Consider the following 144179-nt stretch of genomic DNA (forward strand, 5'->3'; position numbering starts at 1 on the left):
TCGGACCGGACCCCCTCCACAAGGGAGAGTGGGACATAGGAGAAAAAGAAAAGAAACGGCAGATCAACTGGTCTAAAAAGGGAGTCTATTTAAAGGCTAGAGTATACAAATGAGTTTTAAGGTGAGACTTAAATGCTTCTACTGAGGTGGCATCTCGAACTGTTACCGGGAGGGCATTCCAGAGTACTGGAGCCCGAAATGAAAACGCTCTATAGCCCGCAGACTTTTTTTGGGCTTTGGGGATCACTAATAAGCCGGAGTCCTTTGAACGCAGATTTCTTGCCGGGACATATGGTACAATACAATCGGCAAGATAGGATGGAGCTAGACCGTGTAGTATTTTATACGTAAAACTCATCTGTATACTCTAGCCTTTAAATAGACCTCCTTTTTAGACCAGTTGATCTGCCGCTTCTTTTCTTTCTCCTATGTCCCCCCCTCCCCTGTGGAGGGGGTCCGGTCCGATGACCATGGATGAAGTACTGACTGTCCAGAGTCGAGACCCAGGATGGACCGCTCGTCGGGACCAAGGATGGACCGCTCGCCTGTATCGGTTGGGGACATCTCTACGCTGCTGATCCGCTTGAGATGGTTTCCTGTGGACGGGACTCTCACTGCTGTCTTGGAGCCACTATGGATTGAACTTTCACAGTATCATGTTAGACCCGCTCGACATCCATTGCTTTCGGTCCCCTAGAGGGGGGGGGTTGCCCACATCTGAGGTCCTCTCCAAGGTTTCTCATAGTCAGCATTGTCGCTGGCGTCCCACTGGATGTGAATTCTCCCTGCCCACTGGGTGTGAGTTTTCCTTGCCCTTTTGTGGGTTCTTCCGAGGATGTTGTAGTCGTAATGATTTGTGCAGTCCTTTGAGACATTTGTGATTTGGTGCTATATAAATAAACATTGATTGATTGATTGATAGTAAAACCTTAAAGTCACATCTTAAGTGCACAGGAAGCCAGTGCAGACTTAGTGTAAAAAAGTGAGAAACATTGGTTTAAAGTATACCATTTTATTTATTTTTTTTTCAAAATCTCTACAAGAGAAAGCTACATCTTTTTACCCCAAAAATATGCAAAATTGTACATTTTAACCCGATAAGTGTTACAAGTCCCCAAACTGACATCCTGGATTGACAATAAAAACAAATATACAAGTGACGTCTGTACAGTCCAGTTGTATTGAGAATTGCTTATGAGGAAATTGCATAGACTTTGAGATGAAAAAAAGAAAAGCGGTAAGTTGGGAGGAAAGCGCTTCTAGACGTTCATGACGGGAGTGAGCTGCAGCAGCGAGCTCTGAGGTCGGATGGCGTTGCTTTTGGAGTGCAGCTTGTCCAGGTTCTGCAGGAACCCTCTTCTCTTCAGACCCTCCAGGATGACGGTGTTACTGGAGGACAGACTGACCCGGGTACTGCAGGGGAGGAGGGGGTTGGGGGGGAAAAAAAATAGAAATAAAAATGGCGTTAATAACACGCATTCCGTCTGTCCGCCGAGTTCAAAGTGCTGGCTTCCTTTTTGAATGTAAAAGTTGGATTTGACAGCAGTGATTACGCACAATTATCCCCAATCATTCCCTTCTGTTCAAATAGCAGCATTCGTTACTTTCTGTTTGTTCAGCTTTATTGCATTTCTGCTATTAAGGGAAAGAAAGACTTGGAGCTTGTGGGTCTTAACGCGGGTGTCAAACGTACGGCCCGCCAACAGGATGAGTTTGTGTCAGGCTTGGACAAAAGGATTGGACTCAGATGCCGAGTGGGGATACTTTCTCAGGCTTTTACAAACCCTGTTTCCGTATGAGTTGGGAAATTGTGTTAGATGTAAATATAAACAGAATACAATGATTTGCAAATCCTTTTCAACCCATATTCAGTTGAATATGCTACAAAGACAACATATTTCATGTTCAAACTCATAAAAAAAAATTTTTGTTGCAAAAAATCATTAACTTAAGAATTTGATGCCAGCAACATGTGACGAAGAAGTTGGGAAAGGTGGCAATAAATACTGATAAAGTTGAGGAATGCTCATCAAACACTTATATGGAACATCCCACAGGTGTGCAGGCTAATTGGGAACAGGTGGGTGCCATGATTGGGTATAAAAGCAGCTTCCATGAAATGCTAAGTAATTCACAAACAAGGATGGGGTGAGGGTCACCAATTTGTAAGCAAATTTTCGAAAAGTTTTAGAACAACATTTCTCAACGAGCTATTGCAAGGAATTTAGGGATTTTACCATCTACGGTCCGTAAAATCATCAAAAAGTTCAGAGAATCTGGAGAAATCACTGCACGTAAGCGATGATATTACGGACCTTTGATCCCTCAGGCGGTACTGCATCAAAAACCGACATCAGTGTGTAAAGGATATCACCACATGGTCTCAGGAACACTTCATAAAACCACTGTCAGTAACTACAGTTGGTCGCTACATCTGTAAGTGCAAGTTAAAACTCTACTATGCAAAGCAAAACCCATTTATCAACAACATCCAGAAACGCCGCCAGCTTCTCTGGGCCCGAGATCATCTAAGATGGACTGATGCAAAGTGGAAAAGGTGTTCTGTGGTCTGACGAGTCCACATTTCAAATTATATTTGGAAACAGAGGATGTGGTGTCCTCCAGAACAAAGAGGAAAATAACCATCGGATTGTGTTGGATGGGAATGATTTACTGTCTTCAATCATGTCTCCGTTTACACAGCATTAATATCTCTTATGTAGACATATTTTTGATACTAAAGAATTAGTGGGTGTTTGTTTTCATGTGAGAGACACTACTACAGCATGTACTACAAAAGATGCACATTTTACAGTCACTTATGATGTATCTGAGCCGAGGATGTCGTCGTGGCTTGTGCAGCCCTTTGAGACACTTGTGATTTAGGGCTATATAAGTAAACATTGATTGATTGATTGATTATAGGCGCAAAGTTCAAAAGCCAGCATGTGTGATGGTATGGGGGTGTATTAGTGCCCAAGGCATGGGTAACTTACACATCTGTGAAGGCACCATTAATGCTGAATGGTCCATACAGGTTTTGGAGCAACATATGTTGTCATCCAAGCAACGTTATCATGGACGCCCCTGCTTATTTCAGCAAGACAAGTGTTACAACAGCGTGGCCTTGTAAAAAAAGAGTGCGGGTACTTTCCTGGCCCGCCTGCAGACCAGACCTGTCTCCCATGGAAAATGTGTGGTGCATAATGAAGCGTAAAATACGACAGCAGAGACCCTGGACGGTTGAAGGACTGAAGCTCTACATAAAACAAGAATGGGAAAGAATTCCACTTTCAAAGCTTCAACAATTAGTTTCCTCAGTTCCCAAACGTTTATTGAGTGTTGTTAAAAGAAAAGGTGATGTAACACAGTGGTGAACATGCCCTTTCCCAACTACTTTGGCAAGTGTTGCAGCCATGAAATTCTAAGTTAATTATTATTTGCAAAAAAAAAAAAGGTTTATCAGTTTGAACATCAAATATGTTGTCTTTGTAGTGCATTCAACTGAATATGGGTTGAAAATGATTTGCAAATCATTGTATTCTGTTTATATTTACATCTAACACAATTTCCCAACTCATGTGGAAACGGGGTTTGTATTAACACAAAACGCTCTAACAAGAGGTAGAAACAATGGCTATAAAAAAAACCTCTTACTCTAATCTAATAAAGTTTAACAAAAATTCACTCTAAAATTTGAGGAAAGAAAGAATCATCGGAAAATTTTTTAACTCACAAGTTCAGCTTGAAAAATCTAAATAACAGAAAGATCACTCTGCTGAGGAGCAGAAAAGTCCAACTCAAAATAGCGACGAAGGAATTCAGGATCAAGGAATATAAACGTGGGACGGGGCATGGACATGGACATGGACGCCAGAGAGGCACGAAAACTGGAGACAATCTGGCCCAGAACAAGGGGAGGCGTGGGCTTATAAGACACATGACGGTTATGGGGTAACAGGTGGAAACAATCAGACTGACGTCAGACTGATGACACAAAAGGAAGGGCAAGTTATCTGAAACAAGAGGAGTTACTTTTCAAGTTAAAGTTAAAGTAAAACATGCAATTCACGAGACAAAAAAAAGCAAGACAAGACATCAGTATAACATTTCACCGGAAATTTTTGGATGAAAGAAACCATCCATCCATCCATTTCCCACCGCTTATTCCCTTTGGGGTCGCTCGTAGCTCAGCTACGATGAAAGAAACTGCTGTGCTAAATGTGTCCACTAGATGTCACAATAGCACTTCTTTGTATCTTTCTAGATGATGCTACGTATGTAAAAAAATAAGCCACTTCATGTCAGCACATCAGTCGAGGAAAATGATCCAACTACATAAATAACATCCTGTAATTTGATTTTGATATCATTTTTTTTTATCTTGATGATTGAAAATATACACCAATGAGTTGACTGATGAAAATTATCACATAACATATTCTGAAAATATACAAAACGACAAATAAAGATAGAATACTATTAACCGCAATGTGTAAGTGTAAAAAAAAACAACATTATGATTTGTATATTTTCTTCTATTTTTAAACAAAAGAAAACGATTTGAAGTTGTCTTTATTTTTAAGTTATCGTGCTGTGATTTTACCAGTCCAGCCCACTTGGGAGTAGATTTTTCTCCACGCTGCCCCCGATCTTAAATGAGTTTGACACCCCTGTTGTAACATACTGTCATCAGATTTTCATATATAGATTGAAAATGAACACCAATATATATAAATAGTGACAGAAAATAGAACAAGGATGGACAATTCAACCCTTAACTCAACAATGAGTAGATGAGTGTTATGTGTGTGTGTATATGTGTAAAAAAAAAAAAAAAAAAAAAAAAAAAAATATATATATATATATATATCAATCAATCAATGTTTACTTATATAGCCCTAAATCACTAGTGTCTCAAAGGGCTGCACAAACCACCACGACATCCATATATATATATATTATCAACCACAATAGGTAATTATTAAAAAAAAACACAACAACATTAGGATTTTTACTCAGGTTGCCTTTATTTTTAAGTTATCCTGCTGTGATTTTACCAGTCCGGCCCACTTGGGAGTAGATTTTTCCTCCATGTGGCCCCCCATCTAAAATGAGTTTGACACCCCTCACTGCAAAAACTGAAATCTAAGTAAGATGAAATATCTCAACCAGGTTGATATTTGCTTATTTCCTGTCTGATAAGATACTTCCTCTCACTAAGCAGATTTTATGTTAGAGTGTTTTACTTGTTTTAAGTGTTTTGGTCCTCAATGATCTCAGTAAGATAAAGGGTTCAGCGTCCGGGTCTGAACTTGGACTGCGGCCTGCCAGTTAAAGGGGAACATTATCACAATTTCAAAAGGGTTAAAAACAATAAAAATCAGTTCCCAGTGGCTTGTTGTATTTTTTGAAGTTTTTTTCAAAATTTTACCGGTCTCGGAATATCCCTAAATAAAGCTTTAAAGTGCCTTATTTTCGTTCTCTGCGAAGACACTGGCCATTTCCCTGTGACGTCACACAGTGCTGCCAATGTAAACAAACAATGGGAATACCACAGCAAGATATAACGACATTAGCTCGGATTCAAACTCAGATTTCAGCGACTTAAGCGATTCAACAGATTACGCAAGTATTGAAACAGCTGGTTGGAGTATGAAAGTATTGAAGAAGAAACTGAAGCTATTGAGCGAATAGCTATTGACGCTATTCATAGCCATAGCATCGCTGAATAGCTGCGTTAGCATCGCCGGTAAAATGTGCGGACCAAACGATCAGGACTTTTGCATCTTTTGACACTGGAGCAACTTAAATCCGTCGATTGGTAAGTGTTTGTTTCGAATTAAATGTGGGTGGAAGGAAACGTGATATAGTTGCAAATGCATCTACAGGTTATCCATACATCTCTGTGCCATGTCTGCTTTAGCACCGCCGGTAAATAGCATGTTAGCATCGATTAGCGTAGCATGTTAGCATCGATTAGCTGGCAGTCAACATCAACAAAACTCACCTTTGTGATTTCGTTGACTATCGTTGCAAATGCATCTGCAGGTTATCCATACATCTCTGTGCCATGTCTGTCTTAGCATCGCCGGTCAAATGTGGAGACACTCTGGCACATTCAATGGGGGTCTGGCGGCACACACTTTGGCATCTTCGGGCCAGTGGTGCAACTTGAATCCCTCCCTGTTAGTGTTGTTACACCCTCCGACAACACACCCACGAGGCATGATGTCTCCAAGGTTCCAAAAAATAGTAAAAAAAAACGAAAATAACCGAGCTGAGACCCGGTGTTTGTAATGTGAAAATGAAAATGGTGGGTGTGTTACCTCGGCGACGTCACATTCTGACGTCATCGCCTCCAGCGCGATAAACAGAAAGGCGTTTAATTCGCCAAAATTCACCCATTTAGAGTTCGGATATCGCTTAAAAAAATATATGGTCTTTTTTCTGCACCATCAAGGTATATATCGACGCTTACATAGGTCTGCTGATAATGTTCCCCTTTAATGAACACTGGTTTAAATTATTAAATCTTTGGACACTAGCCACAATATTGAATTAAAATTTTTTATTGAGTTTCAGGCTCTATTTGTTCTACATTGTTTTGTATTCTCTGCATATCTAACTGTAAAGTCAATCAATCTTTATTATGTGAAAGAAGTAACACAAAACTTACGTTAACAACATTAGACACTTACCGAGGCGAATCTATACCACTGTCTTCAGTGATGCTCTGGTTCTCCACCAGTTCTCCGGTTTCCGCCCCTCCGGGGGCACTCGGACTCACTGCTGCAGTCACAGGAACTCCCCTTTTGTGAAAGTCATCCTCCATTTCTTCCGCTTCTGCCGCCCAGTTGACCGATTCGCCGTCGCCCTCATCGGTGGACTTACGGACGGTCTCTGCATCTGATTCGATCTCACTTGTCTGGCAGTAGTCAAAGATGCTGCTGTCTACGACCTCAGGTGGTTCAGGACAGTCCAAATCAAGGATTGGCTTGTGTAGTTCCTCGAGGACGCGTGATTCTTTCCTCAAGCTGCTTTCCTTTTGAGTCCCTGCTGATACAGTACTCTGCTGATGATACTGACGTCTCCACATGGTCTCCCCAGGTAGAGAAACTTCCTTCAAACCATGTACTGAGGCGGCTTGTTGATGGTGAAAGGTTGAATCATAATAGTGACCATCTGATCCCTGACTCTCATATTTGTGGTAAGCTAATTGGGGGTTTTGTTGTTCTGACATGCTCGAGCAGTACACATTTGTAGCTTCAAAAATATCGTCCTCGTTCAAACACAGGGAGCTGCAGGTATCTTCGTCCTTCTTCTGGTCTATTCTCTGGTAGAGTCTGTCGTCATCCTCTCTAAAGCCATCGGTGTTTGTTTCTGATAGACGGTTTTCAACTGCTGGCTGTCTATTGACAGTGATGGTTCTAATGTCTTTTAGCTCCGCAGTGGTTGTGTTTTCACAAGTATGACGGTGAAGAGAAAGCTCGTCAGACTTTGGAATATCATCCTTTTGCTGTGTCGTTAGTCTGAGGGAATGCTTTCGCTGTAAAGAGGACTTGGTCCAGGTCACAGCTGCTTCCAAAGAGTGGTTTGTAAGAGTTTTGGGGAGTGTAGCATCGAGGAGTTGTGTGTTTAAAAGTCCAACATCTAAAACCTGGTTGTCTTTCAAGTTTCCCTCCCTCTGATGTCGGATCTTGTCATCAATCCGTATTGTGCAGCTCTGTGGATACGCTGAGCTGTAGTCTAGCGGCAAGTGGGACTGCAGCAGATGGGCCGAATTAAAATCCCTCCCCTGATCATATTTGTCCTCAGAAGTAGGAGATGTTCCTGACTGCTTGTCACCTGCTACACTCAGCTTGGCTCGATGCGGGTCCCACGATTTGGAGCGATTATTTCGTTCCTTCCTCCCCGTTAATCTGCCGTCCTTTGGCTCGCGTCTTCGATTCTCACGATTGACGGCGAGAGAAATCCCAGGCTCAGATGGTTCTGGATGAATGTGAAAAGGGTTTTCAATGCGTTTCTTGTAGAGGTATAAACTATTATCCACTTTACCAGGTTCATCGATTGGGACTTCCACTCGCAGCCGGGTGGGGATCAAATCCTCCGCCTCTGGATAGCTATTTGTACATAAAGCGACCTTATTCTTCATCTTCTCCCGATGCTTTTCTCTGGAGGAGTGGACCCTTCGCTTGCTACGAGGGTTTCTCTGAGTAGATCTTTTCCCTGACCTGGAAGAGTGATGATGCCTCGGTTTTGAACTTACAACGATCTCAGTCGACATTCCCTTATCTACTCCTTTGTCGTCTCTGTCCACTACTTTGTCCATAGCCTTCTCTCGTCTCTCGTCCATCTTCTTCATTAGAACTGTGTGGCGGGTCAGGTTGTCAACAGTCAATTCTGGGTTGATGCGCTTGATGATGGCATGTTCCAGATCACGGGGTAAGTTGTTTAGGTCATCCTCATCTCTGACAGGCCACTCCTCTGGAGGAAACTGCCCGGAGAAAGAAGCATACTCCTTCTTTGGCTTCTCCTTTTTACCTCCGTTTCTCCGGAACAAACTGAGACCAAACTTCCTTGTCGGTTTGTTGTCCTTCTCTTTGCGGTTAGCGGCGTTGGTAGTTCCGATCGTTTTGTTGATTTCACTAACCTGGCAATCGGCTGCTGTGGAAGTAGACTGATGCTGCACTGAGGGTTTGTGATCTGATGGCCGAGGCCATTTTGAGCTCTTGCCTGTGCACTCACTCACAGAAACGGAGACAGAATGCTGATCTGGTACGGTGGACGGAGGAAGGGTTGAAGTTACATTAGCTGTGGTGAGATTGCCGGATGTTGGGTTGAAGCAGCTGCAAGACTTGCAGTGTGCCGCCGGGGTTGTCTGAGTGCCCTCTACGCAGATATCATTGCTCAAAAGATAAGTAATAGGAGGAGGGGATGGAGGGTCATCGGTTGACCCTGAAGTCCACAAGCTCTTCTCTTGAGCCATGTTGTTGGTGATGAAATAAGTCTGAGGTGTAACAATGAAGTAGCCCTCGCCCGTGTGATAAATTTTGCGCTCCTTGATCAGAGTACCTAAAGTACTGTAGAGTATATCCTGAGTGGGGATGGTTATTCCTAAGAACCAGGGAGAAAGGGATATTTTAAAGACAGTTCTGAGTTAAATACAACATGTACCGTATTTCCTTGAATTGCCGCCGGGTATATAGTATGCGCCTGCCTGGAATTACTGCCAGGCCGAACTCGTTTCGCAAAATATTATTTTTTATTAGCGCATGTCTACAATTTCCGCCGGGTTAAACTCGTTTCGTAAAATAATAAGCATATGCCTAGAATTTCCGCAGGGTCAAACTCGTCACGTCACGAGTGACACTTCACCTGTCATCATTTTCAAAATGGAGGAGGCTGATTTCAATAATTTGAAATCGCAAAATCGCATAAAAGGAAGAAGTTTAAGAGCTATTCAGTAGGATTTAAGGTCCAAGCTGTTGAATATGAAATTAGGTGAAGTGAATTATATTTATATAGCGCTTTTCTCAAGTGACTCAAAGCGCTTTACATAGTGACACCCAATATCTAATTTACATTTAAACCAGCGTGGGTGGCACTGGGAGCAGGTGGGTAAAGTGTCTTGCCCAAGGACACAACAGCAGTAACTAGGACTGCACAAGCGGGAATCGAACCTGCAGCCCTCAAGTTGCTGACACGGCCACTCTACCAACTGAGCTATGCCGCCCCCATGCTAAAAAGAACAGTAAGCAACTATGATTTATTAATATACCGTAGCTGCGTGTGTCAAATACGAGTCAATAAATGACTCCCGCCTTCTGGTGGTAGAGGGCGCTAGTGATCCTTCTTGCGACTACTCGGCTGCAGAAGAAGTGACAACAAGCAGCAAGAGTGAGCAGCGATCGTTTATTTTTTTCCTCTCGCTTGCACTTTTAACATGGAGGCTTACATATCTAAAATAAAACAGTTTTCTAAACTGGACTTTCAATCCAAGCAGGAGGTAATAAAGGAAGACCTCCATCGAGACAGAGACTTTTAAAACTGAAGAAAGATAAGGAAGACTTCTATAAACAAGTTGATCAGAAGGAGCTGCGCATTGACTTCTTTTATAAGTAAAGGTAAGTGAATTAGTGAAGTGAATTATATTTATATAGCGCTTTTCTCTAGTGACTCAAAGCGCTTTACATAGTGAAACCCAATATCTAAGTTACATTTAAACCGGTGTGGGTGGCACTGGGAGCAGGTGGGTAAAGTGTCTTGCCCAAGGACATAACGGCAGTGACTAGGATGGCGGAAGCGGGAATCGAACCTGCAACCCTCAAGTTGCTGGCACAGCTGCTCCACCAACCGAGCTATGCCGCCCCATAATAGACCATAATAACGTTTTTTTTTTTATTAAATATGCTTTTCATGATGGTATCCTTACATCACACTCAAATTTATAAGCGCAGGCCTACATTTACCACATGCCTTTGGGAAACGCCGGAGTGAGAAGAGGTTTTAATTAAATTAGCGCCCCGGCGGCAATTCAAGGAAATACGGTATGTAAATATTTACCTGGATATGCTTTGCTCATGTAATTTACAAGAGCCTCCTGGTTGACGGTGATTTGAGATGAGTTCATATCTGAGATCACGGAGCACAATACTTCTGCTAAGGGAATGAACTGAGACTGGGGAACAGGCGATATCTGCAACGGGGACAGGTCACCTGGAAGACACACAGCAAAAACCATGCGGGTCGTCGGATCATACAGGAAGGGACTCACACCTGGATTTAACATTGTCTAACAAAACCCTAACATTTCCCCATGAGCTACTTTTCAAGTCCTAGACATGGTGGTCTATTTGTGTAAGTTACTTGAACCATGTCTGGCTGCTATTGACATTCCACCAGCACCAGGACAAACCACAGAATTCATCAGTCCCACAAAAAACTGACCACATGTCGCCTGGTGGCTGGATCAGATATCCCGCCCTCCATAGCATAAAGACTGTCGTGACATGGAGGTTCTCTTGGGAAAAAAAAACATGCCGATGAAAATGAGAAAGAACCAGGAAAAAAAATGGTTTGACATGTTTTGTCTTTTAGAAACATGGTTCATACAACGTTGACCACAGAAGAACTGTTTGACAGGATTCTGCCGGCACACAAAGTGTGGGAACCCAATGTACAAAAAAGACTTTCTTAGTACTGTAGTAAAAAATAGGCCCCCCTGTAAAAGACCACTGCTTTATTTACATTCAGGAAATGTCATGATTTAAGGCAGAGGTCTGGAACCTTTTTGTCTGAGAGAGCCATGAAAGCCAAATATTTTAAAATGTATTTCCGTGAGAGCCATATCATATTTTTTAACACTGAATACAACTAAATGCGTGTATTTTTTTAAGTAAGAGCAACATTTTTAATGTATAATAAGTCTGTAATTCTTTTTAATAACATTGTTATTTCTTGAACAGGTGCGATTGCAAACGGATGGAAGGTCTAAAATGCATGAGAATGTTTTATATTTTGAACGTTATTTTTTGTCACCGATTCTGTTCATAACTTTTATGGACAGAATTTCTAGGCGCAGTCAAGGCGTTGAGGGGTTCCGGTTTGGTGACCGCAGGATTAGGTCTCTGCTTTTTGCAGATGATGTGGTCCTGATGGCTTCATCTGGCCGGGATCTTCAGCTCTCACTGGATCGGTTCGCAGCCGAGTGTGAAGCGACCGGAATGAGAATCAGCACCTCCAAGTCCGAGTCCATGGTTCTCGCCCGGAAAAGGGTGGAATGCCATCTCCGGGTTGGGGAGGAGACCCTGCCGCAAGTGGAGGAGTTCAAGTACCTAGGAGTCTTGTTCACGAGTGAGGGAAGAGTGGATCGTGAGATCGACAGGCGGATCGGTGCGGCGTCTTCAGTAATGCGGACGTTGTACAGATCCGTTGTGGTGAAGAAGGAGCTGAGCCGGAAGGCAAAGCTCTCAATTTACCGGTCGATCTACGTTCCCATCCTCACCTATGGTCATGAGCTTTGGGTCATGACCGAAAGGATAAGATCACGGGTACAAGCGGCCCAAATGAGTTTCCAGGTCTCTCCCTTAGAGATAGGGTGAGAAGCTCTGCCATCCGGGAGGAACTCAAAGTAAAGCCGCTGCTCCTTCACATGGAGAGGAGCCAGATGAGGTGGTTCGGGCATCTGGTCAGGATGCCACCCGAACGCCTCCCTAGGGAGGTGTTTAGGGCACGTCCAACCGATAGGAGGCCACGGGGAAGACCCAGGACACGTTGGGAAGACTATGTCTCCCGGCTGGCCTGGGAAGGCCTCGGGATCCCCCGGGAAGAGCTAGACGAAGTGGCTGGGGAAAGGGAAGTCTGGGTTTCCCTGCTTAGGTTGTTGCCCCCGCGACCCGACCTCGGATAAGCGGAAGAAGATGGATGGATGGACGTTATTTTTAACATCGTGATTGCCAGTGGAATTATTCATTATTTATCATGTTAAGCAATGTCAGCTCAGATTTATCTGAGAGCCAGATGCAGTCATCAAAAGAGCCACATCTGGCTCTAGAGCCGTAGACCCTACCCTTGATTTAAGGGAATAGTTTTTTTTAGATTTTTTTTAAGAATGTGAGCAAGAACTCTAATAAAAAGCTTCAGTTTATCAGTTTATGGAGTAAAACTGTATTTAAAAACAAAAAGCTCAAGTTTATCAGTTAATGGAGTAAAACTGTGACGTTTGCTAGGCACGGTGGTTCTGGTGGTGTTTTTTCAGGATGCAGATGGGGCTCGGACACAGCGTGCAGGTAAGAAATACTGATTTATTAAAACTAAAAACAGGCTAAGAACAAAAACACTGGTGCTAAGGCAGAACAGGCAAAACAAAACGCTAGCATGGGAGCTAGGAAACACACAAGGCTAAGCACGGAAGCTAGCGAGTCCAAAACAGAATTACCAAAGTTGGGAGATAGCGTCGTCACTGTTGTGGGAAATAAGGCTAGGATCCGAGATCGAGTCACAGAAAATGCAGGCTTAAATAAGGATGGTAATCAACAAACAGGTGAGAGTCCGGAAACAAGGAACAGGTGAAACAAATATGCAACCATGGCGACAGAACAAATCAGGAAGTGCACGAAGAAACTCAAAAATCCAAATAACAAACGATCCGGGCAGCGGATCGTAACAAAAAACTCTATTTAAAAACAATACATTGAGCAGTTTATGAAAAAAATATAAAAAAACATGATTAATTCTTTAATTAGTCTCCTCTTGATCATTGTTTCATTATGTCATCCTCTTATGTATGTTAGATTTATTCTTATTACAATTATCAATACTAATATTATTACTACAGTAGTTGGAAGCTAGCGAATTATTGGTCTTTTTTGTAAAATGTCAACTTCTTCTCACTCCTACCATGAATTGATGTACTTGGACCCCGAATTAAACAAGTTGATAAACTTATTCGGGTGTTACTGTCAGTGTAGATTCCTAAAGTAGCCTTAGCTTAACGCTCCTCTACTTTCTCTTTCACTCCACTTTTTGCGGCAACAACAAACAAAACTCCAGACGTTCTTCGTGGTTTGTAGGGTTTACTTGTCAACTTAATTATTCAAAAACGTAAAACAGTCACGATGTGGGAACAAATGAATGACAGAATAAAGACAGTTTGTTACAGTACAAGTTAGAAAAAGTATGAATGAGAGTAAGTATGAGTGAGGTCAAAAAACTGTGGGGCTCGATTCCACCGCACCTGACTGCCAGTACCCATCACACCTTGCGTCCAACAACCACCTTACCACACAGATCATTAAAGTGAGCTTTATATAATTACTCTAAGCATTCAATATATACATTTTCTTATCATGCAAATAAAGTAAACAGTCCCCTTTTGGCTGAATAAACATAAAGCACCTTCCATAAAATGTAAATGAACTTAAACAGTATTTAGGCTCCTACAGTCTGGCTTGCCCCTGACAGTTTGTTGGTGTTTTAGTTTTTCCTCCGTGTGTGTGTAGTATTTCCTGTCTTTAGTTCCTGTCAGCGCTCTTATTTTGTCTGTTTCCTGTTTTTTTTCCCCTGTGCGCTGTTTCCTCTCAGCTGCGGCTGATTAGCATTCTGGCCACACCTGGTGTCAATCAGCCTGATCCTATTTGAACCTGTTTTGTCCTCCAGTCGATGGCTGGATTATTGTCATGCCATTGCTACTTGTGGTTGCTACTTGTCATGTATTGTCGCTCTTGTCGTTGCTACCTGTGGTGTCGTGTCGTGTCATATCCTGTCAATGCAGCGCTGCGGTAAATTATATTTGGTAGTGGTTTGTAGCTTACTGTCTTTTGTTCCCTGCTTTCAATTTTGTTTTCATATTATAAGTACGACTTCTGTTTCTTGCTCGATACCTGCTAGCTTCCACGCGAGGCCTTTTTGTTTGTTATCCGCCTCGTGCGCGTTTTTTGTTGTACCCCTTTGGTTTGTTATTGTTTCAGTATTTTTATTAAATCATGTTTTCTCACTCCATGCCTGCCTCCATCTCTGCATCTTGGGGTTCGTCACAAACTAACTCTGATAGTTACCATTTAGTGGTCAATTGTACGGAATAGGTACTGTAATGTACAATCTAGTAATAAAAGTTGCAATCAATCAATTAATCAATCCATTTTTGAACATAAAAATGGCAAACACATTTGGCTCCTTGGTTGCTGTTGTGTTTTTTACATTCATCGTGTATTTATTTTGTTATATGTTAATTATTGTTCATGTAAAAAACAAAACAAAAATGACAGTGACTGTTATATAAACTCAACATTCAAAGTTACAGGAATACCCTGACACAAAAAAATATATGATAACAGTTTTATGATGTAACATAATGAGCCTAAAACAAATTAAATTCATTTATATGTTATTGGGAAAAAATATTTTGTATGAAATTTTAGATGTCAGTCAGCAGAAGAAAAACTAAAAAAAAAACAGTCGGTGAATGATTAGTGCCGAGGTTAAAGGGGAACATTATCAGCAGACCTATGTAAGCGTCAATATATACCTTGATGGTGCAGAAAAAAGACCATATATTTTTTTTAACCGATTTCCGAACTCTAAATGGGTGAATTTTGGCGATTAAGCGCCTTTCTGTTTATCGCGCTGGAGGCGATGACGTCAGAATGTGACGTCGCCGAGGTAACACACCCACCATTTTCATTTTCAACACATTACAAACACCGGGTCTCAGCTCTGTTATTTTCCGTTTTTTTGACTATTTTTTGGAACCTTGGAGACATCATGCCTCGACGGTGTGTTGTCGGAGGGTGTAACAACACTAACAGGGAGGGATTCAAGTTGCACCACTGGCAAGAAATCTGCCGCCAGACCCCCATTGAATGTGCCGGAGTGTCTGCACATTTTACCGGCGATGCTAAGACAGACATGGCACAGAGATGTATGGATAACCTGCAGATGCATTTGCAACGATAGTCAACGAAATCACAAAGGTGAGTTTTGTTGATGTTGACTGCCAGCTAATCGATGCTAACATGCTACGCTAATCGATGCTAACATGCTATTTACCGGCGATGCTAAAGCAGACATGGAACAGAGATGTATGGATAACCTGTAGATGCATTTGCAACTATATTACGTTTCCTTCCACCCACATTTAATGCGAAAAAAACACCAATCGACGGATTTAAGTTGCTCCAGTGTCAAAAGATGCGAAAGTCCTGATCGTTTGGTCCGCACATTTTACCGGCGATGCTAACGCAGCTATTCGGCCATGCTATGGCTATGAATAGCGTCAATAGCTATTCGCTCAATAGCTTCAGTTTCTTCAATACTTTCATACTCCAACCATCTGTTTCAATACATGCGTAATCTGTTGAATCGCTTAAGTCGCTGAAATCCGAGTTTGAATCCGAGCTAATGTCGCTATATCTTGCTGTGGTATTCCCATTGTTTGTTTACATTGGCAGCACTGTGTGACGTCACAGGGAAATGGTCAGTGTCTTCGCAAAGAGCCGAAAATAAGGCACTTTAAAGCTTTATTTAGGGATATTCCGAGACCGGTAAAATTTTGAAAAAAACTTCAAAAAATACAACAAGCCACTGGGAACTGATTTTTATTGTTTTTAACCCTTTTGAAATTGTGATAAGGGTTAGGGTTAGGGTTAGCTCGGTTGGTAGAGTGGCCGTGCCAGCAACTTGAGAGTTGCAGGTTCGATTCCCGCTTGTGCCATCCTAGTTACTACCGTTGTGTCCTTGGGCAAGACACTTTATCCAACTGCTCCCAGTGCCACCCACACTGGTATAAATGTAACTTAGATATTGGGTGTCACTATGTAAAGCGCTTTGAGTCACTTGAGAAAAGCGCTATATAAATATAATTCACAAATATAATTCACAATTCACTCACATAATGTTCCCCTTTAAAGACCTACTGAAAGCCACTACTAGCGACCACGCAGTCTGATAGTTTATATATCAATGATGAAATATTAACATTGCAACACATGCCAATACGGCATTTTTAGTTTACTAAATTACAATTTTAAATTTCCCGCGGAGTTTCCTGTTGACAACGTTGCAGAATGATGACGCGTGTTTGTGACGTTTTTGGTTGGAGGGGACATTTTAGCCCAGCACCACTCACGGCTAAAAGTCGTCTCTTTTCATCGCATAATTACACAGTATTTTGGACTTTTGTGTTGCTGAATCTTTTGCAATTTGTTCAATTAATAATGGAGACTATAAAGAAGAATGCTGTTGGTGGAAAGCGGTGGATTGCAGCTGCCTTTAGCAACCGAAACACAGCCGGTGTTTCTTTGTTTGTTGTGAAGCTTTAACACAGAGCGGTCCAGCGAACATGTTTCTCTACGTCAACCACTAAGGTTTTGGATGGGAAAATTGTGATATCAAGTCGGCTCTTACTTGAGTGGATTTTGCGACCACCTCCTGTAGCTGTCAAAAAGGCAGCTGTGATCTTGGCTCTGGCTTCTCTCAGAGACACTGCCGTTCACCGCAGCCGTCCGACTTTCAGGTATGACTTTATAATCTCACTAAAACACTATTAACACAATAATCAGATAAGGGATTTTTCAGAATTATCCTAGTAAATGTGTCTAATAACATCTGAATCGCTCACACTGCCGTCGCCTTTTAATATTTTTTTTGTGTGCTTCACTCTAACTTTCGTCATCCACAAATCTTTCATCCTCGCTCAAATTAATGGGGGACTCGTCGCTTTCTTGGTCCGAATAGCACTTGCTGCTGGTGGCTATGTTTATAAACAATGTGAGGATGTGAGGAGCCCTACAACCCGTGACGTCACGCACACATCGTCTGCTACTTCCGGTACAGGCAAGGCTTTTTTATTAGCGACCAAAAGTTGCGAACTTTATCGTGGACGTTCTCTACTAAATCCTTTCAGCAAAAATATGGCAATATCGCGAAATGATCAAGTATGACACATAGAATGGACCTGCTATCCCCGTTTAAATAAGAAAATCTCATTTCAGTAGGCCTTTAAGTCATCTCCCTTCCAATGAACATGGCTACCGACAAGTCTGGAAAATTGACTTTAGGCAATTAATGACAAATTGATTTTAACATTTGAAAAAGTTTTCCAATGCTTCTAAAAATTCTAAGATTTTTTTCCACACACATAAACCCGATCATATTTTAGCTATTGACCGGAATTTGCTCACACGCTTCAGGCTTTCCACTTGACATTGATGTCGTGTATATCATGACTTTAAGCTTAAACACATGGCACTTGGTCTAGGGGGGGCGGTCCTCCCTTGAGCCCCCGCAGCCTTCAATGGAAACACAACACAAGCGCACACTAAATGTAAACTAAACATTTACAACTATCACGTTTAAACCACTTACGTAAACGGCGGGGGAAATAAACAACACATCAAATATCTGTCACGGCAGCACACACTGATGAACCCGGGCCAGTTATAACGAGCATCTCGGTATCCATTTATAGGGCGAGGAACCATATCTCGTAACTTGAGTAACCCAACTAAGTCAAAACAATTAAGGGCAGGCCGAGCTCACTTTAAGCTCATAAAGCTCTCAGACGGGGGTCTTTTTTTTTTTCTTCTGTCAGACTGATCCTATGACACACAGAGGGATTGTAAAAAACACATCAGTCCACAGGACATAAATCGGACTAAACCTCAGAGCGGATATCTCAATATGGCCAGCGAATTAGCAGCGCTGACTTGGCTCTTCATTGTTGTCAGCTTCCTATAGGAACGTCAGCCATAGCAACCACAGCTGACACACACACACACAATGGAAAAAGTCAGCAAGAATACAAATAGGGAGGGATCCATTATCTATATAGATCCAACGCTTACAACTGTGTTTTTGCTCCACTATCAAAAGTGTGGATTTTTAAATATGTTTGTATTATTCTTAGATGGCAGACAATATATACATACTGTATTTCCTTGAATTGCTGCCGGGTATATAGTAGATTAGATTAGATTAGATAGTACTTTATTTATTCCGTCAGGAGAGTTCCTTCAGGAAAATTTAAATTTTCAGCACAATCCCATTCAAGATCAGACAAACATTACAGGGAGACAGAACAGGATCGCTGACGGGTCTGCCGGCTTCCAGCGCCCCTTACAAAAAAGATGAGATACAGGTAAACAAGGGGGGGGGAATGGGAGAAAAAAATAGAAGTTTAAAATAAGATAAAAAAATCAGTCTTAGCCTGGGCCCTGAAGAGGGGGTGCAGACTGAGGCCAAGGGAAAAAAACAACAACTCATAGCCATAGAACACATCCCTCTTACATGTGTGTAAGAGGGAAACATCAAACATCAAAGAACACAGAGGACATTAAAGACATTAAAGCAGCAGAAACAACCAGACACTCCTACATACAGCTATGAATAAAAAGTAAAATAAACATATCCACTGTGGTGGCCTCTGCGGTGTTCCACGCCATCGTCCGCTGGGGTGGAGGGAGCATGGCCAGAGACAGGAGCAGACCCAACAAAGCAACCAAGACAGCCGACTCCACTCTCGGCCAGTGTCCAGTCCGCATGGATGAGCGAGGATACGTCCAAGGTGACTGAGGTGTCCGACACCTGCTCACCCAGCCAAGACACCGCGAAGACTCTCCGTCCCAGTAGCTCATTGTTAGCGCCGCAGCCCTGTCCCCTCATCCGCATCTCCTGCGGTCCCTCCAAACCGACTCCGGTGTGGCAGAGACCCAGCAGCTGGTCTCCATGGCCAAAAGGCTCCCGGGAGGCAGATCCAGAAGTCCACAAAAAAAGCACCACAGAGGTCACGAAAGTGCCACCCCTTGTCACACAGTCCCAAAGCGTCCCGGACCAAAAGGCAAGAAAATATAATAACACATGAAAACAAGAGGGAAACACAAAAGGATGACACAAGAGCACAGAGCTCCTGCCAACAGCAACCACTACAGCAGCGCCATCTTGGAAAAAAAAAAAAAAAAAAAGTATGCGCCTGCCTAGAATTACTGCCGGGTCAAACTTGTTTCGCAAAATATTATTTTCATTAGCGCATGTCTAGAATTTCCGCCGTGTCGAACTCGTTTCGCATAAAAATTAGCATTTGCCCAGAATTTCCGCCGGGTCAAACTCGTCACGTCACGAGTGACACTTCACCTGTCATCATTTTCAAAATGGAGGAGGCCTATTTCAATAATTTGAAATCGCATAAAGGGAAGAAGATTGAGAGCTATTCAATAGGATTTAAGGTCCAAGCTATTGAATATGCTAAAAAGAACAGTAAGCAGCTATGTTTTATTAATATACCGTAGCTGCGTGTGTCAAATAAATGATAAATAAATGGGTTGTAGTTGTATAGCGCTTTTCTACCTTCAAGGTACTCAAAGCGCTTTGACACTACTTCCACATTCACCCATTCACACACACATTCACACACTGATGGAGGGAGCTGCCATGCAAGGCGCCAACCAGCACCCATCAGGAGCAAGGGTGAAGTGTCTTGCTCAGGACACAACGGACGTGACGAGGTTGGTTCTAGGTGGGATTTGAACCAGTGACCCTCGGGTTGCGCACGGCCACTCTCCCACTGCGCCACGCCGTCCCTTATATGAGTCATTTACATTTCACATGTACATTTATTTATTTATTTCGGCAATCTTCACATAAAACAAAGAAAAACAACAAAAGAAGAGAAAAAAAAAACCCCAGTCATTTGAGCAATGATTGAGCCGAAAGGGTGTAGGTTGAAGCAACGCTTATATAAACCTACCCCATCACAACAAGAACAAGGTTCAAAATATATAAAATCTAAAACATGCTTCACTTATATTACTTTTTTTTTTAAACAATATATAAGCAACATATATGTAGCACACGTCTCATATACACAGTTTAACATTTAAATCAAACATATACATTTGTACACTTATATATATACATATATATATATATACACAATTTATTTAAATTCCATATAAAGTGGTAATATATATATTTTAATATAACCTATATGTATAATTATGAAATCATAAATTGTATTTATATACATATTACATATTATTATATACATATTATATATTATTATACATTAAATGACTCCCCCCTCCTGGTGGTAGAGGGCGCTATTGATTCTTCTTGCGACTACTCGGCTGCAGAAGAAGTGACAACAAGCAGCAAGATTATTTCTTCCTCTCGCTTGCACTTTTAACATGGGGGCTTGCATATCTAAAATAAAACAGTAATCTAAACCGGACTTTCAATAGAAGCAAGAGGTAAATAAAGGAAGATCACCATCAAGACAGAGAGACTTTTAAAACTGAAGAAAGATAAGGAAGACTTCTATAAACAAGTTATCGATGCTTTTGATCAGAAAGAGCTGCGCATGGACTTCATTTATAAGTAAAGGTAAGACCATAATAACATTTTTTTAATTAAATGTGCTTTTCATGATGGTATCCTTACATCACACTCAAATTCATAAGTGCAGGCCTAAATTTACCGCATGCCTTCGGTAAGCGCTGGATTGAGAAGAGGTTTTAAATTAATTAGTGCCCCGGCGGCAATTCAAGGAAATAAGGTATGTAAAAAGGGTGCTGGTTACTATGTCAGACAGGGACTCAAGTAATGCCTGTCCAGGTGTTGCTAGGCAGACGTTGTTGATCATTAGTGCTCCAATGGCAAATTAAGGATACAATCTTTATATGAAAAGTAGTTTAGTTAAATAAGTTAAATACAAGTTACATTTTTTTTAGATTTCATATGAGATTTGAACCCGCAAGACAATTCAAACCAGCAACAGGTTTCAAAACAAGAGGTTTGTGTCATGGAAGGGGTGTGCCTGGCAGAGGATTAGTGTTTATTCAATCTAACATGAGTGGGCGTGACTATCGGACACTTCTTGTAGTGGCCGTCCTCTGTCTCTTCGCGGGGGTGTTAATAGACTTGTGTAATCTAAAGCGGGCCACGACGTTTACTCTTTTGTCACACGCCGCATGAATACCCTGCTGGGTGCCATGGCGACAGAACCCCTTCACACACCGGGTAGACCGCTTTGGTATCCAGCCGGGATTAGAGAGGAACTAGACCACTTAATGCAGGGGTGTCCAAAGTGCAGCCCGGGGGGCATTTGCGGCCCAAAGCTAACTGTTTAGTGGCCCGCCACACATTCTGGAAATGCCATTGCAAAAATAAATGTAAAATTAAAGCTGCAAGCAGTGTTGGCCGGGCCCGCCTTTGGCTGCTGCCGCCGCCACTCAAGCCCTGGTCTAAGTTCGACCTACATAGAAGTTTTTGTTTCATGTCTCTACGACATTCCTAACAGCAGTTACAAGCAGTTTTGTCTGTGTTTTTTCCTAGGGGGCGCTAGAGCGCAATTTTGATTTTCGGGGTTTGGTATTTTATTGGATGACAATATTTGCAAGTCCTGATGTGTGTGTAAAATTTTGTGAGTTTTGAAGCATGTTAAGGGGGTCAAATTACAGATCTGTGTTTCTGGATGTTGTTGATAAATGGCTTTTGCTTGGCATAGTAGAGTGTTAACTAGCACTTCGAAGCATTTTAAGGGGGTCAAATTACAGCAAAATGTAGCAAAAATGACATTTTTTAGGAGACTTAGCAGAGGGGTTCTTTGTAGGCGAGTAAAATCAAAACAGGAGCAGTAAACAAAATTCTGTGAATAACTTTTAATCAGAAGGGTTCAATCCCTCTCCTGTGCGAGTTTGAAGCCGAAACGACAAACACACTCAGAGGAGATAACGTTTGAAAAAAGGTGACGGGTTTTTACAAAACTTTTAATTTGAAGGGGTGACTTTTAACTTCCTGTTGATTTTTGCTGCAGGATGTCAATGATTAAAATGTAGGTCTAAGTGAGACCTACATAGAGGTTTTCGTTTCATGTCTGTCCAACATTCCTAAGGGAAATTACAAGCAGTTTTGTCTGTTTTCTCTTCCTATCCAACATTCCTACCGGAAGTTACAGGCAGTTTTGTTTGTGTTTTCTTCCTAGGAGCAGTTTTTTCTGTGTTTTACTCAAAAATTGCGTTAGAGCGCAATTTTGAGTTTTGGGGTTTGGTTTCTTTACTAGATCGCAATTTTTCAACCTGATGTGTGTGCCAAGTTTGGTGAGTTCTGAAGCATTTTGAGAGGGTCAAAATACAGCGCAAAGAGGCCAAAATAGCATTTTTTCAGGCAAATTTTGCTTTGAACGGGTTTTTGCCAAATTTTTTTAGATTTTTGCCGTATAAAGTAAAATTATGAAATCTAGGTCTAAGTCAGTCCTACATAGAGGTTTTGGTTTCATGTCTCTACGACATTGCTAACGGAAGTTACAAGCAGTCTGGTTTTTTTTTTTTTTGTAGGGGGCGCTAGAGCGCATTTTTGAGGTTTGTTTTTTTTATTAGATGGCAATTTTCGCCAGTTCTGATGAGTGTGTGAAATTTGGTGAGTTTTGAAGCATGGTCAGGGAGTGAAATTACAGTTCAAAGAGGCGGCGGAATAATAATAATAAAGAATAATAATAATAATAAAACGCACAAAATTCAATAGGTCCTTTGCCAAAAACACTAAAACAAGTAGAATGAGATGTAATCTAACAGCGAAAAGTTGCAATGTTGACACAAAGCTGTCAGGCAGGCTGTTTGTTTTTCTTTTGTCTTTCGTTATTTTGCTCTTATTGCCAATGCAAAAAAAAAAAAAAAAAAAAAAAAGTAAACATTTTTTTTTACATAATTATTGACCTATATAAGGTTCCAATTACTTCAAATATTTCACTTTATAATGTTTTATGTGGAAAATATTATGTGCATATATTGTGAGGTTGCCATATAAAAACAGTGTTTTTTTTCTTTGACAAAAGAGCATAAAACCGACAAAATAATAGTTAAAACGTAGGAAAGTTGCAATGTTGACACAAAGCTGCCAGGCAGGCTGTTTGTTTTTCTTTTGTCTTTCTTTATTTTGCTCTTATTTGCCAATGCTAAAAAAAAAAAAAAAAAGTAAAAAAAAAAAGTTTTTATATACTGAATTATTGACCTATATAAAGCTCCAATTACTTCAAATATTTCATTTGATAATGTTTTATGTGGAAAGTATTATGTGCATATATTGTGTGGTTGCCATATAAAAAATGTTTTCTTTGACAAAAGAGCATAACACCAACAAAATAGTTCAAACGTAAAATCAACAGATATATCTGAAGTTGATCTCGTAACTTAAATAATAATAAAAATGTACCACTTTATGAGTGGGGGGAACTTTTGGATACCAAAGATATTTAGTGGGATTTTATTTGTTTTTTCACTGTGATTACTCAGAAATAATAATACATTTAAAACAATGGTGTATTGCATTATTGATCTTTTTAGGGCTCCAATTACTTCAAACATTGCTTTTTGAATGTTTTGGGCAATGAGGGAAATACTGCATATTTCAGTTTTACTATAAAAAAAAAAAAAGTTTTCTTTGACTGAAAAGGCCCAAAACCTTTTTTTTTTTTTTTAACTTTATATCAACCTGAAGTTGATATGGAGATTTACTGTAAGGGTTACATAAAAAATGAAAATAATAATTTGACTTATTTTTAAAATGTTAATGATGGAGACACTTTATGGTCCCTGGGAGTCCTAAAGGTAAAAAAAAAAAGAATCCAAATATTTTGTTATGGTTTGAAAATGAAAAATATCAAAACGGTCCCTGCATGTTTTAATTTTTCCGTGTGTGGCCTTCAGTGGAAAAAGTTTGGACACCCCTGACTTAATGGTAGTTGTCAGGAGAGGAATTTTCAAATAATAAAACCTGCAGTTGAATGAGTTACAATGCAAGTTACAGCGGTGCATGATGGGTAATGTACAGAGCAGGTCTCATTACAAAGCTCAGGACAGATGGAATAAATCTGCAGTTGTACTTTTTGAATGTTTTCTTCTTCTGATGCTGATAAGCACCACATGGAGTCACGCGGCTGTTTTGGTGCTTGACCTCTGGGCAGCATGGGTCTCATTCCTTCTGCAACAAGCCTCGCACAGAAGCCGACAGAAACACGTCACACTGAGCAGCCTCAACATTCTGCCCGCCTGCACAATCTAATAGTGAAGTGAGGTTGTGGCTCTCGAAGCTCACAGTCATGTGACAACGTTGATGAAGCACGGCACTTACAGACTCAAACATTATCTGAACCCGCCATCGGCTCTTCTTGAAACTTCCAGTCAGCAAACTAGGCTAATTGTCTCTCTCTCTGTCTCCCTCTCGTTATGGATACACTGCATGCCGCTCATTAGGACCTTTAAAGGGGAACATTATCACCAAACCTATGCAAGCGTCAATATATACCTTGATGTTGCAGAAAAAAGACCATGTATTTTTTAAACCGATTTCCAAACTCTAAATGGGTGAATTTTGGCAAATTAAACGCCTTTCTGTTTATCGGTCTTTTAGCGATGACGTCAGAACGTGACGTCACACCCGCCATTTTCATTTTCACATTACAAACACCGGGTCTCAGCTCTGTTATTTTCCGTTTTTTGGAACCTTGGAGACATCATGCCTCGTTGGTGTGTTGTCGGAGGGTGTAACAAAACTAACAGGGAGGGATTCAAGTTGCACCACTGGCAAGAAATCTGCCGCCACACCCCCATTGAATGTACCGGAGTGTCTCCACATTTGACCGGCGATGCTAAGACAGACATGGCACAGAGATGTATGGATAACCTGCAGATGCATTTGCAACGATTAAGTCAACGAAATCACAAAGGTGAGTTTTGTTGATGTTGTTGACTTATGTGCTAATCAGACATATTTGGTCACGGCGTGACTGCCAGCTAATCGATGCCAACGTGCTACGCTAATCAATGCTAACATGCTATTTACGCTAGCTGTATGTACATTTGAAACTAGATACCCACATTTAATGCGAAACAAACACTTACCAATCGACGGATTTAAGTTGCTCCAGTGTCAAAAGATGCGAAAGTCCTGATCGTTTGGTCCGCACATTTTACCGGCGATGCTAATAAGGCAGCCATGCTATGGGCCACTTCATTAGGTACACCCACGCTATGGCCGAATAGCGTCAATAGCTATTCGCTCAATAGCTTCAGTTTCTTCTTCAATTTCGTTTTCGCTATCTGCCTCCATACTCCGACCATCTGTTTCAATACATGCGTAATCTGTTGGATCGCTTAAGCCGCTGAAATCCGAGTCTGAATCCAAGCTAATGTCGCTATATCTTGCTGCGCTATTCGCCATTGTTTTTTTGTATTGGCAGCACTGTATGACGTCACAGGGAAATGAACAGTGGCTTCGAGAGAGCGAAAATAAGGCACTTTAAGGCTTTTTTTAGGGATATTCCGGGACCGGTAAAATTTTGAAAAAAAATTCAAAAATACAACAAGCCACTGGGAACTGATTTTTATTGTTTTTAACCCTTTTGAAATTGTGATAATGTTCCCCTTTAAGGTGTTTCCATGGGTTCTAGGAGGCTTATTTAGATAGATAGATGGATGGATGGATGGATGGATGGATGGATGGATGGATGGATGGATAGATGGATAGATGGATAGATGGATAGATGGATAGATGGATAGATGGATAGATGGATAGATGGATAGATGGATAGATGGATAGATAGATAGATAGATAGATAGATAGATAGATAGATAGATAGATAGATCTTTATTTATTCCGTCAGGAGAGTTCCTTCAGGAAAATTAAAATTTTCAGCACAATCCCATTCAAGATCAGACAAACATTACAGGGAGACAGAACAGGATCGCTGACGGGTCTGCCGGCTTCCAGCGCCCCTTACAAAAAAGATGAGATACAGGTAAACAAGGGGGGGTAATGGGAGAAAAAAATAGAGCCACACTATTTGAGAAATTGGACTAATTTAGAGCATGGACAGGTACTGAGTGAAGTGAATTATATTTATATAGCGCTTTTCTCTAGCGCTTTACATAGAGTGTTCTACTTGGTGCCATTCTCGCCCGTGTTGTGACTCCCTGAGAGCCCAGCAACCAACCAGGTCTTTGTTTTACTCGACCAGCAGTCCGAACCCCACTCCCTACACTTTCCCCACCCCTCTTTAACGTCTAATCCCAGTGTGTCTGCACATGACACTTTTGAACTTTACGACTTTGTGTCTTTCCCAAGCATTGGCGCACTCGCAGCCAAATGGCCTCGTTAAACTGGGATAAAAAGATCTCTGCGGAGAGCAATAACATCCTTGAGACCCAGCAACCAAACTTTACTTTTCCGGTTAACGGTATCTTTAGCTTCCAATGCAAACGCTTACACTACACGAGTCCTGGCTGGTCCAACATGTTAACAGACCAAGACGATGGTAATTCCAGGGGCCCTCTAACTGACGTCTGCTTTAAGTATTAAAAAAACTAGCAAAGGATTCACTCTCTCAAAACTTTGATAGAGCTCTGTGTTGTCTCCCATCACCATAGCAACCTGGACCTTGTTGCCTGCGAGCCAAATCTAAAGAAAAGGGAAGAAACAGAAGAAGGGGTGTATTATGGGTGTCTCTTATCCCTCGACGGCCTTTAGACCCACTTTGGAAACCAATCCTTGGACTTTAAATGCATGCGGAGAAAAAACAGTGCCTTTGAATTTCACAGCGCTGCTCGCTTAAATCCAAAGTGTGTAAACCGCTTATCACAATATGCCAAAACCCCGGCCCCGGTGAAACAGGAAACAGCATTTCACAGAAGAGCAGTCCGACGTGAAACAAGACAGACGTGTATTTTATTGCACAGTGTGAAACGTGACCCTAATCGAGTGTACGGCGCGGAGACAGGAGAAATAAAGCACTCTCTCTCTCTCTCTCTCTGTCTCTCGCTCGCTATCTGAACGCATTTTATCCTCCCCATGCAGACCTATAAATGTTTCATCCTTATGGCGGACGTCTCGCCAGCTCCTCTGTGAGCCATTACTTTTAACTCGGCTTTGTTTCAATGCAAGTGTCATTTTTGCAGTTGGAATATTTTATGCAGGAGTGTCAGTCAAGGTTGTTGTTAAAGTGAGGCTTTTTTTTTTCCAGCACAGGAACTTTTTCAGGAACTTCCCCACTTACCCATTTAAAGGCCTACTGAAATGAGATGTTCTTATTTAAACGGGGATAGCAGGTCCATTCTGTATGTCATACTTGATCATTTTGCGATATTGCCATATTTTTGCTGAAAGGATTTAGTAGAGAACATCCACGATAAAGTTCGCAACTTTTGGTCGCTAAAAAAAAGCCTTGCCTTTACCGGAAGTAGCAAACTATGTGCACGTGACGTCACGGGTTGTAGGGCACCTTACATCCTCAAATTGTTTACAATCATGGCCACCAGCAGCGAGAGCGATTCGGACCGAGAAAGCGACGATTTCCCCATTAATTTGAGCGAGGATGAAAGATTTGTGGATGAGGAAAGTGAGAGTGAAGGACTAGGGGAAAAAAAAAATAGACGGCAGAGCGATTCAGATGTTATTAAACAAATTTACTAGGATAATTCTGGAAAATCCCTTATCTGCTTATTGTGTTACTAGTGTTTTAGCGTTTTAGTGAAAGTCGGAGGGATGTGACCACGGGTGTGGTGACTGCCAGTGTCTCTGAGGGAAGCCACGTTTCTCGACGAGGTGAAGCAAGGCAGCCGTTGGGGTCGGGCGGAGTTATTTTTTTCTCCCTCTCATTGTTTACAATAATAGCCAGCAGCAGCTATAGCTATTTGGACTGAGAAAGCGACACTTTCCCCATTAATTTGAGCAAGGATGAAAGATTCGTGGATGAGGAAATTTAGAGTGAAGGACTAGAAAAAAAAAAAAAGAAAAAAAAAAGGCGATAGCACTGGGAGCGATTCAGATGTTTTTAGACAAATTTACTAGGATAATTCTGGAAAATCCCTTATCTGCTTATTGTGTTACTAGTGTTTTAGCGTTTTAGTGAAAGTCGGAGGGATGTGGCCACGGGTGTGGTGACTGCCAGTGTCTCTGAGGGAAGCCACGTTTCTCGACGAGGTGAAGCAAGGCAGCCGTTGAGGTCGGGCTGAGTTATTTTTTTCTCCCTCTCATTGTTTACAATAAAAGCCAGCAGCAGCTATAGCTATTTGGACTGAGAAAGCAACAATTTCCCCATTAATTTGAGCAAGGATGAAAGATTCTTGGATGAGGAAATTTAGAGTGAAGGACTAGAAAAAAAAAAAAGAAAAAAAAAGGCGATAGCACCGGGAGCGATTCAGATGTTTTTAGACAAATTTACTAGGATAATTCTGGAAAATCCCATATCTCCCTATTGTGTTACTAGTGTTTTAGCGTTTTAGTGGAAGTCGGAGGGATGTGGCCACGGGTGTGGTGACTGCCAGTGTCTCTGAGGGAAACCACGTTTCTCGACGAGGTGAAGCAAGGCAGCCGTTGGGGTCGGGCGGAGTTATTTTTTTCTCCCTCTCATTGTTTACAATAATAGCCAGCAGCAACTATAGCTATTTGGCCTGAGAAAGCAACAATTTCCCCATTAATTTGAGCAAGGATGAAAGATTCTTGGATGAGGAAATTTAGAGTGAAGGACTAGAAAAAAAAAAAAGAAAAAAAAAGGCGATAGCACCGGGAGCGATTCAGATGTTTTTAGACAAATTTACTAGGATAATTCTGGAAAATCCCATATCTCCCTATTGTGTTACTAGTGTTTTAGCGTTTTAGTGGAAGTCGGAGGGATGTGGCCACGGGTGTGGTGACTGCCAGTGTCTCTGAAGGAAGCCACGTTTCTCGACAAGGTGAAGCAAGGCAGCCGTTGGGGTCGGGCGGAGTTATTTTTTTCTCCCTCTCACTGTTTACAATAATAGCCAGCAGCAGCTATAGCTATTTGGACTGAGAAAGCGACAATTTCCCCATTAATTTGAGCAAGGATGAAAGATTCGTGGATGAGGAAATTTAGAGTGAAGGACTACAAAAAAAAAAAAGGCGATAGCACTGGGAGCGATACAGATGTTTTTAGACACATTTACTAGGATAATTCTGGGAAATCCCTTATCCCCCTATTGTGTTGCTAGTGTTTTAGTGAGTTAAATAGTACCTGAAAGTCAAAGGGGTGTGGCCACAGGTGTGTTGACGCCAGAGTCTGTGAGGAAAGTCGCGGCAGCTGCAGCAGGACAGAAGGTCCGCTGATCTCCGGTAAGAGGCGACTTATTACGACAATTTTCTCACCGAAAACTGCCGGTTGACATGTAGTCGGGATCCATGTCCGCTTGACCGCTCTGATCCATAGTAAAGCTTCACCTCCGGGAGTTTTAAAACAAGGAATCACCGTGTGTTTGTGTGGCTAAAGGCGAAAAACTTCCCAACTCCATCTGTCTACTTTGACTTCTTCATTATTAATTGAACAAATTGCAAAAGATTCAGCAACACAGATGTCCAGAATACTGTGTAATTATGCGATTAAAGCAGACTACTTATAGCTTTGATAGGGCTGAAAAATAATGTCCGCTACAAGCCGAGACGTCAAACGCACGCGTCATCATACGAGTCATCATACCGCGACGTTTTCAACACGACACGTCGCGGGAAATTTCAAAATTGTAATTTAGTAAACTAAACCGACCATATTGGCATGTGTTGTAATGTTAATATTTCATCATTGATATATCAATCAATCAATGTTTACTTATATAGCCCTAAATCACTAGTGTCTCAAAGGGCTGCACAAACCACTACGACATCCTCGGTAGGCCCACATAAGGGCAAGGAAAACTCACACCCAGTGGGACATCGGTGACAATAATGACTATGAGAACATGATACTGTGATACTGATGATACTGATGACTATGAGAACATATGAGAACATGATACTGTGAAAGATCAATCCATAATGGATCCAACACAGTCGCGAGAGTCCAGTCCAAAGTGGATCCAACACAGCAGCGAGAGTCCCGTTCACAGCGGAGCCAGTAGGAAACCATCCCAAGCGGAGGCTGATCAGCAGCGCAGAGATGTCCCCAGCCGATACACAGGCGAGCAGTACATGGCCACCGGATCGGACCGGACTCCCTCCACAAAGGAGAGTGGGACATAGAAGAAAAAGAAGAGAAACGGCAGATCAACTGGTCTAAAAAGGGAGTCTATTTAAAGGCTAGAGTATACAAATGAGTTTTAAGGTGAGACTTAAATGCTTCTACTGAGGTGGCATCTCGAACTGTTACCGGGAGGGCATTCCAGAGTACTGGAGCCCGAAATGAAAAAGCTCTACAGCCCGCAGACTTTTTTTGGGCTTTGGGGATCACTAATAAGCCGGGGTCTTTTGAACGCAGATTTCTTGCCGGGACATATGGTACAATACAATCGGCAAGATAGGATGGAGCTAGACCGTGTAGTATTTTATACGTAAGTAGTAAAACCTTAAAGTAACATCTTAAGTGCACAGGAAGCCAGTGCAGGTGAGCCAGTACAGGTATATATGTATGTATATATGTATATAAAGGTATATACAGTATAGGTATATATGTATGTATATAAAGGTATATACAGTACAGGCGTAATGTGATGATATATAAACTATCAGACTGCGTGGTCGGTAGTAGTGGCTTTCAGTAGTTCTTTAAATAAAGTTCCCCCCGTGTTTCCACCAAAAACTACCTTTCAAGGCACAGGGCATCATTTCGATTATATTCATATACACTTGACTCTCTGTGGCGAACCCTGACACGGAAACGCTGAAAGTGACAAAAAAAATCATAACTTTACGAGACAAAAACATGTTGTAATCTTACATATAATTAGTCATTTTTAGAAGAAAAAAGTTGTATTCATCAAAGTAAATAAATAGTGAAATTGTAAGAATGAAGACATTTTACACACAAAAAAAAAATTACGCAGAACAGTTACAGTTAGGGCTGGGCGATACATCGATATACACGATATATCGCGGGTTTGTCTCTGTGCGATATAGAAAATGACTACATCGTGATATTCGAGCGTACGTTCTCACGCAGTTGCTTTTAGCTGCGGGCATTACACTACAGCAGGGGTCGGGAACCTTTTTGGCTGAGAGAGCCATGAAAGGCAAATAATTTAACATTTATTTTTGTGAGAGCCGTATTATATTTTTTAACACTGAATACAACTAAATGCGTGCATTTTTAAGTACGACCAACATTTTTAGAGTATAATAAGTCTCTTGTTCTTTTTGATAACACTGTTCTTCTGAAATTAACTGATAATACATAAAAATCTTCTTACCATGAATACTTCTTACCATGAATGGGTCTTCTAGAAAACGGATGGATGGATTAAAATGCATGAGAATGTTTTATATTTTGAACGTTATTTTTAACACTGTGAATGCAGCTGAGATGGGCTCGAGCACCCCCCGCGACCCGAACGGGACAAGTGGTAGAAAATAGATCGATTACCAGCAGAATTATTCTTTACTTGTCGTGTTAAGCAATGTCAGCTAAGATTTATCCGAGAGCCAGATGCAGTCATCAAAAGAGCCACATCTGGCTCGAGAGCCACAGGTTCCCTACCCCTGCACTACAGGCTCTTCTCACTATTTCCTCTCTCTTTCTCACAGACAAGCACACTTTCTTACATTTGTTACATACTGTCACGTCTTACGTCACATATGTATACGCCCTCACGGAGCAGGGAGGTAGCAGACTGGGTAACGTTAGCTGTGATGCTAGCAGAGCCGTGCGAGTGGTAATACGAGAGAAAGAAGGTGCGAATGAAGTAAGAAGTAATTCCCAATAAAAACAGCAGGGGGTCCGTCGTCTGGCGGTGGTTTGGCTTCAAGTGGGAATAGACAACCGTAATTTGTCAAGTGTGGGGCTAAAGCGTTGCTATAAAAAGCAGAGGTGGGTAGAGTAGCCAGAAATTGTACTCAAGTAAGAGTACCGTTGCTTTCGAGATTTATTATTCAGGTAAAAGTAAGGAGTAGTCACCATAATATTTACTTGAGTAAAAGTAAAAAGTATGTTGTGAAAAAACTACTCAAGTACTGAGTAACTGATGAGTAACCTAATTACGGCAACAAATAATGCACAAAAACATAAAAATAGCAATGAGCAAATTCAGAGTCAGGAATATCTCTTAAGCAACTAAAACAATAATATATATTAAATAATAGTACATTAAAATAAAATTAAAAAAATGGCACATTGAGCTACAATAACTTAACAGCACCATAGCATCAGTAGGCATTCATTGATTTGATTGATTTGATTGATTGATTAAAACTTGTATTAGTAGATTGCACAGTACAGTACATATTCCGTACAATTGACCACTAAATGGTAACACCCCAATAAGTTTATCAATTACTTAGTAAATGACAAAGTCGAGGTGATCTACCTCATATATACATATACATACACACACATATCATTTATACACACACATATCATTTATACACACACATATCATACATACACACACATCATTTATACACGCACAAATTATATATATATATATATATATATACATACATTTATATATACAGTATATAATTTATATTTATTTATTTTGCCGTTTTTGTTGACATGTTGAAGGTGTTTTAATGAATATACATGCATGTTTAACATATAGATTCCTATCTTTCATGAAGACAAGAATATAAGTTGGTGTATTACCTGATTCTGATGACTTGCATTGATTGGACTCAGACGTCCACGTTTTCAAATGGAGGAGAAAAAAGTTCCTCTTTTCTGTCTAATACCACATGAAAGTCGTTGGTTTTTGGCATCTTATTTGTCCAGCTTCCATATTTGTTTTTATACACTTTACAAGAAATACATTGGCGGCAAACTCCGTAGCTTGCTAGCTTGTTTGCGCTGGCTTTCGGAGACTCTTATTTTGTTAACGCAGGCGCGATGGAGCGGCGCTTTTATTGTGAAGACAGGGACTGTGCGATCAGTCTTTAGGCTTTTGACGGGAAGTACGGTTGAAATAAAAAGTGTCTTTTTTCCTTTACACTTTTGATTGATTGGTTGATACTTTTATTAGTAGATTGCACAGTACAGTACATATTCCGTACAATTGACCACTAAATGGTAACACCCCAATACGTTTTGCAACTTGTATAAATCGGGTCATGTGACCGCCTAGCTCTGTTTGATTGGTCCAACGTCACCAGTGACTGCATGTGATTGGTCAAACGCAGGCATGCGTAGATTCTACTTTGAAGCTCCGTCATTAACCAAAACAAACATTAATAGATCGATAAAAAAAAGTAGCGAGTAGCGAGCTGAATGTAGATAAATGGAACGGAGTAAAAGTAGTGTTTCTTCTCTATAAATATACTCAAGTAAAAGTAAAAGTATGTTGCATAAAAACTGCTCGTAAAAGTACAATTTATCCCGAAAGTTACTCAAGTAAATGTAACAGAGTAAATGTAGCGCGTTACTACCCACCTATGATAAAAAGTAAGATTACTGCTAATATGAGCATCATTTGAAAAGTCACCTGCTAGAGATAGAAGAGAATTTCATAACGTCCGTAGTAACATACCACATAGCGAAGAACGAATACTATTTGGTTTCCTATTATGCAGCTCATTTTTATTTGACACTTTAAAATGTCTCTGACAATCTTGCACTTTCTGTTTTGAAATGACATGAATGTTTGTGCCACTGCTTAATAACTGTTTCATAAATACAGATTCGGTCAATTGACTTAGTTGTGATTTCTTTCTCTGCATGAAAGTTTAAAAGTAGCATATATGAATGCAGTATGAAGAAGAATGTTTTAATGTAGACACATAGAATCATCATACTGCTGTGATTATATGTATCAAGTGTTCATTCGAGGCCGAGGCAAAATATCGAGATATATATCATTTATCGCAATATGGCGAAATACGATAAGTAGACTTATGTTGTCTTTAATAATTTCCTTTCCAGTGCTCTTATTTTCTTAAGTTCCACTTCAGGTTTTGAAATGTCAGCCTGCATCCAAACCTCGGCTCAGAGTGCTGGTTCCTCATCTTAAGAAGTCCCTAAGCTAGCGTGGTCCCATTTACATTTTCATCTGTACTTCGCTTTCCTGTCTCCACATCCTGGGGCAGAGCTGGGCAAATATTTTCACTCGGGGGCCACATTGAGAGAGAAAAAAAAAACGTCTGGGGGGGGTCAAGGTGTATGTGGTGTGCCACAAGGTGTACCAGAACGTAAATGACCGCCTTAAAGGGGAACATTATCACCAGACCTATGTAAGCGTCAATATATACCTTGATGGGGCAGAAAAAACAACAACCGATTTCCGAACTCTAAATGGGCGAATTTGGGCAAATTAAATGCCTTTCTGTTCATCGCTCTTTTTGCGATGACGTCAGAACGTGACGTCTCCGAGGTAACACACCCGCCATTTTCATGTTCAACACATTACAAACACCGGGTCTCAGCTCTGTAATTTTCCGTTTTTTCGACTATTTTTTGGAACTTTGGAGACATCATGCCTTGTTGGTGTGTTGTCGGAGGGTGTAACAACACTTACAGGGAGGGATTCAAGTTGCACCACTGGCCCGAAGATGCGAAAGTGTCTGCCGCCAGACCCCCATTGAATGTTCCAAAGTGTCTCCACATTTTACCGGCGATGACAGACATGGCACAGAGATGTATGGATAACCTGGAGATGCATTTGCAACGATAAATTCAACGAAATCACAAAGGTGAGTTTTGCTGATGTTGACTTATGTGCTAATCAGACATATTTGGTTGCGGCGTGACTGCCAGCTAATCGATGCTAACATGCTACGCTAATCAACGCTAACATGCTATTTACCGGCGGCGCTAAAGCAGAAATGGCACAGAGATGTATGGATAACCTGCAGATGCATTTGCAACTATAAAGTCAACTAAATCACAAAGGTGAGTTTTGTTGAAGTTGACTGCCAGCTAATCGTTGCTAACATGCTACGCTAATCGATACTAACATGCTATTTACCGGCGGTGCTAAAGCAGACATGGCACAGAGATGTATGGATAACCTGTAGATGCATTTGCAACTATATTACGTTTCCTTCCACCCACATTTGATGCGAAAAAAACACTTACCAATCGACGGATTTAAGTTGCTCCAGTGTCAAAAGATGCGAAAGTCCCGATCGTTTGGTCCGCACATTTTACCGGCGATGCTAACGCAGCTATTCGGCCATGCTATGGCTATGAATAGCGTCAATAGCTATTCGCTCAATAGCTTCAGTTTCTTCTTCAATATTTTCATACTCCAACCATCTGTTTCAATACATGCGTAATCTGTTGAATCGCTTAAATCGCTGAAATCCGAGTCTGAATCCAAGCTAATGTCGCTATATCTTGCTGTGGTATTCGCCGTTGTTTGTTTACATCGGCAGCACTGTATGACGTCACAGGGAAATGGATAGTCGCATCGCAAATAGCGAAAATCAAGCATTTTATACCTTTTTTAGGGATATTCGGGGACCGGTAAAATTTTGAAAAAAAACTTCAAAAAATACAACAAGCCACTGGGAACTGATTTTTATTGTTGTTAACCCTTTTGAAATTGTGATAATGTTCCCCTTTAACCACAACACCAGGGGGAGCTCCACAAACCACGTCAAACCCAGATTCTGGTCTAACAAAGGTCTTAACTCATTTTTCTTCTTTGCTACATCAATATGGAATGCACTCCCAACAGGTGTAAAAGAAAGTGCATCTCATTCCTCCTTCAAAACTGCACTAAAAGAACACCTCCAGGCAACTACAACCGTAGCCTAGCCCCTTCCCCCCACCACATCCCACCACCCCGGATTGTAAATGATCAAATGTATATACTTGTTCTTAAGCTTTCTGAGCTCACTATGTTCACTGCTCACTGTGCATATCCTAAGAAGTGAGACCTACACTGTTACAATGTCCATTTCTCAGATGATAAACTTGTTCAATGACTGAAATATGCTGATAGCAACCTAACCTACCCCCAAACCCCAAATCCATCCACATCCCATCCCCCGGATTGTTGGTAATTCAATGTATGTACTCTGATCAATCAATCAATCAATCAATCAATCAATCAATCAATCAATCAATCAATCAATCAATCAATCAATCAATCAATCAGTCAATGTTTATCTATATAGCCCTAACATTTGAGAACCACTGATCTAGAAAATGAATGAATGGATGACAAATTCAGAATGTTCATCATGGTTCTTCTTCTTTGTACTTTGTATATACTTTAAGTTCAAAGAGTTTCTTGAAGTGGATCATATTAGTACATTGTTTGATGTATTTGGTTAATCCAGTGGTTCTCAAATGGGGGTACTTGAAGGTATGCCAAGGGATTTTTCAAAAAATATTCTAAAAATAGCAACAATTCAAAAATCCTTTATAAATATATTTATTGAATAATACTTCAACAAAATATGAATGTAAGTTCATAAACTGTGAAAAGAAATGCAACAATGCAATATTCAGTGTTGACGGATAAGATTTTTTGTGGACATGTTCCATAAATATTGATGTTTAAGTTTGTTTAGAATTAAGTTCATGAATCCAGATGGATCTCTATTACAATCCCCAAAGAGGGCACTTTAAGTTGATGATTACTTCTATGTGTAGAAATCTTTATTTACAATTGACTCACTTGTTTATTTTTCAACAAGTTTTTTGTTATTTTTATATCTTTTTTTTTCCAAATTTTTCAAGAAAGACCACTACAAATGAGCAATATTTTGCACTGTTATATAATTTAACAAATCAAAAACTGATGACATAGTGCTATGTTTTACTTCTTTATCTCTTTTTTTCAACCAAAAATGCTTTGCTCTGATTAGGGGGTACTTGAATTAAATATCACTAAGAAAAGGTTGAGAACCACTGGGTTAATCCATTCCGTAATTTAATTCCACTCACTGATATACTGAAGGTCTTAAGTGTTGTACGTGCATACAAATGTTTTCAATTACATTTTTCTCTAAGATTATATTTCTCTGTGCCTGTGGCTTTTATCAGGGTCACTCACAAGTCTTCCATGAATTCACTTCTAACCCTCCTGTCTGCCACCCCTGCAAGAAGTTGATGTTTTGCCAAAAAGTCCCAAGCCTGCAGTTATATTATTATCATGCCACTCTCGATCGATGATTCCCTTCGTTCCAATTCATTAGCAACGCAGTCTAAAAACTTCCTTGTGAAGTCCCGACCCAGCTTTTTACCCCGTTGTAGTCCAAAGGAGCCCCCGAAAGGTCACGTCTCAGTCCTCAACTGTGAGGATCCTTTTACACCAAAATGTTTGTTCAGCATTTTAGGGTATTTTCACCTCACTGACACAGCCACACAGAGAGGGTGTGTGAGATCCCGAGCAGATGCAGCCCCCCACCCTCAGCCCCCCTTTAAAGCAAGAGTGATGGTCCTCATTGGATACAGATGCGACCCATTTCCCCGGACTTCACCCACCTCTGCAGTTCCCTGTTTGTTATCCCCGCATGTGGCGAGCCTCGCCGCTTTCCGATTAAGCGCTGCACGCAAAGTATAAAAAATATCTAGAAAGTCAAAAGTCATATCAAATTTTGTGGAAAAAATTGCCTTTGAAGTCAACCAAAACTTCATGCATGACCTCAGCGAAACTCGTGAGACTTGAGTTCAAACCAGGGCTTTCTAAATTGGGACTCACGGGCACAAGAGCCCCCCACCCCCACAAAATAAAGCTGTAATACTAAGAGTAGGGGGTGGGGGTGTTTTTTGGGGGGGGAGGAAAGGTCACAATCCAAGAAAAAAGTTTTAACCCTCAGGAAGCAAAGGGTGACTTTTTGGTCCTTTCTGTATACATGTTTCTGTATTTTGGGCCATAATTCTACACCAGAAAAAAATATTTTATTTATTATATTTCCGCCGGTATGAATAGTTAAGGAAAGTTGTTTTTGCATAAGAGTTTACCTTTAGGATAATTATCACCACAGTGTTACATTTACAAGAATAAACTCCTAATTTGAGGGAATAAACTCATTTGTATGACAATAACGTTCTATCCATCCATACATCCATTTTCTACCACTTATTCCCTTTGGGGTTGCGGGGGGCCCCTGGTGCCTTTCTCAGCTACAATCGGACGGAAGGCGGTGTACACCCTGGACAAGTCGCCACCTCATCACAGGGCCAACACAGATAGAAATACAACATTCACACTCACATTCACACACTAGTTGCCAATCAACCTATCCCCAGGTGCATGTTTTTGGACGTGGGAGGAAGCCGGAGTACCCGGAGGGAACCCACGCATTCACGGGGAGAACATGCAAACTCCACACAGAAAAATCCCGAGCCCGGGATTGAACCCAGGACTACACAGGCCTTCGTATCGTGAGGCAGACGCACTAACCCCTCTGCCACCGTGAAGCAATATATATAAAACAATAACGTTCAATCAATCAATCAATCAATCATTCAATGTTTACTTATATAGCCCTAAATCACTCGTGTCTCAAAGGGCTGCACAAACCACAACACAAACCACTACGACATCCTCGGTAGGCCCACATAAGGGCAAGGAAAACTCACACCCAGTGGGACGTTGGTGACAATGATGACTATGAGAACCTTGGAGAGGAGGAAAGCAATGGATGTCGAGCGGGTCTAACATGATACTGTGAAAGTTCAATCCATAATGGATCCACACAGTCGCGAAAGTCCAGTCCAAAGCGGATCCGACACAGCAGCGAGAGTCCCGTTCACAGCGGAGCCAGCAGGAAACCATCCCAAGCGGAGGCGGATCAGCAGCGCAGAGATGTCCCCAGCCGATACACAGGCAAGCAGTACATGGGCACCGGATCGGACCGGACCCCCTCCACAAGGGAGAGTGGGACATAGGAAAAAAAGAAAAGAAACGGCAGATCAACTGGTCTAAAAAGGGAGTCTATTTAAAGGCTAGAGTATACAAATGAGTTTTAAGGTGAGACTTAAATGCTTCTACTGAGGTGGCATCTCGAACTGTTACCGGGAGGGCATTCCAGAGTACTGGAGCCCGAACGGAAAACGCTCTATAGCCCGCAGACTTTTTTGGGCTTTGGGAATCACTAATAAGCCGTCCTTTGAACGCAGATTTCTTGCCGGGACATATGGTACAATACAATCGGCAAGATAGGATGGAGCTAGACCGTGTAGTATTTTATACGTAAGTAGTAAAACCTTAAAGTCACATCTTAAGTGCACAGGAAGCCAGTGCAGGTGAGCCAGTACAGGTATATATGTATGTATATATGTATATAAAGGTATATACAGTATAGGTATATATGTATGTATATATGTATATAAAGGTATATACAGTACAGGCGTAATGTGATCAAACTTTCTTGTTCTTGTCAAAAGTCGCATTTTGTACCAACTGTAATCTTTTAATGCTAGACATGGGGAGACCCGAAAATAATACGTTACAGTAATCGAGACGAGACGTAACAAACGCATGGATAATGATCTCAGCGTCTTTAGTGGACAAAATGGAGCGAATTTTAGCGATATTACGGAGATGAAAGAAGGCCGTTTTAGTAACGCTTTTAATGTGTGACTCAAAGGAGAGAGTTGGGTCGAAGATAACACCCAGATTCTTTACCGAGTCGCCTTGTTTAATTGTTTGGTTGTCAAATGTTAGAGTTGTATTAACGTTCTAATTGTACAAAATAATAAACTGGTGAGAAAATGCATTTATGAGAGAACATACTTAAAGGAGAAAAGACTAAACTTGCATTGACAAACCAACAAAAAGTTGGTGTCATTTAAGGAAGACGAACTTCTACACTTATTGCGTTTTGTCTTTTAGGGAAGAGACTCACCATCAATTGTCATCAAAGTTAAGTGTGAGTAAAGAATTTGTAGGTTTTAACATACAAGTAGAGATGTCCGGTAACTTCGGCAGGCCGATGTTATGGGGAATTATCGGTATCGGTTTCAAAAAGTAAAATTAATGACTTTTTAAAACGCCGTTGTACGGAGCGGTACATATCCGGTAAAACCTGGATATAAACCCAGTCAGCAGCCCCTCCCCTCTCCCACACACAACACAAGAGTTGACGACTGCAGAATGAGAGGTTTACTGGCGACGCTTGATGACCTCATCAAACCGAACGGAGCACAACAACAACAAGAGTGTGTTGTTGCCGGTGCTGTAGCCGTGGCTAATAAACGAGCTCGCTCGATGACTGACTAACGACACCATGTCTATGGTTTGGGATTTAAAGTGTGTCTGACGGATAAAAAACTGGCAATTTGGAATGACTGCAAAAAGTTGGTTGTGCGAGAACGAACCGAGATGTCTTCCTTCATATGAGCAATTTGGTCTACCACCTCTGATGGCTCCTCACATATTCACATTGTTTATAATGGGAGCCTCCAACAAAAAGTGCTATTCGGACTGAGAAAACGACAATTTCCCCATTAATTTGAGCGAGGATGAAAGATTTGGGTTTAAGGATATTGATAGCGACGGACTAGAAAAAAAAAAACGCTATTGCATTGGGACGGATTCCGATGTTTTTAGACACATTTACTAGGATAATTCTGGGAAATCCCTTATCTTTCTATTGTGTTGCCAGTGTTTTAGTGATTTAATAGTACCTGATAGTCGGAAGTATACGTCCACGGGTGTCTTGACGCGCAGTGTCTCAGGGGAGTCGACGGCAGCTTCATGGACGGGGCAAGCTCAGCTTTTCTCCGGTAAGAAGCGACTTTTTAACCCCAACTTTCTCACCGAAACCTGCTGGTTGACATTCCGTCGTGTTTCATGTTCGCTTGACTGCGCTCTGATCCATTGTAAATTTTCACCTCCAGGAATTTTAAACAAGGAATCACCGTGTGTTTGTGTGGCTAAAGGCTAAAGCTTCCCACCTCCATCTTGCTACTTTGACTCCTCCATTATTAATTGAACAAATTGCAAAAGATTCAGCAACACAGATCTCCGAAATACTGTGTAATTATGCCGTTAAAGCAGACGACATTTAACTGTGTGTGTGCGCTACGCGCTCATACTTCCTAAAAACCCGTGACGTCTTGCGTACACGTCATCATTACAAGACGTTTTCAAGACGAAACTCCCGGGAAATTTAAAATTGCAATTTAGTAAACTAAAAAGGCCGTATTGGCATGTGTTGCAATGTTAATATTTCATCATTGATATATAAACTATCAGACTGCGTGGTGGGTAGTAGTGGCTTTCAGTAGGCCTTTAAAGACTCCGCCGAGAAAAAACACTGATACAACAAAAACCACCCCGGGGCGAAAAGCTTACGTTGTGGTCAGGGACAACGCACAACGGTGGAGTTTGGTGTGGCTAGTCTGCCCTGCATGGCGCACACTTTGCAGCTCGCAGTGAACGGAGATGCCCTGTCTTAACGCAGCATTTCAGAAGCTCTGGCTGACTGGTAGGCCACTTCAAGCACTCACCACTAGCTTGCAGCACATTTTTATTACTCATACAAATACGATAGAGCAGGGCAGATTGACCAAGTTTATAATTTCCTGTTATACAGTATGCTAGGCAGTCTTGCACTAAAGGAGGACTATGTTACTCCATTACTCTAGTATACTCTGGACTGAAGCTATGTGCCTTCATTGTTTGTGTAGCTGTTGTTTTGAGGCATGTTTTAAAAATAAAGAATATTGCACTTTCTAAGACTAAGACTGTGTGAAAGTCAAAGTATAGTATTTCCCATAGTTGTAGAAGCATTTAAGTCTCACCTTAAAACTCATCTGTATACTCTAGCCTTTAAATAGACCTCCTTTTTAGACCAGTTGATCTGCCGCTTCTTTTCTTTCTCCTATGTCCCCCCCTCCCTTGTGGAGGGGGGCCGTTCCGATGACCATGGATGAAGTACTGGCTGTCCAGAGTCGTGACCCAGGATGGACCGCTCGCCTGTATCGGTTGGGGACATCTCTACGCTGCTGATCCGCCTCCGCTTGAGATGGTCTCCTGTGGACGGGACTCTCGCTACTGTCTTGGATCCGCTTGAACTGAACTCTCGCGGCTGTGTTGGAGCCACTATGGATTGAACTTTCACAGTATCATGTTAGACCCGCTCGACATCCATTGCTTTCGGTCCCCTAGAGTGGGGGGTTGCCCACATCTGAGGTCCTCTCCAAGGTTTCTCATAGTCAGCATTGTCACTGGCGTCCCACTGGATGTGAATTCTCCCTGCCCACTGGGTGTGAGTTTTCCTTGCCCTTTTGTGGGTTCTTCCGAGGATGTTGTAGTCGTAATGATTTGTGCAGTCCTTTGAGACATTTGTGATTTGGGGCTATATAAATAAACATTGATTGATTGATTGATTGTAGTGGGTATCAGGATTATCTCAGGGAGAGCATATCCCGAATTCCAAGCTGCTGTTTTGAGGCATGTTAAAAAAAACAACGCACTTTGTGACTTCAATAATAAATATGGCAGTGCCATGTTGGCACTTTTTTCCATAACTTGAGTTAATTTATTTTGGAAAACATTGTTACATTGTTTTATGCATCCAGCACGGCATCACAACAAAATTAGGCATAATGATGTGTTAATTCCACGACCGGGCGGTATAGCTCGGTTGGTAGAGTGGCCGTGCCAGCAACTTGAGGGTTACAGGTTCGATTCCCGCTTCCGCCATCTTAGTTACTGCCGTTGTGTCCTTGGGCAAGACACTTTACCCACCTGCTCCCAGTGCCACCCACACTGGTTTAAATGTAACTTAGATATTGGGTTTCACTATGTAAAAGCGCTTTGAGTCACTAGAGAAAAGCGCTATATAAATATAATTCACACTAATAAAAAAAAATTCACACATTATATATCAGTATCGGTTGATATCGGTAATTAAGAGTTGGACAATATCGGATATCGGCAAAAAAGCCATTATCGGACATCTCTACATACAAGGGTGAACTTCTTTTTACGCTTGTATATCAGAACCTGCTAATTCAGACAACATCGCCTGTAAAGTTTTATGGTAGCCAGTCTACGGCGGTTTGTGAAAAGTATGCCTACTGTATTTATCAAAGATGGCACACAGCTTCATTCTTTTCAAATGTTAAGGCGGGAGGGGAAAACATCCTGTCAGAAGAGTGGAGGCTGTTTTTATTGTAAACTGGAGGCAATATAGCTTCATCTTTGTGCCTGAGTCATTTGTCAGAGCAGGGTGAAAAGGAAAACAAATGCGAGGAGGGAAAGCCAAGCTGCTGCTGACAGGGTGCATGAGCTGAGGGACACACAGGAAACCCCTCCACTGTTTTTCTTGGCACCACCACCACCACCACTACTACTACTAGTACTCAGCTAAAATTTGGGTCCATAAGGGAGGTTTGACATGCCTGGCTAACAGCGAGGGGGATGGGTAGGCTTTCTTGTCAGGATGCAGCCAGCAAATGATGTAAATGTACATGGAAGTAATGTAAATATACTAGGGCTGGGCAACGATTAAAAATTTTAATCGAAGTTAATCGCACTATTTCTCCGATTAATCGCGATTAACTGCATTGTATACGCAAAGCCCAATAATGAATTCAAAAGTAGTGTGTAGTGCACCTTTATTGGAATATTCTCCCACATGAACAAAAGCGCCAAAACATTTGTTGTGCAAACACAATTTAAATCAGTCCTTGTTAAACAGTAGCAGTTAAATAGCATATTTTATGAAAATCAACTCCAAAAATGTAAATACAAATATTTAAGCTTATTGCCACTGCCAGGGTATTTAAGTTATCCTGTTTGTTATGGAAAATAAATATAATCTACATACAAATCTCTGAGCCACAATCATAACATCTGAACAGGCAATTTCTGAGGTAACAGCAGAAACATTTTTTTTATCAGGGATCTTATGTTTAAAAAACCTATATTATAGGTAGTGGGCTGTTTTAGGGAATTTTTGATCAAATTATCCGTAGTAGCAATATTAATAATGTTGTGTTTATTCTGCGTAGTGCACTTAAAATAATTATGACCATATCTAGGAATTGATATGATGGGAATTTTCCGATTGCTTGGTGCTTTGATAAACTGAACGCATATACATGGTACTATATTGTGATGTTATGAGCCAGGGAATAAATAACTACCCTACCCAGCATGCAACAGGAGTGACGAGCATGCGCGGTTGTGTCGCCATGACAGCATCTTGTATGTTGTGATATGCACGCTCTGAAAGTAAACGTTAAGAACTCAGCCAACACTCCTGGTCTGCATTATTCATAAATAGACAGACAACACATATACTCCGCTGCTTCACAGGCCGCTGGATGTAGCCGGCAAAGTATTCCCATGCTAGCTAGCCGGTCTAACAAGCACGCCTCATTCAGTCCAAAACGGCCCGATCTATCCACATTCAGAATTGTCTGGCGGTCGTAAGTGATCCCGGAGTGACCACGCTGTAAGCCAGCCAGGAAATTTGCAGAATGGTCCGGTATTTTTGCCAAATGTTCCATCTTTACCAAGAGCCCCTCGACGCCGAAGCCCGTCCAGGTGCCGCCATCTTGTTAAGAAAAGGCGTTAACAAAATAAAAGCATGTAAACAACATACGCAAATGTGCGATAAAATAATTGTCGGCGTTAATAGATTGATGAGTTAACGCGTAATTAACGCATTAATTTGCCCACCCCTAAAATATACATTTGAACACACTATACAAATGGGACACAACCTTTTTTTTTTAGCATAAAAAAGCTTGGCTTTTCAAGAAATGACCAACATTAAATTACGGTAGCGTAGTGAGCTTAAGTATTCATTAAAAGCAAGGCAAAAGTTTTATTGAAAAAAGTACATTTAAAGGCCTACTGAAAGCCACTACTAGCGACCACGCAGTCTGATAGTTTATATATCAATGATGAAATATTAACATTGCAACACATGCCAATACGGCCTTTTTAGTTTACTAAATTGCAATTTTAAATTTCGGGCGAAGTATCCTGTTGAAAACGTCGGTATGATGACGCGTGCGTTTGACGACTCGGATTGTAGCGGACATTTTTTTTCCAGCCCGATCCCTGCTATCAGTATTCTGGACATCTGTGTTGCTGAATCTTTTGCAATTTGTTCAATTAATAATGGAGACAATAAAGAAGAAAGATGTAAGTGGGAAGCGGTGTATTGCAGCTGCCTTTAGCAACACAAACACAGCCGGTGTTTCCTTGTTTACATTCCCGAAGTTGAAGGTATACTATGGAACAGAGCGGTCAAGCGAACATGGTTCCCGACCACATGTCAACCGGCAGGTTTCGGTGAGAAAATTGTGGTAATAAGTCGGCTCTTACCGTAGACATGAGCGGAGCTTGTGTCCTCCTGCAGCTGCGGACGGTCCTACCTCCTCCCACCGGAGACAATGGCGGTCACCACACCCGTTGCCACACCCCTCCGACTTTCAGGGACCATATAACCCCACTAAAACACTAGTAACACAATAAACAGATAAGGGAATTTCCAGAATTATCAAAGTAAATGTGTCTAATAAAATCTGAATCGCTCCCACTACCCTCGCCTTTTTTTTTTTCTAGTCCTTCACTCTCACTATCCTCATCCACGAATCTTTCATCCTCGCTCAAATTAATGGGGAAATCGTCGCTTTCTCAGTCCGAATTGCTCTCGCTGCTGGTGGCCATGATTGTAAACAATGTGAGGATGTGAGGAGCCCCACAACCCGTGACGTCACGCGCACATCGTCTGCTACTTCCGGTACAGGCAAGCCTTTTTTATTGGCGACCAAAAGTTGCGAACTTTATCGTCGATGTTCTCTACTAAATCCTTTCAGCAAAAATATGGCAATATCATTAAATGATCAAGTATGACACATAGAATGGACCTGCTATCCCCGTTTAAATAAGAAATTCTCATTTCAGTAGGCCTTTAAATTCACAATACAAATGGTACTCAATATTTTTTTTTTTTTAGCATAAAAAACTTGGCTTTTCAAGTAATGACCAACATTAAATCACAGTAGCCTAGTGAGCCTGAGTATTCATTAAAAACAAGGCAAAAGTTGTATTAAACAAGTATATTTAATGTTTTTGCCCTTTACACAGTAACTGTGTGTTTGAATATAGGAAAATAAAAAAACTGTACTTTAATCAAGTGATTATTTGGCGTACCACTATATAGACCCAGTGTACTACAGTTTTAGAATTGCTGCTCTATACAGTTTTAAACTAAACCTTCATTAAGCGGACGGAAGGCTGCCCTTCTGACATCTAACTGTGACGATCTGTCTGGTCGTGTTTCCTTAGTTTGTGTTTATTTCCTGTCAGCGCTCTTATTTTAGTTCCACTTCCTGCATGTCTCTCTGAGCGCTCGTTTCCCCTCACCTGTCCCCAATTGGCAGCCTGGCACACCTGGTTGCAGTTGCCAATCAGGCTGCTATTTATGCCTGCCTCGCCCTCCAGTCAGGGCTCGATGATTGTCTCCTGGTTCCTGTTTTCCCTGCATGTGCACTTACCCGTTGCACTATTTGCTTTTTGATATTAAAGTCATGTTTTCCTGCACTATGCCTGCCATCTCTGCATCTTGCGGTTCAAGACCAACAACAGTTCTGGACACTAACAGGATCTTTCTTGTAGTGAGAACATAATGCAATTGTTACAGCTAATTCTAATCACTACAGGACTGTAAGAACATTGACTCTTCTGTAAACTCAAAATGAATATTGATATAATTACAGAACCTATAGTTTTTATTGGATACACAACTTTCTCTTATCAACCAATGGCTCCACAAAGATGTCTCCCCATGGCCTTGTTATAGCACATCTCTTCATAGACTGCATGGTTTCCTCTAGACCAGTGGTCCCCAACCACCGGGCCGCGACCCGATTGTTACCGGGCCGCAGAAGAATTTTTTATTCATTTTTATATTTAAAAAAAAAAATATATATATATATATATTTTTTTTTTTTTTTAATTAAATCAACATAAAAAACACAATATACACGTACAATTAGTGCACCAACCACAAAAACCTCCCTTTTTCATGACAAAAAAAATAATAATAATTGAAAAAAAAATTATTAAGCGTTGACCGGTCCGCGGATACAAAAAGGTTGGGGACCACTGCTCTACACTGCCAAGGTACCTGTGGTGCTGGAAGCGTGGTTATAGGTGGGGGATGGGGGATGGGGGGTGGGGGGTGTTGTCTTTTCACCATGACGTCATCGAATAATTTGCCTAATTTGCTATAATGAAAAAAAGTTTTCTGTAGTGTTTTTACAATTGACTCTTCTTAATTGTAATCCTGCTTCTAAATGTGTGTTTTAACTCCTGTGCAGCACTTTTTAATGGTGCTTTATAAATAAAGTTGATCGGATGAGGTGGCGACTTGTCCAGGGTGTACCCCGCCTTCCGCCCGATTGTAGCTGAGATAGGCGCCAGCGCCCCCCGCAACCCCGGAAGGGAATAAGCGGTAAAAAATGGATGGATGGACGGATAAAAAGGCTAAAAAAATTTACACATATATCTGTTAATTAGGATTAAGATGTATTTTTATATCGTTTTGCCATATTTTCAATTGTTGTTGCTTATTGAGAATTTTTCAAGTGTCATCCTCGAGACTTTTAATTGCTTTTTTTAATTTAAAAACTACTAGCAACAAATATAGCATCTTATTATAGAATGGAATTGTGTTTGGAGACTCTTTACTTCTTCTATTAAGCGACTTGATGGTCTGTAAAACATAATACATGCAACATTTTTGATCAGAGAACCACCATTAAATGTTATGTAGACCACAGGGAAGTGTTTTACATTTAGAAAAAAATCAAAATATGACCACTTTAATGCGCCTTATAATCCAGCGCGCCTTTTGTATGAAATAAGACCTGAATAGACCCGCTCATCGCCTTATAAACCGGTGCGCCCTATGGTCCGGAAAATACGGTACATATATGTTTGTTATTTGTTTAATTGTTGTTTATATATGTTTTTTGTGAAATATTTTCTTTACACAGTATTTTGTCTTGTTTTTAATCCCAGGCTACAACTAGCCAGTTTGTCGTCTAAATAACTATAGAATATGAGCCAGGCACACATTATTCTTGTGAATATACAAACCCCGTTTCCATAAAAGTTGGGAAATTGTGTTAGATGTAAATATAAACAGAATACAATGATTTGTAAATCCTTTTCAACCCATATTCAGTTGATTGCACTACAAAGACAAGATATTTGATGTTCAAACTCATAAACTTTATTTTTTTTTTTGCAAATATAATTTACTTAGAATTTCATGGCTGCAACATGTGCCAAAGTAGTTGGGAAAGGGCATGTTCACCACTGTGTTACATCACCTTTTCTTTTAACAACACGCAATAAACGTTTGGTATTGAGGAAACTAATTGTTGAAGCTTTGAAAGTGGAATTTTTTCCCATTCTTGTTTTATGTAGAGCTTCAGTCGTTCAACAGTCTGGGGTCTCTGCTGTCGTATTTTACGGTTCATAATGCGCCACTCATTTTCGATGAAAGACAGGTCTGGACTGCAAGCAGGCCAGGAAAGTACCCGCATTCTTTTAGTACGAAACCACGCTGTTGTAACACGTGCCTTGGCATTGTCTTGCTGAAATAAGAAGGGGCGTCCATGATCACGTTGCTTGGATGACAACATATGTTGCTCCAAAACCTGTATGGACCATTCAGCATTAATGGTGCATTCACAGATGTGTAAGTTACCCATGCCTTGGGCACTAATACACCCCCATACCATCACACATGCTGGCTTTTGAACTTTGGGCCCAAAACAATCCGGATGGTTATTTTCCTCTTTATTCCGGCGGACACCACGTCCACAGTTTCCAAATATAATTTGAAATGTGGACTCGTCAGACCACAGAACACTTTTCCACTTTGCATCAGTCCATCTTAGAAGCCGGCAGCGTTCCTTGGTGTTGTTGATAAATGGGGTTTCCTTTGCATCGCAGAGTTTTAACTTGCACTTACAGATGTAGCAACCAACTGTAGTTACTGACAGTGGTTTTATGAAGTGTTCCTGAGCTCATGTGGTGATATCCTTTACACACTGATGTCGGTTTTTGATGCAGTACCGCCTGAGGGATCAAAGGTCCGTAATATCATCGCTTACGTGCAGTGATTTCTCCAGATTCTCTGAACCTTTTGATGTTTTTACGGACCGTAGATGGTAAAATCCCTAAATTCCTTGCAATAGCTCGTTGAGAAATGTTGTTCTAAAACTGTTCGACAATTTGCTTACAAAGTGGTGACCCTCAACCCATCCTTTTTTGTGGATTACTTAGCATTTCATGGAAGCTGCTTTTATACCCAATCATGGCACCCACCTGTTCCCAATTAGCCTGCACACCTGCGGGATTTTCCAAATAAGTATTTGATGAGCATTCCTCAGCGTTATCAGTATTTATTGCCACCTTTGCCAACTTCTTTGTCAAGTGTTGCTGGCATCAAATTCTAAAGTTAATGATTATTTGCAAAAACAAAATGTTTATCAGTTTGAACATCAAATATGTTGTCTTTTTAGCATATTCAACTGAATATGGGTAGAAAATGATTTTTAAATAATTGTATTCCGTTTATATTTACATCTAACACAATTTCCCAACACATATGAAAACAAGGTTTGTAATTATCATTTAAACAGTATTTTTTTACTAAACATGAATTGCATGTAAGAAACAATAGCTTTCATTTTATACTGTTTTTAGAAAATTCATTTGTGCACAAAATCATACTAAAACAACACCTCAATTTATTGCCATTTTGAGGCAGCGAGAATTTTTTTTACAATTCAATGACGAATGAATTGGATTTAAGGACCACACACACGCACACACACAAACACACACACACACACACACACACACACACACACACACACACACACACACACACACACACAATACAAGTTAGTCAGAGAGGGACACCTGGATACTGTATAAATGTTTGTTTACGTTCTACCGAAAAAAAAAACTTCTTAAGCTACCTGACCCGAGGCGGCCTGTTAGCTGGCAGGAAGGCTGACCTTTGACCTGCACTGCTCAATTAGGATATAGCGGCCCATTTAAAGCCCAGTAGGGGAGAAGGCGGTGTCGCAGTTAATAAGCTAACATCTGGAAAAATTACGACCATTAGCCGAGTGCTTTCATGAAAGGAAGAGGCGCTCCTTGTGCGAAAATTTGACACTTTGAGGCGAAAAGTAAAGAGCTATAGTGAGGCACCAAAAGACAAATCCCAGGAAAAAAGGTTTAACAAAGCATTTTAGGAATGTTTTGCCAAGCGAAATGAAACATTGGACCTTACAAGTGTGTTACTAGTTTGTTCATGTCAAGTGAGATAATGCTGACAAGGACAGTTTACTGAGGTTTAGGACACAGGACACCTCATTACACCTGTGTCTCGAGCCATATCAATGTTTCAGCTTGCCGTAGAACTCAAGAGAGAGCCTAAATAATGCAGAACCAGCTAGCGGCTCTCGCCAAGCTAGTTATTAGCCGAGTTGTTCGCAAGTAAAGAGATGGAAGATCCCCAGAAAGTAGGAATTAAGGTGGGCAATATAACCACATATTGTCAAAATCAAGGCAGGGGTCTCAAACATACGGCCGGCGGGCCAATTGCGGCCCGCGAGACGTTATTATGCGGCCCACGAAATTAATATGAACGGCGCTTGATAGCTCATGCTTGTCAATGTCTACAATTTTCCCGGGGGGTCATTCTCTCGAAGCCCCTGTCAATTTTTACCAGATCAACAATATTTAGGGAGTGCCATAATGGCACTGCCTTTAGCGCCCCCTACATCCTGAACTGACAGCGTGCAAGCCCAGTTGTATGTTGCATCTGGCCATGTGAGACGCACGTGTGTTATTGCAAGATATATTTGATCAACAGCTACACACGTCACACTAAGGGTGGCCGTAAAAAAAACTTGTAACACTGTTACAAATATGTGCCAGACTTTGAACCCACACCAAACAAGAATGACAAACACATTTAAAACATTTGTATGCACGTACAACACTTAAGACCTTCAGTATATCAGTATGTGGAATTAAATTATGGAATGGATTAAGCAAAGCAATCAAACAATGTACTAATATGATCCACTTCAAGAAACTCTTCAAACTCAAAGTGTTTACAAAGTACAGAAATTGAAGAACTATGATAAACATTCTGATTTTATTCACCCATTCATTCTCAAAATAATCTGATTTATCTTATCTTATGGAATAAAACTTACTTCACCAATTATTTATTTATTTATAATGTATTGTGATTACTTATTACTTATGGAGTATACATTGTGAATACATTGAGAACAGGAAGTGAACAAAAGTTTTAGCAACTGTTATGTAAAGAAAAGGGGTAGGATTAAATAAGCTCTGCTTCTTCCTACTCCTTTTCGAACATGTTGAAAAGAGAAACTGGAAATTGTGATGTATCATGTTGTATGCTTGCATGTTCGAAATAAACTCAAACTCAAACTCAAACTCAAACTCATTTCGGGGGAACAGCCGCACTGTAATACAACATAAACACACCACAACAATTACCCAGAATCCCATGCAGACCTAACTCTTTCGGGCTACAATATACACACCCCTGCTACCACCAACCCCCCACTCTCCCTACTTGCGTCGGTTGAGGTATGTTGAATTTTGTAGCCCTGCAAAGTGTTCTGGGTATTTGTTCTCTTGTGTTTAAGTTGTGTAAGGGTGTGGAAATTCTCCCAAAAAGGGTTTGTCATTCCTGTTTGGTGTGAGTTCAAAGTGTGGCTCATATTTGTAACAGTGTTAAAGTTGTTTAAACGGCACCCTCAGTGTGACCTGTATGGCTGTTGACCAAGTACGTCTTGCAGCCACTGACGTTGTCCTGCACAAGTCCCACACAAAATGATACAGAGCCGGCACATTGGTTCTGTGATGTAGAAGCGTGGTTATGGTTTAAAGTCATATCCAACAATTGCGACAACGACTTTTTACTGTCAACTGATATTCATTTTTTAAGGATTTCTGCTAGGGGTGTGCCTCCGCATTTTTTCATCGCAAAAAATGTGCTTTGGCTCAAAAAACGTTGAAAAACACTGCTCTAGATTATACAAACAATTGGTACAGCGACATCCAGTGGACATTTTTAGAACAGCAGTTTCATTCATTTAAAAAAATTGGCTCTTTTTTTATACTTAGCAAACTCATCTCGCGGGCCGAATAAAACCTATTTGCGGGCATCATCTGGCCCGCGGACCGTACGTTTGACACTCCTGTTTTTGAGCAGACAGATGTTGAACGTTTATGTGCCTAATTAAAATCACATGACACTACATATATTACATCAGGAGAAAAGAGGAAAGAAAACTGTAACCTAGCCTCACAACACTGGCAGCAGTCTGTTCAAACACTGAATAATCTTAGCAAAAGCTGCTACTGCCTCAAGTCGCAAATAAAATAAATCTGCGGCAGGAATGTGATATTATTCTTTAAGCTACCGTGAAAAGTAAGAAAAATACTGAGACTTGGGCCTATTTCGGCACACGTAACCACAACAAAGCAACTTCTAAAACGTCTCCACTTTCCCACGTTTCCAAGTCCGAGAAAGCTGCAGTTAAATAGTGTCAGACGACATTAAAGGAAGAATACCCTCACATACCTGAGCTCTTCTCTGTCAAGTGCTTGCTATGCCGCCGCCGTGTCATGATATCGCGTGTCGTGAGGCCGCCGCAACACAACAACATGAACCACTCTTTGTCTGTCAAAGGTCTTTTCACGCAATAACTTTTTTTTTTTTGTTACTATAGTGTTGGGTTTCATCTTGTATTGTTTGGGCAGCAGGCGTCTGCTCAAAATGGTTATTTATTGCTGAGACGGCACCCTTCCAGGTGTAATGTTGTCCGATTGGTAATGTCGAGAGAAAGCTTTTAAATTCTGTACAAAAATGTCTGTTTTACCATCTGTTAAAGGCCTACTGAAATGAGATTTTCTTATTGAAACGGAGACAGCAGGTCCATTCTATGTGTCATACTTGATCATTTCGCGATATTGCCATATTTTTGCTGAAAGGATTTAGTAGAGAACATCCACGATAAAGTTCGCAACTTTTGGTCGCTAATAAAAAAGCCTTGCCTGTACCGGAAGTAGCAGACGATGTGTGCGTGACGGCACCGGTGTGAATCGATTCTGATTTTTTTTTAATCTATGATTTTTTATTTATTTTATCAATCCAACAAAACAATACACAGCAATACCATAACAATGCAATCTAATTCCAAAACCAAACCTGACCCAGCAACACTCAGAACTGCAATAAACAGAGCAATTGAGAGGAGACACAAACACCACACAGAACAAACCAAAAGTAGTGAAACAAAAATGAATATTATCAACAACAGTATCAATATTAGTTATAATTTCAGCATAGCAGTGATTAAAAATCCCTTATTGACATTATAATTAGAAAAAAGAACAATAGTGTCACAGTGGCTTACACTTGCATGGCATCTCATAAGCTTGACAACACACTGTGTCCAATGTTTTCACAAAGATAAAATAAGTCATATTTTTGGTTCGTTTAATAGTTAAAACAAATTTACATTATTGCAATCAGTTGATAAAACATTGTCCTTTACAATTATAAAAGCATTTTTTAAAAACTCTACTACTCTGCTAGCATGTCAGCAGACTGGGGTAGATCCTGCTGAAATCATGTATTGAATGAATACAGAATCGTTTTGAATCGGAGAAAAATATCGTTTTTGAATCGAGAATAGCGTTGATTCGAAAAAATCGATTTATGCTCGAATCGCGACCCGAAGAATCGATATTGAATCGAATCGTGGGACACCCAAAGATTCGCAGCCCTAATATATATATATATATATATATATATATATATATATATATATATATATATATTTATCCATCCATCCATCCATCTTCTTCCGCTTATCCGAGGTCGGGTCGCGGGGGCAGCAGCCTAAGCAGGGAAGCCCAGACTTCCCTCTCCCCAGCCACTTCGTCTAGCTCTTCCCGGGGGATCCCGAGGCGTTCCCAGGCCAGTCGGGAGACATAGTCTTCCCAACGTGTCCTGGGTCTTCCCCGTGGCCTCCTACCGGTTGGACGTGCCCTAAACACCTCCCTAGGGAGGCGTTCGGGTGGCATCCTGACCAGATGCCCGAACCACCTCATCTGGCTCCTCTCGATGTGAAGGAGCAGCGGCTTTACTTTGAGTTCCTCCCGGATGGCAGAGCTTCTCATCCTATCTCTAAGGGAGAGCCCCGCCACACGGCGGAGGAAACTCATTTCGGCCGCTTGTACCCGTGATCTTATCCTTTCGGTCATGACCCAAAGCTCATGACCATAGGTGAGGATGGGAACGTAGATCGACCGGTAAATTGAGAGCTTTGCCTTCCGGCTAAGCTCCTTCTTCACCACAACAGATCGGTACAACGTCCGCATTACTGAAGACGCCGCACCGATCCGCCTGTCGATCTCACGATTGATATATTTATATATATATATATATATATATATATATATATATATATATATATATATATATATATATATATATATATATATATATATACATATATATATATATATATATACACACATATATATGCTTGGATTTCAGTGAATTCTAGCTACAAATATACTCCTCTATTAACCCTGCCCCGCCGTCCTATCTCCCGAATTCGGAGGTCTCAAGGTTGGCAAGTATGGGTGCGCCCTATGGTCCAGAATATACGGTAACTAACTAATGTGAACACATTGGACACTATCTGAGAAAATGTTGTAATTTTTTAGTAATTTGGGATCCAACATCTGTGACACCCTAATTCAAAGTTAAATCAAACGAAATTAACACAACAAAAACTTTGTATATTCATACAAGGTTTTTGTTGTGTTTCTTATCACCGTTGTCCCTTTGCCTATTTTGTAGTGCCTGCAGCCATTTCTTGTAACATTTGGTGGGGGGTTTTTTCATGACTGACACATTTATAGCGGGGACAACGCCAAGTCCCGACATCAATCATAGCGGTTCCGCTTCAACACACCAACTCGTAGACATGAAATAGGGGCTGGGCGGAGGAAGACTTCAAGCATTCGCACACGCGAGTGATTCACTGCAGGGCGATTGTCTGCAAGGAGGCAGTAAAGGCAAACAGCTTATTTCCATACAAATTGCTGCAGTGTGAAGCCAAGGACACACACACACACACACACACACACACACACACACACACTTTGGGTCTGGATGGAGAGCATGAAAACAGCGTCTGTTGTGGTAAACACCTGACTTGTGTGCATTGTGCGTACATGCTAGGGCGTTAAGTCAGGACCGTTAGCTGTGTGCCTGATTGTCGTCTCTACGACCACAAAGTGTCTCACATGGGGACGACATGTCAGCCCACCCCCACTCACCCCACCATCACATCACACCCTGCCAGTTGTGTGGTCTCTACCTCCCCTTCACATTCCTCCCTTACCTTATGTGTGTGTGTGAGAGCCCTGATACTGCCGCTACCTTTACACTGTTTTCAACCGAGAATGGATATTATTATTATTATTATTATCTATAATTACATTTAAATGGCATTGCATTCATGTAAAATTAAATGCTATTTCACATTATTTGACCAGTAGCAGTTACACCCATCTGAACAGGTCAGCCACCTGTTTAAAGCCCGATCACAGTTGAAATCTTGAAATGAAGGGCCTTTAATGGCTAAAACATTAACCTGGACAACATTTTAACAGCTGGTTGGCTCAGATTTTATTCTTTTCATTGCATTCACATAGGGCTGGGCGATATGCTGATCCGCCTCCGCTTGGGATGGTTTCCTGTGGACGGGACCCTTGTTGCTGTCTTGGATCCGCTTTGAACTGAACTGGAGCCACTATGGATTGAACTTTCACAGTATCATGTTAAAGCCGCTCGACATCCATTGCTTTCGGTCCCCTAGAGGGGGGCGGTTGCCCACATCTGAGGTCCTCTCCAAGGTTTCTCATACTCAGCATTGTCACTGGCGTCCCACTGGATGTGAATTCTCCCTGCCCACTGGGTGTGAGTTTTCCTTGCCCTTTTGTGGGTTCTTCCGAGGATGTCGTAGTCGTAATGATTTGTGCAGTCCTTTGAGACATTTGTGATTTGGGGCTATATAAATAAACATTGATTGATTGATTGATTGATATTGGCTTTTATTAATATCGCATTATTTTTATGCCATATTGCGATATACGATATACATTACGATATTTTGCCTTGGCCTTGAATGAACACTTGATGCATATAATCACAGCAGTATGATGATTCTATGTGTCAACATTAAAACATTCTTCTCCATACTGCATTAATCAGGGGCGCTCACACTTTTTCTGCAGGCGAGCTACTTTTCAATTGACCAAGTCGAGGAGATCTACCTCATTCCTATTTATAATTTATATTTATTTATTTATGGAAGAGACATTTTTGTTAACAAGTTAATGGTGTTTAATGATAATACAAGCATGTTTAACACACATAGATTCCTTTCTTTCATGAAGACAAGAATATAAGTTGGTGTATTACCTGATTCTGATGACTTGCATTGATTGGAATTAGACAGTGGTGCTGATAACGTCCGCATTTTCAAATAGAGGGAAAAAAAAGTCCTCCTTTCTGTCCAATACCACATGAAAGTGGTTGGATTTGGCATCTCATTTGTCCAACTTGCATACTGGTTTTTAAACACTTTGTTATGAGAGTAGCATATGTGTGTGGCCCTTTAATGTCTGGCAGCAGGTGAGTGACGTCAGTGAGTGTGCGGGTGGGCAAGCAAGTGAGAAAGCGGTCGCTGAGGGCGGGGGAGAAATACATTGGCATCAAACTCCGTAGCTTGCTAGCTTGTGCACGCTAGCTTTCTGAGACTCTTATTTTGTTAGCACAGGCAGGATGAAACAGGTCTTTTATGGTGAAGACAGGAACTGTGCTGTCGCTCTTTAAATCTTTGACAGTAGGTACGGAGTCTCTAGAAATAAAATGTCTTTCTCTGCGTCCGCCCTGTTAGTGATTTTTTTCTTAAATATGAGCTCGCAGCAGCCAGCGTCATCTCACAAGATCCTCGGGTGCCGAGAATGTCAAACAACTGACGAAAGTGAAGTCTTGGTATGATTGATGATTGCTCATTTTTATGTCTATTTTTTAATGCCTGGCTTGAGATTGACTGACACACCCTCCGAGATCGACCAGTCGATCGCGATCGACGTAATGGGCACCCCTGGCATTAATATATGCTACTTTTAAACTTTCATGCAGAGAGGGAAATCACAACTAAGTCAATTGACCAAAACTGTATTCATTAAATACTCTTCCGTCTCTCACAGGCGACTTTTTAAATGAAAGAACAAATTAATAGTGTTGCTACCTTTTTGTAATAACACTTCTGCTGCATACTTTGCATTGATTGATTGATACTTTTACTAGTAGATTGCACAGTACAATGCATATTACGTACAATTGACCACTAAATGGTAACACCCCAATAAGTTTTTCAACTTCCACGTTAATCAATTCTTGGTACAAATATATACTATCAGCATAATAGTCGTCACACAGGTTAATCATCGGAGTATATACATTGAACAGCTTATTGCTGTTGTCTGCTGAATATCTTCCCACTTGGAGCCAAACCACCGCCAGTTTGCTTTTTATGTTGGGCATTTATTGTTCTTCCTCCATTTGTGATAACTTTCGCACCATCTCTCTCTTGTATTGTCACAAGCTCCGCTCCGCTCGACCTGCCTCAGCTAAAGTTAGCCATGCTGCTACCTCTCAGATCGGCGAGAGCTATGACGCTAGACTCGCGAGAGTATGTGACGTATGTAAGAAGGCGGGCTTTTTTTCCGTCTCTGTCAGAATGAGAGACGAGGAGGAGAAACACCTGTTGTGTGATGCGCGGCTAAATGCAACTCGACCTGCCTCAGCTAATGTTAGCCTGGCTAGAGTTAGCTCTCGGCGAGAGCGTGTGACGCTAGTCGCGCGACAGTATGTGACGTATATAAGAAGGCGGGCTACTGCACCGGAGTTGTAACTACAAGCTCCATTCACAGACAGACCCATTGCTTTTATGAGCGATCGAGCGAGTCAAAAGCCGAAAAATCAATTTGTGGCGGCCGTAATTCTTTCGTGGCAGGCCGCCACAAATAAATGAATGTGTGGGAAACCCTGACATAAACCTATGGATAACAGAGACATAATAGACGGATATAATAGTCTCCTTCTTGTTGTGTGTGCAGTTGTGCACTCTCCAAAAGCCGTAGATGTTATAACATGACTGGGCTGTTTATATGAAGGAAAAGTGGACGTGACTCAGGTCCGGCTGGAAATTGGGAGAAATTCGGGAGAATAATTCTCCCGGGAGAGGTACTGAAATTCGGGAGTCTCCTGGAAAATTCGGGAGGGTTGGCAAGTATGTCTGATCCTGCGGGCCGTCTGTGGTACTGTCAGTTTGCACATCCTTTTTACACATGCTAAATAGTGTTCGCAAAATGGTGATGAGTGTTGATAAATCACTATGCGCTTCCTAAATCATTATTTTAGCATATCCATATATTTTGCATATTACAGAAGACAGACACAAAACAGATCGCACGCCCTGGTCTGCTCACTTAACAGACGCAATGCACTTTGCATACCTTTAATAGTGCAATCAGGTTTGTTCAGTTCAGTTCAGTTCAGTTTATTTTCAGTCCAACAAAAACATATTCACACATAGATCACGATTCAAAAATGAATAACATGACTGAAACAGGCAGAAGCAAAAAAGCTTATATGCCCAACATAAAGATTTTTACATTCAACTAAGTTACCTTTTCTAATAATTTTGTAATACAAAAAGAAATATAGTCATTCAGCATTTACATTTAAGTTGCCCTTTAACAAATAATACAAAAATATGTACTTACACACATGCACTTTTTTGTAAATAGTAGGGCTGGGCAACGATTAAAAATTTTAATCGAAGTTAATCGCACTATTTCTCCGATTAATCGCGATTAACTGCATTGTATACGCAAAGCCCAATAATGAATTCAAAAGTAGTGTGTAGTGCACCTTTATTGGAATATTCTCCCACATGAACAAAAGCGCCAAAACATTTGTTGTGCAAACACAATTTAAATCAGTCCTTGTTAAACAGTAGCAGTTAAATAGCATATTTTATGAAAATCAACTCCAAAAATGTAAATACAAACATTTAAGCTTATTGCCACTGCCAGGGTATTTAAGTTATCCTGTTTGTTATGGAAAATAAATATAATCTACATACAAATCTCTGAGCCACAATCATAACATCTGAACAGGCAATTTCTGAGGTAACAGCAGAAACATTTTTTTTATCAGGGATCTTATGTTTAAAAAACCTATATTATAGGTAGTGGGCTGTTTTAGGGAATTTTTGATCAAATTATCCGTAGTAGCAATATTAATAATGTTGTGTTTATTCTGCGTAGTGCACTTAAAATAATTATGACCATATCTAGGAATTGATATGATGGGAATTTTCCGATTGTTTGCTTGGTGCTTTGATAAACTGAACGCATCATATACATGGTACTATATTGTGATGTTATGAGCCAGGGAATAAAAGAACTACCCTACCCAGCATGCAACAGGAGTGACGAGCATGCGCGGTTGTGTCGCCATGACAGCATCTTGTATGTTGTGATATGCACGCTCTGAAAGTAAACGTTAAGAACTCAGCCAACACTCCTGGTCTGCGTTATTCATAAATAGACAGACAACACATATACTCCGCTGCTTCACAGGCCGCTGGATGTAGCCGGCAAAGTATTCCCATGCTAGCTAGCCGGTCTAGCAAGCACGCGTCATTCAGTCCAAAACGGCCCGATCTATCCACATTCAGAATTGTCTGGCGGTCGTAAGTGATCCCGGAGTGACCACGCTGTAAGCCAGCCAGGAAATTTGCAGAATTGTCTGGTATTTTTGCTAAATGTTCCATCTTTACCAAGAGCCCCTCGAAGCCAAAGCACGTCTGGGCGTCGCCATCTTGCTAAGAAAAAGCGTTAACAAAATAAAAGCATGTAAACAACATACGCAAATGTGCGATAAAATAATTGTCGGCGTTAATAGATTGATGAGTTAACGCGTAATTAACGCATTAATTTGCCCACCCCTAGTAAATAGATAAACATACATACCTTCTAAATACAACATTTAACCAAACAAACATAAATTTCTAGTTCACATAACTTTTTAAAATACATTGTGACATGTTCTTTTTGAAATTGAATACTGAGTCACTCATTTTTATTTCTTTACCAACAGAATTCCACGAATTAACACCGAGAACAGATAAACATCTACGTTTAACAACTAATCTTGCTTTTGGTAAAATAAACTTAGATTCATCTCTTAGATTGTATTTGCTGGTCTGTAGAGAGAAGTATTTTTGAATTCCTTCTGGAAGAGTATTTTTTTTTTTGCTTTGAACATTATGTGTTATTTTATAAAAAAACAATATCTTGAAATTTCATAAGTTTTGATTTAGTTTGCACATGTTTTAGTACACGGAGACGTTCAATAAATCTGGCCCTGAGTGTACTATTAGTGGGCGTTTTGCGTGTGCTCTACTAAGACTGCCGGTACAATTGATAACAAGTGCAGACCACCCTAGTTAAATGAGGTTTTTGCGTGTACTACGTGGAAACATGGGGCCACATTTCCCTCAACATTTAGTTTATCATGCTCCTACTTTTGGCAAAATTTTGAAACATGCAGCAGACACCTATGCACCCGCTTTTTCTGTGCATTTTAGAGGCAATCCTGTCATGCATCTAAAATGGAAAACACTTTTTTGAGCACGCTGCAGATGCATAAGATGTCGCATCACTTTTACTTATAAAGCACAATAAACGATGAACTAAGATAAAATACTTTTAAACGTAAAATGTATGTGTAAAAAAAAATGGATGATTTGTACATGCTCAGAATTTCAGAATTTTTAAACGAAGACAACAATTTGAAGTTGGCTTTATTTTTAAGTTATCATGCCATGATTCGACTAGTTTGTCCCGCTTAAAAATAGATTTTCCTATTTTTTATTTTATATGAAAAACATGTCACGTAGGAAGCACATAGTGATGCGCGTTTTTTTCAACCCGGGATGCAAAGGACCAGTCGAACAGGACTTGCAGGTGAGGGCTTGATTTAATACAAAAAAATTAACAACACTGGTACAAAATAGACAAAAATCAACAAAAGAAAAGCGTGCCGAACGCACAGGAACTTAAAGCCAGTACTTAGCACCGAATCGAGAAGTTCAAGGGCAGCGTGCCGAACGCACGGGAAGCTAAGGTAATACTTAGCACAGAGATCAGAACTAGAAACATCAACGTGAGTGTTGCTTACCGCAAACAAAGGACCAAGACTGAACGACGGGAGAAGGCAGGCTTAAATAATCAATCAATCAATCAATCAATGTTTACTTATATAGCCCTAAATCACTAGTGTCTCAAAGGGCTGCACAAACCACTACGACATCCTCGGTAGGCCCACATAAGGGCAAGGAAAACTCACACCCAGTGGGACGTCGGTGACAATGATGACTATGAGAACCTTGGAAAAGAGGAAAGCAATGGATGTCGAGCGGGTCTAACATGATACTGTGAAAGTTCAATCCATAATGGATCCAACACAGTCGCGAGAGTCCAGTCCAAAGCGGATCCAACACAGCAGCGAGAGTCCCGTTCACAGCGGAGCCAGCAGGAAAACATCCCAAGCGGAGGCGGATCAGCAGCGCAGAGATGTCCCCAGCCGATACACAGGCGAGCAGTACATGGCCACCGGATTGGACCGGACCCCCTCCACAAGGGAGAGTGGGACATAGGAGAAAAAGAAAAGAAACGGCAGATCAACTGGTCTAAAAAGGAGTCTATTTAAAGGCTAGAGTATACAAATGAGTTTTAAGGTGAGACTTAAATGCTTCTACTGAGGTGGCATCTCAAACTGTTACCGGGAGGGCATCCCAGAGTACTGGAGCCCGAAATGAAGACGCTCTATAGCCCGCAGACTTTTTTGGGGTTTTGGGAATCACTAATAAGCCGGAGTCCTTTGAAGGCAGATTTCTTGCCGGGACATATGGTACAATACAATTGGCAAGATAGGATGGAGCTAGACCGTGTAGTATTTTATACGTAAGTAGTAAAACCTTAAAGTCACATCTTAAGTGCACAGGAAGCCAGTGCAGGTGAGCCAGTACAGGTATATATGTATGTATATATGTATATAAAGGTATATACAGTATAGGTATATATGTATGTATATATGTATATAAAGGTATATACAGTATAGGTATATATGTATGTATATATGTATATAAAGGTATATACAGTACAGGCGTAATGTGATCAAACTTTCTTGTTCTTGTCAAAAGTCTAGCAGCCGCATTTTGTACCAACTGTAATCTTTTAATGCTAGACATAGGGAGACCCGAAAATAATACGTTACAGTAATAAGGAAGTAATTAACAAACAGGTGTGCGTCCGGAAACAAGTAGCAGGTGGAACAAATCAGAAACTATGGTAACAGAGCAAACCAGGAACTAAGGCAAACATTAGCAGTGTATGATACAAAAAAGGAACAAAACCAGAATATGCTATGATCCGGGCGGCGGATCATAACAAAACGAACAGCACTAAAAAAAAACCACATCAATTTAATTTTTTTAATAAGCCCCTTAATTAGCAGCAACACAATTATAAAAATATATTGCTGAATAGATGATACGTCTAATGTTTTTTATTTTTGACGGTCCATATATGTTGACACAATCACTTAGGACAAAGCTGCAGCGCGATTGCACGATCAACGCAAAACAGCTAAGTCTTGATAAATCACACTGCGTGTGCTAAATAATCATATTTGCATTTCCGCCACCCAGTTTTGTGAGCGTTCTGGTGATCAGCATATAAACTGCGTATTGATGGAGACAGACAGGCTAACTGGATTGTGCTCTTTATTTTGCTCACTAAAAAGACGCAATCCTCTACGCATGAGCGTATTAATTCAGCTTTGCATGCGCTATAAAGTTCGCATGTGTTTTATTACACGCACACCTTTAGTAAATCAGTCCCCAGGTGCACTATAAAGTTAGACATACATCCATAACATGTTTACGGGCGAGACCGCCGCACCTCAATGAATGTATGGGAGAGAGTGGGGTAAGCGTGCAGAAATATGTCAAAACAACAACAACAATGGCGGACCACAGCTTCAGACGAATATCTTCCTACCATTTGGGAGACAACATACTTAAGACATCTTGCATTTCTGTCTCATATAGTCACACAAAAATGAAAATGGGCCAGTGTATGCCCCTAGAAAAAGCTACTATTTAGGTCTTAAAGGGGAACATTATCAGCAGACCTATGTAAGCGTCAATATATACCTTGATGGTGCAGAAAAAAGACCATCTATTCTTTTACCGATTTCCGAACTCTAAATGGGTGAATTTTGGCGAATTAAACGCCTTTCTGTTTATCGCGCTGGAAGCGATGACGTCAGAATGTGACGTCGCCGAGGTAACACACCCGCCATTTTCATTTTCAACACATTGCAAACACCGGGTCTCAGCTCTGTTATTTTCCGTTTTTTTGACTATTTTTTGGAACCTTGGAGACATCATGCCTCGTCGGTGTGTTGTCGGAGGGTGTAACAACACTAACAGGGAGGGATTCAAGTTGCACCACTGGCCCGAAGATGCCAAAGTGTCTGCCGCCAGACGCCCATTGAATGTGCCAGAGTGTCTCCACATTTGACCGGCGATGCTAAGACAGACATGGCACAGAGATGTATGGATAACCTGCAGATGCATTTGCAACCATAAAGTCAACGAAATAACAAAGGTGAGTTTTGTTGATGTTGACTGCCAGCTAATCGATGCTAACATGCTACGCTAATCGATGCTAACATGCTATTTACCGGCGGTGCTAAAGCAGACATGGCACAGAGATGTATGGATAACCTGTCGATGCATTTGCAACTATATTACGTTTCCTTCCACCCACATTTAAGGCGAAAAAAACACTTACCAATCGACGGATTTAAGTTGCTCCAGTGTCAAAAGATGCGAAAGTCCTGATGGTTTGGTCCGCACATTTTACCGGCGATGCTAACGCAGCTATTCGGCCATGCTATGGCTATGAATAGCGTCAATAGCTATTCGCTCAATAGCTTCAGTTTCTTCTTCAATATTTTCATACTCCAACCATCTGTTTCAATACATGCGTAATCTGTTGAATCGCTTAAGTCGCTGAAATCCGAGTTTGAATCCGAGCTAATGTCGCTATATCTTGCTGTGGTATTCCCATTGTTTGTTTACATTGGCAGCACTGTGTGACGTCACAGGGAAATGGCCAGTGTCTTCGCAGAGAGCGAAAATAAGGCACTTTAAAGCTTTTTTTAGGGATATTCCAAGACCGGTAAAATTTTGAAAAAAAATTTCAAAAAATACAACAAGCCACTGGGAACTGATTTTTATTGTTTTTAACCCTTTTGAAATTGTGATAATGTTCCCCTTTAAGCAACACACACATGGCTTGTCATTATAGCGTCTAGTGGATGGTGATGTCATACATAAAGAGCCCATGACATAGGTGTACATTAGGTCAGTGCGTCTCAATTATTTCCTGTGGGACACACTTTTTCCACAACCCTACTATTGAGCACTTGATTGTATTTATTTATATTTAATAGGGTAATAATATTTTATTTAATATAATATATTTAACATTTCCCCCTATTTGAGAAACATTGCGTTAGGTACACCTGCACAATTTATTAGTAGAAAAACTGCATCATACACCCTGCCTTTACTTTACTGACAGTGCCTGGCATTGTATGTTTATTATGAGTAGTGTTCCTGTAGTTTGCGGTGCACTGCTCCGTACTGAGAGCGGTTTCTAACATTTTGCTGACTTTAGTAAAACTAATAATTAGGGAAGTTCTGATCAGGGTTTTATGTTGCTGATTCTGATCATCCACGAGTGACATCGTCCGATACTAATCACATGTATTAACTGTGAATGTTTCAATGTAGGGCCTCACAATACGAAGGCCCTGCAGTCCTGGGTTCAATTCCCGGCTTTGGATCTTTCTGTGTGGAGTTTGCATGTCCTCCCCGTGAATGCGTGGGTTCCCTTCGAGTACTCCGGCTTCCTCCCACTTCCAAAGACATGCACCTGGGGATAGGTTGATTGGCAACACTAAATTGGCCCTAGTGTGTGAATGTTGTCTGTCTATCTGTGTTGGCCCTGCGATGAGGTGGCGACTTGTCCAGGGTGTACCCTGCCTTCCGCCCGACTGTAGCTGAGATAGGCGCCAGCGCCCCCCGCGACCCCGAAAGGGAATAAGCGGTAGAAAATGGATGGATGGATGGATGTTTCAATGTATTTATGGTGAGTGCTATCGACATTTAATAAAATCAACACAATATTTAAACCGGTTCCTTATTATTTTCCTCTGTGTGTAACATTTTTGTATCTATACATTTTATTTGGATATATTTTCAAATCTCAATAATATATTTAAAAATACACATTTATTTATACAAATTATTCATTTATTTGTCTCTGTATATATATTAATATATGCATATGTATTAATATCATATTGATATTTATATAAGTTGACGTGAGACAATTCCACTTTCATACTTATATGATGAACGCCAACCACCATAACAAACTTGCTGTTAATTAATGATGTCCTAACATTTGCAGGTGAAAATATGTGATGTGAGAGCCACGTGGTCAATTTATGGCTTTTCACACATTTCTCTCAAAGTTGTAAACACGTTGACGCCTCCGTGTTGTCCACACAGAAGAATAAAACACCTGATTGACACTTTTATAGCAGTGGTTCTCAATGGGGGTACGCGTACCCCTGGGGGTACTTGAAGGTATGCCAAGGGGTACGTGAGTGTTGCGATCCGTGACTCAGATCTTCACATGTTTATTTTTCCATCTTTGTTTCATTCTCTTCTGACCCACTTACTTCCTGTTTAGTCCGTTACCATGGTTACACATTGATTTCACCTGCTCCTCGTTTTCTACACACACCTGGTTCTCGTTGATTTCTCCCTATATAAGCTTTCCTCTTTTCTTTGTTCAGTCTGGGTCCATAAATTTGCCTTCTAGCAACAGTATTGACTGATTTCATGTAAGTATATTCTCGCTAGCTTTTCACGCTAAACCTTTGTTTTATTCCAGCTCTCATGCTGATGAATTGTTTTTCCTTTTTTGTGTGCCTTTGTGCCAGTCTTAATTTTTATGTTTTCTATTCTTAGCTTTTATGCTAGCGCCCTTGGTTTATTTTGTCTGTTAGCTCCAGTGTTTTTGTTCGTAGCCTGCTTTTGTTAAGTTTAATAAATCATTTAAACTTACTATTGCTGTGTTCTTGTCGACACATCCACGGAGGGACAAACCCGGCATTACCATGCCCATCAGTCATTACAGTGAGATTTTTTTTCAAATATTCTAAATATAGCCACAATTTAAAAATCCTTTATAAATATATTTATTGAATAATACTTCAACAAAATATGAATGTAAGTTTATAAACTGTGAAAAAAAAATACAACAATGTAGGGCTGGGCGATACATCGATATAAGCGATATATCGCGGGTTTGTCTCTGTGCGATATAGAAAATGACGATATCGTAATATTCGAGTATACGCTCTCACGCAGTTGCTTTTAGCTGCGGGCATTACACTACAGGCTCTTCCCACTCCTTCTTGTGTGTCCTTCTCACAGACAGCGAGCGCACATTCTTACACACGTCACCATACTTGCCAACCTTGAGACCTCTGATTTCGGGATGTAGGGGGTGGTGGATGGGGGGCGTGGTCGGGGGTGGGGCGGAGGCGTGGTTGGGGGCGTGGTTGGGGCGGGGTTAAGAGGGGAGGAGTATATTTACAGCCAATTCACCAACTCGAGTATTTCATATATATTTCTCCATTCGCACTGGACACTGGCCGAGAGTTGGTTGGCGGCCGAGAGTGGAGTCGGCTCTCTTGGTTGCTTTGTTGGGTCTGCTCCTGTCTCTGGCCATGCTCCCTCCACCTTAGCGGACGATGGCGCGGAACACCGCAGAGGGCACCAAAGTGTTTATGTTTCTTTTACTTTTTATTCATAATTGTATGTAGAAGTGGCTGGTTGTATTCGCTGCTTTAATATCTTTAATGTCCTTTGATGTTAGATGTTTCCCTCTTACACACATGTGAAAAGGATGTGTGCTATGACTATGAGTTATAAATGATAAATGGGTTGTACTTGTATAGCGCTTTTCTACCTTCAAGGTACTCAAAGCGCTTTGACACTACTTCCACATTTACCCATTCACACACTGATGGAGGGAGCTGCCATGCAAGGCGCTAAACAGCACCCATCAGGAGCAAGGGTGAAGTGTCTTGCTCAGGACACAACGGACGTGACGAGGTTGGTACTAGGTGGGGATTGAACCAGGGACCCTTGGGTTGCGCACGGCCACTGAGTTGTTGTTATTGTTTTTCTCCCTTGGCCTCAGTCTGGACCCCCTCTCCAGGGTCCAGGCTTAGACCGTTTTTTTAAAATTGTATTTTATTTTATTTTAATCTTCTATATTTTTTCTCCCATCCCCCCCTTGTTTACCTGTATCTCATCTTTTTTGTAAGGGTCGCTGGAAGCCGGCAGACCCGTCAGCAATCCTGTTCTGTCTCCCTGTAATGTTTGTCTGATCTTGAATGGGATTGTGCTGAAAATTATAATTTTCCTGAAGGAATAAATAAAGTACTATCTAATCTAATCTATCTAATTACAATGCCCAAAGAGGGCACTTTAAGTTGATGATTACTTCTATGTGTAGAAATCTTCATTTATACTTGAATCACTTGTTTATTTTTCAACAAGTTTTTAGTTATTTATATTTTTTTCCCAAATAGTTCAAGAAAGACCACTACAAATAAGCAATATTTTGCACTGTTGTACAATTTAATAAATCAGAAACTGATGACATAGTGCTTTATTTTACTTCTTTATCTCTTTTTTTCAACCAAAAATACTTTGCTCCGATTAGGGGGTACTTGAATTAAAAAAATGTTCACTGAAAAAAGGTTGAGAACCACTGCTGTAGAACACGTTATAGGCAGAGCAGTCAGGGCAGCCCTTAATAATGTCGGCAGGGTGAAAATTGGGACAAATTCATGAAAATGGTTGCGCCGGTAGATTGTCAGGAGGTGCACTGAAATCCTCCAGGAAAAATTGTGAGGATTGGCTTTCAAAGCCATTCATAGAAGGTGAATTCATTAAAAATTTCGTGTTAGATTTTTTAAGAAATATTTTCTTGCGGCCCAGCCTCACCCAGTTTCTGCATCCAGAGGCCCCCAGGTCAATTGAGTTTGAGACAGGTACCTGTCGTACTGTATATCGCAATATGGCATAAAAATATTGTGGAATTAATAAAAGCCAATATCGCCCAGCCCTAACATGTTCCATAAATATTTCTTTTTTTTTTGTGAAGAAATGTTTAGAATTAAGTTCATGACCTCAGATGGATCTCTATTACAATCCCCAAAGAGTGAAGTGAAGTGAAGTGAATTATCTTTATATAGCGCTTTTCTCTAGTGACTCAAAGCGCTTTACATAGTGAAACCCAATATCGTGGGTAAAGTGTCTTGCCCAAGGACACAACGGCAGTGACTCGGATGGCGAGAGAGGGCGACAATTACTTCTATGTGTAGAAATCTTCATTAATACTTGAATCGCTTGTTTATTTTTCAACAAGTTTTTAGTTATTTTATATCTTTTTCCCAAATAGTTCAAGAAAGACCACTATAAATTACCAATATTTTGCATTGTTATGCAATTTAATCAATCAGAAACTGATGACATAGTGCTGTATTTTATTTCTTTATCTCTTTTTTTCAACCAATAATGCTTTGCTCTGATTAGGGGGTACTTGAATTAAAAAAAAGTCATAATGGCACTGCCTTTAGCGCCCCCTACATCCTGAACTGACAGCGTGCAAGCCCAGTTGTATGTTGCATCTGGCCATGTGAGACGCACGTGTGTTATTGCAAGATATATTTGATCAACAGCTACACACGTCACATTAAGTGTGGCCGTAAAAAAACCCTTTTAACACTGTTACAAATATGTGCCAGACTTTGAACCCACACCAAACAAGAATGACAAACACATTTAAAACATTTGTATGCACGTACAACACTTAAGACCTCCAGCATATCAGTATGTGGAATTAAATTATGGAATGGATTAAGCAAAGCAATCAAACAATGTACTAATATGATCCACTTCAAGAAACTCTTGAAGGTCAATTGAGTTTGAGACAGGTACCTCAAGGCAAAATATCAGAACATATATCGTACTGCATATCGCAATATGGCATAAAAATATTGTGGAATTAATAAAAGCCAATATCGCCCAGCCCTAACATGTTCTATAAATATTGATGTTAAAGATTTATTTTTTTTGGGAAGAAATGTTTAGAGTTAGGCTTCACGGTGGCAGAGGGGTTAGTGCGTCTGCCTCACAATACGAAGGTCCTGCAGTCCTGGGTTCAAATCCAGGCTCGGGATCTTCCTGTGTGGAGTTTGCATGTTCTCCCCGTGACTGCGTGGGTTCCCTCCGGGTACTCCGGCTTCCTCCCACTTCCAAAGACATGCACCTGGGGATAGGTTGATTGGCAACACTAAATTGGCCCTAGTGTGTGAATGTTGTCTGTCTATCTGTGTTGGCCCTGCGATGAGGTGGCGACTTGTCCAGGGTGTACCCCGCCTTCCGCCCGATTGTAGCTGAGATAGGCGCCAGCGCCCCCCGCGACCCCAAAAGGGAATAAGCGGTAGGAAATGGATGGATGGATGTTTAGAATTAAGTTCATGAACCCAGATGGATCTCTATTACAATCCCCAAAGAGTGAAGTGAAGTGAATTATCTTTATATAGCGCTTTTCTCTAGTGACTCAAAGCGCTTTACATAGTGAAACCCAATATTGTGGGTAAAGTGTCTTGCCCAAGGACACAACGGCAGTGACTCGGATGGCGACAATTACTTCTATGTGTAGAAATCTTCATCAATACTTGAATCACTTGTTATTTTTTAACAAGTTTTTAGTTATTTTATATCTTTTCCCCAAATAGTTCAAGAAAGACCACTATAAATTACCGATATTTTGCATTGTTATGCAATTTAATGAATCAGAAACTGATGACATAGTGCTGTATTTTACTTCTTTATGTCTTTTTTTCAGCCAAAAATGCTTTGCTCTGATTAGGGGGGACTTGAATTAAAAAAATGTTCACTGAAAAAAGGTTGAGAACCACTACTTTTATAGCATGTAATATTGAACTGTGGATACATTATCGGTATAGGAAGTTGTCCACATTTTATATTCCTGTGTGTTGTGCTCACTTACCCACAGCTCTGATGACCAGGCCGGGGGCGGACTTGAGGGCTCTCCGCATCCAGGCTTCCCTCAACACCTCCAAGCTGCCGACGCTCCCCTGGACGAGAAGCACCAAGTTCTCCATCCAGCCCTGGAAGTTCACGTCTCCCATGGCCCGGACGAGTCTTTTATTCCAAAAGCTGCGCAGGTTTTGCGCCTTAAAGTCGGCGAAGACCTCCAGGCCGCTGGCGGTGCGGCGAAGCCGGTGTTGGCTCTCCTCGTCCGGCCCGAACACCACCGCCAGGGAGGCGGCGGAGAGTTGCACCGGCCGCGGCTGTAAGAGCGACATGTCCGTGTGAAAGTAGCGACTCGACTTGTTGAATGTTATCGCTCGTTAGTCCCGTGGAAACATCGTGAGATCCTCCGCTGTGAGAGCGCCTCAGCCCACTGGTGTCACCCGGCAGGGGGGGAGGGGGGAGGGGGGGAAAGGGCGGGAGTGTTGGGTCACACAGGTGGACCTCCCACTCGCGTGCGCATGCGCGCGTTTCTGCGAGCACACCAGCACAGGTACCTCAACTTACGAGCTTACTGTGGTTCCTTGATGGAAGTCTTAACTCTTAACACAAAACACTCGTATCTCAAATCAACACCCCCTATTGAAATGAATCCAAAATCAATTTTAACCGGTGCTTTTCAGCAGAGAAAAAACAAGCTACATGAATGAAATATTAATGAAATAGAGTATGTAAACCAAAAGTAAATTTCACAAATCTGATTTTTTTGGGGCCAGCACGGTGAAAGAGGGTTTAGTGCAGGGTTCACCAACCTTTTTGAAACCAAGAGCTACTTCTTGGGTGCTGATTAATGCAGAAGGGCTACCAGTTTGATACACACTTAAATAAATTGCCAGAAATAGCCAATTTGCTCAATTTACCTTTAATATATATATCCATCCATCCATTTCTACCGCTTATTCCCTTTTGGGGTCGCGGGAGGCGCTGGCGCCTATCTCAGCTACAATCGGGCGGAAGGCAGGGTACACCCTGGACAAGTCGCCACCTCATCGCAGGGCCAACACAGATAGACAGACAACATTCACACACTAGGACCAATTTAGTGTTGCCAATCAACCTATCCCCAGGTGCATGTCTTTGGAAGTGGGAGGAAGCCGGAGTACCCGGAGGGAACCCACGCAGTCACGGGGAGAACATGCAAACTCCACACAGAAAGACCTGGATTTGAACCCAGGACTGCAGGACCTTCGTATTGTGAGGCAGACGCACTAACCCCTCTGCCACCGTGAAGCATATATATATATATATATATATATATATATATATATATATATATATACACACAGTTCGAGATGCTACCTCAGTAGAAGCATTTAAGTCTCACCTTAAAACTCATCTGTATACTCTAGCCTTTAAATAGACCTCCTTTTTAGACCAGTTGATCTGCCGCTTCTTTTCTTTTTTCTCCTATGTCCCCCCCTCCCTTGTGGAGGAGGTCCGGTCCGATAACCATGGATGAAGTACTGGCTGTCCAGAGTCGAGACCCAGGATGGACCGCTCGCCTGTGTATGGGTTGGGGACATCTCTACGCTGCTGATCCGCCTCCGCTTGAGATGGTTTCCTGTGGACGGGACTCTCGCTGCTGTCTTGGATCCGCTTTGAACTGAACTCTCGCGGCTGTGTTGGAGCCACTATGGATTGAACTTTCACAGTATCATGTTAGACCCGCTCGACATCCATTGCTTTCGGTCCCCTAGAGGGGGGGGGTTGCCCACATCTGGGGTCCTCTCCAAGGTTTCTCATAGTCAGCATTGTCACTGGCGTCCCACTGGATGTGAATTCTCCCTGCCCACTGGGTGTGAGTTTTCCTTGCCCTTTTGTGGGTTCTTCCGAGGATGTTGTAGTCGTAATGATTTGTGCAGTCCTTTGAGACATTTGTGATTTGGGGCTATATAAATAAACATTGATTGATTGATATATATATGTGTATTTCTGTCATTCCGTCGTACAATTTTTTTCCTTTTACGGAAGGTTTTTTGTAGAGAATAAATGATGAAAAAAACACTCAATTGAACGGTTTAAAAGAGGAGAAAACATGAAAAAAATGAAAATTACATTTTGAAACATAGTTTATCTTCAATTTCGACTCTTTAAAATTCAAAATTCAACCGAAAAAAATGAAGAGAAAAACTAGCTAATTTGAATCTTTTTGGAAAAAATTTAAAAAAGAATTTATGGAACATCATTAGTAATTTTTCCTGATTAAGATTAATTTTAGAAATTTGATGACATGTTTTAAATAGGTTAAAATCCAATCTGCATTTTGTTAGTATATATAACAAATTGGACCAAGCTATATTTCTAACAAAGATAAATCATTATTTCTTCTAGATTTTCCAGGACAAAAATTTTAAAAGAAATTCAAAAGACTTTGAAATAAAATTTTAATTTGATTCTACAGATTTTCTAGATTTGCCAGAATAATATTTTTGAATTTTAATCATTAGTTTGAAGAAATATTTCACAAATATTTTTTGTCAAAAAAAAGAAGCTAAAATGAATAATTAAATTAAATGTATTTATTATTCTCTACAATAAAAAAAAATACTTGAACATTGATTTAAATTGTCAGGAAAGAAGAGGAAGGAATTTAAAAGGTAAAAAGGTATATGTGTTTAAAAATCCTAAAATCATTTTTAAGGTTGTATATTTTCTCTAAAATTGTCATTCTGAAAGTTATTAGAAGCAAAGTAAAGAAATAAATGAATTTATTTAAACAAGTGAAGACCAAGTCTTTAAGATATTTTCTTGGATTTTCAAATTCTATTTGAATTTTGTCTCTGTTAGAATTAAAAATGTCGAGCAAAGCGAGACCAGCTTGCTAGTAAATAAATACATTTAAAAAAAATAGAGGCAGCTCACTGGTAAGTGCTGCTATTGGAGCTATCGCTCCCACTGCCCTCTCTCTTTTTTTTTTCCTAGTCCTTCACTCTCACTATCCTCATCCACGAATCTTTCATCCTCGCTCAAATTAATGGGGAAATCGTCGCTTTCTCGGTCCGAATCGCTCTCGCTGCTGGTGGCCATGTTTATAAACAATATTCAGATGTGAGGAGCTCTACAACCCGTGACGTCAAGCGCATATCGTCTGCTACTTCCTGTACAGGCAAGGCTTTTTTATTAGCGACCAAAAGTTGCAAACTTTATCCTCGATGTTCTCTACTAAATCCTTTCAGCAAAAATATGGCAATATCGCGAAATGATCAAGTATGACACATAGAATGGACCTGCTATCAGCATTTAAATAAGAACATCTCATTTCAGTAGGCCTTTAAAAACTCAACATCATTAACTTTTTCATTACCTTTTGCCAACACTGTCCCCGTCCATTCGCCCGTCAATCAACCGGAGTCACGTAATCACGAGACTAGACGAAGTGACTGGGGAGAGGAAAGTCAGGGCTTCTCTGCTTAGGCTGCTGCCCCCGCGCCCTGACCTTGAATACACAGAAGAAGATGGATTTTTTTTTTGCTTTTAATTTTGTGAGCTGTAATTTTTTTTACAGAAAATTATGCTGAAAATTCAATTGAATAAAAAATTGTAAGGAACATGAATGAATACATGAATATGCACCGCCCCTACCAAATAAAGAAATGATGAATTAAATAGTAAAGGAAGGGGCGGCCCTGGGCTGTGTGACCACACTGTTGGGAGCAGGATAATATATTCATCATGTTGCCAGCATGAGGGTGTGGGTCTTCTTGTTTTGTTTGGAGATCTTTCATCCTTTTGAAGCTTTGGTTTCCTTTTTGGGTCTTTCTCGTCTTTACCCAATCAATCAGTCAGACATCACCAGTTTTGGCCACAACATTATGTACACCTGTGTGCCTAAGGAAGTCCATAAGTCAGCTTTTATAGAGATACTAGTCTGTAAAGGTATTCTACAAAGTGTTGGTTATTGTGCTTGTAGTTTGCAGTGAGGTTTTATATATTAGATTAGATTAGATAGTACTTTATTTATTCCGTCAGGAGAGTTCATTCAGGAAAATTACAATTTTCAGCACAATCCCATTCAAGATCAGACAAACATTAAAGGGAGACAGAACAGGATCGCTGACGGGTCTGCCGGCTTCCAGCGCCCCTTACAAAAAAAGATGAGATACAGGTAAACAAGGGGGGGAGAAAAAAATAGAAGATTAAAATAAAATTAAAAAATCGGTCTTAGCCTGGGCCCTGGAGAGGGGGTGCAGACTGAGGCCAAGGGAAAAAAACAACAACTCATAGCCATAGTACACATCCCTCTTCCATGTGTGTAAGAGGAAACATCAAACATCAAAGAACACATAGGACATTAAAGACATTAAATCAGCAGATACAAGCAGACACTTCTACATACAGCTATGAATAAAAAGTAAAAGAAACATATCCACTGTGGTGGCCTCTGCGGTCGACATCGTCCGCTGGGGTGGAGGGAGCATGGCCAGAGACAGGAGCAGACCCAACAAAGCAACCAAGACAGCCGACTCCACTCCCGGCCAGTGTCCAGTCATGCAAAACATAGTAATAGTGTAGCTGCAGTAGTTGCAATAAATACAGTAAAAATAGGAGAACGCACACATGAAATTAAGATACATTGATAAATGTCATTGAAAAATATTTTAACGATCGTACTATAAATTCAAATAAAGGCTGAGCATATGGCCTGTCGAACACAAACATGATACAAATAAATAAATAAATGATAAATGGGTTGTACTTGTATAGCGCTTTTCTACCTTCAAGGTACTCAAATCGCTTTGACACTACGCTTTTAAAAAAAATAGACCTAAAAATGAGTGATCATCAATCTTCACCAAGACGTCACTTAAATGACATTCACGGTACCGGAGGGTCTTGTGAGATGACGCTGGCTGCTGCAAGATCATTATTATGAAAATATGACCGAGAGGAAGGCCAGAAACACTTTTTATTTCAACAGACCTTCCGTCAAAACACTAAAGGCCGACTGCACATTTCCTATCTTCACAATAAAAGCCCTGCTTCATGCTGCCTGCGCTAACTAAATACAGAGTCTCGGAAAACTGGCGTGCACAAGCAATCCCTCAGAAAGCTGGCGTGCACATCACTTGTGCACGCCAGCTTTCCGAGACTCTTATTTTGTTAGCGCAGGCAGCATGAAGCAGGGCTTTTATTGTGAAGATAGGAAATGTGCAGTCGGCCTTTAGAGTTTTGACGGAAGGGACGGCGCGAAAGTCTGTTGAAATAAAAAGTGTTTCTCGCCTTCCTCTCTGTCATTTTTTCATAATAATGAACTGGCAGCAGCCAGCGTCATCTCACAAGACCCTCGGGTGCCGTGAATGTCAATCAAGCAAGCTACGGAATTTGCCGCCAATGTTTTTCTTGTAAAGTGTATGGAAGCTGGATGAATTAGATGCCAAAAACCAACCACTTTCATGTGGTATTGTACAGAAAGGACAACTTTTTTTCTCCTCCATTTGAAAATGTGGGCGTTATCATCATTACTGTCTGATTCCAATCAATGCAAGTCATCAGAATCAGGTAATACACCAACTTATATTCTTGTCTTTGTGAAAGAAAGACATCTATATGTGTTACACATGCTTGTATTATCATTAAACACATTTAACTTGTTTACAAAAATGTCTCTTTCATAAATAAATAAATATAAATGATATATATAAATGAGGTAGATCCTCTCGAGTTGGTCAATTGAAAAGTAGCTCGCCTGCAGAAAAAGTGTGGCCACCCCTGATGTACACTGTAAATAGTCATGAAAATAAAGAAAATACATTGAATGAGAAGGTGTATCCAAACTTTTGGATTGCACTGTATATATATATATATATATATATATATATATATATACATACAATGTTATCTAAAGTTCTGGTGACTGCAAACTCCCATTTCCCGCTTTAAAAAAAAAGCACAGGAAGCAACAACTGTGTCCAGTGCCTGCAGCTCGTCTGTGTCGTTTCCTTGAGAACAATGTCAGCACTTTGCTTGTGTGACTGCTTTTGTCCTGCTGCTATTCTGCTCCGAATACTCAACAAACTAACATTATTTGTCTCCCCTTACTCAGGTACACATGCACGTGTTTTTTGCACTTGTGCATGCATGTGGCGTGTGAAAATAAAGGGCAGCGGCCCGCAGGTCTAACATATACAGTGGGGCAAAAAAGTATTTAGTCAGCCACGAATTTGTGCAAGTTCTCCCACTTAAAATGATGACAGAGGTCTGTAATTTTCATCATAGGTACACTTCAACTGTGAGAGACAGAATGTGGGAAAAAAAATCCAGGAATTTTAAAGAATTTATTTGTAAATTATGGTGGAAAATAAGTATTTGGTCAACCATTCAAAGCTCTCACTGATGGAAGGAGGTTTTGGCTCCAAATCTCACGATACATGGCCCCATTCATTCTTTCCTTAACACGGATCAATCGTCCTGTCCCCTTAGCAGAAAAACAGCACCAAAGCATGATGTTTCCGCCCCCATGCTTCACAGTAGGTATGGTGTTCTTGGGATGCAACTCAGTATTCTTCTTCCTCCAAACACGACGAGTTGAGTTTATACCAAAAAGTTCTATTTTGCTTTCATCTGACCACATGACATTCTCCCAATCCTCTGCTGTATCATCCATGTATCCATTTTGGTACAAACTCAACTCGTCGTGTTTGGAGGAAGAAGAATACTGAGTTGCATCCCAAGAACACCATACCTACTGTGAAGCATGGGGGTGGAAACATCATGCTTTGGGGCTGTTTTTCTGCTAAGGGGACAGGACGATTGATCCGTGTTAAGGAAAGAATGAATGGGGCCATGTATCGTGAGATTTTGAGCCAAAACCTCCTTCCATCAGTGAGAGCTTTGAATGGTTGACCAAATACTTATTTTCCACCATAATTTACAAATAAATTCTGTAAAATTCATACATGGCCCCATTCATTCTTTCCTTAACACGGATCAATCGTCCTGTCCCTTTAGCAAAAAAAAACAGCCCCAAAGCATGATGTTTCCACCCCCATGCTTCACAGTAGGTGTGGTGTTCTTGGGATGCAACTCAGTATTCTTCTTCCTCCAAACACGACGAGTTGAGTTTATACCAAAATGGATACATGGATGATACAGCAGAGGATTGGGAGAATGTCATGTAGTCAGATGAAAGCAAAATAGAACTTTTTGGTATAAACTCAACTCGTCGTGTTTGGAGGAAGAAGAATACTGAGTTGCATCCCAAGAACACCATACCTACTGTGAAGCATGGGGGTGGAAACATCATGCTTTGGGGCATATAAATATATTAGAATAGGATTGACTTTATTAATCCCATCCATCCATCCATCCATCCATTTTCTACTGCTTATTCCATTTTGGGGTCGCGGGGGGCGCTGGTGCCTATCTCAGCTACAATCGGGCGGAAGGCGGGGTACACCCTGGACAAGTCAACACCTCATCGCAGGGCCAACACAGATAGACAGACAACATTCACACACTAGGGCCCATTTTAGTGTTGCCAATCAACCTATCCCCAGGTGCATGTCTTTTTTTTAATATTTCCCAAAATAGAACTTTTTGGTATAAACTCAAGTCGTCGTGTTTGGAGGAAGAAGAATACTGAGTTGCATCCCAAGAACACCATACCTACTGTGAAGCATGGGGGTGGAAACATCATGCTTTGGGGCTGTTTTTCTGCTAAGGGGACAGGACGATTGATCCGTGTTAAGGAAAGAATGAATGGGGCCATGTATCGTGAGATTTTGAGCCAAAACATTCCATCAGTGAGAGCTTTGAATGGTTGACCAAATAGTTATTTTCCACGATAATTTACAAATAAACTCTTTAAAATTCTTATAATGTGAATTCCTGGATTTCTCACGATACATGGCCCCATTCATTCTTTCCTTAACACGGATCAATCGTCCTGTCCCCTTAGCAGAAAAACAGCCCCAAAGCATGATGTTTCCACCCCCATGCTTCACAGTAGGTATGGTGTTCTTGGGATGCAACTCAGTATTCTTCTTCCTCCAAACACGACGACTTGAGTTTATAGCAAAATGGATACATGGATGATACAGCAGAGGATTGGGAGAATGTCATGTGGTCAGATGAAAGCAAAATAGAACTTTTTGGTATAAACTCAACTGGTCGTGTTTGGAGGAAGAAGAATACTGAGTTGCATCCCAAGAACACCATACCTACTGTGAAGCATGGGGGTGGAAACATCATGCTTTGGGGCTGTTTTTCTGCTAAGGGGACAGGACGATTGATCCGTGTTAAGGAAAGAATGAATGGGGCCATGTATCGTGAGATTTTGAGCCAAAACCTTCCATCAGTGAGAGCTTTGAATGGTTGACCAAATAGTTATTTTCCACCATAATTTACAAATAAATTCTTTAAAATTCTTATAATGTGAATTCCTGGATTTCTCCCGATACATGGCCCCATTCATTCTTTCCTTAACACGGATCAATCGTCCTGTCCCTTTAGCAAAAAAAAACAGCCCCATAGCATGATGTTTCCACCCCCATGCTTCACAGTAGGTATGGTGTTCTTGGGATGCAACTCAGTATTCTTCTTCCTCCAAACACGACGACTTGAGTTGATACCAAAATGGATACATGGATGATACAGCAGAGGATTGGGAGAAATTCATGTGGTCAGATGAAACCAAAATAGAACTTTTTTGGTATAAACTCAACTCGTCGTGTTTGGAGGAAGAAGAATACTGAGTTGCATCCCAAGAACACCACACCTACTGTGAAGCATGGGGGTGGAAACATCATGCTTTGGGGGCTGTTTTTCTGCTAAGAGGACAGGACGATTGATCCGTCTTAAGGAAAGAATGAATGGGGCCATGTATCGTGAGATTTTGAGCCAAAACCTCCTTCCATCAGTGAGAGCTTTGAATGGTTGACCAAATACTTATTTTCCACCATAATTTACAAATAAATTCTTTAAAATTCTTATAATGTGAATTCCTGGATTTCTCACGATACATGGCCCCATTCATTCTTTCCTTAACACGGATAAATCGTCCTGTCCCCTTAGCAGAAAAACAGCCCCAAAGCATGATGTTTCCACCCCCATGCTTCACAGTAGGTGTGGTGTTCTTGGGATGCAACTCAGTATTCTTCTTCCTCCAAACACGACGAGTTGAGTTTGTACCAAAAAGTTATTCCATTTTGGGGTCGCGGGGGGCGCTGGTGCCTATCTCAGCTACAATCGGGCGGATGGCGGGGTACACCCTGGACAAGTCAACACCTCATCGCAGGGCCAACACAGATAGACAGACAACATTCACACACTAGGGCCCATTTTAGTGTTGCCAATCAACCTATCCCCAGGTGCATGTCTTTTTTTTAATATTTCCCAAAATAGAAATTTTTGGTATGAACTCAACTCGTCGTGTTTGGAGGAAGAAGAATACTGAGTTGCATCCCAAGAACACCATACCTACTGTGAAGCATGGGGGTGGAAACATCATGCTTTGGGGCTGTTTTTCTGCTAAGGGGACAGGACGATTGATCCGTGTTAAGGAAAGAATGAATGAGGCCATGTATCGTGAGATTTTGAGCCAAAACCTTCCATCAGTGAGAGCTTTGAATGGTTGATCAAATACTTATTTTCCACCATAATTTACAAATAAATTCTTTAAAATTCTTATAATGTGAATTCCTGGATTTCTCACGATACATGGCCCCATTCATTCTTTCCTTAACACGGATCAATCGTCCTGTCCCTTTAGCAAAAAAAAACAGCCCCATAGCATGATGTTTCCACCCCCATGCTTCACAGTAGGTATGGTGTTCTTGGGATGCAACTCAGTATTCTTCTTCCTCCAAACACGACAAGTTGAGTTGATACCAAAATGGATACATGGATGATACAGCAGAGGATTGGGAGAATGTCATGTGGTCAGATGAAAGCAAAATAGAACTTTTTGGTATAAACTCAACTCGTCGTGTTTGGAGGAAGAAGAATACTGAGTTGCATCCCAAGAACACCATACCTACTGTGAAGCATGGGGGTGGAAACATCATGCTTTGGGGCATATAAATATATTAGAATAGGATTGACTTTATTAATCCCATCCATCCATCCATTTTCTACTGCTTATTCCATTTTGGGGTCGCGGGGGGCGCTGGTGCCTATCTCAGCTACAATCGGGCGGATGGCGGGGTACACCCTGGACAAGTCAACACCTCATCGCAGGGCCAACACAGATAGACAGACAACATTCACACACTAAGGCCCATTCTAGTGTTGCCAATCAACCTATCCCCAGGTGCATGTCTTTTTTTTAATATTTCCCAAAATAGAACTTTTTGGTATGAACTCAACTCGTCGTGTTTGGAGGAAGAAGAATACTGAGTTGCATCCCAAGAACACCATACCTACTGTGAAGCATGGGGGTGGAAACATCATGCTTTGGGGCTGTTTTTCTGCTAAGGGGACAGGACGATTGATCCGTGTTAAGGAAAGAATGAATGGGGCCATGTATCGTGAGATTTTGAGCCAAAACCTCCTTCCATCAGTGAGAGCTTTGAATGGTTGACCAAATACTTATTTTCCACCATAATTTACAAATAAATTCTTTGAAATTCCTGGATTTTTTTTCCCACATTCTGTCTCTCACAGTTGAAGTGTACCTATGATGAAAATTACAGACCTCTGTCATCATTTGAAGTGGGAGAACTTGCACAATCGCTGGCTGACTAAATACTTTTTTGCCCCACTGTATTTGTCTCCCCCACACTCAGGTACACATGCAAGTGTTTCTTGCACTTGCGCATGCATGTGTGAAAATAAAGGGCAGCGGCCCGCAGGTCCAATATATAAGCCCGCTGCTGCAGGCTGCAACACAAGAAGTCTTTGTGGACCCCTCCTCCATTCATCTCGCTATCAAAGAACGTGTGCTCTCACAGACTCGCCGGCTGACAATCGGCTCGTTTCAATGCGGGGTCACCGTTTCCAGACAGGGTTAGCGGGAGGGGGGCGGGGGGAGGCAGGACAGATCAACTTTCCCCCCTTTCTACTTCTCCATGCATGTAAATGAGACTGATATAGAGTGTTTAAGTGTGGCTTTACTTTTCCTGCAAAGAATTATCAACCCTGTTGTCTCTTTCTCGCCATGATCTCCCCCACCTTTCCTGGATCGCTCTCTTGCATTAACACTCCCTCCGTCCTACTTCGTCCTCCCTGCATGTCAAAAGTTTAGTCGTGCTTATCATGACAAAAGCAGCCCCACCGTGTGGCCTTTTTTAGCCCGTGTCAGGAGTCATGTTAGAGTGCACTCCATGCATTGTCCGGGGTCATCCCGCCCGTTATTTGATAACAAAATGCAGGTCAAAACCCGCATGTAGCACAACACAACACTTGTGTGTGTTTATTCTAACAAGGAAAAGTCAACCTTCAAATATATTCAGTAATTAGCCATTAAAGGCCTACTGAAATGAGATTTTCTTATTTAAACGGGGATAGCAGGTCCATTCTATGTGTCATACTTGATCATTTCGCGATATTGCCATATTTTTGCTGAAAGGATTTAGTAGAGAACATCGATGATAAGGTTCGCAACTTTTGGTCGCTAATAAAAAAGCCTTGCCTGTACCGGAAGTAGCAGATGATGTGCGCGTGATGTCACGGGTTGTGGAGCTCCTCACATGCTCACATTGTTTACAATCATGGCCACCAGCAGCGAGGGCGATTCGGACCGAGAAAGCGACAATTTCCCCATTAATTTGAGCGAGTATGAAAGATTCGTGGATGAGGAAAGTGAGAGTGAAGGACTAGAAAAAAGAAAAAAAAGAGAGGGCAGTGGGAGCGATTCAGATGTTATTATCAATCAATCAATCAATGTTTACTTATATAGCCCTAAATCACTAGTGTCTCAAAGGGCTGCACAAACCACCACGACATCCTCGGTAGGCCCACATAAGGGCAAGGAAAACTCACACCCAGTGGGACGTCGGTGACAATGATGACTATGAGAACCTTAGAGAGGAGGAAAGCAATGGATGTCGAGCGGATCTAACAGGATACTGTGAAAGTTCAATCCACAATAGGTACAACACAGTCGCGAGAGTCCAGTCCAAAGAGGATTTAAGACACAGCAGCGAGAGTCCCGTTCACAGCGGAGCCAGCAGGAAACCATCCCAAGCGTATTAGACACATTTACAAGGATAACTCTGGAAAATCCCTTATCTGCTTATTGTGTTACAAGTGTTTTAGTGAGATTGGACATCAAAGTCGCTGCCGTTGTGTCCTTGGGCAGGACACTTCACCCTTTGCCCCCGGTGCCACTCACACCGGTGAATGAATGATGAATGAATGGTTAGTGGTGGTCGGAGGGGCCGTAGGCGCAAACTGGCAGCCACGTTTCCGTCAGTCTACCCCAGGGCAGCTGTGGCTACAGATGTAGCTTACCACCACCAGGTGTGAATGAATGATGGGTTCCCACTTCTCTGTGAGCGCTTTGAGTATATAACAATAGAAAAGCACGATATAAATCTAATCCATTATTATTATTATTATTATTATTATTATATAGTCGTACCTGAAAGTCGGAGGGGTGTGGCCACCGTCAGTGTCTCTGAGGGAAGCCACGTTTCTCAACGAAGCGAAGCGAAGGCAGCTGAGCTTTTCCCCCCCCCCCTTCTCGACAGTGGAAGCATCCCACGTTTGGGGGCGGCCGGTCGGAGGAGGCAAGAGAATCCGCAGCTGCCTCTTTGACAGGTGCACGAGGAACGACGCAAGCTCCGCTCATGTCTACGGTAAGAGCCGACGTATTACCACAATTTTCTCACCGAAACCTGCCGGTTTACATGTGGAAGAGAACCATGTTCGCTTGACCGCTCTGTTCTATAGTAAAGCTTCACCTTCGGGAATGTAAACAAGGAAACACCGGCTGTGTTTGTGTTGCTAAAGGCAGCCGCAATACACCGCTTCCCACCTACATCTTTCTTCTTTGACGTCTCCATTATTAATTTCAACAGGATACTTCGCGAAATTTAAAATTGCAATTTAGTAAACTAAAGCGGCCGTATTGGCATGTGTTGCAATGTTAATATTTCATCATTGATATATAAACTATCAGACTGCGTGGTCGCTAGTAGTGGCTTTCAGTAGGCCTTTAACAACACGTCCCTTCCGGTCAGGGGTTGGAGCGAGGCGTCGTTGTGAGATTGTGTTGAGATCCAGGAAGGCAGCAGGGAGTGCAGAGGGGAATCCGGGGAGATGAGACACACAGCTCGAAACCAGGGGATGACGACGGGATTGCTGGATGACGACACAGGACAAGACACAAAGAGCACGACTGAGGAGGAACACAAAGAGCGAGGAAGCACATCAGCAAGGAAGCTTTTGTTTGCTTTTTTTTTTGTAGTTATAGTGTTAAAATAAAAGATGTCATTACGTTCTCGCCTTGCCCGCTCCAACGTTCATTTGCATTCCGGAAAAAGAAACCCCAAAGTCAAAAAACAAACCCAGCGTTGGTCGGGCCCGCTTTTGGCTGCTGCCCCCGTGACCCAAGCCCTGGTGTAAGTCAGACCTACATAAAGGTCTTTGTTTCATGTCTCTACGACATTCCTAACAGGAGTTACAAGCAGTTTTGTCTGGATTTTTTCCTAGGGGACGCTAGAGCGCAATTATGACTTTTGGGGTTTGTTTTTTTATTAGATGGCAATATTCGCCAGTCCTGATGTGTGTGTAAAATTTGGTGAGTTTTGAAGCATGTTAAGGGGGTCATATTACAGATCGGCGTTTCTGGATGTTGTTGATAAATGGCTTTCGCTTTGCATAGTAGAACTTTAACTTGCACTTTGAAGCATTTTAAGGGGGTCAAAGGAAAGTTCAAAGAGGCAAAAATTACATTTTTTAGGAAAACTTTGCACAGGGGTCCTTTGAAGGCGCGTAAAATCAAAACCGGAGAAGTAATCAAAACTCTTTCAATAACTTTTAATCAGAAGGGTTCAAACTCTCTCCTGTGTGAATTTGAAGCCGAAACGACAAACGAGCTCAGAGGAGATAACGTTAGAAAAAAGGTGAAGGGTGTTTATAAAACTTTTATTTTGAAGGGGTAATTTTTAACTTCCTGTTGATTTTTGCTGAAGGATGTCAATTATTAAAATGTAGGTCTAAGTGAGACCTACATAAAGGTTTTTGTTTCAGGTCTCTCCGACATTCCTACCGGAAGTTACAAGCAGTTTTGTCTGTGTTTTCTTCCTAGGAGCAGTTTTTTCTGAGTTTTCTGTGTTCTGTCAGAACGTGGACTTTGGGGTTTGTTTTTCCGGAATGCGAAGGAAAGTGCAAAACGTGAGAAAGGTGCGTGAAATGAGGACAGGTGAAAACTAATGGGTAGTCATGGAAACAAAACAAACAAGGAAGTGCAAAAACAGGAAACAATGGAGTCTTGTGCAAAACAGAACATAACGAAACAAAACATGACGGAATTTTGTTCAACATATTCTATTGGTGTATCATCAATGACAGCAGTCGGGAACATTTTTGGCTGAGACAGCCATGAAAGCCAAATATTTAAAAATGTATTTCCGTGAGAGTCATATAATATTTTTTAACACTGAATACAACTAAATGTGTGCATTTTTAAGTAAGATCAACATGTTTAGAGTATAATAAATCCCTTATTCGTTTTAATAACATTCTTATTCTGAAGTTAACCAATAATAAATCAAATACTTCTTACCATTAATGCGACTTCTTGAACAAGTCTGGTAGAAAACGGATGGATGGATAAAATGCATTAGAATGTTTTGTATTTTGAATGTTATTTTTTAGCTCTGTGCTTACTAGCGGAATTATTCATAATTATCGTGTTAAGCCAGGGGTGTCCAAACTTTTTCCACTGAGGGCCGCACACTGAAAAATCAGAGCAAGCGGGGGCCATTTTCATAATTTTTATTTCAAAAACCAATACAATATATGTATAAAAAATATACATTTAGGCCTCCACTCAGTTATGATCCCGGGGACCCCAAAGGGTTTTGGTCTAAAAAAACATTAAAAATGTGTCAATATTCAGTATTATAATTTTTATTATTATGCAAGTTTTGAATCTCTAGATCAACATTAGAAAAAAAAAAATGGAAAAAACACAAAATATGCAATATTTTCACCCAATAACTTTTTTAGGTGGGATATTTGAGATTTATAATAAATGGAGCCTAAATTTTGGATTTTGATTCATTATTATTTTTTGAGCAATGACACTTAAAAACAAATCACACTAAAATAATTGGGGATCCCAAAGTGTCCTACTTATTAAAGTGTTAAAAAATAAATTATACATTTTTTTTTTTTACTGTTTACTTTTAGCACAATAATCTCGAGATCAACTTCAGATATATCCGTCAATGTTAAGTTTTATTGTTGTTTATGTTTTGTTTGTTTGTTTTAGGCCCTTCTTTAAAAATAAAACCAGCTCAGTTTTTTATATGGTAAAACACAAAATAGGCAATATTTTCACCCAATAACTTTTTTAGGTGGGATATTTGAGATTTATAATAAATGGAGCCTTGATTTTGGATTTTGATTCATTATTATTTTTTGAGCAATGACACTTAAAAACAAATCACACTAAAATATCCAAAAGTGTCCTACTTATTAAAGTGTTAAAAAATAAATTATACATTTTTTTTACTGTTTACTTTTAGCACAATAATCTCGAGATCAACTTCGGATAAATCCGTCAATTTTAAGTTTATTGTTGTTTATGTTTTGTTTGTTTGTTTTAGGCCCTTCTTTAAAAATAAAACCAGCTCAGTTTTTTATATGGTAAAACACAAAATATGCAATATTTTCACCCAATAACTTTTTTAGGTGGGATATTTGAGATTTATAATAAATGGAGCCTTAATTTTGGATTTTGATTCATTATTATTTTTTGAGCAATGACACTTAAAAACAAATCACACTAAAATATCCCAAAGTGTCCTACTTATTAAAGTGTTAAAAAATAAATTATACATTTTTTTTTACTGTTTACCTTTAGCACAATAATCTCGAGATCAACTTCAGATATATCCGTCAATTTTAAGTTTATTGTTGTTTATGTTTTGTTTGTTTGTTTTAGGCCCTTCTTTAAAAAAAAAAAACAGCTCAGTTTTTTATATGGTAAAACACAAAATATGCAATATTTTCACCCAATAACTTTTTAGGTGGGATATTTGAGATTTATAATAAATGGAGCCTTCATTTTGGATTTTGATTCATTATTATTTTTTGAGCAATGACACTTAAAAACAAATCACACTAAAATAATTGGGGATCCAAAAGTGTCCTACTTATTAAAGTGTTAAAAAATAAATTATACATTTTTTTTTTACTGTTTACTTTTAGCACAATAATCTCGAGATCAACTTCAGATATATCCGTCAATGTTAAGTTTTATTGTTGTTTATGTTTTTTTTGTTTGTTTTAGGCCCTTCTTTAAAAATAAAACCAGCTCAGTTTTTTATATGGTAAAACACAAAATATGCAACATTTTCACCCAATAACTTTTTTAGGTGGGATATTTGAGATTTATAATAAATGGAGCCTTGATTTTGGATTTTGATTCATTATTATTTTTTGAGCAATGACACTTAAAAACAAATCACACTAAAATATCCAAAAGTGTCCTACTTACTAAAGTGTTAAAAAATAAATTATACATTTTTTTTACTGTTTACTTTTAGCACAATAATCTCGAGATCAACTTCAAATATATCCGTCAATTTTAAGTTTTATTGTTGTTTATGTTTTGTTTGTTTGTTTTAGGCCCTTCTTTAAAAATTAAACCAGCTCAGTTTTTTATATGGTAAAACACAAAATATGCAACATTTTCCCCCAAAAAATATCTCAAAGTGGAATATTCAATGTGAATTAATGGAAGCCTTTATAGGTCAATAATTCAAAATGACATTGATTTTGATTCATTATTCTTTTTTAACGAAAGAAACAGCCTGCATGGCAGCTTTGTGTTATAAGAGTAAACATTGCAACAATTTCTTGTTACATTTCACCTGTTTGCTCTTTTATACCACTTTTTATGTTTTTAATTTTTTTAATTGTATTCTTAAAATGTGCCGTGGGGCCGTTAAAAAATGACACGCGGGCCGCACTTTGGACACCCTGTGTTAAGCAATGTCAGCTAAGATTTATCTGAGAGCCAGATGCAGTCATCAAAAGAGCCACATCTGGCTCGAGAGCCAAAGGTTCCCTACCCCTGATCAATAACAATCTGGATGGGTGTGTTACTTTTGCGATTGCTAAAGAGCATGATTTTGGTCTTCTGTAAAATTCTGAGACAATTTGTTCGTATTAAACCAAGTTTTACTGTATAAATACTGTGTATATTATATGTAAATATTACATTTATCTTATATTACGTTACATTTTCAGTCTACTTTCTACCTGCATTATTCTTTCCATCCTTATACTCTCCATCCTTTGTAATCTGAGTAATAATTGTCACACCTATGGATTATGTTTTGTTTTGGTCATGTTCGGTTTGGTTTTTTGGACATTCAGTCACGTTTTGCACTTCCTGGTTTTGTTTGTTTCCATGCCAACGCATTAGTTCCCACCTTGTCATGCACCTGTTCCTGATTATCACAGCCAGTATTTAAGTCATTTTCTTTCTGTTCATCAGTCTGGGAACTTTGCTTTCATCGCTTTCATACCTCATGCCATGCTTTTCGATTCATCCACGCCAAGTAAGCTTTTGTTTGTATTTATGCCTTCGATGTGACCTCGGACTACGTTAAGGTAACGTGTGGAGTTCCCCAGGGTTCGGTCCTTGGCCCTGCACTCTTCAGCATCTACATGCTGCCTCTAGGTGACATCATACGCAAATACGGTGTTAGCTTTCACTGTTATGCTGATGACACCCAACTCTACATGCCCCTAAAGCTGACCAACACGCCGGATTGTAGTCAGCTGGAGGCGTGTCTTAATGAAATTAAACAATGGATGTCCGCTAACGTTTTGCAACTCAACGCCAAAAAAACGGAAATGCTGATTATCGGTCCTGCTAGACACCGACCTCTATTTAATAATACAACTCTAACATTTGACAACCAAACAATTAAACAAGGCGACACGGTAAATAATCTGGGTATTATCTTCGACCCAACTCTCTCCTTTGAGTCACACATTAAAAGCGTTACTAAAACGGCCTTCTTTCATCTCCGTAATATCGCTAAAATTCGCTCCATTCTGTCCACTAAAGACGCTGAGATCATTATCCATGCGTTTGTTACGTCTCGCCTCGACTACTGTAACGTATTATTTTCGGGTCTCCCCATGTCTAGCATTAAAAGATTACAGTTGGTACAAAATGCGGCTGCTAGACTTTTGACAAGAACAAGAAAGTTTGATCACATTACGCCTGTACTGTATATACCTTTATATACATATATACATACATATATACCTGTACTGTATATACCTTTATATACATATATACATACATATATACCTGTACTGTATATACCTTTATATACATATATACATCCATATATACCTATACTGTATATACCTTTATATACATATATACATCCATATATACCTATACTGCATATACCTTTATATACATATATACATACATATATACCTATACTGTATATACCTTTATATACATATATACATACATATATACCTATACTGCATATACCTTTATATACATATATACATACATATATACCTATACTGTATATACCTTTATATACATATATACATACATATATACCTGTACTTTATATACCTTTATATACATATATACATACATATATACCTATACTGGCTCACCTGTACTGGCTTCCTGTGCACTTAAGATAGGACTTTAAGGTTTTACTACTTACGTATAAAATACTACACGGTCTAGCTCCAGCCTATCTTGCCGATTGTATTGTACCGTATGTCCCGGCAAGAAATCTGCGTTCAAAGGACGGCTTATTAGTGATTCCCAAAGCCCAAAAAAGTCTGCGGGCTATAGAGCGTTTTCCGTTCGGGCTCCAGTACTCTGGAATGCCCTCCCGGTAACAGTTCGCGATGCCACCTCAATAGAAGCATTTAAGTCTCACCTTAAAACTCATTTGTATACTCTAGCCTTTAAATAGACTCCCTTTTTAGACCAGTTGATCTGCCGTTTCTTTTCTTTATCTCCAATGTCCCACTCTCCCTTGTGGAGGGGGTCCGGTCCGATCCGGTGGCCATGTACTGCTTGCCTGTGTATCGGCTCGGGACATCTCTGCGCTGCTGATCCGCCTCCGCTTGGGATGGTTTCCTGCTGGCTCCGCTGTGAACGGGACTCTCGCTGCTGTCTTGGATCCGCTTTGAACTGAACTCTCGCGGCTGTGTTGGATCCATTATGGATTGAACTTTCACAGTATCATGTTAGACCCGCTCGACATCCATTGCTTTCCTCCTCTCCAAGGTTCTCATAGTCATCATTGTCACCGACGTCCCACTGGGTGTGAGTTTTCCTTGCCCTTATGTGGGCCTACCGAGGATGTCGTGGTGGTTTGTGCAGCCCTTTGAGACACTAGTGATTTAGGGCTATATAAATAAACATTGATTGATTGGATAGTATTGTAACAAACAGTTCAGGGTGTCCCTCCAGTGTTGCCGTAGGGCTGTGACGTAAGAGGTCTATATAAAGGTGGGTTGTTGAAGAAGGTGAGGTATATGGAGATAGGTGTAAAGAAGGGAACAATAAAGTGGTGGAGACCGGACCTGCTCTCATGACTCCCTTTTATTATTTTATTTTATCAGTACCCAAATTATGCGAACCCAGAACACTCGGCTACAGTATCTTTGTTTGTGGATAGTATTGCCATTGTGCTGTTTTTGTTCTAAGTTTTAGTATAGATTAGTATCCGCCATCGAGCGCGCTTTTTGTTTTGCCTTTTTTTTTGTATATTGAGTATAAATAAAAACAAACATGTACCTTAATTCCCGCCTGGCTCGTCCTGTAATCCCTCTGCGTCGAAGGAGCACACACAATCCACGTCCAAGACCACGCCAAGTGCCCCCAGTCGGTCACACCTATGGATCATGTTTTGTTTTGGTCATGTTCGGTTTGGTTTTTTGGACATTCAGTCACGGTTTGCACTTCCTGGTTTTGTTTGTTTCATGCCTTGCAATGCTGTCCATTTTGTCCATGTAAGTTTTTGTTATTCATGCCACCGCGCAAGTGTTTTTGTTTCATGTTTGTAGTTTATAGCCTTTGTGCTCGTCTTTTGTTTCACAGCCCAGTTTTTTGTACCGCCATTGTGCGTGCTTTTTGTTGGTTCCTGTTATCAGTTTTAGTGTTAAAATAAAATGTACCTACCATCACGCCGTTTCCACCCCATTTGCTTCGCACCTCGGGAAAACAACCCAAGACCAAGCCCTAGCCTGACAATAATCAGGTTTTCACGATAATTATGCATTGATTATTTCCACAACAAAACATGTGCAAAATCCCACGGGGGACGACTGTAAGAAACAAATTAGGATCAATGACACGTCCTCTGGGGTCCATAAATCTTTTTTTTCTCTCTCTCTCTGAGTTTTTCCAGAAATGCTCTGGCTGCCACAATCAAACAAACAAGTCAACCGCCCTCTTAGGGGCTGTTTGCTATTTCAGGTAATTGATACATAAGAGGCTCCTTTGCCTGAGCGAGCGAGCAAGAGAGAGAGGGGCCCCTGTTCAGCGTGAGGACCTCCACCGCAAGAAACCTACTTCCTGTGGAGTGACACTGCAAAGTGGTGTTGAGGAGGAAGCACCCCCCCCCCCCCACCCCCACCCAACACACCTCCTCTCAGGGAATACTGGCTTTCACTGTGAGAAAGTCGCACCCTTGTTTTTTGACAAGGTGCCTGCATGCGGCGGCGTTCCCCCCCCCCCCCCGCTAATGCAGGAACGCCTCGCTGGCCCCCGATGGCGGGCCCTCAGGAGGGAGTCGACTGTGGGAGAATCCTCCCGCAAGTGTCGCCGTCCTTGAACGATGAGACACTTCCTGGCCTTGACGGATGACTTTTTCATGCACTCGGCAAAGTGAAGCAAGTCAATCAATCAATCAATGTTTACTTATATAGCCCTAAATCACTAGTGTCTCAAAGGGCTGCACAAACCACCACGACATCCTCGGTAGGCCCACATAAGGGCAAGGAAAACTCACACCCAGTGGGACATCGGTGATAATGATGACTATGAGAACCTTGGAGAGGAGGAAAGCAATGGATGTCGAGCGGGTCTAACATGATACTGTGAAAGTTCAATCCATAATGGATCCAACACAGTCGCGAGAGTCCAGTCCAAAGCGGATCCAACACAGCAGCGAGAGTCCCGTTCACAGCGGAGCCAGCAGGAAACCATCCCAAGCGGAGGCGGATCAGCAGTGCAGAGATGTCCCCAGCCGATACACAGGCAAGCAGTCCATGGCCACCGGATCGGACCGGACCCCCTCCACAAGGTAGAGTGGGACATAGGAGAAAAATAAAAGAAACAGCAGATCAACTGGTCTAAAAAGGGAGTCTATTTAAAGGCTAGAGTATACAAATGAGTTTTAAGGTGAGACTTAAATGCTTCTACTGAGGTAGCATCTCGAACTGTTACCGGGAGGGCATTCCAGAGTACTGGAGCCCGAAATGAAAACGCTCTATAGCCCGCAGACTTTTTTGGGGCTTTGGGAATCACTAATAAGCCGGAGTCCTTTGAAGGCAGATTTCTTGCCGGGACATATGGTACAATACAATCGGCAAGATAGGCTGGAGCTAGACCGTGTAGTATTTTATACGTAAGTAGTAAAACCTTAAAGTCACATCTTAAGTGCACAGGAAGCCAGTGCAGGTGAGCCAGTATAGGTATATATGTATGTATATATGTATATAAAGGTATATACAGTATAGGTATATATGTATGTATATATGTATATAAAGGTATATACAGTATAGGTATATATGTATGTATATATGTATATAAAGGTATATACAGTATAGGTATATATGTATGTATATATGTATATAAAGGTATATACAGTATAGGTATATATGTATGTATATATGTATATAAAGGTATATACAGTATAGGTATATATGTATGTATATATGTATATAAAGGTATATACAGTACAGGCTTAATGTGATCAAACTTTCTTGTTCTTGTCAAAAGTCTAGCAGCCGCATTTTGTACCAACTGTAATCTTTTAATGCTAGACATGGGGAGACCCGAAAATAATACGTTACAGTAGTCGAGGCGAGACGTAACAAACGCATGGATAATGATCTCAGCGTCTTTAGTGGACAGAATGGAGCGAATTTTAGCGATATTACGGAGATGAAAGAAGGCCGTTTTAGTAACGCTTTTAATGTGTGACTCATAGGAGAGAGTTGGGTCGAAGATAATACCCAGATTCTTTACCGTGTCGCCTTGTTTAATTGTTTGGTTGTCAAATGTTAGAGTTGTATTATTAAATAGAGGTCGGTGTCTAGCAGGATCGATAATCAGCATTTCCGTTTTTTTGGCATTAAGTTGCAAAAAGTTAGCGGACATCCATTGTTTAATTTCATTAAGACACGCCTCCAGCTGACTACAATCCGGCGTGTTGGTCAGCTTTAGGGGCAAGTGTCACGTTGCAGCAGCGTGGCGACTTAGACAAAACAAATCTGCACTTTAGGGCAAACACGGACTGCCTGAGATTGCCTGTACATTATATGTTATGTGATATGTTTCTACATAAGGGGACGATACAGGGGGAAGATCTGATTGGCAGTTGAAACAGGCTTTTACGACAGCATGTCCCTGCAAAGATGGCTGGAAACAAGTACCTATTTTTTGGACTACAAGGCACACTTACAATCTTTTCATTTTCTCAAAACAGAGCGCCTAATGCAGTGGTTCTCAAACTTTTTTGTCATCACCCACTTTGGACAAGGGGGATTTTTTCAAGCCCCACCTGCCCCCATCGCCCCAACAGCACGCTAATGCCAAGCTTAACATTTTCAAATTGATCAAACATCAAGTAACATCAAGTTGTATACATTCAAACTCAATAAGTTCAAAAATCAATAAAATAACTGTGCAGCTTTGGTATAACTTGCATCAAGTTCAATAATATATATAATAAATTGCATCAAGTTCAATAATAAATTAAAGCTGCAAGCAGCGTTGGTCGGGTCCGCCTTTGGCCGCTGCCGGCGTGTCCCGAGTCCCGATCTTAGTCAGAACTACATAGAAGTTTTTGTTTCATCACTCTACGACATTCCTAACAGAATTTACAAGCAGTTTTATCAGTTTATTTTCCTAGGGGGCGCTAGAGCACAATTTTCATTTTTGGGGTTTGGTCTTTTTATTGGATGGCAATTTTCACCAGTCCTGATGTGTGTGTAAAATTTGGTGAGTTTTGAAGCATGTTAAGGGGGTCAAATTACAAATTGGCGTTTCTGGATGTTGTTGATAAATGGCTTTCGATTGGCATAATATAGTTTTAACTTGCACTTTGAAGCATTTTAAGGGGGTCAAATTTCAGTTCAAAGAGGCAAAAAAGGCATATTTTGCGGAAATTTTGTTTTGAAGGGGTTTTTGCCAACTTCCTGTTGATTTTATGTATAGAAGTGTTTTATTGGAAATGTAGGTATAAGTAAGACCTACATAGAGGTTTTTGTTTCATGTCTCTACGACATTCCTAACGGAAGTTACAAGCAGTCTGTTTTTTGTCTCTTCCTAGGTGGCGCTAGCGCGCAATTTTCATTTTTGGTGTTTGGTTGCTTAATAAGTTGGTCTGCCGCTCCATACCGACGTGTGTGTCAAATTTGGTGAGTTTTGAAGCATGTTAAGGGGGTCAAATTAGGGTGCGAAAGTGCGAGCGCGCCTTGGGCTGCTGCCCCCAAGCACCACGGCAGGAGAAGCCTTGCTGCCACTATTTAATGCATTGTGAAAGTAATGCAGTTGTTGTATTGAAGTGAAAATATCAAGCTTCCTGTTTATTTTTGCCAAAGTATGTTAATTATTAAAATGTAGGTCTAAGTGAGACCTACATAGTGTTTTTTGTTTCATGTCTCTCTGACATTCCTACTGGAAGTTACAAGCAGTTTTGTCTGTGTTTTCTTCCTAGGAGCAGTTTGTCCGTGTTGTATTCCTAGGGGGGCGGTAGAGCGCAATTTTGAGTTTTGAGGTTAGGTTTCTTCATCAGATCGCAATTTTTGCCAGACCTGATGTGTGTGTCAAGTTTGGTGTGTCTAGAAGCATTTTAAGGGGGTCAAATAACAGCTCAAAGAGGCAAAAATGACATTTTTTAGGAGACTTTGCACAGGGGATCTTGGAAGGCGCGTAAAATCAAAACCTGAGAACTTATCAAAACTCTGTTCTATACTTTTAATCAGAAGGGTTCAATCTCTCTGAAGCCAAAACAACAAACGCACTCAGAGGAGATAATGTTTGAAGAAAGGTGACCGGTTTTTACAAAACTTTTTTTTGAAGGGGGGATTACAAACTTTCTGTTGATTTTTGTTGGGGGTTGTCAATCTATGAAATGTAGGTCTAAGCGAGACCTACATAGAGGTTTTTGTTTCATGTTTCTCCGACATTCTTACCGGAAGTTACAAGCAATTTTGTCAGTGTTTTCTTCCTAGGAGCAGTTTTTTCAATGTTTTATTCAAAAATAGCGCTAAAGCGCAATTTTGAGTTTTGGGGTTTGGTTTTTTCATTAGATCGTAATATTCGCCAGTCCTTATGTGTGCGCCAAGTTTGGTGACTTTTGAAGCATTTTAAAGGGGTCAAATTACAGCGCAAAGAGGCAAAAATTGCATTTTTTGCGAAAATTTTATTTTGAAGGGGTTTTTGCCAACTTCCTGTAGATTTTTGCTGAAAGAAGTGAGTGTATGAAAATTGGGTCTAAGTCAGACCTACATAGGAGTTTTTGTTTCATGTCGCTATGACATTCCTAACAGAAGTTACATGCAGTTTTGTCTGTAATTTTTTCCTAGGGGGCGCTAGAGCGCAATTTTCATTTTGGGGGATTGGTTGCTTAATATGTTGGGAAGGTTTGCTATACCGCTGTGTGTGTCAAATTTGGTGAGTTTTGAAGCATGTTAAGGGGGTCAAATTACAGCGCGGAGGTGCGGAATAATAATAAAACACAGCAGTTTCAATAGGGTCCTTGGCCCATGGCAAAGGACTCCTGGCGGACCCTAATAAAACAAAAGTTTTTTTATGGTACATGGTGAAATTATAAGTGTGACCAGTAGATGGCAGTCACTCATAAGAGATACGTGTAGACTGCAATATGACTCAAGTAAACAACACCAAAACGGTATATTTGTGGTCCTCTTCAAGGTTCTCATAGTCATCATTGTCACCGACGTCCCACTGGGTGTGAGTTTTCCTTGCCCTTATGTGGGCCTACCGAGGATGTCGTAGTGGTTTGTGCAGCCCTTTGAGACACTAGTGATTTAGGGCTATATAAGTAAACTTTGATCGATTGATGATCAATTGTCAGGAAAGAAGAGGAAGGAATTTAAAAGAAAGAAGAGGAAGGAATTTAAAAGAAAGAAGAGGAAGTAATTTAAAAGGTAAAAAAGTTATATGTGTATAAAAATCCTAAAATCATTTTTAAGGTTGTATTTTTTCACTAAAATTGTCTTTCTGAAAGTTATAAGACTGAGATGAGGTGGCGACTTGTCCAGGGTGTACCCCGCCTTCCGCCCGATTGTAGCTGAGATAGGCGCCAGCGCCCCCCGCGACCCCAACAAAGGGAATAAGCGGTAGAAAATGATTGAATGAATGATTGATGACTTCTCAAGCCCTCGTGCGGGTTCCAAGGACCGTCAAGGAAGGACATAGCGGCGGCACGTTTAGACTTCTTTGTTTTTCAATAAAGTCAGCTTTTCAGCTGCTCCATCTGCCGCTCGCTCTTCCGCTTGCCTTTCTGCTTCGGAAAACACCAACCTCTTTATTAACCATCTGTCTTTAAGTTACTTAGTGATAGTGATTTTTTTTTTGCGACACCTATTGACCATAATAATTCATCCGGTTAAGTTCATGATGTGGGCAGCACAATGGTACAGGGGTTAGTGCATGTGCCTCACAATACGAAGTTCCTGGGTTGAATCCCGGGCTCTGAATATTTCTGTGTGGACTTTGCATGTCCTGTGTGGGTCCCCTCCCACCTCCAAAAACATGCACCTGGGGATAGGTTGATTGGCAACACTAAAATGTCCCTAGTGTGTGAATGTGAGTGTGAATGTTGTCTGTCTATCTGTGTTGGCCCTGCGATGAGGTGGCGACTTGTCCAGGGTGTACCCCGCCTTCCGCCCGATTGTAGCTGAGATAGGCGCCAGCGCCCCCCGCGACTCCAAAAAAGGGAATAAGCGGTAGAAAATGAACGAATGAGTGATTGATGACTTCTCAAGCCGTCGTGCGGGTTCCAAGGACCGTCAAGGAAGGACATAGCGGCGGCACGTTTAGACTTCTTTATTTTTCAATAAAGTCTGCTTCTCAGCTGCTCCATCTGCCGCTCGCTCTTCCGCTTGCCTTTCTGCTTCGGAAAACACCAACCTCTTTATTATTAACCATCTGTCTTTAAGTTACTTAGTGATAGTGATTTTTTTTTTGCGACACCTATTGACCATAATAATTAATTTGGTTCAGTTCATGATGTGGGCAGCACAATGGTACAGGGGTTAGCGCATGTGTCTCACAATACGAAGTTCCTGGGTTGAATCCCGGGCTCTGAATATTTCTGTGTGGACTTTGCATGTCCTCCCCGCGACTGCGTGGGTTCCCTCCCACCTCCAAAAACATGCACCTGGGGATAGGTTGATTGGCAACACTAAAATGTCCCTAGTGTGTGAATGTGAGTGTGAATGTTGTCTGTCTATCCGTGTTGGCCCTGCGATGAGGTGGTGACTTGTCCAGGGTGTACACCGCCTTCCACCCGATTGTAGCTGAGATAGGCGCCAGCGCCCCCCGCGACCCCAAAAAAGGGAATAAGCGGTAGAAAATGATTGAATGAATGATTGATGACTTCTCAAGCCCTCGTGCGGGTTCCAAGGACCGTCAAGGAAGGACATAGCGGCGGCACGTTTAGACTTCTTTGTTTTTCAATAAAGTCTGCTTTTCAGCTGCATGTCCTGCGTGGGTTCCCTCCCACCTCCAAAGACATGCACCTGGGGATAGGTTGATTGGCAACACTAAATTGGCCCTAGTGTGTGAACGTTGTCTGTCTATCTGTGTTGGCCCTGCAGTGAGGTGGTGACTTGTCCAGAGTGTACACCGCCTTCCGGCCGAATGCAGCTGAAATTCTAAGTTAATTGTTATTTGCAAAAACATCAAATATGTTGTCTTTGTAGCATATTCAACTAAATATGGGTTGAAAAGGATTTGCAAATCATTGTATTCTGTTTATATTTACATCTAACACAATTTCCCAACTCATAAGGAAACGGGGGTTGTCTACAGCCACGTTTACATTTGAGCGTCAGACATTGTGGCGCTTTGGACACCAACATCCTTCAATTGGATTGAACCTTGACCACTTCCATCCCTTCCTCTCCCAGACGGCAGGAAGTGGCCGCGAGACATTTCCTGTACGTGTTTTGTTCCACCTGGTCCTGGTGTGGGAACAAAAGGAAGCACATTCCTGCTAAAAAAGATCTATCTCGACGTGGTTCGGATTCACGTGGAATAGTTCTGTGGGTCCCGGTTCTTAATGAAGAGCACATGCGGCCTTGGAGGAGGAACCGCACGTTCAAAAAGTGGCAACTATTTAAGATTCCGGTTGGCTGGAGGCGACCTGGATGCTAATTTTCGGCGAATGTCGGCACGTCAGTGTGGGGATCGGAATTCATTTCGGCCGGCTTTTGTTTCGAGTCAAGCCAGAAAAGTTGCCACATGTGCTGCGTGAGAACTTGAGTTCATCTGAAGAGCATCTTGTTGCTTCATAAGTGAGCATATTTATTCATGACTTTATTCCTGGCCTCCACTTTTGATCCTGCATCGAGCTATAAAGGCCTGAGGAAGTTTGTCACTTAAGGACCAGATGAGTCGCCCGCTGGCCTGTTCTAAAAATAGCTCAAATAGCAGCACTTACCAGTGAGCTGCCTCTATTTTTTTAATTGTATTTATTTACTAGCAAGCTGGTCTTGACATTTTTAATTCTAAGAGAGACAAAAATAGAATTTGAAAATCCCCAAAAATATTTAAAAGACTTGCTCTTCACTTGTTTGAATAAATTCATTAATTTTTTTACTTTGCTTCTTATAACTTTCAGAAAGGCAATTTTAGAGAAAAAAAATACAACTTTAAAAATGATTTTAGGATTTTTAAACACAAATGTTGAGATCCGCTTTTTGGCTCCTCCACATCCATCCATCCATCCATCATCTTCCGCTTATCCGAAGTCGGGTCGCGGGGGCAACAGCCTAAGCAGGGAAACCCAGACTTCCCTCTCCCCAGCCACTTCGTCTAGCTCTTCCCGGGGGATCCCGAGGCGTTCCCAGGCCAGCCGGGAGACATAGTCTTCCCAACGTGTCCTGGGTCTTTCCTACCAGTTGGACGTGCCCTAAACACCTCCCTAAAGAGGCGTTCGGGTGGCATCCTGACCAGATGCCCGAACCACCTCATCTGGCTCCTCTCCATGTGGAGGAGCAGCGGCTTTACTTTGAGTTCCTCCCGGATGGCAGAGCTTCTCACCCTATCTCTAAGGGAGAGACCTGGAAACTCATTTGGGCCGCTTGTACCCGTGATCTTATCCTTTCGGTCACGACCCAAAGCTCATGACCATAGGTGAGGATGGGAACGTAGATCGACCGGTAAATTGAGAGCTTTGCCTTCCGGCTCAGCTCCTTCTTCACCACAACGGATCGGTACAACGTCCGCATTACTGAAGACGCCGCACCGATCCGCCTGTCGATCTCACGATCCACTCTTCCCTCACTCGTGAACAAGACTCCTAGGTACTTGAACTCCTCCACTTGGGGCAGGGTCTCCTCCCCAACCCGGAGATGGCACTCCACCCTTTTCCGGGCGAGAACCATGGACTCGGACTTGGAGGTGCTGATTCTCATTTGGGCCGCTTGTACCTGTGATCTTATCCTTTCAGTCATGACCCAAAGCTCATGACCATAGGTGAGGACGGGAACGTAGATCGACCGGTAAATTGAGAGCTTCGCCTTCCGGCTCAGCTCCTTCTTCACCACAACGGATCGGTACAACGTCCGCATTACTGAAGACGCCGCACCGATCCGCCTGTCGATCTCACGATCCACTCTTCCCCCACTCGTGAACAAGACTCCTAGGTACTTGAACTCCTCCATTTGGGGCAGGGTCTCCTCCCCAACCCGGAGATGGCACTCCACCCTTTTCCGGGCGAGAACCATGGACTCGGACTTGGAGGTGCTGATTCTCATTCCGGTCGCTTCACACTCGGCTGCGAACCGATCCAGTGAGAGCTGAAGATCCCGGTCAGATGAAGCCATCAGGACCACATCATCTGCAAAAAGCAGAGACCTAATCCTGCGGTCACCAAACCGGAACCCCTCAACGCCTTGACTGCGCCTAGAAATTCTGTCCATAAAAGTTATGAACAGAATGGGTGACAAAGGACAGCCTTGGCGGAGTCCAACCCTCACTGGAAATGTGGCCGACTTACTGCCAGCAATGCGGACCAAGCTCTGACACTGACTAACATGTGGCTCCTCCAAATATTATTGTTCCATTTTTATTTTCACTCTCCATCTGATCCTATTATTTCCTCTCTAAGTCGGTCACCATGGTAGCTTATCAGTTTCACCTGTTTCTCCCGGCCCTGCACACCTGTCCTCACTAATCACCTGCCTTATTTAAGCCTGCATCTTTTGTTGTTCAGTCTGGGATCCGAGTTTCACACAACAGTACGTCTTCATTTCTGGTTTGCTTACACGCGACTACTTTCCTCTGATCATTCCCATGTTTATTCACGCTAGTTTTCACGCTATGGCCTTCTATTATTCCAGCTCTCACGCTGAAGATTTGTTTTTCTGTTTTTGTGTGCCTTCGAGCCAGATTTAGTTTGTCTTTTACTATTCCTAGCTTTTATGCTAGCGTACTTTGTTTGTTTTATTCCACTAGCTCCAGCGTTTTTGTTAAATAGCTGTTTTTGTTATTTAAATAAATCTGTTTATCTTACCTTTGCTGTGTTCAATTTCGACGCATCCTCGAGGGAATCGAACCCGGCACCACGATGCCGAACAGGCGTAACAACATATACCTTTTTACCTTTTAAATTCCTTCCTCTTCATTCCTGACAATTTAAATTAACGGTTAAGTATTTTTTTTATTATTGTAAAGAATAATAAATACATTCTTCATTTTAGCTTCTGTTTTGTCAACGAAGAATATTTGTGAAATATTTCTTCAAACTTATTATGGTTAAAATTAAAAAAAAAAGATTCTGGTAAATCTAGAAAATCTGTAGAATCAAATTTAAATCTTATTTCAAAGTCTTTTTAATTTGTTTTAAAATTTTTGTTCTGGAAAATCTAGAAGAAATAATGATTTTTCTTTGTTAGAAATATAGCTTGGTCCCATTTGTTATATATTCTAACAAAGTGCAGATTGGATTTTAACCTATTTAAAACATGTCATCAAAATTCTAAAATTAATCTTAATCAGGAAAAATCACTAATGATGTTCCATAAATTCTTTTTTTAATTTTTTCAAAAATATTAGAATTAGCAAGTTTTGCTCTTCTTTTTTTCGGTTGAATTTTGAATTTTGAAGAGTCGAAATTGAAGATAAACAATATTTCAGAATTAAATTTTCATTTTTCCCTGTTTTCTCCTCTTTTAAATCGTTCAATTAAGTGTTTTTTTCATCATTTATTCTCTACAAAAAACCTTCCGTAAAAAGAAAAAAAAATGTACGACGTAATGACAGACAGAAATACCCATTTTTTTTAGATATATAGAATTATTTATTAAAGGTAAATTGAGCAAATTGGCTATTTCTGGCAATTTATTGAAGTGTGTATCAAACTGGTAGCCCTTCTTTCCTAACAATTTAAATCAACTGTTAAGTCTTTTTTTTTTTTATTATAAAGAATAACAAATACATTTTAATATAATTCCTCATTTTAGCTTCTGTTTGGTCGACGAAGAATATTTGTGAAATATTTCTTCAAGCTTATTATGGTTAAAATTCCCAAAAATTATTCTGGCAAATCTAGAAAATCTGTAGAATCAAATGTAAATCTTATTTCAAAGTCTTTTGAATTTTTTTTAAATTTTTTGTTCTGGAAAATCTAGAAGAAATAATGATTTGTCTTTGTTAGAAATATAGCTTGGTCCAATTTGTTATATATTCTAACAAAGTGCAGATTGGATTTTAACCTATTTAAAACATGTCATCAAAATTCTAAAATTAATCTTAATCAGGAAAAATCACTAATGATGTTCCATAAATTATTTTTTTTATTTTTTCAAAAAGATTCGAGTTAGCTAGTTTTGCTCTTCTTTTTTGCGGTTGAATTTCGAATTTATAAAGAGTCCAAATTGAAGATAAACAATATTTCAGAATTTAATCTTGATTTTTTTCGGGTTTTCTCCTCTTTTAAACCGTTCAATTAAGTGTTTTTTTCATCATTTATTCTCTACAAAAAACCTTCCATAAAAAGAAAAAAAATGTACGATGTAATGACGGACAGAAATACCCTTTTTTTTTTTAGATATATAGAATTATTTATTAAAGGTAAATTGAGCAAATTGGCTATTTCTGGCAATTTATTGAAGTGTGTATCAAACTGGTAGCCCTTCTTTCCTGACAATTTAAATCAACTGTTAAGTAATTTTTTTTATTATTGTAAAGAATCATAAATACATTTTATTATAATTCCTCATTTTAGCTTCTGTTTTGTCGACGAAGAATATTTTTTGAAATATTTCTTCAAGCTTATTATGGTTAAAATTCCCAAAAAATATTCTGGCAAATCTAGAAAATCTGTAAAATCAAATTTAAATCTTATTTCAAAGTCTTTTTAATTTTTTTTTTTATTTTTTGTTCTGGAAAATCTAGAAGAAATAATGATTTGTCTTTGTCAGAAATATAGCTTGGTCCAATTTGTTATATATTCTAACAAAGTGCAGATTGGATTTTAACCTATTTAAAACATGTCATCAAAATTCTAAATTAATCTTAATCAGGAAAAATTACTTAGTTATTCCATAAATTTTTTTTTTTTTTTTTTCAAAAAGATTAGAATTAGCTAGTTTTGCCTCTTCTTTTTTTCGGTTGAATTTAGAATTATAAAGAGTCCAAATTGAAGATAAACAATATTTCAGAATTTAATCTTAATTTTTTTCGGGTTTTCTCCTCTTTTAAACCGTTCAATTAAGTGTTTTTTTCATCATTTATTCTCTAAAAAAAACCTTCCATAAAAAGAAAAAAAATGTACGATGTAATGACGGACAGAAATACCCATTTTTTTTAGATATATAGATTTATTTATTAAAGGTAAATTGAGCAAATTGGCTATTTCTGGCAATTTATTGAAGTGTGTATCAAACTGGTAGCCCTCCTTTCCTGACAATTTAAATCAACTGTTAAGTCATGTTTTTTATTATTGTAAAGAATAATAAATACATTTTATTATAATTCCTCATTTTAGCTTCTGTTTTGTCGACGAAGAATATTTGTGAAATATTTCTTCAAGCTTATTATGGTTAAAATACCCAAAAATTATTCTGGCAAATCTAGAAAATCTGTAGAATCAAATGTAAATCTTATTTCAAAGTTTTTTTTAATTTTTTGTTCTGGAAAATCTAGAAGAAATAATGATTTGTCTTTGTTAGAAATATAGCTTGGTCCAATTTGTTATATATTCTAACAAAGTGCAGATTGGATTTTAACCTATTTAAAACATGTCATCAAAATTCTAAATTAATCTTAATCAGGAAAAATTACTTAGTTATTCCATAAATTCTTTTTTTAATTTTTTCAAAAATATTAGAATTAGCAAGTTTTGCTCTTCTTTTTTTCGGTTGAATTTTGAATTTTGAAGAGTCGAAATTGAAGTTAAACAATATTTCAGAATTAAATTTTCATTTTTTTCTGTTTTTCTCCTCTTTTAAACCGTTCAATTAAGTGTTTTTTTCATCATTTATTCTCTACAAAAAACCTTCCGTAAAAAGAAAAAAAATGTACGACGTAATGACAGACAGAAATACCCATTTTTTTAGATATATAGAATTATTTATTAAAGGTAAATTGAGCAAATTGGCTATTTCTGGCAATTTATTGAAGTGTGTATCAAACTGGTAGCCCTTCGCATTAATCAGTACCCAAGAAGTAGCTCTTGTTTCAAAAAGGTTGGTGACCCCTGCTTAAAGGCCTACTGAAATGAGATTTTTTTCTTATTTAAACGGGGATAGCAGGTCCATTCTATGTGTCATACTTGATCATTTCTCGATATTGCCATATTTTTGCTGAAAGGATTTAGTAGAGAACATCGACGATAAAATTCTCAACTTTTGGTCGCTAATAAAAAAGCCTTGCCTGTACCGGAAGTAGCAGAAGATGTGCGCGTGACGTCACGGGTTGTAGGGCTCCTCACATCTGAACATTGTTTACAATCATGGCCACCAGCAGCGAGAGCGATTCGGACCGAGAAAGCGACGATTTCCCCGTTAATTTGAGCGAGGTTGAAAGATTCGTGGATGAGGAAAGTGAGAGTGAAGACCTGGAAAAAAGAGAAAAAAAAAGACGAGGGCAGTGGGAGCGATTCAGATGTTATTAGACACATTTACTAGGATAATTATGGAAAATCAATTATCTGCTTATTGTGTTACTAGTGTTTTAGTGAGATTACATGGTCGTACCTGAAAATCGGAGGGGTATGGCCATGGGTGTGGTGACCGCCAGTGTCTCTGAGGGAAGCCACGTTTCTCGACGAGGCCGGTCGGAGGAGGCAAGAGAGTCCGCAGCTGCCTCTTTGACAGGTGCACGAGGAACGACGCAAGCTCTCCGCTCATGCCTACGGTGAGAGCCGACTTATTACCACAATTTTCTCACCTAAACCTGCCGGTTGACATGTGGTAGGGAACCATGTTTGCTTGACCGCTCTGTTCCATAGTAAAGCTTCACCGTCATCTTTCGGGAATGTAAACAAGGAAACAAGGAAACACAGGCTGTGTTTGTGTTGCTAAAGGCGGCCCCAATACACCGCTTCCCACCTACATCTTTCTTCTTTGACGTCTCCATTATTAATTGAACAAATTGCAAAAGATTCAGCAACACAAATGTCCAGAATATTGTGTTATTATGCGATTAAAGCAGACGACTTTTATGTCGAGCGGGACTAACATGATACTGTGAAAGTTCAATCCATAATGGATCCTACACAGCCGCGAGAGTTCCGTTCACAGCGGAGCCAGCAGGAAACCATCACAAGCGGAGGCGGATCAGCAGCGCAGAGATGTCCCCAGCCGATACACAGGCGAGCAGTACATGGCCACCGGATCGGACCGGACCCCCTCCACAAGGGAGGGGGGGGACATAGGAGAAAAAGAAAAGAAACGGCAGATCAACTGGTCTAAAAAGGTAGTCTATTTAAAGGCTAGAGTATACAAATGAGTTTTAAGGTGAGACTTAAATGCTTCTACTGAGGTGGCATCTCAAACTGTTACCGGGAGGGCATTCCAGAGTACTGGAGCCTGAACGGAAAACGCTCTATAGCCCGCAGACTTTTTTTGGGCTTTGGGAATCACTAATAAGCCGGAGTCCTTTGAAGGCAGATTTCTTGCCGGGACATATGGTACAATACAATCGGCAAGATAAGATGGAGCTAGACCGTGTAGTATTTTATACGTAAGTAGTAAAACCTTAAAGTCACATCTTAAGTGCACAGGAAGCCAGTGCAGGTGAGCCAGTACAGGTATATATGTTTGTATATAAAGGTATATACAGTATAGGTATATATGTATGTATATATGTATATAAAGGTATATACAGTACAGGCGTAATGTGATCAAACTTTCTTGTTCTTGTCAAAAGTCTAGCAGCCGCATTTTGTACCAACTGTAATCTTTTAATGCTAGACATGGGGAGACCCGAAAATAATACGTTACAGTAATCGAGACGAGGCGTAACAAACGCATGGATAATGATCTCAGCGTCTTTAGTGGACAAAATGGAGCGAATTTGAGCAATATTACGGAGATGAAAGAAGGCCGTTTTAGTAACGCTTTTAATGTGTGCCTCAAAGGAGAGAGTTGGGTCGAAGATAATACCCAGATTCTTTACCGTGTCGCCTTGTTTAATTGTTTGGTTGTCAAATGTTAGAGTTGTATTATTAAATAGAGGTCACATACATGTACATATACAAACCCCGTTTCCATATGAGTTGGGAAATTCTGTTAGATGTAAATATAAACAGAATACAATGAATTGCAAATCCTTTTCAACCCATATTCCGTATAAACAACTTTAACACTGTTACAAAAATGCACCACACAGTGAACCCCTACCAAACACAAATGACAAACACATTTCAGGAGAACATCCGCACTGTAACACTGTCACGCCCATGGGATCAGATTTTATTTTTTGGACACTCGGTTCCTGTTCCTGCACTTCCTTTTTTTCTTTGTTACCATGCCAACTCATTGATTTTCACCTTGCCCTCATGTCACGCCCCTGTCCTCAGTTCTCACACCTGTTTGCAATGATCGTGTTCATTATTTAAACCTGTAGTCGCCAGGTGGTCAGCCTGGCGACTTTTCATATTCCTCAACTGCCTCCATGCCATGCCATGCTGTTTATTATTCTGTCCATGCCAGGTAAGTTTTTGGTTTGTTTGATGCCACAGTTAGTGTCTTTTTGTTCTTTTGTCCATAGTCATGCCTTTGTGCTAGTTTTTCATTTTCAGTAGTCACGTTTGTTCTCCGCCATTGTGCGCGCCATTTGTTTGCCTTTTTGTAGTTTATTAGTGTATAAAATCAAAATGTACTTACATTCACGTCTCGCTCGTGCCAACTTTCCTTTGCCTTGGAAAAACAAACTATCCCATAGACCAAGTCGTGTTAAACACAACATAAACACAACAGAACAAATACCCAGAATCCCTGGCAGCTCTGACTCTTCCGGGATGCAACAAAATACACCCCGTGCAACCCCCCCACCACCCTCCCCTGAACCCCGCCCACCTCAACCTCTTCATGCTCTGTCAGGGAGAGCATGTCCCAAATTCCAAGCTGCCTCAATAATAAATATGGCAGTGCCATGTTGGCATTTTTTTTCCATAACTTGAGTTGATTTATTTTGGAAAACCTTGTTAAATTTTTTTTAATGCATCCAGCAGGGCATCACAACAAAATTAGGCATAATAATGTGTTCATTCCACGACTGTATATATCGGTATCGGTAATTAAGAGTTGGACAATATCGGAATATCGGCAAAAAAGCCATTATCGGACATCTCTACTTAAAATCATTTTTTTTCCAAAATCGACAGTGCGCCTTAGAACCTAAAGTACGGCATGATTCTGGTTGTGCTTACCGACCTCGAAGCAATTTTATTTGGTACATGTTGTAATAATAAGTGTGACCAGCAGATGGCAGTCATACATTAAACAACGCCATAACTTTGAATGTTCCTTTGAGAATATACAACATTAGAAACGGCGCTCAAATATCCGTCACAATGTTTTCAGTACGACTTTGGTAAACTATGTAGCTGCACCACTTAAACATAGGAGTAATATTATGGTGTGTGTGTGTGTGTGTACAAGGACCGCAAAATGGCCCACATTAGCAGACATATTACCTGCCGTTTTGTTTCGTACCTTCTGGTACATGCTGATTTGTATTTGGGATCTGCATAAGTCCTGAAAATGTGCGCGCGTCCGCCATTGTAGTCCGTGCCTACGCCAGTTATAAGCTTCTTCTTTTTCTCTATCTTCTTGACATTCATCTTCCGCTGTTCCCTTTTCTAATATAAAGTAAAGTTCTTACTTATATCTGTCAGTAGTTTAGCTATCAAAGCGCTAAAATAGGATGCAGTGCGTCTCCCATAACAATGTGACCTCGGACTATGTTAAGGTAACGTGTGGAGTTCCCCAGGGTTCGGTCCTTGGCCCTGTACTCTTCAGCATCTACATGCTGCCGCTGGGTGACATCATACGCAAATACGGTGTTAGCTTTCACGGTTATGCTGATGGCACCCAACTCTACATGCCCCTAAAGCTGACCAACACGCCAGATTGTAGTCAGCTGGAGGCGTGTCTTAATGAAATTAAACAATGGATGTCCGCTAACTTTTTGCAACTTAATGCCAAAAAAACGGAAATGCTGATTATCGGTCCTGCTAGACACCGACCTCTATTTAATAATACAACTTTAACATTTGACAACCAAATAATAAAACAAGGTGACTCGGTAAAGAATCTGGGTATTATCTTTGACCCAACTCTCTCCTTTGAGTCACACATTAAAAGCGTTACTAAAACGGCCTTCTTTCATCTCCGTAATATCGCTAAAATTCGCTCCATTTTGTCCACTAAAGACGCCGAGATCATTATCCATGCGTTTGTTACGTCTCGTCTCGATTACTGTAACGTATTATTTTCGGGTCTCCCCATGTCTAGCATTAAAAGATTACAGTTGTGATTTGGGGCTATATAAATAAACATTAATTGATTGATTGATGAAAAACCGAAGTGGGTTTACATAATTCACCCACGGAACTTTAGTTATTAGAGGGTTCTGGTCCGACGTTTTTTACGGGACTCATTTCCGGCTTTAATATTGCATTATTGAGCCGGGGATGAGAAGATGAAGAATAAAGACGACGAAAGCGGTGAGGTTCTACCTTTTGGGTCCTGGCGCGAGGGTGAAGCGGAAGCCCCCGGGCGGGTGTTTTGGTTTGATCCCGAGAGCCAAGTTTTTGTAGCGGGACCAGATGTTTGAGTGGGAGTCATACTCGCGGTTCACTGACGTGATCATATTGCAAATATACAGCGGATCACATCGAGGCTGGCAAACACCTGATACTACTTAGGAGTGGCTTCACGTGTGCGTACGGAACTTGGGCGCCGCGCTGCAGGATTCGCTGCAATCACGCTGACGGAGGCCTGAGCTTTGCCCGGCGATAATCAGTCCCACCGGCAGACTAAACATTTGCAAGAAAGACGGCGGTCCTTTCCTGGCAGCTCAAGTGTTATCGACTAAATCAACAGTATCGAACAAACTGATTAACATGTGATTGCACAGCAAATAAAAGTCAGTGTTCAAAAACAAGGGGAAAAAAGTACAAAAATGAGGGGGATTTTATTTGAAGTAAGCAAAATTAAGAACATTTGGCTTGTCAAGACTTTCCAAAACAAGTAAAATGAGCTAACCTCAAAACTACCTTAAAAGAAGTACATTCTCACTAATAAGTGCACTTTTCGTTGTAGAAAAAAAAGAGACCTTTTGGCTCAATATGTTGAAAAATATTTTCTATGAAGTATAAAACATTGAATATTGACACAATATGAACGTCACACCCCTTTCGATCGACACATTTCACAATCAAGTGAAACGCGACAAACATTGAAATATGAACACGAAGGGTACAAAATAAACACACCTACAATTTGATGTACAGTGGGGCAAAAAAGTATTTAGTCAGCCAGCGATTGTGCAAGTTCTCCCACTTAAAATGATGACAGAGGTCTGTAATTTTCATCATAGGTACACTTCAACTGTGAGAGACAGAACGTGAAAAAAAAAATCCAGGAATTCAAATTGTAGGAATTTTAAAGAATTTATTTGTAAATGATGGTGGAAAATAAGTATTTGGTCAACTATTCAAAGGAGGTTTTGGCTCAAAATCTCACGATACATGGCCCCATTCATTCTTTCCTTAACACGGATCAATCGTCCTGTCCCCTTAGCAGAAAAACAGCCTCAAAGTATGATGTTTCCACCCCCATGCTTCACAGTAGGTATGGTGTTCTTGGGATGCAACTCAGTATTCTTCTTCCTCCAAACACCACCAGTTGAGTTGATACCAAAATGGATACATGGATGATACAGCAGAGGATTGGGAGAATGTCGTGTGGTCAGATGAAACCAAAATAGAACTCAACTCGTCGTGTTTGGAGGAGATGCCTAAAGGGACTTGCGGTAGAAAATGGATGGATGGATAGTGTGGATGTTAGCCTGAATGTTGTCTATCTGTGCGGTCCCTGTGATGAGGTGGCGACTTGTCCAGGGTGTATCCGGCCTTCAGCCCGAATGCAGCTGAGATAGGCTCCAGCACACCCGGAGACCCCAAAAAGGGACAAGCGGTAAAAAAAATGGATGGATGGATGGATGGTGTGAATGTGAGCCTGAATGTTTTCTATCTGTGTTGGCCCTGTGATGAGGTGGCGACTTGTCCAGGGTGTACACCGCCTTCCGCCCGAATGCAGCTGAGATAGGCTCCCGCACCCCCCGGAGACCCCAAAAGGGACAAGCGGTAGGAAATGGATGAATGGATGGTAGGAATGTGAGCCTGAATGTTGTCTATCTGTGGGGTCTCTGTGATGAGGTGGCGACTTGTCCAGGGTGTATCCGGCCTTCAGCACGAATGCAGCTGAGATAGGCTCCAGCACACCCGGAGACGCCAAAAGGGACAAGCGGTAGAAAATGGATGAATGGATGGTGTGAAAGTGAGCCTGAATGCTGTCTATCTGTGTTGGCCCTGTGATGAGGTCGCGACTTGTCCAGGGTGTACCCCGCCTTCCACCCGAATGCAGCTGAGATAGGCTCCAGCACCCCCGGGAGACCCCAAAAGGGACAAGCGGTAGGAAATGGATGGATGGATGTTGTGAATGTGAGCCTGAATGTTGTCTATCTGTGTGGGCCCTGTGATGAGGTGGAGACTTGTCCAGGGTGTACACCGCCTTCTGCCTGAATGCAGCTGAGATAGGCTCCCGCACCCCCCGGAGACCCCAAAAGGGACAAGCGGTAGGAAAAGGATGGATGGTGTGAATGTGAGCCTGAATGTTGTCTGTCTATCTGTGTGGGCCCTGTGATGAGGTGGCGACTTGTCCAGGGTGTACACCGCCTTCCACCCAAATGCAGCTGAGATAGGCTCCAGTACCCCCGGAGACGCAAAAGGGACAAGCGGTAGGAAATGTAGAGGGATGGTGTGAATGTGAGCCTGAATGTTGTCTTTCTGTGTTGGCCCTGTGATGAGGTAGCGACTTGTCCAGGGTTTACACCGCCTTCCGCCCGAATGCAGTTGAGATTGGCTCTGGCACCCCCAAAGACCCCAGAAGGGACAAGCGGTAGAAAATGGATGAATGGATGGTGTGAAAGTGAGCCTGAATGTTGTCTATCTGTGTGGGCCCTGTGATGAGGTGGCGACTTGTCCAGGCCCCAAAAGGGACAAGCGGTAGAAAATGGATGGATAGATGGATGGGTGTCAGTTGTTTTTTCTAAGGACCACTAAGCAGTAACCTTCAGGGGGTTGCTAGTAATTGTACTTTATGAATATAAGTGTATAGAGATTATATTACAAGATTGCTTATGCATTTTAATATTTGTACATACTCTGAAAAAAAAATAAAAAATACATCTGGCAGCTGAATCACAAAAATTCTACGGCAAAATGTAGTTTTTTTTATACTGTAAATATAAACATGATTCTATTGTTTGTTTTTGACAATAAAATTCTGGGCTTGCCAGTTTTTTTACCCGTAAAATGTATTATTAATTCTAAAGTGTACAATTTGATAGCTAACTTGCTGTGGAAGTTCAAACAAGTTTCAAATGTGTGACAGTATTTGTTGCATTATTAGATGTTTAAGTTGAAAAGATATGCAAATGCATGTGTTTTTTTCTGTCAAAATAAAAATACATTTTGTAAGAAAAGACACTTGTCGTATTTCCTTGAACTGCCGCCGGGGCACTAATTAATTCAAAACCTCTTCTCACTCCTGCGCTTACCAAAGGCATGCAGTAAAAGTAAGCATGCGCTAATTATTTTAAAACCTCTTCTCACTCCGGCACTTACCAAAGGCATGCAGTAAAACATTGAGTGTGATGTAAGCATGGACCTTAAATCCTACTGAATAGCTCTTAATCTTCTTCCCTTTATGCGATTTCAAATTACCGGTATTGAAATCAGCCTCCTCCATTTTGAAAATGATGACAGGGGAAGTGTCACTCGTGACGTCACGAGTTTGACCATCTGCGTTGCTGAATCTTTTACAATTTGTTCAATGAATAATGGAGACGTCAAGGAAGAAAGCTGTAGGTGGGAAGTGGTGTATTGCGGCCGCCTTTAGCAACACAAACACAGCCGTTGTTTCATTGTTTACATTCACAAGACGGTGAAGCTTTACTATGGAAGAGCGGTCAAGCGAACACGGTTGGATTGGACCAAACACACAAAGTACAGTGTATTATGCAGCGATCATTTCGAACGATCGTGCTTCGAAGAGGGTCCTTTGCGAAGGGCAGAGATGGGCATCGCCGCCACCTGTCAACTGGTGCTGAAGAAAGGTGCGTGGCCGACTTTCAGGTTGTAGAGATACGACTATATAATCTCACTAAAACGCTAAGGGAAGATAAGGGATTTTCCAGAATTATCCTAGTAAATGTGTCTAATAACATCTGAATCAATCCCACTGTTTAGTCTTTTTTTCTTTCTTTTCTAGTCCTTCACTCTGACTTTCCTCATCCACAAATCTTTCATCTTCGCTCAAATTAACGGGCAAATCATCGCTTTCATGATCTGAATAGCTCTTGCTGCTAGAGGCTATGATTATAAACAATGTTCAGATGTGAGGAGCCCTACAACCCGTGACGTCACGCGCACATCGTCTGCTACTTCCGGTAAAGGCAAGGCTTTTTTATTAGCGGCTAAAAGTTGCAAACTTTATCATCGATGTTCTCTACTAAATCCTTTCAGCAAAAATATGGCAATATCGCGAAATGATCAAGTATGACACATAGAATGGACCTGCTATCCCCGTTTAAATAAGAACATCTCATTTCAGTAGGCCTTTAAATCGAGGTCCACTTTAATCAATTCATCCAGCCACCACCGTCCCAACTTTAAAAGTTTTTAAAGATTTCAGTCATCTCTGCAGATTTCTGATGACATCGACCAATTTGGATAATCGGCCATTAAACAAATGTGTGTTACAGTATCAACTTTCCATCCTTTGTTCAATACATTTAGCTTTTTTCTTCGTTTTTAAAATTTCAATTCCTACAATGTGGCCTTTAAAAACCTGGCTGTGATACTCAAATGGCCCACAGTTCATCGTTTACCGGCCCGCCACACATTCTGCAAAAATAGCAAAATTGCTAGTATTGCAAAAATTAAAAAAAAACATTTAAAAAAAGTGGAATGAGGTGAAATCTAATGAGAAAAAGTGACAATGTTGACACAAAGCTGCCATGCAGGCAGTTTTTTTTTTTTTTTTACATTTGTCTTTTTCTTTTTTTCCATTGCTCCAAAAAAAGACTAAAAAATCTATGCTATAATGAATTATTACTTAAAAATTATCACTTTAAAATGTTTTATGTGGAAAAAATATTGCACATATTGTGTGGTTGCCATATGAAAACATCAAAGTTTTGACAAAAGAGCATAAAACAAACCAAATAAGTCAAACATAAAATCGAAAGATATATCGGAAGTTGATCTTGAAATTTAAGTGTTACAAGTAAAAAAACAAACTAATAAAAATGTATCGCTTTACGAGTGGGGAACCTTTTGCATCTCAAATATATTTAGTAGGATTTTATTTAACTTTTCACTGTGATTACTCAAAAATATTAAATAATTTAAATCAATGGTTTCCTGCATTATTGATCTTTGAGGACTTTAATTGCTAAATAAAGGAACTCTCCTGAAGGAATCAACAAAGTACTATCTAAATACTGCATACTTCAGTTTTACTATAAAAAACAAAGTTGTCGTTGACAGAAAAGGCATAAAACATATCAACCTCAAGTTGATATATTTACTGTAAGCATGAAAAAAATTAATAATAATTTGACTTATTCTTACCCTCTATGATCCCCAGGAGCCCTAAGGATGAACAAAAAGGCAAGTAATTGGGTTGGAACAAAGCGGTGTAGACAAGATTCAATAAACCCCAGTTTATCGAGCATGATTCTGAAACACTGCCTCCCTCTGCTGGTTGAAAGTAGAGCTACAACAGCAGTCAGCCTTAATAACTGTTGGACAGTGTCTCTAACTTTTCTTCTGCGAGCTACTCTTACAAAATGAAAATTGCCAAAAGCTACTCCCTTTTTGTAAATATATTTTTAAAAAGGGAATCCACTTGTTGTGCCATGACATTAACAAAATGGTGGTCCAGAACTCACGTGTTCCATTTTAAAAACATCTGTATTTTGTACTTCAGTATGCATTTCTTTCTACTTCAGAATTACTTTGACCAAAAGCCATCCATCCATTTCCTACCGCTTATTCCCCTTTAGGATTGCGGGGGGGCGCTAGTGCCTATCTCAGCTACAATCGGGCGAAAGGCAGAGTAAACATTGGACAAGTCGCCACCTCATCGCAGACTTTGACCAAAACAACAATTTTTTCCACATGACATACAAATGGTACTTCAATTAGTTGTGACGAGTTGTCATTAAATAGAGGCATATTGTCAAATTATAAGGTTACATAAATACTGAGATGTAATAAATAAATATTTTCTACCCTTTAGTGAGCTACTGTAAATCAACAGGAAAACTGAGCCACCGTTTTGAGGCTCCTGCGCAAATAAATTCATATTTGAAATGATACAAGGACTTTGAACATGTCACAGGGGAAGAGTTCCACACCTCAATTGTTGAGGCGGTTGATTGGAGCTGTGGCCGCAAGGTGGTTGGTGATTGTCGGGGCGATAATGCGAGAACCCGTTGGTGGACACCGGGGGTGAGGGATGCCATCAAGCTGAAGAAAGAAATCCTATCGGGTTCTTTTGGCTCATAGGACTCCGGAGGCAGTGGACAGGTACCGACAGGCGAAGCGGTGTGCGGCTTCAGCAGTTGCGGAGGCGAAAACTCAGACATGGAAAACGACTTCCGGAGGGCTTCAAAGCCATTCTGGACCACCATCCGCCGCCTCAGGAAGGGGAAGCAGTGCACTGTCAACACCGTGTATGGTGCGGATGGTGTTCTGTTGACCTCAACTGCGGATGTTGTGAATCGGTGGAGGGAATACTTCGAAGACCTCCTCAATCCCACCAACACGTCTTCCTATGAGGAAGCAGTGCCTGGGGAATTTGTGGTGGGCTCTCCTATTTCTGGGGCTGAGGTAGTTAAAAAGCTCCTTGGTGGTGGATGAGATCCACCCGCAGTTCCTTAAGGCTCTGGATGCTGTGGGGCTGTCTTGGTTGACAAGACTCTGCAGCATCGCGTGGACATCGGGGGCGGTATCTCTGGATTGGCAGACCCGGGTAGTGGTCCCTCTCTTTAAGAAGGGGGACTGGAGGGTGTGTTCCAACACCCAGCCTTCCCGGTAAGGTCTTGTCAGGTGTACTGGAGAGGAGGCTACGCCAGATAGTCGAACCTCGGATTCAGGAGGAACAGTGTAATTTTCGTCCTGGAACTGTGGACCAGCTCTATACTCTCGGCAGGGTCCTTGAGGGTGCATGGGAGTTTGCCCAACCAGTCTACATGTGCTTTGTGGACCTGGAGAAGGCATTCGACCGTGTCACTCGGGAAGTCCTGTGGGGAGTGCTCAGAGAGTATGGGGTATCGGACTGTCTGATTGTGGCGGTCCGCTCCCTGTACGATCAGTGCCAGAGTTTGGTCCGCATTGCCGGCAGTAAGTCGGACACGTTTCCAGTGAGGGTTGGACTCCGCCAAGGCTGTCCTTTGTCCCCAACTCTGTTCATAACTTTTATGGATGGAGTTTCTAGGCGCAGTCAGGGCGTTGAGGGGATCCGGTTTAGGTCTCTGCTTTTTGCAGATGATGTGGTCCTGATGGCTTCATCTGGCCATGATCTTCAGCTCTCACTGGATCGGTTCGCAGCAGAGCGTGAAGCGACTGGGATGAGAATCAGCACCTCCAAGTCAGAGTCCATGGTTCTCGCCGGGAAAAGGGTGGAGTGTCATCTCTGGGTTGGGGAGGAGACCATGCCCCAAGTAGTGGAGTTCAAGTACTTAGGAGTCTTGTTCATAAGTGGGGGAAGAGTGGATCGTGAGATCGACAGGTGGATCGGTGCGGCGTCTTCAGTAATGCGGACGCTGTATCGATCAGTTGTGGTGAAAGAGCGGAGCAGAAAGGCAAATCTCTCTATGTACCAGTCGATCTACGTTCCCATCCTCACCTATGGTCATGAGCTTTGGGTTATGACCGAAAGGACTAGATCACGGGTACAAGCGGCCGAAATGACTTTCCTACGTCGGGTGGCGGGGCTCTCCCTTAGAGATAGGGTGAGAAGCTCTGACATCCGGGAGGGACTTAAAGTAAAGCCGTTGCTCCTCCACATCGAAAGGACCCAGATGAGGTGGTTCGGGCATCTGGTCAGGATGCAACCCGAACGCCGAGGGAGGTGTTTAGGGTACGTCCAACCGGTAGGAGTTTAAGGGGAAGACCCAGGACACGTTGGGAAGACTATGTCTCCCGGCTGGCCAGGGAATGCCTCGGGACCCCCCGGGAAGAGCTGGACAAAGTGGCAGGGGAGAGGAAAGTCTGGGCTTCCCTGCTTAGGCTGCTGCCCCCGCGACCCGACCTCAGATAAGCGGAAGAAGATGGATGGACAAGGACACAACTGTTCTATTTACTTTCCTTGTACACCATTCAACATGTATTTTTGAATTCATGTTATACACTTAAATCCGGCACATTGAAAAACAAATCCTGTTTATGTTCCTGTGTCTTTTAGTGCAATCAGACTAAACAGTTGTTAAAACCTCACAGCGCTTAAAGTTTTGGATCTTGTGTGGGTGATTCCTTTAAAGATGCACGATGCAGCCGGCAGGAAAAGGACGGGTGCATAGTTAAGTGGTGCAAAAACACAGAAAATGTTGAATGAAATCAAAGATGAAATAAGGATGAAACTAGTTTTTATTCTACACAGTAAACGGTGGATGGATTCTAATTATTTACAGAGAAAATCTGCACAAAACTCAGTGGATCATCCATCCAAAGTTATCATTTAAATAGTTTAAGGGAATCCTCTCGCACATAAATAAAATAATTATTAAAAACTATATCTCTTCACTATCACATTCTGGCAACCAAAAAAATGATGGCAAAACAAAGTTAGAGAGCTGAAATGACTTAATTCTATATATAAAATACATTAATAGAAAATACCATCAATCCAACCATTATGTACACAAATAAAGCTGTGAATTAAAGTAGCTTTAGTGGATATTTACATGTGAAGACAAGTTTTAAGAGGTTGTTGGTTCTTCAGCACCGTTCACTTGAGGTGTTTTCTCTCTGGTTGCTTCATCACAGTCATTCCCAGCATCATCCTGAGCAAAACAACAATGACATCACTTCCTGTTTTTACATAGAAAAAAAAGCACAGTTTGTATGCTTCCTACCTTTCCCATCACCGCCGTCAGTCCTGTGATCGTGTCTGTCAGAGTCTTGCACGTCTTGGCAAACTGCTCCCAGTAGATGGTCTTCTGCTCCTCCGCATTTTTCAGCAGCTTCTCCGTTTGCATTAGCCTGGTTTTCACTTCCTCCAGCTCCTTGGACAGGGATTTGTTTTCTTGCTCCAGGTGCGCTTTAACCTTTGTCTCCTCATCTGGCAAGAGAGGACACAGTTAGGGTAGGGTCTGGGTGGGTTGGTGTGCCAGTCCAACTGTCACACCAACAAGACCGCTGTAGGAAGTTAACTGGTGCTCCAATTGTGTCAGTCCATGTTCCTGATGGAGTTCCACTTAAGTATTTACCCATCTTGGTGTCCTGTACCATCAGCTTCTGTTCAATCTCCTCTCGCGCTTTCACGCTTTTCTCCAGTTTCTGCATCATGCTGCCAACGTCCACCATGGCACCGTTGTACACGATCAGATCACCAGACTGGTTGGGTTCTGACGGCTCGCTCTTCTTTGGAGCGGGAAGTAGCTCTCTGTTGCCTGAGAGGAAGATAGTTGAATAGATGAGCCAGATATCTGGTTGCACAGGTCTTGTGGAGTCTCATTGGTTTGTACATCCGACTAATTCCCACGGATCTCAAGGGCCCGATGCTTGGGACATGTCGATCGATCTGATTTTCTTGAAAAAATATGTTATTGCCGATGAAAATCACAACATCGATCCCCTCTGGCTGATATTGTATTTATTTTTAGTCCCCCTGCTGACAAGGTGGCGGGGCTAAGGTGGCTTAATATATTTCACCTGTGTTGATGGACAATAGCTCACCTGAGGAGTTTTCCATCTGTGCTTCATTGAAGAGAAAGGCAGCCTCATCCTTTCCTCGGTCGGTCAGTTTGCGGTAATAACACGACTCTCTCACTTGCGGCTTGTTCATCAGCTTCTTAATCTGGAGGAGGAGGAGATCATTAGCATGTTAGACAGTCAGAGGTGCAGTGCAGCACAGTTTGTGTTCCTGTGCTCACCTGAGCACGTGACATGTGCAGTCCTAGCGTGTACAAGATGTCCTCCAAGTCTTTCTCCAACAGGCAGCCCCAGTGACTTTGGTCAAAGTAAACAAACGCCATCAGCAGCTCCCTGTTGTGCGTCATCATCTGCTTCTTGTCCTGACGACATCATACATCATCATTTTTACTGCACATAGAACTTAACTTTGAATTATTTAATTAATGCAGTGATGGCAACAAGCTAACCTTCTCTTTTAAACTCTTTTCTTTTGGCAACCTCCGAGCGTCTTTGTGATCTCTTTTGTCGTTTGAAGTGTCATCATCCTTTTCTAAGAAACAGAAATGTAAAGCGTCATTACAGTGGAAATGGAAAGTTTTTAATCAGAGCAGTGCAGATGCCAACGGGAAGTGCCTCAGAGATTATGGTAATGGTATCCATCACAGCTTCAGCGTGGTGCATGATTTCTCATCATAGGACAAATACACCATGGAGCAGTGGTTCTCAACCTTTTTTCAGTGAGGTACCCCCTGTGAACATTTTTTAAATTCAAGTACCCCCTAATCAAAGCAAAGCATTTTTGGTTGAAAAAAAGAGATGAAGTAAAATACAGCACTATGTCATTTAATTTTCCTGAAGGAACTCTCCTGACGGAATAAATAAAGTACTATCTATCTATTAGTTTCTGATTTATTTAAATGTATAATAGTGGAAAAATATTGCTCATTTGTAGTGGTCTTTCTTGAACTATTTGGAAAAAAAGACATAAAAATAAAAACTTGTTGAAAAATAAACAAATGATTCAAATATAAAGATTTGTACACATAGAAGTAATCATCAACTTAAAGTGCCCTCTTTGGGGATTGTAATAGAGATCCATCTGGATTCATCAACTTAATTCTAAACATGTCTTCAGAAAAAAAGAAATCTTTAACATCAATATTTATGGAACATGTCCACAACAAATCTAGCTGTCAACACTGAATATTGCATTGTTGCATTTCTTTTCAGTTTATAAACTTACATCCATATTTTTTTGAATAAATATATTTATAAAGGATTTTTGAATTGTTGCTATTTTTAGAATATTTTTAAAAAATCTTACGTACCCCTTGGCATCCCTTCAAGTACCCCCAGGGGTACGCGTACCCCCATATGAGAACCACTGCCATGGAGGATGGAATGTATTGACAATATCTATGCAAGGATGAGAGCGCAGCATTACCATCGTCGTCGTCGTCATCTGCGTCTTCAGCCTCCATGGGGTCATACTCGTCGGCGTTAGCTGTGCTGCCGTCATCTTCGTTCTCTTCTTCTTCACGTGACTCCTTTTTCTCCATCTTGTCATCGCACTGATCACACACACCAAGCAAAGCACGTCATAAAACAAGCATCGAACTTAAAGTCCTGACTGGTTTGAGTGATTCACCTTTTTCCTCTCCCCCTCCTCATCCTCTCTACATTTCTTTGCTGCTGGCTCTTCGCTGTCCTCTTTCTCCTTCTTTATGTCCTTCTTGTCCACCTCTTTCTTCTCAGCCTCTTTTTTGGCCTTCTTCTTTTCATCCTTGACAGGGATAGCAGCGATGGCTTTGTAGATGCGGTAGCCAAAATCTCTCTGTAACATCTCGTTGAATAGCTCAGCGAAGAGAGAGACCTGCAAGTGACGGAGAACGTATGTTGTTCTTTACTCCCATATCAATGTGGCACGTCTAGCAGCCTAACACAAACTCAAGGTGAAGCTTTCTCACCTCAAAGGAAGTCTCCTTGTTGTCCTCCAGTCTGTAGTCCAGAAGCACGCTGAGGGACATCACGCTGCAGTCAAACTTGCCATTCTTTGCAGACCAGTTGGGGTGAACAAGGATGGTGGGCTCGTCGGGGAGGATGTAGTGTCTTTCTCTGCGTTGGCGCTCCAGCTCTTCTTGCTTCTTCTTTTCCTCCTCCTACCAGGACAGGAAAATAGTTTGCATTAAGTCAGAATGCTGCAAAACCGGTTTAAGCAAATACCTCTCGGTCCTCAGTGCGACTGGGCTCTTCTTCCTCGGGAGGTTTGACTTCTGGTTTCTCAGGCTCCTTGAACTCTTCCACCTGCTCCTCCACCTTCAGCTGCTTGGTAAGTCGGGCAATCAACTGCGACTTTAAGCCCTTGGAGCTCAGAGAGCGGCAGTCGAGCTCCTTACGAAGGTCGTTTACCTGCAGGCAAGAGTAATATTCATAGTTACGACCATGAGTTCTGGAAAGTAACAAGCATCACACTACTTGTGATACGGCGTGGCGCAGTGGAAGAGTGGCCGTGCGCAACCCGAGGGTCACTGGTTCAAATCCCACCTAGAACCAACCTCGTCACGTCCGTTGTGTCCTGAGCAAGACACTTCACCCTTGCTCCTGATGGGTGCTGGTTGGCGCCTTGCATGGCAGCTCCCTCCATCAGTGTGTGAATGTGTGTGTGAATGGGTAAATGTGGAAGTAGTGTCAAAGCGCTTTGAGTACCTTGAAGGTAGAAAAGCGCTATACAAGTACAACCCATTTATCATTTATTTTTACTTCTGCATTACGATTATCAAAACAGGGGAAGAGGAATTCTTAAGTCGGTGTTTTCCAACAGTTCGAAACCAAAGCACATTTCATGGAAGAAGAAATCTCATAGCACATCACCAAGTGTTCTATGTAGTGTTGCTACTTAACGACTAATCACTTTATTTTGATTACACTGCCAAAAAATGTTCATTTAAAAAGGAGAAGTTTGTGTCATATTCGGTTTTTGGATGTGTACGCTCAGTATGGATGTGAAACTTTCAACAACTCATGATTCGATTAGGATTCCAGGAGTAACAAAACGATTCAGAACCGATACCTTGTAATTAAATTATAATAAAATCTGTTTAAAATGAGTTACAGAAGTTCTTCCTGGCTGCAGATGAGTACACACAGCAAATAAGCACATTGATGGCCTAAAAAAAACAAACAAAAAAAACACCTTTTAAAATTGTATTCTTGAAAATTGATGAGTCGACTTTTTTGCTCAATGTAGTTTTATTATTCTGTTTTAGAGTTATTCATTTTACATGTATTTATAGCTAGATACATGTTCACAGCTGGTTACTTTGTGCTTTAATGTAGTTTCAGCTGGACTTCTACTGAAGTGTAAAAAACCCTTTGTCCTCTGTTTCACTACTTTAAATTCAATCTAGTTTAGTGGTTAACATGGCTTGTCTCCAGCTTGTTGTTATGTGCACCAGTATTGATACTTGTACATAATAGTGCTGCACGATAAATCAACATCAAGGTTTTTAATTAGTGTGATCACATTACTGCAAGAGGCTACAGTTTCGTTTTTTTTCCCCTCCAGCGTCACCGCATTTGAGTGACAGAATTGTTGAGCTTACGCTTCTTCCTCGCTTAAACAAACAAAAAGCAGTTTCACTTTGTGCATCGCTCTCTGCACCTGTAAACAGTAGAATTAACTGAAGGCAGTGAGCTCTCTCTTTATTCAGCCAAAATCTTTGTCATGGTGGATCAGTGAGAAGTTCTGCAAAAATTGACGAGGAAAAAAATATTACAAAGCCAAATGTCTTGTCGTGGGAACATTTAAACATCAAATCAGATGGCCAAACGAGCAAATACGCTACTTTTATATTTAGTATGTTTATTTATTGAGGACAGTGTTTCTTAAATATTTACTGTTACATCACCCCCTAGGGAGAAGAAAATATTTTGAGCCCCACTCTCAGTGACAAATAGTATCATTTGTCTATAAAATTGCTATAAATATAAATCTGCATAACATTGTAAGCTTAACTTTAAAAAGGAAACACACCGACCTTTCCTCGTCTCCTACCGTGCATACAGTGAGGCAAAGTGCGACATGCGCTTCATCATATGGTACGGCAAAAAACCATGTTCCGTGAAGTCACACGCGCAGCGCCCCCAAGGGGGACATCCTCCTCTATTTGAGAAGGACTGATTTAAAATGAAGCAATTTACCTTATAATTAAAGCACAGTGGTAAACGATTCTACAGTAATGAGTAGAGGTGGGAGAAATCCAGTTTTACATGCATCTCAATTCGGACATGGACGATTACAGAATCGATTAGAACATTTCAATAAATCGGTAATTGTAAACAAAGTAATGCAGACCGTTCTAAAATTTGTCTGACTTCAGCGAGCCACCTCAGAGATCCGACCAGCTCCTTTGTTATTGGGCACTTACGGTTCAGCTTTGCAAACATTTTCATTAATTTAAGAAATGTGGGAATTAATTTAACTGTTTCTTGTTCCAAATCAATCAATCAATGTTTATTTATATAGCCCTAAATCACAAATGTCTCAAAGGACTGTACAAACCATTACGACTACGACATCCTTGGAAGAACCCACATAAGGGCAAGAAAAACTCACACCCAGTGGGATGCCAGTGACAATGATGACTATGAGAAACCTTGGAGAGGACCTCAAATGTCCCTCTGGGGGACCGAAAGCAATGGATGTCGAGCGGATCTAACATGATACTGTGAAAGTCCAATCCATAGTGGCTCCAACACAGCCGCGAGAGTTCAGTTCAAAGCGGATCCAAGACAGCAGCGAGAGTCCCGTCCACAGCAAACCATCCCAAATGAATCTTTTTTTTAAGTTGCAAGTTATAAACGCTTATTCAGTGAAATTAAAATGAATGTAAAACTGCATCAATAGACAAAGATGCATCAATAATCAAGTTTTAATCGAATCATAGCTCCTGATGCCCAAAAGATTCCCACCTCTAGGAATGAGAAATACCGTATTTCCTTGAATTGCCTCAGGGCATATGGTATGCGCCTGCCTTGAATAACTGCCAGGTCAAACTCGCTTCGCAAAATAATTAGCGCATGCTTAGTATTACCGCCTGGTCAAACTCGTGATGTCATGAGTGACGCTTGCCCTGTCATCATTTTCAAAATGGAGGAGGCTGATTTCAATACCGGTAATTTGAAATCGCATAAAGGGAAGAAGATTAAGAGCTACTCAGTAGGATTTAAGGTCCAAGCTTACATAACACTCTATTTTTATACTGCATGCCTTTGGTAAGTGCCGGAGTGAGAAGAGGTTTTAAATTAATTAGAGGATGCTTACTTTTACCGCATGCCTTTGGTAAGCGCAGGAGTGAGAAGAGGTTTTAAATTAATTAGCGCCCCGGCGGCAATTCAAGGAAATACGGTAGTTTATATCCTTTTAAATGGTTACTTGCATTAACATATTTTATGATTACATTGTAAAAAGTTATCATTTTCTTCTTCAAATTAAGAGCATGATGTTGACAAAAGCTCTGAGTCAGTCTGCATAAAGCCAAATATTTTTTACAGTAAATTATTGCATAATGTTCTGTATGGCACCTTGAGACAATGATATGTTGATTGACAGTTTAAAAGTAATAGCTTTCTCATAATTTTTGCATCTTTATATGTATGAAATATAAAAATGGCAAATGGGGGGGGGGGGGGGGGGTTGGTGCTAGCGGGGTGTATAATATAGCCAAGAGTCATAGATGCATGGCATTCTGGGTGTTATGTTGCGTTTATAATGTTACAGAGCCGATGTTCTCCCGAAATGTGTGTGTCATTCTTGTTTGGTGTGGGTTCACAGAGTGTGGCGCATATTAGTAAGAGTGTTAAAGTTGTTTTATATCACAACCATCAGTGTGATCTGCATGGCTGTGGAACAAGACCCCTGGTTTACACATAGTAAAAGCAAAAAAAACTCCTCCGCCATTTTGAAAAAGACGACAGAGGAAGCGTCACTCGTGACGTCACGAATTTGACCCGGCGGTAAAAGTAAGCATGCGTTAATAAATTTGGGGACCGAGTTTGGCCCGGCAGTAATTTAAGGCAGGCGCATATTACATGCCCGGCGGCAATTCAAGGAAATACGCTATGCAGATTCCAAATACACAACACCAATTAGTATGAAGTTATTATTGCATAACTGGTCCTTTTTAAGCCCCTGGGGACTTTTAATTTTTTATAATCTTTAAAGCCAAACAAGATGTTCTTAAGTTATTTTAAAAGGCATACAATCATTTTGAAATAATATTTTTTTCCAAATTTCTCAGTAAGCAACAGCCTTAAACAAAAACATTTAATGTTTTTTATAAAAATGGTAACCTTTTCGATTTATTAATATTGCAGGTTCAAATAAAAAATAATTCATATTATGCAAATGTGTACTTACTGAAAACTGGCATTGATAACTTGATCAAAAAGCCACCAAAGAATAAAACTTTACCTTTGGTATTTTTTCGTAGAGCTAAAGTTGATTGCGAGATTTGAGCAAAAAAGTAGAAGAATCCCAAAGTTTTTATGCCTTTTGAAAAATAAAAAACTTTGGGGACAGGTCTAATAAATGCCAGTGTATCATTCACCTGGGAAATAACTGGACATTGAAATATCAAAATTACATTTTTTTTTTTAAATAATTAAGAATACATAAATTTACTGAAAGGATAAAAAAAAGTAATCCGTCCTTCAGGTTTAAGTATAAAAATCAAGTTAAAAATTCGGCGAAGGTTACCTTCATTGATTTCGGATCAAGTTTGGCCCAGTGAGTGGGGTTGCTGACGTCCTTCGATTCGCCATCATCTTTCTCCTCTTCCTCCTTGAAAAATGTCGTAGACAGCGAGAGACAAAGAAGGACAAGAAGAAATGTCAGCATGCCACCTGTGATCTATGCAAGCTTTTCAGTTGATCCGTGCAAGAAGCAAGGTCAAAACGGTCTTAAAAAATTAAATAAGTCTTGTTCTAGTGAGCTCGACTGTGCTTAAGTCCACTGCTACTGAAGAGTACACAGGGAAGCTCTCTAGCACTTATAAGAACCAGCTGCCAATCAATCAATCTGTGGAACACAAAAAAAAGGTAAAAAATAAAATAAAAATATAATAAATGGAGGTGTATCAGTACATCAGGAAAACTGAAGCTGGTCTCCGAACATTGTGAGGGTGGGGTGGCCCTATCTATTGGCTTTGGTATTTATGGGGTTTAAAAACTATACATCACATAGAAGCCATCTCTCTTTCTGTGCAACCAACTGCCCTGGAAAAGCCAAACTCTATATTTACTCCAAATGAAAATATAGAAGCCAACAGGAAGAACAGACAAGCTTAGGGAGGTTCTTTTTTCACAATTGGTATGAGAAATCATATGAAAATAAACATTCCTACAGCAGACATTATTTTCATGCAACTGACGCCACAGATTCCAGCATTAAATGAGCTCTTTACGTGTCAGCGTTCAAACAAGCAATCAAATTTAGGAAGCTGTCACAACCAAGCGGAGGAGAGATTGTTTGGAAGGAATTGAAATACACCTAGAATATCTCAAAATTTCAAGAGCTGGAAGCTGTTTTACCAGTTGCCATGGGGGCGTTCACACAAACACAAACTAGTCTCACTGCTTCCACTGTGTGTGTCTGCTGGATGCGGTGGAAGGTGCGAGTGCTGATGGAGGGATGGAGGAGAAGAGGGGATAGGTGGAGGAGTAAACGGAGGACGTCTAGGTGATGTGTGGGTGTCGGGCTCATGTGTTTGCGTGTGTGACATGAGGTGTGTGTTTTTTTGTAATTCCTGTGCCTTCCTGTGAGAAGCGGAAATGAGAAGAGAGGGATTAGCGGTTCAGTGCCTGTTCTCCATCCGCCTCCTTTCGCTCGGCCGACAGCTTCTCAGCCAGCTGCTCCCGGAGTCGCCGTGACAGCACCTCCCACTCTGAGCGGGTAGGAAGACAATGCCAAACATCCGGAAGAAACAAAACCACTGTCTCCACATGAGCGGGGACTGTCCGCCCCTTGTGGGTCTCCTCCGGCCGAAGATAGCGAATCTCTGCAAAACGATACCTGTCGCAAAGGAAGAGGGTGCATTGGAAAGAAACATTCTGGTCAGGGCAAAGCACAAAAAGGCGAGCCTTGCTAGGGCAAACCTTTAGATAACCCGCCCCACCTCCCGCCTTAACAGAGTCACAGAAGGACCTTACGTGTCATTACAGTGACCCAGCCCCACACAAAACACTGACAGAGGGCCCGAGTCGGCAGCTTTCCGACTGTTGTCACGGTGATGGCAGCCAGTTTGAGAAAGTTGACAAAAAAAAAAACAAAAACAAAAAAAATCACAATATAAATCACAGCCTATATTCCTCCGCCTTATAGCTTCAGCCAATTATGAGGGCTCTGCGTTTAACCTATAGGATACATTTGAATCACTACATTAGAACAGAACGAGAAAGCCAGTTAAATATATAATATATTTAACAGAGAGTAAAAGCAACAAAAACAAAACAATGACTGGGGATGTGTCGTCTCGTCCAGGCTACTGCTTCCAGCCACAGTCCATGGGTTTTCATCATGATGGAATGTGAGTGTAAATTTAGAGTGTGACAGATAGAGAGAGCCAAGACGACAACAAACAAAAGGCCAAAAGTATCAATCAACAATACACAAATGATAGTCATAAATTAACAACATAGACATAATGGTGGCTGATGAAATCAAATGCTGAGGTTTTAGCGCTGACAGGGGACAAATGAATGGGATTGATAGGTAAAGTGCTTACCACTGAGTGCACAGACTAAGATCTATGCCCGTGAGTGCCTTGCAACAGCGAATGGCTGTCTTTATGAGGACTGATGGATCCTTCGCTGGCTCAGCTCCGTCCAGAGAGGGAGACCAGTGACCACCTATCGCCATGGCCTCATCTTTGCCTCTCATTCCCACCAAAAACTAAAGGCCAAAAAACATGTACAAAGAGTGTAGAAAAAAGAGATACAATGGTCAGCTAAATGTTCAATCATACTACACCAAAACAATTTTAAAAAGCTGACATCAGATAGGAATTCTCAACATGAGTATTCAGCAATGGAATAGGATTACAGCATCATTATCAGCTCACTTCCATGACTCATTGATGCATAGCAGAGGTGACACTAACCTTGATGAGTCTTGCAGGATGCTGGAAGGAGTCTTTGACTTCCTGGGAATCTTCTGCTAGTGCACATGACTTGTGATAGAGCTCCTCTAAGCTTGGGTTAGCCAGCAGCATCACCTGACAAAATATTCAGGTTGAGCATTACCGTTCCGCTGACAGATCAATGTTTAGGTAATATGTGGATGACTAAAATAACTGGGCTCACTTTTCTTCATGGAAGTTGAAAGTAGGGGTGAAGGAATTGTGATATTACATTGATAAAACCAATAACATTAGAAAACAGCCCTCATCAGGGATCTTATAAAAAAGTTCAAATGGATGCAAGATCGTTCTATCCTGTAGGCTGGTTGGGTGAGAAAATCAAGTGGTCCTATTCTCTACATGCTCTGGTGTTAGTCAGTGAAAGCTACGTGAGCGCTTTGCAAACATTGCATTAGTCGTATGGCACTTCACTGTTTCAGAGGAAGACTTTTCGCGTGCCATTTGCAGAAATTGTTTTACAAACAGTGAGGAAAAATAAAAACATTGCGCTCTCAAACATCAGACCTATTCAGCCACCTGAGACACCATTATCGCTATGAAAGCATAGGAAGATGTCTGCGCTGCTAAAGTAGCTGTTACCATCGGTGCAGCATTTGAAAATTGAAAAACAAAATCGAGTGCTTAAGCGTTCTGTGAAATTACAGACTACCGTTATTTCTAAACAAAAGATATTAGAAATATTGATTTCGGTCTTGAGAAGCATGTTTTTTAATACCGCTAACTACCTGGAAAAAACATTTTTTACAAGCATAGCCAATGCATTTCTGTAAACAACATTGGCATTGTAGGGATCTTCACAGAAGTCTATGATTGTCAAACAAGGAGGGCTTCATTTTAGCATGCAATCTTGATATAAAGTACGGCTGGGCAATAAAACAATATCACAATATATGTTGCAATAGACACAGAATCGATAATAATAAAAGAATGTGTTCCATAAAACGAAATGTTCAATAATCTTTTCTCTTATTTCTCGGAAGACAACAAAAGTTGCGAAACAAGGTTGGTGGCATAAACAAAAAGGTACTTGTTCTCTGCTAACCGAGCAATGCATGAAGAGATCACTGATCAGTGGAAATGACACACTAATAAGACCATAAGGTAACGGTATCAATTATAAAGTTTGGTTGCGCCTCTTGTTGTTACTAGGAGTGTCCTTCTCTAATTTCAGCAAAAAACAAATAGATGATATCGGGTCGCATCTAAAATATTCAATTCAAGCGCTCAAATCCAAGCAATCAAACTTGTGCAAGGCTGGACAGCCAGTTAACATTGAAGTGTTGTCTTAAGCACACAACTTAGTGTTTTTATACCTATCATTGTTCTGAGTAATTTCATTTGAATGTATGTTCTTACATTCCACAATACAAAATAAAAGACTGTATGATATGATGTATACATGATAATGTATCTGTTTAATAGCGTATCACTCAACACTTTAAGATGGAATATTGGTATAATATCGGAAGTGATGCACCACTGTTTGTGACAGTATAAAATGTATTAATTACTGTTGGAGTTAAGAATCAAAAGTTATGTGAGTGTGCATGTAAGGTTTAGCCTACCTTAGCACTATAAGTGTGGTTGGCATCAGGCGGTTCCAGCACAGTTATATTTTTGACAAGAGGATCCACCTCCTTGTGCAAGATATGGAAGTTGCATGCGTTGCTGAACTGAAAGGGTCGCATCATAGGGAAGGCGTCTACCCAGGTGAAGGCGGCACTAAAGAAGTCGCTGGGAATATACAGACACTGATAGCGCCTCCTCAACTCCATCACGTCACAGCTTGAACTAGAAAAGTGAAAAAATAGACCAGTTATATTTGTGCTTGGCTGCTTACAAGAGTGGTACATCGGATTGTTTATTCCACTCACATGTCTAAACTGAACTTTGAAAACTGGACCGTGTAGCGAGGAACCACCCTGCGGAGCCTTCGTGGGGAGCGATCTCGTCTTGGGGAACGCTCTCTGGAGCGTTTGCGCATCGGTGAGCGTTCTCTTGACCGCCTTCGCTCGCGTTCTCTGTCGCGGCTAAAGATTTTTAGAGGAAGCCATGTGTAAGAAAATGACCCGGGAAGCCAGAAAATACTATTTAATAGTCTGTCATCTGACCTGCGCTCTTCTTTACTCCTGAGGATGAGCTCAGGGGGTCGATCATTGCGACTTGGGAAACGTGGAGGGGGCTCGATCCGTCGGACAGGCTGTGGTTGTGGCATGATTCTCATTGGGGGTTGAAGTAGACCCCCGGTAAACACATCTAAGAAACACGCGAAGAGAAAAACAAGGCTTGTTTCAGCACTTGGCATAAGGCTTTTTGATGACACTATTTTTGAGTGGTAAAGCTGACAATTGTTTTTACCTTTGGGAGGGGGCTGAGGCAGCAAAGCCTGAGGAGGGTTTTGGAGAAGAGGACCTAATGAGGCAGCAGACAGCTGCGCCTGCAGTAAGGAAGGAGGAGGAGGAGCCGGTGGTGGAACACTGTACGTGGTCGGTGGAGGTAGTGATTGAAGTAAGGGGGGAGCAGTTTTCATCATGTTAGGAACAGGAGGATGGCTCTGGAAAAAAAGGATGAGATGACTATTTTAATTTTGAAATAACTACTTAAAATTTCCGTAAAGAAAATACTTAAATCTGAGTTTCTCTAATCCCTGAATCAAAAGAACCATAGAGACCAAAATGTTCTACTTGTAAAGGAGGCTCTTAAAGATGACTGAATTTTCAAAGTTCGTCACATCCGCCAAATAAAAATAATTGAAACACCCAAAATGCTATATATAAACTATAAAACATATTTAAGTGGCAAATAATTTAGGAGTCCATTATGAAGATGCTATAAAGAAATGGGGTTAACTGCTAAAAAACACAAAATGCTGAAGCTGAGAAAAATATCTGTGATTTTGGTCATGGGTTTTTAAGCAAAGGAAAAAAAAAAGATAATAGTATTAAGAACAAGAGAATGTGTGTGGTATAGGGACTATGTGCAGTTACATTATGTCTGTTGTCCGTTGTGCAGTGCATGTCAGGGTAGCGCAGCGGCATCCCTGGCTCATTGAAAAGGCTGCCCAACTGCGGGGAATGTTGAGGTAATGGCTGAGGCGGCTGCTGATGCTGGAGAGGAAAAGAGAAAAAAAGCAATCAACAAACTGCATGCCTACAATAGAGGGAAGAAAATCTGGGGAGAGAAAGCTTTAAAAAAACAAACAAAAAAACATTGTCAGTTTTTTTAGCTGCAGAATTGCATAAATATAAACATTTAAAAAGGCAATGGACTTAACATTTTTGGATAGTTTCTAACAGGCAGTTTCACCGTGTAGCTGATGTCCCTGTAATTCAGTAATTACCACATTGACATAAACCCAGAATAGGATATAAATAAAGTGGACAGATGCAATGAAAATGATCTTGGGCAGTTATATATAGATATAAATATAAAAGACTTATGTAGCTGTGCTGACAGAGTTTGCATGCTTTGAATATTAAATAAGCTAATGATGCGGAGTTATAAAATATTATTACAAAATGTGTGATTGTAAAATCTCCTGAGGAGAATGTATATGTATTGTGTTAATTGCGTTGCAAGGCGGAACAAATGTTGTGACGTTGCGCCTCACGGACTGTAAACAAGGAGGAACATGCATGAAGGGAGGGGGCTTTAAGTTTATTCATTAATTTGTTTTCGTTACAAGCCGCCAACGAGGTTTTGCTTTTTTTGTAATTTAATGTCTTTCCGAGTATTGATGCAAAATCGAAGTCTGATGTACTGTATTTTCTAAGTTCTCACGGCGTGGATGGTGTGTACAGCAAGGAGTCGTCAACAAACGCCCCTTTTACAAAAAAGAACTTTCCTGTGTTGCCGTGTATTAAAGGAGCTACAACTTGTATGAACTCATTAAACTCAAACAAATCATAAAACAATACTAAAACTTCATATCAATAGATTAATCTGAAGTTGTTAGAAGATTAAGTGTTGGAAGTAAAAATACATTTTTGCTGACTTATTACACTTATGAGCAGGTCCTTTTGGATCCTAAGAGTGAAGTGAAGTGAAGTGAATTATATTTATATAGCGCTTTTCTCTAGTGACTCAAAGCGCTTTTACATAGTGAAACCCAATATCTAAGTTACATTTTTAAACCAGTGTGGGTGGCACTGGGAGCAGGTGGGTAAAGTGTCTTGCCCAAGGACACAACGGCAGTGACTAGGATGGCAGAAGCGGGAATCGAACCTGCAACCCTCAAGTTGCTGGCACGGCCACTCTAAAGAGTAAGCGTGTTTTGTCAATTTTAAGCTTTTACAAGGGTGAAGACAGTTCACTATATTTTGACTCCTGTTTGCGCTAATTTGCCCAATATATGAGTCCCTTTTTTAGTTCCATCCCTCCATGTCAAAATATGTGTGAGTGTGAGATGTAAAAAATTACTCTTGGGGGGAATTTGTTTAGCAGTTTGCATGTGAAAAACAACCAGACCCTAATAATAAAACAATCAGATTTTTATTCTAGGGAAATAAGCCTTAAGCATTATATTCGTGCACTTAAAAGGCTGAATTTCTCACCTGGTTCGTCAGCTGAGGTAAGGTCTGGATGCGTTGGGCGTTCCACTTGAAGGGCAAGTTGTGGTTGTACACAGCCTCCACCAACACCCGATCACCAACTTGTGGTGTCTTGCCTTTCACAGCACTGAGAAGAACACGCCAAACAATCAGAGTGATATACATGTAAGTGCCACAAATCCTAGCTACAAGTAACTGCAGAGAGTATAAAGACCATCTTCTTTAAAAAGGTAAAGTGTCAACTGGAAAAAATATGATTAAAGTGGTCATCATGGAGTTCAGTATCTTTTGTAGAGGTCAACTTTAATGACTTCACTCACACCATAAATATACTCTCCGATTGGGGAATGCCTTCTGACATATACCTGAGCTGAAAGAAGACATCTTCATCAACAAAGCCGAAGGTGTCGTGCAACTTGTTGACCACGCCAGTGAAGACCCGCTGCTTCTGTGGCTGCTGCTGTTGATTTGTGCGCGTCGTTGGGTAGGACACTGTGATCTGGGCTGTCTGCTGGGCATTGGACAGGCTCAGGCTTGTGGGTAAACCCACTGGAGGCTGAGAGGATACCCAAAAGAAGGATTTAAAAGCCACCAAAGGAAATTATCCCAATATCTATTACAGGCAAACCAGAGCAGGTAAATATATTATTGCACATTACCTGCGATAAAAGGGACGGTTGAGGTTGTGGAAGCTGTAATATAGGTTAAAAAAAAAAAAAAAAAAAAAAAAGGTTATCAGGTTTTACGCCTTTAAGAATAAGAAAAAATGTAATAGTCAATTGTGCGCAATTGACGATTAAGCGTGTCGTGAAATATTTATTGCAAAAAGGAATGTACTACTTGATTACAAGCAGCAGAGGTGTTGCTGCATCAGGCAAACTATTATGCAGTCGGAAGAAGAACAACACAAGTTGGGCTACATCCACACAATCCACCGCTATGGCTCAAGTTGTGATGAGCGCGTAACTATTCAAATTTTTTCAACAGAGAAACTCAAAGACATTCAAAGTACTGTTCATCACTCCCAACGGACCATGTTGGCTTATTTCATTACAGCATGTCCCCTTAAAGTTAAAACACCATCAACAAGAATGACCACATCGAGCAGTGGAAAAATGGACTTGTTTACTATCAAGTTTGTATCTTAGTTGGTAAAATGAAATCTGCGACGACTGGCTAATCGTGTGAGAGAGAGGGAGGATGCTGTGTACATGATCAGGTCACAGAGGTTGGCTATGGCGTCTGTATGGTTTGTTGACAATGTTTCTTTTTCCCAAATCTTACTCTACTTGTCTAATTGTTATGGATTTATTTTAAAAGCAAAATGAGAATGAAAGGGTTGAAATCCATATTCGCACAGGTGCTACTTATTGTTTCTAGTTGCACAATTTATTTTTAGTCGCAAATTAGTGCTGCATGATTAATCGAAATCCAATCGACATCGAGGGCTTTAATTAGTGCGGTTAATAACCGCAAGAGGCTGAGTTTTTTTTCCCTCCGTCAGTCAATTGACAGGCATGTCCATCAATCAGAATTGTTGAGCCTTAGTTCGTCTCTCGTTTCAAACAAAGAAAGACATCTTTGTGCAACACTCAGCACCTGAGCGCGTTTATTTAACAGTAGACTTTAATAACAGTAACAGCCCTCTTTTTATTCACTCACAATCTGTCTCGGCGGAGACTAGAGTAGGGCGCCGCCGCCAACACACGGTACAGAAAGCCCCACGAGTCGCTAGTGAGAAGTGCCGCAAATTAACAAATTGGGAGGAAAAATATATAATTATAAAGCCTAATGTCTCGTGGGAATATTTCTTTAAATCAAACGGGCAATATGAACCCATCAAAACGGACAAACAAGCGAAAATGCCACGATCATGTGATGGCAATAAACAAAACATCCAACCTCATTTTTCCAACTGGGGAAAAAAAAGCCCTTTAAGCTGTTCAATATCTATTTATGTTAAAGATACTGAATACAATACAATGGTAAACCAACAGAGTAATGAGAAATAAAGTGTATATCATTTTAAAGAAATATTTGCATTAATATATATTGTAATTACATTACAAACACTATCATTTGTATTGATTATTTCTTGTGTTTAAGAGCATGATGTAGACAAAAGCTCTGAGTCTGTCTGCATTAAGCCAAATATTTTTCAAGTAAATTATTGCATATTGTTTTAATGTGTGGTACTTTTAGATTAGAATATGTTGACAGTCTAAAAAGTAACATATCTTCCTTTAGTTATTTTCGCATTTTTAGGCATAAAATATAAAAATGACAAATCCAATCTGAATTTTGGAGAGAAAAACCGCAATCAGGTTTGTTCTCAAAATCGTGCTATGGGACAGTCCACTCAGAGTACTGATTGTGACAAAGTGTTCACCTGATGAGGAACACTGTAAAGGGGCTGCTGGGGTGGTTGTTGAGGAGGAGGCTGCTGCTGTTGTTGTTGCTGCTGCTGCTGTTGTTGTTGTTGTTGTTGCTGCTGCTGCTGCTGCTGCTGCTGCTGTTGTTGTTGTTGTTGTTGCTGCTGCTGCTGATATTGTTGGAGGGCTGTATTGATCTGAGACTAATGACACGGGAAGCTGATTAATACACAAGTATGACAAAGTGTGACAAATAGGTTTGCTAGCCTATATAAAAAGTGGCTTAGCTGTGACCGACCTGCTGCAGTGCCGCTGCGGCAGCCGCTGCTGCTGCTTGTTGCTGCAAGGCGACAGTGTGCTGAGACAGCTGATAATTGGACTGGCTTGTGAGAGAGGCCGCCGCCAAAGCTGACTGCTGAGTGTAAACAGCCGGAGAAGCTCCCAGTAGGGATGGCTGCTGTACATTAAGAGCTGCAGGAAATAAAGACAGAAAAAGAAATAAGAAAATAGTTGGACCTTTAAACACGACATTAAATATTGGGTATACTCACAGTGTAAGTTGATGTCAAGAGACTGGCTTGTGTGGCCCGGTTGGGACACTGCTGTGGCGGCAAACTGAGTCGCCCACGGTGGATTCTTTTGTCCCCCGAACTGGGCCATGACTCACTTGGATGAAAAATTCTCCACTTCACTTGTTTAATTCTGTAAAACATGGTTAAGGGATATGGAGAGATCAGAAGTCTAACATACGTGCATTTTGTTTGCAACATTTTTATTGAAATAATCAAAACTGTTTTAACTTATAAGACCAACAGGACAATTTATTGTCTGCACACAGTATTTCTAAATGCTTACTAATTCCATCATGCACTTATAATCAGGTCAACCAAAATATACAGCCACAGTTTATTTTTAGAGGCAGTCAGTTCAATACTGACCAGAAAACCGAGAAAACAATACACTGTTTTTCAACCACAGTCTGGTGTGCTGTGAGAGATGATCTAATTTCACCTATTTGGGTTAAAAATATTTTTTTGCAAACCAGTAATTATAGTCTGCAAATTACGTGTTGTTTTTGAGTGTTGGTGCTATCTAGAGCGCGGCAGAGTAACTGTGTATTAACATTGTAATACTCTTCCATATCAGTAGTTGGCAGCCGGTAGCTAATTGCTTTGTACATGTCGGAAACAGCGGGAGGCAGTGTGCAGGTAAAAAGGTGTCTAATATTTAGACCAAAAATAAACAAAAGGTGAGTGCCCCTAAGAAAAGGCATTGAAGCTTGGGAAGGCTAAGCAGAACGAAACTAAAACTGAACTGGCTACAAAGTAAACAAAAATAGAATGCTGGACGACAACAAAGACTTACTGTGGAGCAAAGAGGGCGCCCACAATGTACAGCCATACATGACAATTAACAACAAAATAGGAGCGCAAGACAAGAACTAAAACACTTCACACAGGAAAACACCAAAAAACAAAATAAGTCACGCCGTGATGTGGCAGGTTGTGACACTACACCTACTTTGAGACAAGAGCCATAGTGATGCATGACTGGTTATGGTTAAAATTCATATCTAACAATTGCGAGAATGACTTTTAACTGTCAATTAATGTTTTCTGTTGGCGGTGTGCCTCGGAATTTTTTTCAATGAAAAAAATATGCCTCGGCTCAGAAAATGTTTGAAAACACTGGACTAAAATATACAGCCAGTTTATTTTTAGAGGCAGTCGGTCCAATATTAGTCCATATATGCTGAACGTTGATTGATTGATTGAAACTTTTATTAGTAGTTTGCACAGTACAATACATATTCCGAACAATTGACCACTAAATGGTAACACCAGAATAAGTTTTTCAACTTGTTTAAGTCGGGGTCCACGTTAATCAATTCATGGTACAGATACATAATATCAGCATAATGCAGTCACCACACAAGTTAATCATCAGAGGATATACATTGAGGGGGCTGATGTAGGGCTGGGCGATATATCGCGGGTTTGTCTCTGTGCGATATAGACAATGACTATATCGTAATATTTGAGTATACGTTCTCACGCAGTTGCTTTTAGCTGCGGGCATTACACTACAGGCTCTTCTCGCTCCTTCCTGTCTCTCCTTCTCACAAACATACAGGCGCACAAACTTACACACGTCACATACTGTCATGTCATACGTCACATACGTATACGCCCTCGCCCAGCAGAGAGGTAGCAGACTGGGCTACATTAGCTAGCCGTACGAGTGGTAATACGAGAGAGAGAAGGTGCGGATCTGGTAACAAATGAAGGAAGACTTAATTCCCAATAAAAACAGCAAGGGGGCCATCGTCTGGCGGGGATTGGGCTTCCAGTAGGAATATGTCCGAACAGACAACCGTACTTTGTCAAGTGTGGGGCAAAAGCGTTGCTATAAAAAGTAGCATTACTGCTAATATGTAGTACATTTGAAAAGTCACTCGCTAGAGAATGAAGACAATTTCATAACGTCCATAGTAACCTACCACAAAGCGAAGGACGTATACTATTTGATTTCCTATTATGCAGCTCATTTTTATTTGACACTTAAAATGTCGCTGACAATCTTGCACTTTCTGTTTTGGAAATGACATAATTGATTGTGCCATTGCTAAATAACTGTTTAATAAATACACTCTTGGTCAAATGACTTAGTTGTGATTTCCCTCTCTGCATTAAAGTTTAAAAGTAGCATATATGAATGCAGTATGAAGAAGAATGTTTTAATGTAGACACATAGAATCATCATACTTCTGTGATTATATGCATCAAGTGTTCATTCAAGGCCAAGGCAAAATATCGTAATATATATCATATATGGCCTAAAAATATCAAGATACTAAAAAAAGGCCATATTGCCCAGCCCTAGGCTAATGGTTGGGTTGCTATCAGCATATTTCAGTCAACAATTATATCCTTTGAGAAATGGAATACTGACCTGCAAACCGATTGATTGAGACTTTTATTAGTAGATTGCACAGTTAAGTACATATTCCGTACAATTGACCACTAAATGGTAACACCCGAATAAGTTTTTCTACTTGTTTAAGTTGGGGTCCACGTTAATCAATTCATGGTAAATTTGTAAAATGGTAAATTCACGACAAAACAATACACTAACATTATGCGTTCAACACAATGTGAGCGCATACTGGGTCAAGAACAACAACTTTGCAATGGCAATGCGACATAATTAAATACATAATTTGATAAAATACTTATAAAGAACGACAACGTGGATCATTATTACTATCTGCACCGACTTCGGAGCAAGGTTTTGGCTTCCCAGCGCTTTCGGACAATAAATGACTCAAGCGTGCAGAATAAAGAGGGAATATTTTGCATTTTAACGGGTAAATTTGACAATGACTTGAAGCAAATTAGTTTAGTGCAGGGGTGCCCATTACATTGATCGCCAGCCAGGCTTTAAAAAAAATAGACTTAAAAATTAGCGATCATCAATCTTTACCAAGACGTCACTTGATTGACATTCACGGCACCCGAAGGTCTTGTGAGATGACGCTGGCTGCTGCGAGATCATTATTAAGAAGAAATGACCGAGAGGAAGGCGAGAAACACTTTTTATTTCAACAGACTCTAGCGCTGTACCTTCCGTCAAAACTCTAAAGGCCGACTGCACATTTCCTACCTTCACAATAAAAGCCCTGCTTCATGCTGCCTGCGCTAACAAAATAAATAGTCGCTTTCTGAGCGATCACTTGTGCACGCCAGCTTTACGAAACTCTTTATTTTGTTAGCGCAGGCAGCATGAAGCAGGGCTTTTATTGTGAAGATAGGAAATGTGCAGTCGGCCTTTAGAGTTTTGACGGAAGGTACGGTGCGAGAGCCTGTTGAAATAAAAAGTGTTTCTCGCCTTCCTCTCTGTCATTTTTTCATAATAATGAACTGGCAGCAGCCAGCGTCATCTCACAAGACCCTCGGGTGCCATGAATGTCAATCAAGCAAGCTACGGAATTTGCCGCCTATGTTTTTCTTGTAAAGTGTATGGAAGCTGGATAAATAAGACGCCAAAAACCAACCAATATCATGTGGTATTGTACAGAAAGGAGGACTTTTTTTCTCCACCATTCGAAAATGTGGGCGTTATCACCACTACTGTCTGATTCCAAGCAATGCAAGTCATCAGAATCAGGTAATACACCAACTTATATTATTGTCTTCGTGAAAGAAAGACATCTATATGTGTTACACATGCTTTTATTATCATTAAACACATTTAACTTGTTAACAAAAACATCTCTTCCATAAATAGATATATATAAATGATATACCTTATTTCCTTGAATTGCCGCAGGGCATGTAGTATGCGCGGTGTCACGCCAAATTTCTTCCCCCTGGAAGACATTTGGCGGGACAGCCCCTCTAATGCCTGAAGGACCCCAATGAGGGTGTAAGGACCTTAAAGCAGCCCACAAAGCTGCCTGTTTTAAAAGCATTATAATTAGCTGATTGTCATTGGTGAAAAATACCGATGAGGAAAAAATATTAGCATTCCAGTATGCTAACCTTTCCAGCTATTTTTGCTTCGCTAATTTTGCAGCTGTAACCCTTAAGAGTCATAACTTGCTCAAAGCAGCCCACACAGCTGCCTGTTTTAAAAGCATTATAATTAGCTGATTGTCATTGGTGAAAAATAACAGTGAGGAAAAAAATATCAGTATTCCAGCATGCTAACCTTTCAAGCTATCTTTGCTTCGCTAATTTTGCAGCTGTAACCCTTAAGAGTCATATAACTTGGTATTATCACACCCTCATTGGGGTCCTTCAGGCATTAGAGGCGCTGTCACGCCAAATGTCTTAGGGGGGGAAGGTTTTTGTAGGGGGAAAGAAATTTGATGTGACACCTGCCTTGAATTACGGCCAGGTCAAACTCGCTTCGCAAAGTATTTAGCGCATGCTTAGTATTACCGCCTGGTCAAACTCGTGACGTCACGAGTGACACTTCCCCTGTCATCCTTTTCAAAATGGAGGAGGCTGATTTCAATACCGGTAATTTTTAATCACTCTGCCGCTCCATGTTCAAACTGCTTCCACAGTGGAGTGTTTTAAGCCTCGTCTTAAGACCCACTTTTATTCTTTGGCTTTTAACACTACGTGAGTTGTGTGGTCCTTTGTCCTCCTCTGTGTTTTTTATACACTTTGATTTTTATTTTACTGTTTTAATTGATTTTACCCTTTAAAATAGTTTTTTAATCATATTTTCTTTTATATTGTTTTTATTGGTTTTATTTTTTATTTATTTTTTGTTTTATTCAGTCATTGGTGGAGCATAATGTTTTTTGTAATATTGTTTTTAACATGGCTGTGCAGCACTTTGGAAACATTATTGTTGTTTATATGTGCTATATAAATAAAGTGGATTGGACTGAGAAGAAGATTAAGAGCTATTCAGTAGGATTTAAGGTCCAACCTTATATCACACTGAAATTTTTACTGCATGCCTTTGGTAAGTGCCGGGGTGAGAAGAGGTTTTAAAATAATTAGCGCATGCTTACTTTTACCGCATGCCTTTGGTAAGCGCAGGAGTGAGAAGAGGTTATAAATTCATAAGCGCCCGGGCGGCAATTCAAGGAAATAAGGCAATTAAATAAAACATATGATAAGATACGTATAAAGAACGACAATGTAGATCACTATTACTATCTGCACCGACTTTGGAGCAAGCTTTTGGCTTCCCAGCGCTTTGGAACAATAAATAACTCGAGCGTGCAGAATAAAGAGGGAATATTTTGCATCTTAACGGGTAAATTTGACGATGACTTATTGTAAGTTAAAGTTTTATGCATATCATTTTTTGTCATTTACAAGAGTCAATGATTTTAATAGATTCTGCTGACACAGCAAATGTTGCGCGGGTCTAGCTATCGAGCTACAGTTAGCCAGCTTTAAATTACAGTAAGCTAGCTTGACAAAAATGTTGCCTACCGGAGGTAAGAAAAACAAATGTGTGCTCAAGTCACGCTGAGTTGGACTCATACATATATATAGTTGATAAAATTGCAACTAAATTGCGTCAGGAAACAATTAGCATTTAGCATCTTAGCTTTTTGACCAGAGTCGCCTCGTGCAGGATTTGTTATGAAGGCCTCGGCTAACGTTTGCTGACATAAGCAGCAGACTTGGCGTCGACACAGTTAACCGAACGGAAAGAAAAACACACATTAGTGAATGGTAGCAGTCGTCGTTCAAAAACACATTGACGTAACGACATTTAACTTGGATAAATACCGTGGGTAAATTTGGTTAAATCAGCGACATCGCCGCTTACCGCTGTCCACTGTTGCAGCCGCTCGGGAAAAGACTGCGCATGCGCCGAACAAGTTCCATACGGTCCAAAGTTGACGGACTAATAAAGACACGTTAATAATTGACTTGCCCGAATATAATTATTTATACTGCTCTTGAAGATACATTAAAAATCTTATTTTTTCAATAAATAATAAACTTGCTTATAAAATAAAAAATAGAAACAATTTTAACAGGAGCAGCGCTCAGGAAAAGACTACGCATGCGCGGAACAAGTTCCAAACGGTCCAAAGATGACGGACTAATAAAGACGCGTTAATAATTGAGTTGCCCGAATATAATTATTTATACTGCTCTTAAAGATACATTAAACATCTTCTTTTTTCAATAAATAATAAACTTGCTTATAAAATAAAATAAACATTTTTTTTAACAAGGGCAGCGCTCAGGAAAAGACTACGCATGCGCGGAACAAGTTCCAGACGGTCCAAAGTTGACGGACTAATAAAGACGCATTAATAATTGACTTGCCCAAATATAATTATTTATACTGCTCTTAAAGATACATTAAAAATCTTTTTTTTTCAATAAATAATAAACTTGCTTATAAAATAAAAAATAAAAACATTTTTAACAGGGGCAGCGCACAGGAAAAGACTACGCATGCGCGGAACAAGTTCCAAACGGTCCAAAGATGACGAACTAATAAAGACGCGTTAATAATTGACCTGCCCGAATATGATTATTTATTCCGCTCTCAAAGATACATTAAAAATCTTTTTTTTTAATAAATAATAAACTTGCTCATAAAATAGAAAAAAATATTTTTTAACAGGGGCAGCACTCAGGAAAAAACTGCACATGCGCAGAACATGTTCCAAACGGTCCAAAGTTGACAGACTAATAAAGACGCGTTAATAATTGAATTGCCCAAATATGATTATTTATTCCAGTCTTAAGGATGCATTAAAAATCTTTTTTTTTCAATAAATAATAAACTTGCTCATAAAATAGAAAAAAAAAAAATAACAGGGTCAGCACTCAGGAAAAAAACTACGCATGCGCAGAACAAGTTCCATACGGTTCAAAGTTGGACTAAAAAAGACGCGTTAATAATTGACTTGCCCAAATATAATTATTTATTCCGCTCTTAAAGATACATTTTAAAAAAATGTTTCAATAAATAATAAATTTGCTCATAAAATAGAAAAAACATTTTTTTTTACCAGGGGCAACACGGTCTGCCTCACAATACGAAGGTCCTGAGTTCAATCCCGGGCTCGGGATCTTTCTGTGTGGAGTTTGCATGTTCTCCCTGTGAATGCGTGGGTTCCTTCCGGGTACTCCGGCTTCCTCCCACTTCCAAAGACATGCACCTGGGGATAGGTTGATTGGCAACACTAAATTGGCCCTAGTGTGTGAATGTTGTCTGTCTATCTGTGTTGGCCCTGCGATGAGATGGTGACTTGTCCAGGGTGTACGCCGCCTTCCGCCCGATTGTGTGAGATAGGCACCAGCGCCCCCCGCCACCCCAAAGGGAATAAGCAGTAGAAAATGGATGGATTTTTTGACAAGCACCAGTTTCTTAGTTTTGTATTTTTTTTTTTGTTGGGGGTGTAAAAAATAAAGTGTCTGTTTTTTCGTTACCTGTATTTTTATTTCCCTATCAAATGGATAAAAAAATACTATTAGATTAGATTAGATAGTACTTTATTTATTCCGTCAGGAGAGTTCCTTCAGGAAAATTACAATTTTCAGCACAATCCCATTCAATATCAGACAAACATTAAAGGGAGACAGAACAGGATCGCTGACGGGTCTGCCGGCTTCCAGCGCCCCTTACAAAAAAAGATGAGATACAGGTAAACGGGGGGGGGGGGGGGGGTTTAGAAGATTAAAATTAAATTAAAAAATCGGTCTTAGCCTGGGCCCTGGAGAGGGGGTGCAGACTGAGGCCAAGGGAAAAAAAAAAACAAAAAAACAAAAAAGGTTTAACAGGCACCAGTTTCTTGCTCTAATGCAGACCTGGGCAAATTAAGGGCCCGCCGGACATTTCCAAATAAAGGTTTTAGATCTTTAAGATGGATGCCATTATGATGTGCATTCATGTTTTATAATAAATCGTAAGTCTTGAACCATACAATGGTTGAAATCTGCGCTTTTGCATGATATAATAGTTACTATAGTAATCTAATTAGTTACAATGGTAATCTACGTCACAGCAGCTCGGACGAGGCACCAAGCAGTGTGGGTGGGGAGCGTTCCCACAGAGTGTTTCCAGAGCCTGAAATGCGGGAGTCAGGGACAGACGTGGAAGGGGCTCTTTACAATATATTCATATATATCAGATTTTAGGTGATTTTTTTTTTTTTAACCATTTGTGTTCATTAAGTTAAGTTAAAGTACCAATGATTGTCACACACACACTAGGTGTGGTGAAATTTTTCCTCTGCATTTGACCCATCCCCTTGATCACCCCCTGGGAAGTGAGGGGAGCAGTGAGCAGCAGAGGCGCCGCGCCCGGAAATCAGTTATGGTGATTTAATCCCCAATTCTAACACTTGATGCTGAGTGCCAAGCAGGGAGGCAATGGGTCCCATTTTTATAGTCTTTGGTATGACTCAACCGGGGTTTGAACTACCATCTCAGGGCGGACACTCCAACCACTAGGTTACTGAGTAGGTTATATTATATTCATATTTTGCTGTTTGTTGCATTTTTTTGTGTTTCGCTTGATTGTAAAATATGTGGATGGAAAGGGGGGGTGACGTTCATGTTGTCAATATTCAGTGTTTTATCCTTCATAGTTAATATTGTAAATCCCACATTCTTTATTTTCATGAACATTCCGAGTGTCTCAGTCAGTACAAAAATGTAAAATTGCATAATGTTTTTTAGCATTCGATCTGACGTTATTGCGAGGTTTTGTAGTAATGTTCCTAAAAATAGAGACATTTCTTTTCTCTAAATTTGGCCTCCGAGTCAAAATAATTGCCCAGGCCTGCTCTAATGGGTCTCCAACCATTTTTTGTGTGTGTCTGTTTTCTTATTACCTGTATTTTTATTTCCCTATCAAATTAATACATAAATACTATTAAAATATTTAACAAACACCAGTTTCTTGCTCTAATGGGTCTTCATCCATCCATTCTTTTACCATTTGACCCTTTAGGATCCGTGGAGGGGAAGGCTTTGAGCCTTCAGTAAGTATCAAAATATCTATTCTATCTACAATTCTTCGGTCATGGCTATGATAGAATATTTATATGCATTTGTTTTACCAATTCAAAGTAATCACAAAAAAAATATCAATTATCTCAATCATTACTTACATGCTGTTCTTGCAAGTAAACAAAAACTGCAAACATTTTTGTAGAGATGATTTACCAAAAAGGTTTGAATCAAATATTTTCCCACGTTCCAAAAACATGCATGTTTGGGATGATTGCAATTTTCTATAAGATCAATCAATCAATCAATGTTTATTTATATAGCCCCAAATCACAAATGTCTCAAAGGACTGCACAAATCATTACGACTACAACATCCTCGGAAGAACCCACAAAAGGGCAAGGAAAACTCACACCCAGTGGGCAGGGAGAATTCACATCCAGTGGGACGCCAGTGACAATGCTGACTATGAGAAACCTT

At 40.7% G+C, this 144179-nt stretch overlaps 2 protein-coding genes across 5 annotated transcripts; both read right to left on the reverse strand.

Moving 5' to 3' along the window:
• Positions 1-996: 996 nt before the first annotated feature.
• stox1 (storkhead box 1) lies at positions 997-71279 on the reverse strand. Of its 2 annotated transcripts, none has more exons than XM_061910115.1 (4): positions 70824-71279; positions 10567-10719; positions 6702-9117; positions 997-1389 (listed from the first exon to the last, which is right to left on the reverse strand). In XM_061910115.1, the coding sequence occupies exons 1-4, from the start codon at positions 71140-71142 to the stop codon at positions 1260-1262; spliced, it is 3018 nt and encodes a 1005-aa protein (XP_061766099.1). In that variant the 5' UTR covers positions 71143-71279; the 3' UTR covers positions 997-1259. The 2 variants fall into 2 exon arrangements, with proteins under 2 accessions (XP_061766099.1, XP_061766097.1); XM_061910113.1 differs by having other exon boundaries at positions 997-1413.
• A 45562-nt stretch (positions 71280-116841) lies between these two features.
• Positions 116842-140607, reverse strand: ccar1 (cell division cycle and apoptosis regulator 1). 3 transcript variants are annotated; one of them, XM_061910118.1, is made up of 26 exons: positions 140551-140607; positions 134799-134949; positions 134546-134718; positions 134265-134450; positions 132535-132567; positions 132241-132431; positions 131879-132002; positions 130313-130432; positions 129684-129879; positions 129437-129581; positions 129200-129355; positions 128891-129116; positions 127287-127400; positions 126912-127078; positions 125989-126199; positions 124886-124969; positions 120352-120537; positions 120096-120287; positions 119777-120001; positions 119573-119699; positions 118596-118678; positions 118368-118508; positions 118171-118291; positions 117702-117884; positions 117348-117553; positions 116842-117275 (listed from the first exon to the last, which is right to left on the reverse strand). In XM_061910118.1, exons 2-26 carry the CDS (start codon positions 134905-134907, stop codon positions 117192-117194), a joined length of 3783 nt encoding a protein of 1260 aa, XP_061766102.1. In that variant the 5' UTR covers positions 134908-134949; positions 140551-140607; the 3' UTR covers positions 116842-117191. The 3 variants fall into 3 exon arrangements, with proteins under 3 accessions (XP_061766102.1, XP_061766100.1, XP_061766101.1); XM_061910116.1 differs by having other exon boundaries at positions 129200-129581; XM_061910117.1 differs by having other exon boundaries at positions 129200-129581; positions 140511-140599.
• Positions 140608-144179: the final 3572 nt, after the last annotated feature.

Source organism: Nerophis ophidion, linkage group LG09 (assembly GCF_033978795.1).
Source record: "Nerophis ophidion isolate RoL-2023_Sa linkage group LG09, RoL_Noph_v1.0, whole genome shotgun sequence".
Taxonomy (NCBI): Eukaryota; Metazoa; Chordata; class Actinopteri; order Syngnathiformes; family Syngnathidae; genus Nerophis; species Nerophis ophidion.

What these genes read in the sequence shown, in the direction of transcription:
- stox1 (XM_061910113.1), bottom strand. Translation starts at nt 71,142, where the DNA reads ATGTCGCTCTTACAGCCGCGGCCGGTGCAACTCTCCGCCGCCTCCCTG. An exon ending in CCTGGTCATCAGAGCTGTGG is followed by an intron (nt 10,720 to 70,823) that starts GTAAGTGAGCAC and finishes TGTGTCTTCCAG; the next exon opens with GTGACCTGTCCCCGTTGCAG. An exon ending in CATGAGCAAAGCATATCCAG is followed by an intron (nt 9,118 to 10,566) that starts GTAAATATTTAC and finishes CCTGGTTCTTAG; the next exon opens with GAATAACCATCCCCACTCAG.
- ccar1 (XM_061910116.1), bottom strand. Translation starts at nt 134,907, where the DNA reads ATGGCCCAGTTCGGGGGACAAAAGAATCCACCGTGGGCGACTCAGTTT. An exon ending in TACCTCAGCTGACGAACCAG is followed by an intron (nt 130,433 to 131,878) that starts GTGAGAAATTCA and finishes TTTCCTCTCCAG; the next exon opens with CATCAGCAGCCGCCTCAGCC. An exon ending in TCAAAGTTCAGTTTAGACAT is followed by an intron (nt 129,117 to 129,199) that starts GTGAGTGGAATA and finishes TCACTTTTCTAG; the next exon opens with TTCAAGCTGTGACGTGATGG.